Source organism: Meriones unguiculatus, chromosome 10, assembly GCF_030254825.1.
Source record: "Meriones unguiculatus strain TT.TT164.6M chromosome 10, Bangor_MerUng_6.1, whole genome shotgun sequence".
NCBI lineage: Eukaryota > Metazoa > Chordata > Mammalia > Rodentia > Muridae > Meriones > Meriones unguiculatus.
Genome location: NC_083358.1, coordinates 117,085,771 through 117,229,949, shown reverse-complemented (window position 1 = coordinate 117,229,949; position 144,179 = coordinate 117,085,771). Strand labels below are relative to the sequence as shown.

Below are 144,179 nucleotides of genomic sequence, written 5' to 3'. Positions count from 1 at the left end.
GAGCACGGTAACACTGCCTGACAGGACCCTGGCTACGGAAGGTAAGGATGGCCACTGGCTCAGCTGACAGAGGCTTTGACTCCTGTGCTCAGCTCCACTCCTCCAGGTCAGAATCTGAGCAAGAACTTCAGCATACAAGTAAAACTTGTTCCAAAACCAACTTCATCTCCCATCTCAAAATTTTTTAATGATTTCTTTACCCTCGAGTGTTCCTTTCTCTTCACTGCGTTGTTTTCTTATCTCAGTCAAGGAAGGAAGGAGGAGGCAAAAGGCTGGGAAGGACCCGCCCTTCCTCACGTCCTGCAGAGAAACCTGCGCTTTGCAAGGTTTAGGAAAAAGGCTGATGGGCCCATCAGCCATGCCGGGACTCTAAAGTCCACCCTCTCTGCTTTGTGTCTGCTTTTCTGACAGCTTACTAGGTCAGAACATGACTGAACCTTAGTAAGGAAACTTGCAAATAAATGAAACACGCTGACAAGTGCTGCTTTCGCCTCTCGGTGAGCATGGCTTCCGCCCTGGGCTCAGCTGTGGTCCCGCACAGCTCCATTGTGAGCCCTAATAAGTAGGAATATATCGCTGGCCCAGCAGCCTCCGGGGCTCTCTAGAACCCTGGTTATCTGGAGAGATCTCAACTTCACAGTCTCCAGAGGCTCCCTTCAAAACACGTTCTCATTTCTGCCAGAAGCAATGACACTAATGCTGATGGAGAGCCTACAGTGTGTGATCTCATCTCGTTCCTGAAAAAAAACCTGGGAGGCAGGGGCAGCCATTCGCAAAAGGGACACCCAAGGCTCAGAGAAGCCAAGGGGTTGCCACAGAGTCACACAGTGTCACTGAGCTGGGGCACAAGAGAATGAGCAACGGTCTTGCTCCCCAGCCCCGAGTGCACAGCCCCCGCCTTTGGCTTTGAACAGAGCACTTCCTTGTCTAGCAAGGTGCCCTTGTGGATTCTGAAGTAAAGGCCTCATTTCTCCTCAAGATGGAACTGTCTATGTCTACCTCCTGACATGGCGTTCTGCTATCATTTGCTGTGAGAAAACAACATGGGCAAAAGCAGCTTAGGGATTTTCGCAGTTTGCAGTTCCAGATCACAGTTACCAAGGGGAAGTCACAGAGAAGAGCTGGTCACACCATCCCCTGACAGGAGTGGAGAGCTGGCTGCTCTGAGCTGCCTGTTCCCTCCTGCTGAGCCAGCTTCCTTCATTCTTCCACTCTCAGGCCCCAGCCTGTAAGACGGTACTTCCCACATCCAAGATAGGTTTTCCTATCTTAATTAAGAGTCAAGACGGTCCCACAGATACACACATTGGACAAACTGATCTAGACAGTTTCCAGGTTGAGACCCTCTTCTCAGGTGATTCTTGGCTGTGAAAAACTTTACCACCATGTCTAGGTATGTGCCAAGTCATTCTGCTTGTAGTAGCTTTAGCCTCTTTCAATTAAAAAAAAAAAAAGTTTGGACTAGAGGATAAAGTGCTTGACTAGAATGTTTAAGAGTCTCATATGGTCCAACAGGCCGTTTGCATGCCTGCCAGAAAACCAGGTAGCTGCCTGCAGGTCTCTTCTCTCTCGGTTCTCCAAGACCCAACCCCAGGGCTTGTCTCTAGTGCTGCAACGCAACCCCAGCTGCAGCCTCCCCTTACCCCTGCCAACATCTCCTGTGGATCCCACAAAACATCCCCTCCTAACTACCTTCCTCCAACTCCTTGCTTTATTCTAGACCCCAACTCTAGCAGACACTCCCTGCTAACCCAAGGGCCTCTCCTCCAAGGGCAACAAGTATGCTGAAGGTACTAACATTTCTCCTACTGCTCCTGAGATCTAATCTCCCCATCTCCCACTTACCCCACCCAACCTCACTCCCCCCTTCCCGGTCTCATCCCCAGCTCTGTAGTTGGAAACCTGCTATGGTTTCCCTTTCCTTTAGACTCCACTCTCCAATGGATCACAAAGACCTTCTCCAACCTTCCTTCCCCCAACTCATCTCAGCCTCCAACACCAGCAGGCATTCCTGTGAACATACCAGCCGAGTAGGCTAAGAAGACGGGCAAACTGCAGCCATCATATTCTCTGAAAATCCAGAGAGGAAACACAAACCAAGAAACAAAATACCCACACAACAAAGACAAGAGCAGATCCACACCTGGACTTGTAATTACCCCAAGCCCAGATGCTGAGATGCCAGCATGAAGAAGGAGATGCATATGAAGGTACAAGAATCATACAGAACACCAAACAGAGTGGGACAGAGAAGGAAGTTTCCTCGCCACATAATAATCAAAACACTAAACACACAGAGCAAACAAAGAATAGTAAAAGCTGCAAGGGGAAAAGACCAAGTGACATATAAAGACAGAACTATTAGAATCACACCTGATTTCTCAGTGAGGACTCTAAAACCAAAAGGACCTGTACAGATGTACTGCAGACTCCAAGAGACCACATATACAGGCATAGGTTACTATACTCGGCAAAACTTTCAGTCACCATATAGGGAGAAAATGACATATTTCACGGTAGAGTCAAATTTAAACAATACCTGTCCACAAATCCAGCACTACAGAAAATGCTAGAAAGAAAACTCCAACCTAAGGAGGTTAACTACATCCAAAAAAACACAGGAAATAAATAAAACTCATGCCAGCAAAATCAAAAGAAGGAAAGTGCAGGTGCACACACACAGTGCCATCATCAACAATAACAACAAATAACAGTAACCAACAATCATTGGCCATTGTTATCTCTCAGTATCAATGGTCTCCATTCCCAAATAAGAACACACAAACAGAAGGTATGTGAAAACAGGATCCATCCTTCTGCTGCATTCAAGAAACAGCTCAACATCAAGGACAGACACTACCTCACGGTAAAGAATTGGAAGGAGATATTCCATCAGACTGGAAAATCTAAAAGAAATAAATAATTTCATCAACAAGTACCACTTAAAAAAGTTAAATCAAGATCAGATAAACAGTTGAAATAGACTATAACCCCTAGCTAAATAGAAACAGTCATTAAAAGTCCCCCCCAAAAAAAGTAGGGTTAATGCCAATACTTGTCATATTATTCCACAAAATGAAGAAGAAGGAGTCTAATTCAAGTTATGAGGCCACAGTCATCCTGATACCCAAACCACATAAAGACTCAACAAAGAAAGAAAATGATGAATCAGTTTTCTCTATGAACATAGATGCAAAATTACTCAATAAAATCTTTGCAAACTGAGTCCTAGAATACATCAAAAGATCATTTACCATGATCAAATACGCTTCATTCATTCCAGAGATGCAAGGATGGTTCACTATATAAAAACCAGTAAATGTAAAAAAAAAACTGAAAGAAAAAAATTATGTAATCATCTCATTAGATGCAGAAAAGGCCTTTGACAAAACCTAATGCCTCTTCATGATAAAAGTCCTAGAGGGATTAAGGATAAAATGGATATACCTAAACATAACGAAGACAAACCTAAAGTTTATAGCAAATTTATGCCAACATCAAGTCAAATGGAGAGAAACTCAAAGCATCTCCACTAAAATCAGGAACAAGGCAAGGCTGTCCACGCCCCTCATACATATTCACCGTAGTACCTGAGGTCTTCACTTGAGCAACTGTGAAGAACTGAAGGAGATAAGGGGGAAAATTAGAAAGAAGACGTCAAAGTATTATTATCATCAGATGATACAACCCTATACATAAATTTCTACCAGGAATTCTTAAAGCTGATAAATTTCAGAAAAGTAGCTAGATACAAAATTAACTCACAAAAAAAAAAAAATCAGTAAAATTCCTATATACAAACAACAAATAGACTGGGTTAAAGAAATCAGAGAAACGACCCCTTTCACATCTTCAACAAATGGTGCTGACTGAACTGGGTATCTGCATGTAGAAGAATATAAATAGACTCATATTTATCACTTTACACAAGAACTCAAGGTCAACTGCATCAAAGATCTCAACACAAAACCCGATATAAGATATACTGTACCTGACAAAAAAGAAAGCAGGGAATAGCTTTGAATGTGTTGTCACAGAAGACTTCCTGAACAGAACACCAATAGTGTAAGCACTAAAGTTAATAATTAATAAATGAGACCTCACGAAACTGAAAAGCTTCTGTAAGGCAAAGGGAACTGTCATTCAAACAAAGCAGCAGCCCACAGAACGGGAAAAGATTTTCACTAACTCTGCATTCAACAGAGTAAATATACAAAGAACTCAAGGAACTAGATATCAAAATAATAATAATAATAATCCAATTTTAAAATGGGGACGACATGGCTGGCTCTTTGACCTCCCCCCAAGGGAGGAGTCGCCCTGCTAGGCCACAGAGGAGGACTTTGCAGCCAGTCCTGAAGATACCTGATAAACCAGGGTCAGATGAAAGGGGAGGAGGACCTCCCCTATCAGTGGACTTAGAAAGGGGCAAGGAAGAGATGAGGGAGGGAGGGTGGGATTGGGAGGGTATGAGGGAGGGGGAATACAGCTGAGATACAAAGTTAATAAACTGTAACTAATATTTTTTTAAAAAAAATTAAATGGGGAAGAGTTCTAAACAGAAAATTCCCAATAGAGGAATCTCAAATGGCCAAGAAATACTTAAAGAAATTTTCAACATCTTTAGCTATCAGGGAAATACAAATTAAAACTACTCTGAGACTCCATCTTACACCTGTCAGAATGGCTAAGGTAAATAACACAAGTGATAGCCCATACTGGAAAGGATGAGGAATAAGGGGAAGGAGTGCAAACTTGTACACCCACTATGGAAATCAATATGACAATATGAGAATTGATCTGCTTCAAACCCAAGCTATACTGCTCTTGGGCATATACCGAAAGGATGCTCTATCCTACCACCAGGACACTTGTTCAACCGTGTTCACTGCAACTCTATTCATAATAGCCAGAAATTGAAAATGACCTAGATGTCCTTCAACAAAAGAATGCATACAGAAAATGTGGTACACGGTGAATATTTAAAAAATTATATCATGAAATCTGTAGGCAAATGGATAGAACTAGGAAAAAAAAAAAAAGACATCCTGAGTGAGGAAACCCAAACCAAGAAAGATAAATATGGTATGTTTTCACCTACAAGGGAATGTTAGCCATCATGAAATGACAAACAAGCTGCAGTCTGTAGATCCAGAGAGCTTAGGTAAAAGGGAGGGCTGTAAACAGACTGCAGGGATCTCCCTCAGAGGAGAAAACAAAATAGATTTTCAGGTGGACTGTGGGGGCAAGTGGGAACTGGGGGATCAGGTAGGGGGTGTTGAGTGAAGGGAGAGACAGCTAGAATTGGGGGCACTTCAGGGGTGGAAACTTTCCAGAATCTATAACGGTCGTCCTAATCAGGACTCCTAGTAATGGGTTACAGAATCTCAAGTGACCATCTCTTGCAGCCAGGCAAGGCTTTCAGTGGCCGAGCTGGATTGCATTCAATCAAGTTTTTGGCCAAGGCGATCCTACGGAAATCCCCAAACAGCATAGACTGTGGCTAAGACAAAAGGCTGCTCCCTGCAAACTGGCTCTGGGGAACCATTGTCTACGACAGCACCCATACAGCTCGTTGTCCAGATGGTTCCCACATGGATCTTTTATCCCTTCCACACTCTTTGGTGTGGGAAGATACTGTGCAGGCTACTAAAAGAGAAACATGGAATTAATGCTGCCACAAAACCCTTGACATACAATCTGTCCTGCTGCACAGTATGCTAGGGCAATGGTGGCACAGAACTTGTGGGAGTGTCCAATCCATGTCTGGTTTGAGTTAAGGCCAACTCCACAAAACAGTATGTGGAGAGTTTAAATAGAGGTTTCCATCAACTGTCTCCCCAAGAGCTCAGGGAACCCCATGGAAGAGGAGTCAGAAAGACTGTAAAAGCCAGAGAGAATGGAGGACACCAGGGAACAAGGGCCTCTAAATTAACTAATCAAGGTGCAAATGAGCTCACAGAGACCGAAGCAGCAAGCACAGGCCCTCCATGGGTCTACACTAGGCCCTCTGCATATATGTTATAGACATTTACTTAGTATTTTCATGGTACTCTTGACTGTGAGAACAAGTGGTACTTGACTCCTGGGCCTGTTCCTGGGACTCTTTTCCTCCTGTTGAATTGTTGTATCCAACTTCAATATGATGGTTTTTCCTTCATCTAATTATAATTTATTTTGTCATGTTTGGCTATTTTTCTTAGAAGTCTATTCTTTATTTTTAAGGGACAGAAAGTGAGTAGAATCAGAAGAGAGAAGAGGTGAGGAAGAACTGAGAGGAGCAGAGAGGAAAGGGAAATTATAATCCAACTATATCATATGAGAAAATAATCTATTTTCAACTCAAAAAAGAAAAGAATCTTATTTCCATTTCCAGAACTGATTTGAAAAAGCAGGGCGTTGGTAGTGTGTCTTTCCAATCTCAGTTCTGAGGAGGTGGAGACAGGAGGATCCCTAGGTCTCACTGACTACCCATTCCTGCTTAATTGGTGTCAGTGACAGGCCTTGTCTCAAAGGAGATGGATGAAATTTCTGAGAATGACAATTGAGCTTTTCTTCCGGGTTGCACATGCATGCTCACACCCAGGCACGTGCACTCACAGGACTGCATGCATGTGAACACATACACAAGTGTGCACATGAACACGCATACACACATGAGCAAAAACAAATACCTAACGTTACCTTCCCCTCCACCAACAGAATTCTGTCGTTCTCAGAACTTTTCCTCTTATCTTGAGAAGGGTTTGTTGTTGATGTTGTTGTTGTTGTTGGTGGTGGTGGTGGTGGTGGTGGTGGTGTCCTTATTGTCATTGTTGATGTGAAGTTCATTTTCAAGTGTCACATTGACTTGTCACCATGTAAGCACTTTGGGAGACCTTGAAATCACAGCTCTTCAAAAAGCACACTGTAGCCCAACACTCCTACTCGGAGAACTAAGAGGCAGCTGCCAGGATGGGAAAGAAAAGTAATTGTTCTCAGCTGCCTTCACATCTGCCCGCCACCTTAGACACGGGCTTGGAAAGGCTCATGCACTCACAGCTTGCACCATCCTGCTGCTTCTGTGGCTGAGTGCAGAGTTGTCCACTGCCAAATGCAAGGCACCTGGTCTGCACGCCAGGCTCACCCAACCAACACATGCAGAGGCTCTTGGGAATGTTACAGTGTTACAAAATCAGGTGTGTTTGCCTTTCATGCAAATGAGTTATGATCATTTCAATTGTGTTATTTGTGGACACGAATTTAATCTGAATAATCCGAGCTCCCCAGTTTTGCACTCAGCCATTTTATAGGGAAACGGACCCAAGAACTTTAAGTACTATTTATATTTCTCTAAGTTTTCTTCCAAACTCTGGAAATGCCCTTCTGTAAGTGCATTTTAAAGCTATTGCGCCATGCAAACGTTCAGTTCTGTATTACACTTTCTTTTTGTTCTATTCAATATTCCTTTGTACCTAAATATACCCCTGCTTGCCTGCCTGTCATGGAATAGTTATGTGCCTTTCCTTTGTGACACTGTTATTTACTTTCTTTTTCTTTTTAGCATTTGGAGTATATCCTATTTTCTTTTAACTTTTATTAATTACACTTTATTCACTTTGTATCCCCCCATAAGCCCCTCCCTCCTCCCCTCCTAATCTCATCATCTCACCCCCTTCTTCACACATGCCCCTCCCCAAGTCCACTGCTAAGTGGGGTCTCCCTCTCCTTCCTTCTGATCTTAGTCTATCAGGTCTCATCAGTAGTGGCTGCATTGTCATCTTCTGTGGCCTGGTAAGGCTGCTCCCCCCTCAGGGGGAGGTGATCAAAGAACAGGCCAATCAGATGTCAGAGGCAGTCCCTCTTCCCATTACTATGGAACCCACTTGGACACCCTATTTTCTACTCTTTAAACTGAGTTTTTTTTTTTTAATGTTGAAATTTAGTTTACACATTTCTCTGTAGAAATACATTAGCACATTTTTTTTTCCTAACGCCTTAGCTTAAACACGTATTAACTGAGAGTCCAGCTAAGATGAGCACACGCATGCACTCACACAGCAGCAAACATACAGCCTAGCCTTGCCTGCCCTCCCCCACGCTCCCAGAGCCTGGTTGGGAACTCACTGTCATGGATGGATTCCCAGAACTGGAATTCAGGGAAACAGAGAAGCATGCTTAGGTCTTGGGGTTTTTCTGGGCCAGTTTTGTGAGTCTCATCTCCAAAAGGACTCTAGCCATTTCTAATGCAGACACTGCATGTAACTGCCTTATAAAGCAGCCCACTGTGGCTGTGCCTTACTGCTTTTCTGTAGTGACTGATTCATGGTGCTTAAACAGTTAAAAAGAAAAGTTATACAAATGCTGCTCTAGAATTCAAACCTTCAGGCCAGATCTGGCAGCCTAGGGCTGTAAACTCAGCTACTTGGGAGGCTTTGGCAGCAGGATCACAGGTAGACCAGCATGAGGCAGGCCTTGGGTTCAATCCTCAGAACCTCAGGAAAAAATTAGACACTCAGTTTTGAGCAGAGCTATTCTTGCCACACGCTCTTTTTTAATATTCCTTGAAGTTGTCTAGCCTGTGCTCTCATCTGAACATCCAATAGGCTCTTCATATTGGTCTAATATGCAGTGGTCTCAACATATAACACTTATCACTCTTGTAGTATTGTATAAAATTATAGTTTCTTTTGCATATATATGTAATAATAAACGGCACCTATTATTTCACTATTTTGCTGTTTTGTTTGAAATGTTGTCTTACTGCTACTTGCTCTACAGAACTTTTTAGAAGTCTGTATGTAAAGTCCCTTGTGTGAAGCTGAGAACCAGGAGGGAAGGTGGAAACACCACCAAAACCACCTTGAAGACAGATCCCCTGAAAAAACCCACAGACACCACACTCACAGCCCATGATGGAGTCTAAGAGAACCTTTGCCAGAAAGTCGGCTAGTCCAGAGGAGAGACTGGAAGGACCAGGGTAGACCAGAAGCCTGAAAGGCACTGAGGGCTCAGAAGCTGTAAACTACAGTGTCCGTCATGTAAGATGAATCACAGTCACCAATTCTTTCTCCATGCAGACCTTTGCCTGGTTTCTTACTTAAAGAGAACATCTGAGTTAGGCTAGGAGACAGGCAAACCCACACCAAATCTTCCACGTTATCAGTGGTATTTTCAGCTTCCTCAAATCTGGGAATTTGTTTTCTAGCTAAGAACTTTCTACTCTGTTCCAAAGAGTTAAAAAACAAAACAAAACAACAAACTTACATAGGAAGCAATTTAAATGAAACTGTGAAACTCTGACATAAAGTTTGCAAGGTTTCAAGAGATAGAACTGAAGCCTAACTGAGCCATGTAGGCTCAGGTACATAACTATGACTATGTACTTCCTCACGGTGGCTCTATGGATGTCATCAGTTCCCAGATCAAAACCATATGCTAAAGACGTTCACCTTTCTGTGGGGAAGCAAGCGGTGGCCAGGCACTCACTCATCTATAATACCCTGAGACCTAATTTTTTTTTTTTTTTTTTTTTTGCAAAATTAATTTGTTAGTTCTGGTGTTGATTTCTTTTTTTAAAATTTTTTATTTAACTTTTATTAATTACACTTTATTCCTTTTGTATCCCCCCCATAAGCCCCTCTCTCCTCCCCTCCTGGTCCCACCCTCCCCCCCTTTCTGCATGCATGCCTCTCCCCAAGTCCACTGATAGGGGAATAGGGGAGGTCCTCCTCTCCTTCTTTCTGATCTTTTTTTTTTTTGTTCTTCTCAATGCAGTTTATTCAGGAACCTTGAACAATCTTCTGACCCTGGGGAAAGCCAGCCCACAGCTTAAAATAGCCTCTGGGATTTCTTGATATGGTTTTCTTGGGTCTTTTTTCTTCCATTTCTGTACCTGTGTTTTAGTAAGAACATCATTGTTCATGTTTTTTTCTCCCACTGTGTTCTATCACATATAGCGATTGCCAATATTGCAAGTGTTCCATTAAATAGCAACAGCAATGGTCACCTCAGCGTCCTCTTGTTGTTTTTTTTTTAATTCTTTTTTTAAGATTTATGTATTTATTATTTATACAGTATTCTGCCTGCATCTGCAGGCAAGAAGAGGACACCAGATCTCATTATAGATGGTTGTGAGCCACCATGTGGTTGCTGGGAATTGAACTCAGGAACTTTGGAAGAACAGCCAGGGCTCTTAACCTCTGAGCCATCTCTCCAGCCCAGCTTCCTCTTATTTTAAGGAAGAGATTTTAATATTTCTGAAGTGAGCACATTTCTCCACTTAACATAGATAACATTAAAATTAATTTTTACTTCATTAATTTAATCATGAAAAGATGGAATAGAAGATGATGAAGAAGATGATGATGATGATGATGATGATGATGATTAACTGATCCCCCTGATGGAATGGGGATGTTTATATAACTTCAGCTTCTATGTGACTTTTAATTTTATCTTTAATATTTGCCAAATTTCTTTTTTTTTTTTTTTGTTTGGTTTGGTGTTTTGTTTTGCTTTGTTGTTTTGCTTCCTGAGACAGGGTTTCTCTGTGTAGCCCTGGATGTGCTGGAAATTGCTTTGTAGACCAGGCTGGCCTCAAAATCAGAGATCTACCTGCCCTTGCCTCCTGAGTGCTAGGATTAAAGGTGTGGTAGTATTCTCATAGTTTAACTCAAAACTGATTTGTCCTACTAAATAAATGATGTAACGTTTTATAAAGTATCTTCCAGAAAAAAAATTCTTAGAAATTTGTAACTGCAGTCATATATTTAAGAACAACTCAGACTTTACATTGAATGATGCCTTTTTCTTTTTTGTGCCCTTTGAGAAGTTAGTTTATGTTCCTTATTTATTTGGTTTATATTCATCAATTTTGTACCTAATTACAACTTGATCGTCAAATTTAGTCACATAAATTCCAAATAAAAACTGTTTAAAATAGACTTTTATTTGAATGCTTTTGCATGTCAGTCTTAATTCAGTCTTGATTTCTCAGTAAATCACCTCAAGGACTGGAGGGACAACCAGTTGTACAGTACTTGCTGAGTAAGGCAGAGGCCGAAGGCGTCACCTCCAACAAGCCCAAAGTAACACACAAGAAAATACATACAGAATAATTACCCGTTACTTTGAAGTAAAAACTTTAGTCTGAACTGCTATTTCATTCAATTTATATCTTATTGATGGGTTGTGTCTACTTTAGCACTTTTCCAGTGGAATGGAAGTGTGTAGGTGACACATTTTAAGGACTTATGTGATAGCTATAGGAAAAGAACCAAACCAGCTTATTAAAAAAGCTTCATTCCTGGAGGATCAAGAAGTCCATCACTTATAAATAATAAATTACCCAGGGGAAAGCCCAGGTGAAACACAAGCCAGTTAACATGAGGGCAGTCCACCATTTATGCGTGTATCTTTCCGGCTGCCCCATGCACACAGGTACACACACTCACCCCTTTCCAATGCACAGGGATATGCTAAGGGCATGAGAAAGATTTTTAAAGGCTAGCTGTAGTGCCTTCACCATCTCATGCTTTCAAAAGCTTCTGACAAGAGCAATAATTAGGCCAGGGCTCTGGGCTGGCTCCCTCAGTGGGCAGAGCACCAGGCCCGCCCTTCCCCCTCAGATCCCCTTGCAGGTGGTGCTCAGCCAGACCAGCTCTCTCACTTTAAAGAACTTCTTTCTTCACAGTGCTTTCAAATTCTAACGAGATCTATTGCAAAATACCTGTGGTCCTCAGCATGCTGTCATCACTGGCTCAGAAGCAGCTCTTCTATCTTCAAATAGCCTCCTTCTGTTTGTTTGAAAGGTTATTTCTAAAAGTTTTGAGTTCAGTTCAAGGTATTTGTATTTTCATCTAAAAGCATTGGCTTTGAGTAATTTATTTTTATCTCTGAAGCCATCTTCAAGGTTATATGTTTTGCTGACTAGAGAGCAGACAGGGGGCCGTTAAACACGAAATACGTCGTTAATTCCAGCAGGCTTTGTAAAGCTCGGCCCTACCTACTGTTGAAGATACGGGGGTTGAAGGCAGATGCAGACACGGATGACACAGGTGGTGGAGGGAGACCGAGGACTGCACACATACTCCCCACATGACACAGCCCGATATGACACAGACAGGGCACGGGACAGACAGGGACAGGGATACCTCAACACAGCATTCGCTACAGAACCGGACCCATGTACTGGAAGCTTCCCGCCTCTTCTGTTTACTTGATAAAGAGTAGGAAGGTTTCACACTGCTGTTTGCTTTAAAGTAAAAATAGTGGACTTCGAGCTACTACTGGTCATATAACTCGGAAAGAAGAGGGTAAAAAGAAATACAACGTTACCATAAATTTTAGCCTGTAGAACACCAACTCCACACAAGGCCAGAAGCTTCTGAGAGGCCAGAGCCAAGTCTTCTTGGAGGTGGAATTCCTCTCTGCGGACCTGCTTGGTGAGCAGACCACACCCCTCAATAAGAACAGGTTTCCAGTGTTACCTACAGGAACTCTGTAATCAGCAGAGAGCGTCTCCTCCTCCTGTGGACATTTCTAAGACATGTAGTGTTTACTTTGCCATTATAACAACCATAAAGAGAAAGGACACTGCCAAATTCACAAATCAGACTATTGACCAATGGATGATTCAAAATTGTAGTCACAACATTAAGGGGATCGTCTAATTTGTTATAAAATAACTTGCAATGAAATAACAAAGTAGCATTTTTTTCTTGGCAAATGAATTCATTGCAGCAGTTTCGCTACTTACTTAGGCTCCTCATCTTACAGCTGGCAGTGTGCTGAGGAGCCCATCAGATGTTGCCAATATGTGAAAGTCCATTTCCTGCACCTGACCTACGGAGCACACTCCCTTAGCTACACAGAGCACCACGTGGTAGTGATATTTCTGCCTCACAGCCATTGGCTGACTTGAAGCTACAGCTCTTCACTGCTTCCCAGTGTCACAGAATATATGTCACATGCACTGTTATCCTAGAGAAAGGTCAAAATTTAAAGTGTGGTTTTGCTGTGTGCAAATGGCTTTCACACCAGCTTAAAACCAAAATTTACAACGGAGCCTTAGTGAGCCAGGTCCCATCTGTTCGCACTGAGCCTTGTTGTGAAGGAACGGCCAGTGAAGGAATGGACAGTACTTCCTGTGAAATTGCACCTTATATTATGTGTTCTCGTTCTTTAAGTTGAGGAAATTCTCCACTGGTGACTGATACTGACACAGTTAAACATAAACTCAAAGTATCCTAATATTATATACAATAAACCAAGGCTGTGTGATACTGTCCTGCCTGATACCCCACTCTCGGCATCTTTCAAGCTCGATCTTAAACGTTTATGTAACTGCAGTGATTATTTTTCTCTCACAAGTTTTCAAAGCGTATATGCCGTCGGCATCAGAAATCAGCTGGCCATGACACGGAAACTTAGTTGTGCTCTCTGGTTTTGCACAGGCAACCAGCAAAAATCACTTTAACAGTTTAAATGGTTAGAAAAGCGTTGAAAGAAAACATTTACAGATACTTGAAAAGCATTTGATAGGGCCTGCAAATGTGTAACGTGGCTGCACCTGTTCTCACTTGCAGGGCTACTTCTGCACTGCAGCGGAGCGTCACATTTGCAGCAGACAAGACAGCCCTCAAGACCCACATCAGTTACTCCCTGACCTCTATGGAGAAAAGCTGACAGCCTGTGAACTAACACTCCTACCTGGCTGTGACAGCCTATATACACTGAAAACATTATAGTTAATAATAATGATGCATCATCATTATTTATTAATTAGAACAATTAGATTTTATCACCTTATCGTATCATAATATCTGGATGTTGTTGCATTAACAGTGAGTGTTCAGATGCTGTATACAGTCATCTCAGAAACATCCACAGAGTCAGATAACTAAGAGATTTCATAGTTTCTAAAAGAGGCCAACCACTAGTTCCAATTAGCTTTTTGTTTATTCGGTTTGGTTTCTGAGAAAAGAGTGCTGCTACCTAGCCTACACTGGTTCTGAACCCATGGTTTCCCCTGCTCTGCTAGCCAAGCTAGACTTGAACTCAAGGTTTGTAATCCATAGCTGACTCTGCAGGAATGTCAGCCAAAGCCAACAACCTCAGCCTCTAATTTACTTTTTAATAACACTCCCAACCAACTGCCCCATCACACATTTGATATGTTTTATGTTTAGTATGCTCTAGACATAATCTAGTGTTTGGTGAAGGTCAAAAGGCATTTCATTAGTTCTTAAAACATAATTAAAATTTGATAGTATCAAAAATATTGTCATGGGAACTAGAGAAATGGCTGTGACTAAGAGTACATACTGCTCTTCCTCCAGAGGACATGAGCTCAGCTCTCGGCCACATGAAATGGCTCACAACTGCCTGTAACTCCAGCTCCTAGAGATTTGATGCTTTTACCTGCTCTCCACAGGCACTATACTCGTGTGCATAAGCTTTCTCACACATACGCACGCATTTACACATAATTTTAAAACAATAAAAATAAATCTTTAAAAAATATTTTTACAATATTAAACTTTTTCATTATATTCTTGGATTATGTGACATAAAAATTTTAACTTGTTTTTCTGGTTGTCAAATCCTTAATACATTATCGTGTATAACATGTCATTTTGAAATGTGACTTCATTCTGGAATGACTGCATAATAATGTGTGATTTATCTTAGAGCCTTAACATTCTTGTGATGAAAATATTTAAAATCTTTTTTACTGGTTTTCAAAACTATAACACATTATATGACACGTTGGTTTAATTATTATTCCCACATTGGACCACAGCCCTCTTTTTTATAATGTCAACATTTAAACAACTCAGCCACTGAGAAAAAAGGAGCCTGTTATGCCATCTTATAATTTCTACAGGCATCTGTCATACATTTGGACCCTCTATTTTTACCTTCATTCCTTTTTAATTCAACCCATACATATGAAGTTCTCCTCTAGCTATATAATTTACATGGCAAACATCTACCCCAAAAGTTTACTTATAGAAACATGTACTTTTTAATCCACAAAATTGACAATAACTGTTCCCTACATTACTTGACACACATTGTATCTAAAATATTTAAATTATATTTTACAATTGTTACCCAAATGATTCTGTTGTGATTTTACAATCTTACTCTAAGAAGTTACGATACAAATGTTGCCAGTGTTTATATTGTATGCAAACGACTTCTGTGATGACTCCAAACTCTGCTTTGATTTCAATAAAACTCAGTAAATGGCCATTCTCATAATTTCTTGAATAATCTTCTTGATGGTGAAGTCTTACAAACGGCTGGATATGTACATTTGGGGGCCAATGAAGAATATCAATACTTTTCTTTTCGTGGGATAGCCTCTGGAAACATAAGGGTTTCTGAAAGATCCCAATGTGAAGTTTTCACATAATTGTTAACGTGCTACCATTATTCCACACTCACTAAGAAACATGTAGCTACAGCTAACAGTTACTGCCCACCATTTTGTTCCCTTTCTGCTCCCAAAGTCATCTTTCGAAGTGGAATGATGATGACCTAGACATTTCTCCTCATCTGGAAGAATTCATGTGTCACAGAATCAGGCTTTGAATGCTCTAAGGCCATGTCCTGAAGGACTGGACAGTGTTGGAACTGTTGAAAAGCAGGACCAGGTTGAAGGAGTTATATTGGTAGAGGGGATATTGAGATCCAAGCCCCTTCCTGTCTCTGGCATATTTTTATTTTACTTTTTATTGGTTCTTTGTAAATTTCACATCATGTATCCCAATCCCACTTCTCTCCCTCGCCTCTTGTACCCTCCCCCACCCTTGCAACCTCCCCCACACACAGCAGAGAGAAAAAACTCAATGCGGAAGCCATAGTGTGTCACGGTGTTTCCCACAGGGTACCCATTTGTCTACACTTCTTTGCTTGCAAATGTTGATTGCAATGACTAGTCCGTCTAGAACGAGGTCTCTGGCTTCTGCTACTCTATCAATACTGGAATCTAACTGGGACTTCTTTCGGATATCCTGTGGTTGACCTGTGTCATAGTTTTGGATCTGTAGGTCTGGCCCCTTCAGCAGTTCCTCAGTGCAGGTGCTGGCATGGGCCAATTCAAAGCCCTGGATAAACCTGAGACGTGTCTCAGCTGGTCAGCCACTCTCTCCCCATCTCTCGTTCCCAGGGTTGGCTGGCCAGCAACCCCCAACCAGGGCCAGCTCTACCCTGCTCCCAGGTGAGATACAGGGACCGCTCTCCAAAGTGTTGCAGCTGGTGTGGGACACGGCCCGTTCTCCCACTCTCGTGGCCTCGGGGCCAGCTCTCTCACCTGCCATAGGTGGCGAGGGGTGAGTGGGAGGAAGGCATCTCTCCCTAGCCCACCAAGGTAGACAAGTTGTAAGTCAAGCTCTCCTTGCTCACACCCTCAGGGCCTGCTCACCTAAACGCTGCCATCAGGATCATCTCTACTGTGCTGCCCAGGTGAGTGCAGGTCCTGCTCTCCTGAGTGCTGCAGCGGGTGAGGGGCAGGGCCAGCTCCTCCACTCCGATGATCTTGGGGCCAGCTCTCTTGCCTGCCGTAAGTGGCAAGGGGCAAGGGGGGGGGCGCCTCTCCCTGCCCATGTCACCACAATGCAGACAGTGATGGGGCCAGCTTTCATATGCTCGCCACTCAGGGTAGGCTTGCCCCTGCCCAACCACCAGGGTCAGCTCTACTGTGCTGCCCAGGCAGGGTGCAAAGCCCCCTCTCCCGAGTTCTGCATCTGGTGAGGGGCAAGACCAGCTCTCCTGCTCTCATGACCCCAGGGCCAGCTCTCCTATGATTGATGCCCTGGCAAGGGGTGAGCCAGTCCTGCACAGCCCTTGTACCTCAATATAGCAGCCCAGACCTGGACATCCTCCTGACCTTTGGTTGTAACAGACCTCTGCTTCTGCAGAGTCACAGACCCAGATACGGGTCCCCTTGGCAGCACAGGCAGGACTCTACCATAGTCCCAGGCTGCATCACCCACAATACACATCAAGCTGTTCCTCACCACCCTCAAGTCTCCAGGTCTGACTCTCTTTATTGTGTCCTCATCCTGTTTCTCTTTCTCTTCTATTTCTCCACCACCCACTTGCTCTTCTTAGTGGTGCCTGGGGTCTCTGAGTGTCAAAGCTCATCTCAGTAGTGGTCTGAGGAGTGCTATGCCTCACTCAGGCATTATGACCCTGGGCAGGGGTCATTTCAGGCATGGTCTGTTCCCCCAAACCTGCAAGACACCAGTCTGGTGGTCATTTCAGGCTCGCTCTGTCCTGGGCCCATCCAAGTGGCCCCATGCAAGGGTTGTCTATCTCGGGCTCACTTCTGGGATGGCAGGCCCTGGCTCACTCCCCACACTCCCCATCCAGGCCTGTGAGGTGCCGGACTGGTGGTTGCCTCAGGCTAGCACCCTGTCCAGGCCTCCTGGCACCGAGCAGGTGGCCGTCGCAGGCTCACTTCTTTCAGGGAATTTTAGCTACTAATTATTCAGATGCTCACAGGTCAGACTACTGAGCGTGCACATAGTCTCTGTCCTCTCTGCCTCCTACTGATGCTCATGCGACACAGGAGCCGCACATGCGAAGCCTCGAGGAGAGGTGTCCCTGACCGTTTTCTTCCTGGCCACGGAGAAGTGAACAAACCGCACCCACCACGTGTTCCCATCATAATACCCTTCCTCTACCACAATCTCAAGATCACCAGATGACTGGCCACAGACCGAAACCTCAGAAACCAGGGGCCAAAACCAACCTTTCTTACCCCTCAAGTTTATTTTCTGGGTATTTTGTCACAGTAGGAGAGAGACAGCTGATCCAGATCACTTCTGAAATACTCGTCCGCAGGTTTCTTTTGGAATACTGTATTTTCTTTCTAGAATTGTATGATTTTCAACTGCAGGGTCAGAGGTTTTGGTTAATATTCAAATGAAATGCCCACGAACTTGATTTCCCCCTTCAGTTTGTTCTTTTGTTTTGATGTCGTGGGGTGGCTGCAGCACATGCGGAGGTCAGAGGCTACTTCAGGAGCCAGTTCCCTCGTCCAACAGTGTGAGTTCCAGGAACCAAAGTCAAGTCATCAGGCGTGGAGCCGCTATCTTTCCTGCTGAACCATCTCATCACCTCAAGCTGCTCTCGAAATACTTCTTACCACATAGCATTAAGGTGGGAGGTAAATTTCCACCTTCATTAATGGCAAATCTATGCCATGAAACCCTTTCCTCTCACGTTCTGTTACTCCACGTAGTTCCCCAGAAAATTTACTTAACCAGCCAAAGTTTTTCTTTGTATTTCTAATAATCTCCCAATGTTTCTTTTTCTGTTACTGATGATTCACTCAAGTTCTCTCTTCAACATATGGAAGGATGTAGATCTTTTTCAAAAGTTTATAAATTTTAAAATCATATTACATCTCCAAATTAGAAGTATATTTTGTAACAGCATCCCCATAGTAACAACAACAAAGCCAAATGCTGTAATAAAATTAACAAATTGTTACACAGTAATCTCTAATTTATATCTATGCAAAACATACTTTCTGAATTATTAATGGAAATTAAATCATTGTATAGCAACTGTGTCACAATGTAAGACTCTTACATGAAATGGTAACTTGGCAGTGCAATTGTAGCCCAGAAACAAGAACCAGATGGTATAAACTGTGACATAGAACAGATAGTTGAGCCAGTGTGGAAAGCCAGTGGAATTTTTTTTTAAAGATATTTACCAAGATAAGTAACACTTTCCATGTTTGGAGAGCCAGGTTAATGGATCCACATATTCCATATTGCTCACAAGATGGAGTACATTCCCTTTTCATATGGGAAACAGAATGAGGCTTTTCTGTCACAGGGAGACACTCCAATCTGTTGGGAATTGGTCACACTGTGCTGGAGTTTGGTAGAGCATAATTCTTCACTGTAACAAGCCAGAAAATTGACATAGCAAAGATGCAGATCATCTATTTTTGGAGTTAACAAGAATAAAACAATTTTAAAGATCCAATATGTCAACAAGGATGGCTCTATTTGAGGGGTTTTTCCCTTCCTGGCCTTTTATATTTATATATGACTGACCTGTCATTGCTGCCCATGTATGGAATAAAGTTCAAAGCTGAGTCTTCTTTCTCAAGGCCTATACTTTTGGTTTTTAAGTGTTTGTAAATGTTAACCTCCCCTAGCTTGCACTGACTCACAGTTGTACAATACGGTACTGTGTGGGAACTTGGCCCATGAGCACAGTGTGTAAGGGTAAAATGCCAGTAGTCGGCGCATCCATCCCTTCAATGGCTACCATTTCTTTGTGTTTAAAGCCTTGACTTCTTCCTGCTACTTACACAACAGGATATGATCACGTGTAAGCTACAGTAGCCCTTGCTGCATCGTCCTTTGTCTTATTAACCCGAGTCTCTGTTTTCCCTCCCCTGCCACCTTCCTCGTCTTGTTCACTTACTCTTTCTGCATTCATCCTAAAGGATTTTTAGCTTTCAGTACATTCTTAGTACTTTAGTGAAGAGTTAATGAAGTTTGGCAACTTTTAAGTATGTTTCTTTATCTTCTACAGTTTGTTGTTTTGATTATGACAAATGTGTTTCTCCTTTCTGAGTGGTAGTGGGACTTGAATCTCCAATAAGCTACTCAGAGCTGGGGGTGTGGCTCCATGGTGGCGCATTCACCCAGCATGTGGGAGGCCCCTGGGTCAGTAGCGGGCACTGAAAACAGCATCCATCACTTAGAAAGCAAAGGCAGGAGGTATCAAGGCCACACCCAATCACAGTGATTGCGTCTGTGCTCTGGTGGCTGGAGAGCTGCTCTCTGTGTCCATTTGTGGAGGAATCTCCCCTAGAGATCAGTGCTTGTCCTGGTTTCATTTTGGTTACTGTGATCAGATACCTGGACAGATTTCAGACTTAGGAAAGAAGGGGTTTATCAGGCTTACATCTCCAGGCGATTGTCTATGACAGCAGTGGCAGCCAAATAGCCAACTCTATCCACAGCTAAGCAGAACACAAATGGACTTGTACATACAGCTGCTCCCTACTAGCCTCGTTCCTTCTACTCATAGAGTCCCAGGCCCAGCCTAGGAAATGATGCTTCTCACAGTCAGTGTGGGTCTTCCTAGGTCGAGTAACACTCAGGACAACCCCCTGCAGGCACAGCCACAGGCCGACTTCTTTTAGGTAGATCTTCCTCATGACTCTCTTCTAATGTTCCAGATGGTGTCAAGCTGACAGAACTAACCAGCAAGGCTGACAAAACTAACCCCCAAAGCTCTCCTGGATCCCAGCTTACAGACTTTGAAATGTCCTGATTTCCATATAAATCTCCTCGTATGTCTGAGGAAGATATGTGTATGCATGTTCTCTGATGACATACAACCAACACAACGCATGTATATGCCTACTAGGAAAATCTGACTAAGTTGCTAAGTTGTCCCTGAGTTACTGTGAGTAACTTGTCTGAGGCCGCAGAAATAACAAGAGCCATGCCTTCGCCTCTATCCCATGCTATCTTCTCACAAGGAGGCCACCTGTGACGGGACATGCCCATCACAGCGCACTATGACACCTCACGAAGCCAAGCTCACGAAGCAGCAATACTGCAGGAGGAACATCTCTGTTTTGTCTTACTTTGCTCTTTTTTTTTTTTAACTTTACCCTTTCTACCAGAATTGTCCAAGAAATCACACAGAATCCTTAAGACTTAAAATTCAGACAGAATGGAGAAAAGCTGCCTGAGACAAATCATTGTCCTTAAAAGAAATATTTCCGAATGAGGTAGTTAAAGAGGACAAGCGAAAGAGCATTAGAAAGCTGTTTGGTGCTGAAGGCACAGGCTGAGCACCTGCCTAGAAAGCAGGAAGCCCCGTGTTTGACCCCTAGCATCACGGAAAACAGGTACGTAAGACAGCTGTAATCCCAGCACTGGGGAGGGAAGGGCAGGGTAACCAAACATTCAAGGGTGGAAATCTGGGGATTTGTCAGCAGGTGAAGCACTTGCTGCAGGAGTGTGAGCACCTGAATCTGAATCCCAAGGACCCACATAAAGCCCAGTGCTTTAGGGCACACCTGTAATCCCGACACTCCTATAACCATGGGATGAAGAAGCAGGCTAAGCCCTGAAGACCCACAAGCCAGCTAACATGACACAGACAGCAGCTCACAAAAGGAGACCCTGTAACAAATGGAAAGCATGGATTAACACCCAAGGCTGACCTCTGACCTCCACATGCATGCCATGGCCGCGCATGTCCATTCTCTCACACGCAAGTTTAAAGTTAGCCTCAGCTATACAGTAGCTTTGAGGCCATCCTGGGCTACATGATAGCCTCCTTCAAAATGTGACAACAAAAAGTTGCTTGTGTTGCTTCAAGTGAGAAATACACCCTTTCTGTAAACTCCAGAGGCTCCCTGAATAGTCTTAATGAAAGAAAAGAGGTGGTTATACAACTTTGAGGAAAACAGAGGGACTTTGCATCACATCTGAGTCACTGGATGCTCCCTAACATTTAGAGTCAAAAAGAAAAGAGGTGCATGCTGTGTATCTTCATCTGGATACAGTGCTCACGGCAGACAGGCCGCGGCTCCTCTCCATGCAGCTCCTGCTCTCCGGGCATGCCCACACTGGAAACGCTTGGGCTGTGGTCCATGTTTCACTGCCTCAAACGTTTAATGGCAACTCCATCACAGGAATATGAATCACACACAATGAAGCCACAGATTCCCCGACATTCTTGAGCAAGATATGCTAAGCCTTATGTTGGGCTTGGCCCACGCCGACGTCAAAAGGAGCACTCAGAGTTCACACCGGTTGGAGCACAGCCACCTTTCAGCCCCGTCACTTGTTGGCGGCGCTAGGGTAAGGCTCAAATTCATTCTGCCCCTGTTTCTGTTACTTCATGCAGATACTGTCTATCGGAAGCATAAATAATTGTTGGATCAAGTCAATGACAGGAAAATTAAACTAACTACAATCAAGTGGATCAAGCATCAATTATGCAGAGTGCTTAACTCCATAGCTACTTCTGTTTATATTGCATTGACAAACACCAAGCACTGTGTGTCCTGAAAGAGTCATCTCTAAGCCCCAGTGTGACTCAGCCACACCCTCCGGCCTCAGCGCCTCAGACTTCTTTAGTCCCTCCCTTCTGTCACTCCAAATTTCTCTCCTTCCTGCAAATGAACCAGGCTTGTTCCCGTTGGCCTTTGTACTTCAGAACTCCTTCTCCTGTGCCCAGGTACATGAAAGGTGGGTCTCAAGTTACGTGTTCATCCTTGTGTGTGTCCCTTCTTAGAGACCATTCCCAGACCCACTCCCACAGCCCTAAGTGGCTCTCTCTTTCCACAACTATTCTTTATTTTCTCGTGTAAGCTTGATTCTTTAAAAGTGTGTCGCTCTGTCGCCGAGTGCTACCACAATGGCTGCCGCCACCCTATTACGAACGGCAACGACGACCCACTTCAGCGGTCCCTGCGCCAGACCGACCCCACTTCTGCAGGGTTCGCTGCGGCCCCTGAAGGCCTCGGCATGCCCTTCCTGTGTCGCGGCCTCGCTGTGGAGGCCAAGGTTCTCCGTAAGTGACAAGCCCCATGTGAATGTGGGTACCCTGTGGACCATGGCAAGACTACCCTGACCGCAGCATCACGAAAATTCTCGCCAAAGGAGGCAGAGCTAAGCAAGATGTACGAGGGGGTAGACAGTGCCCCAGAGGCGCGAGCTCGGGGCTTCACCGTCAACGCAGCTCAGGTGCGGCATGGCACGGCTGCCCGCCACTGTGCCCACACACACTGCCCTGGTCATGCAGATTATGTTAAGAATGTGGTCTCAGGCACTGCCCCTCTGGATGCCTGCATCCTGGTGGTGGCAGCTAATGATGGCCCCGAGCCCCAGACCCGAGAGCACTTACTGCGAGCTGACCAGGTTGGATGGAGCTCGTTGCTGTGTCTGTGAAGAAGGCAGACGCTGCCCAGGACTCGGAGATGGTGGAGTTGGCGGAGCTGGAGATCCCGGAGCTGCTTACCGAGTCTGGCTATGGAGGAGCGGAGGCCCCAGTCATCCTAGGCTCTGTCCTCTGTGTCCTGGAGCAACGTGATCCCCAGCTAGGTGTGAAGTCAGTGCAGAAGCTGCTGGATGCTGCGGACACTTACATCCCGGTGCCACTCCCAGGGCGGGACGGGTGGGGGGGGCCTGGAGAAGCCCTTTCTGCTCCCTGGAGAGTCGGTTTACTCTGTTCCTGGCCGGGGCACGGGACATTTTGAAGAAGGGAGATAGAGTATGAATTGCACCATGGTGATGGTGCCGAGGCAGGGGATAACCTGAGTGCTCTGGTGCGGAGCTTAAAGAGAGGAGATTTGAGGCGTGGCTTGGTCATGGTCAAGCCAGGTGCTGTTTATAGCCTCGGCAAGGAGGGTGGTTGACACAAACCATTCTTATTTCATGCCTGTCATGTTCTCCCAGACCTGGAATATGGCCTGTCATTTTGCCCCCAGGGAAGGAACTTGCGGTGCCTGGAGAGGACTTGAAGCTCACCCTAATCCTGAGGCAGCCCATGATCTTAGAGAAGGGCCAGCGCTTCACCTTGAGGGACGGCATTGGCACTGGCCTTGTCGCTGACATACCAGCCATGACAGAGGGGGACAAGACCATCAAATGGAGCTGAGTCTGGACTCCTGCTCAAGCTGTTGGGCTTAAAGCTGCCCTGATTAGTGTCCCCCTGTGGCTATAAGCTGCATCCAACCTATGGACATTTCTCCTGCACGCAAGCAGTGGCCTCAGGAGAGGTAGGCAATAAACTGTTCCACGACTAACTGGAAAGAAAAAGTGTGTTGCTCATTCATTTGCTGGCTGTTTTGTTTTCCCTGTGTATGCACCGTAAGAGAAGGCACAACGCCATACCTTTCACCAACACATCTCCAGGGAACGGAATGTTTGCCAGAAGCCAGTGAGAGGGTGCAGGCCTGTCATCCTAGCATTCAGGGCTCTGAGGGAGGAGGATCTCAAGTTCAAACCTTACATGAGAAAGTGAAGAGAGGGCTCAGTGCTTATGGGGGCTTGCTGAAACTTCGGAGGACCTGATTCAGTTCCTAGCACACCCAACATGGTCGACTCCAGACTGTCTGTAACTCCTGCTCCATCCAGGGGCTCTGATGCCCTGTGCTCACCTCCTGGGGCACAGACACACATGTGCATACCCATGCACAGGCAGGCACGAATGCAAGGGATTTAAAGGTGAAAAACTAAATGAAAAAGCGTTATATTGCTGAATAAACAATGACTAGATAAAGAATTAGTAAATTCTGTAGCAAAAAAATGCATGCTAAGCACAGCAGGTATTAGAATGACTCAACAGTCCACTCCAGCACAGAGGAGTAACTGTAAAAGCAAGATAATGTATCCACCTTCCTTTGGAAAGGAAGGGCCTCCCCAAGCAAGCACTCCAGTGTGTACAACTCATTTTCTTCAGTTCCGCTTACTCTTGACATGCTCCTCTCCCAAAGTTAAAGGTGAGATAACTGCGTCATTGCTACAGTTTGGACATGTCCTGAGTTCTTTCTGAAAACAAGTTAACAAAGATGACTGTGCAATATAATGACTGCTGGGAGATGAACCAAAAAACTGTCTCTTTCACCTACTGAAAAGCCGCTCACAGTAGCTGCCTGACATTTATTCATTTATGGAGACAAAGTATTTCTGTTTGATTAAATACCACTAAATATAGGACTTTTACTAAAATATTGAGAGAGAAGCAGATATATCATTGTGACAGTCTAAACATTTTCACTGAAGTTAAGCTGCAATCATTCGGGGCCAGGCATGGAGGCATGTATCTTTAATCTCAGCACTCAGAGGGCAAGCAGATCTCTGTAAGTTCAATGCCAGCCTGGTCTTCACAGCGAATTCCAGACTAGTCAAGGCCATGTAGAGAGACCCTGTCTCAAAAAACAAATGAACAAAAAATTATGTTAGCACTCAAGTCCATTAAATATCTGAGTTACTCACAGATGTAAGATGGGGAAGCTATTTATGGACCTCATTTTGCAGAGCATATAAAATAAAAATAATGAAAGGGAAACTAAATTTTTCCAAATATGTTTTCTCATTGTTTCAAGGTGACTTTCAGTGGGAACACAGGATTAGAATGCAGGATCTTTATACCAAAAAGAAAAGGAAATAGCCATGGCTATCCAAAGTGCAGCCAGGCTGTGCTCCATGGCGCTGGCTCCCCTGAGCTTGACTGTCTGTGAATGATCCCATTCCATCCTCTGTAAAAAGTTGTAAGTACGTCTCTGAACACAGCACAGGCAAAATTGAAGCAGACAGTGCAGAATTCTAATTATTCCAACTAAAAGAATCAAAATATTAGCAACTCAGCACGTATTGTCCTCTTTCTAGATTCTTACACTGGAGGTTTTTCCACTCATTAATTCATTTATTCAGACAACAAAAATTTTAGCACTGTGCTAAACCACAAAGAATTCTCCAAATTAGTGTTCTGTCTGAGGAAAGGCCCAGTTCCTGGATTTTGAATTATCTTTTAAAACATACTGGATGAAGTCAACAGTTGTGTTTTTTGACAGCATAGGGGTTTGCTCAATGAGGAGGGGGTGTTAAATTTCAGTCTTCAGAGAACAATCTAGGCAAATGGTTTTTTCTTTTGTTCTGTCTTACTTAGTATTGTTAGATACAACACACAAAAATAAAAGTGGGTTCAACAGAAAAAGCTGGAACCTCGACTATTAGAAAGTGAGTATCTGTGCACTCAATGTACAGTATTGAAAAGTCCAAAGCTATTGATGGTTCACAGGATACAAGAGATCCCATCACGCTACCGGGGAAAGCAGACGACTAACTGGTGAGTTAGGGTCCACATAACGTCACCTAAAGCCACTATATACTTAGCTGATGACACAGCACTTGTATTTCTAAATTTTCATCCAAGGGAAAAAATAGAACATATTTCTACAAAAGGTATCACACAAAAACGTGAAGAATAGATTTGTTCATTAGTACAAAATGTGGAAGTGATCCAAATATCTATCAACAAATGAATGAACGAGCAAACTATAATACAGTAAAACAATGGGACATTACTTAGCAACACAAGAAGCAAAACACAAAACCATATAAATGAATCTCAAAAACACTGCTGAGAGAAGCCAGGCATAGACAAGTGTGTGTTGATCACAGTTATAGGCTCCATTTCTAAAACAAGCAATGCTGTTCTTTGATAATAAAAATCAAGTCAGTCATTTGCATGAACATGAGGAAAACTCTTTTGAAATACTTCATGGTGGTCTTCAAAAGGTGATACCTCAGAAGGACATAATGGTACACTACTTCAGAGGTAGGTGGATCTCTGAGTTTGGTCTAGAGTGAATTTCAGGACAGCCAAGGCTATGTAGAGAGACCCTGTCTCAAAATAAATAGACAAAACTCTGTGTATCCACCATATGCAAATTCATCTCCTTCCTAAGAATGTTGTCAGCACAAAACAAAAACCTGAACCAAGAAGCACTTGCACCACACACCTTCTCCCAGCACCCAGCAGCCACCAGTCTGTTTCTGTCTCTGAGAACTGACCTTTGTGTATTACACATAAATGGAGTTATACAATGTGTGAGATGTTATATCTGGTGTTGGGAGTTAGTCTGGTGCTCTATATTCAAATGCTAGATGCTGGTCTCCAAAATTTGGTTTCAGTCCAGATGAGCACATTCTCACATAACCAAGTGATGTTGTGTCAACCTTGTTCCCCAATTTAAAGTTGGTTGGTTAATAAAAATAGCTAGGAGAATGTAACTGGGCAGAAAAGAAGTAGGTGGAGTTTAGGTGCCCAGGCTTGGGGTGAGGTGGGGACCAGGAGGCGAGAGAAGGAAGTCACCATGGGGCAGACTGGACCATGAGCATGTGGCCTGATGGAACAGAAACAGTCTAGGCAGGAACAATATGGCAAGCAACTTAGGGAGTGTAGCTGGGAAATAGCAAATAGTTTAGAAGGTTGATACCTGCCCAGTTATTGTAACTTAGAGCTTATTATAAATCTAAAAGATCTCTGAGTCTTTTATTCAAGAACTAAACAATCGGAAGCAGGGTAGAAAACTCAAATAGTTATTTATGAACAAGGGGGGCTATAGTTAACCCACCAAAAAATAATTTTTGCTTTAATCTGGCTTTTTTCATTCAGATGGGTGAGTTATAACTTCACCCATCTTTAAGTACACTTAGCACTTGGTACTTCTGTGTGGCTTTAAAAACTTACATTGTGTGTATGTATCACAACTCATCACTGCATCCACTGATAGACATTTGTGTTTTTACTTTTCGGTTATTGTGAATTGTGCTTCTGTAAACATTGATGCCCTGTATTTCTTAGAGTTCAGGCTGTGTAGCCACTGCCTCTAAGTTAAAACAATCTATTCTAGAGGAAGACTCCTGACACCCAGGAGATAAATAAGTATCTCTTGCTCTAGAAAGCCAAAACCTGCAAGAAAAAAAAGGCTCCTCTGTAAGATGGGGGGTGCAGCCACCTCCTGCTGCCGGAGGAGACCCTGGCCAGCACAGGGACTGGAGGAGGCTGCCTGACCTGTAGAGAGGTCTGAAAGTCACACAGAGAGCTCCAGGCTTGTAGCTGGATGAGCCGTCACCCACCGTGGATGGGCTTTTTGATGATGCAACCGTCTGTGAGTCACGCCTGTTCCTGTAAGCCGCCCCTCACCCATCCTCCTGTAAATAGTCCCACACTCCTGGCTTTGCGGAGTTGTGCTTCAGTGTAACCAGTGTTTTGTCCTGTGGCCAGGCCCCTATCTGGGGAAAATAGATGTTTATGTTGTGTCTCGCCAAGCAGAATCTCACAGCACACGCCCTGGTTGTGGAACTGGCGGGTCGGATGGCAATTCTAGGTCTGACTTTTCAATTCCCCATCTGCGTCACCATTTGCTCTTTCTCCCTTGTTTGTCCTGCTGAGTGTGAAGCGGATTTTACTGCGGATTTACTGTTGTTTTTACAGAAAGCCTGAACACAACAAACACTATCAACTTGCTTCCTTAACAATTTGTGCTGGTCTCTTAGAAAGGAGTCCTCACCCTCACCCCCACCTCCCCAAACTCCCAGCCTCTACCCCTCCCATCCTCCCACCCTCCTACTCCTGCCACACCCCTACAGCACATGCCATTTTATGCAATAAAAATAGTAATAGTAGCCCTGCTTATCTTACGTGTATTAATATTATTAATTCTTGAGAGTTGTAGGGTTCTCTCGGCCCTATATGAGAGGTATTATGATTAACTCCATTTTCCAGATGAAGAGACTGAAACTTTCAGGTCCTAAGTCACGGAGGGGGGCTGAAGAGATGGCTACGAGCACCAGCTGCTCTTTCAGAGGACCCAGGTTCGATTCCCAGCATCCATGTGGTGGTCCACAACCCTTTGTAACTCTGGCCTCGGTGGGCCCTGCCTGCACAAGGGTGCACAGACTACACATGAAGTCACAATGCCTGTGCTCATCATTCTTTCTTAGCTAAGATCTTAAGTGAGAGTCTGGCAGGCGGTTCGCTGAGTAAAGCCCTTGCCGTAACCCACAAAGCCTGCTGCTGTAGCGTGTGTTATGAACCCCATCCTCCAGTGCTGAGCTGGGACGCTGAGACAGGAGAACCCCAGAAGTTCATGGACCAGCCAGCCTGGCATGCGCAGCACTGGACAGGAGACCTGCCTCACACAATGTGGAACTCAGAGGCTGCATCCAAGGTTGTCCTCTGACGTGCTCATAACAGGGGTGCACACACACACACACACACACACACACACACCATATGCACAATGCACAAAAGTTTATATATATATAAAACCTGAATCCACAGCCAGAAAATACTGAAACCTGGGCTAAGATCCGGCAGACGACTTTGAGTTGACATTTTTGTTTTTGTTATTAGATCGCACTACCAAAGCGGTTGAAGCCTGATGTCCTAAAAACCGTAAGTTGGCTAATGTAATTATAACACAGAAGTTTGGAGTTAGGCACCAGCACTTATTTTAAATAAACGTGTGTGAGTTTGAGCTACCTAGAGCTGCGGCATTCTCAGGCAGCACCATTCTGCCTCCGCTATCCAGTAAAGGGTGGTTGTGACCCCTCTATGAATCCTCAACCTCAGCTGAGACTAAATCTGACCATGATGGCAAGAAAGCTTTACCTTTCCTCTTGGTAACACTTATTTCCCAGCTGGAAGCAGCTATGTGTTTGGGGTCTGTATAGATACTGACTGACTTAGAGAAAAAGCACAAAGCAGCCCTAATCAGCCTGACTTGGCTCTCTGCTAATAAGAACCTCCCTTCCATTAACCTCGCAGTGTACTTCACAGTTTCAGATTAAAAGAGCATTCCTTTCTATGCCTCCCTAACCTCCAGTCCACAGCAATCACTCTGCAGCCCATAAAGAAAGACTGGGGGCCTTTTAAAAAAACAGTCTTTCAAAGAAAATTAGTTACTAACAAAAATCATGAACCACTACAAAAGATATGAGCAAGAAATAGCACAGAGTGACCAAAGAATGATTCAGAGTTATATAACGTCTGAGGATCTCCCGGAGGGCTCAAAGGTTCTGCAGCCTTTGCCTTCTTCATGCCTGTCATTCCTGGCCAGCTGAGCAGGGCTCAGACAGCTCTTAGTGTGTGGTCATGCTGCCCAGCAGCAGAGGCCAGCCTCCACCTAAATGCTGCGCCTGAGGCTTTGTGGAACTAAGGGATGGCAGTGTAAGGGACAGGGCAGTGTAAGGGACCAGGGTTAGCTTGCAACCTCACCTCGTACAGCAGCTTCAGGAAAGTTTCTTACTGCTCTGTGCCCCCTTTACCTATCTCTTGAAGCTTTTGGTGACCACGGCCTCACACCCAGCCTGTCGAGTGCCTGGCACACAGCCTACAAGAGGCTAATTGCACTGTGACCACTAGCTTATCAGAGGGCACCACCATCGCAATTACCATTCCATTATCTCACCTGCCCTTCTTAGGTAGAGTTAGGGAGGAAAAAACAACCCTGGAATGGAAAGATCAGCCTCAGCCCTCTCATATCTAAATTGTTTCTCCTTCCCAGGTTAGCCCCAAGAGATATTTTGCAGCTAGGTCATGGCTTTCATCTAAAAGTGTACCAGACCCCAGAAAGCACACAAGTTGCCACCCATCCAGGCCTCGCTCTCAATTTTAGCTTAATTTCACCACAAACACCTTTCCTCCTTTCAAAGTCAACCCTGTGACAGTATCAACCACTTCCGAGCAGAGAGTTGTCCCGAAGTCGTCACTGCAGGGGAGGGCGTCGTGGCCATTGAACCACAGGCCAGGGATGGGTTGGTTCTAAAATGGACCCCACTAACTGGGTGCTGACAGCGCTGGCTTCGAGCGGTTGGAAACAGAGCTTCCTCACATCCCATCAACAACGGGTCAGCTGAAAACGGCCTATTTTAAGAACCAAACTGAAACTGGCCTTTTATGGCCATTCAAAAGCAGACAGATAGTATCTGCAGCGATTTACTTCTCTGCCGCTATGGAATTGCTGCTCCCAAAGCAGGTGGCCTGAAGCAAACTGTGCCAGCTGTTTCCAGAGCCATCCACGTTTGTACATCCACTCTCTGTGCTAGAAAGAGAGAGAGAGAGAGAGAGAAGAAAGAAAGAAAGAAAGAAAGAAAGAAAGAAAGAAAGAAAGAAAGAAAGAAAGAAAGAAAGAAAGAAAGAAAGAGGCACTAAACAGAAACAGGCCCACGCAGGGAACAAAAACATGTCTGTGAGGCACACAGCTCAGCTCAGCCCAGGGCAATGTCAACTGTCCCCCCCCCTCCTTGCTTGCTCAATTAAATGACGGTTTTAGCTCCTTGTTTCTCTGACCTTCTGAATACTTTCTGAAGCAATATGTGGTGTTCTCACGGCTTGCTGAAAACGGCCGGCCAGCCCTCTTGTCGTCACTCAAGCCTCTTCTCACTCTTTCTGAGAAGTTCTCCTCCCACCCTCCTCTTGTGGGCCGGGTCACCCCAGGACTTCCAGCTCCGTGTCCCCCTCTTACTTTCAGGTGATCCCATGGCACATGACTCTACTACTGGAAGAAACTGAAACTGAATGATATATCCGAGTTAGAGAGCAGTGTGTGCGTGTGTTTGCATGTGCGTGTGCGTGTGCGTGTGCGTGTGCGCGTGTGCGTGTGCGTGTGTGTGTGTGTGTGTGTGTGTGTGTGTGTGTGTGCATGTGTGTGTGCGCGCGTGCATGTGTGTCAGATAAGCCAACTTGAGGCAAATCTGCTAGAATACATCCTATTTACAAGATAGAAGACAGCATGGTCACCATGACCAATAGGAAACTGAACATAAGTTTCCTGAAATCGATCTTGCAATAACCACCACAAAATATCTAAAAAGTTCTTGTCTCTAGATGTGGTAATTGTATTTCTATGTAATAGTTACACATCGGTTGATAGTTACTACAAATATTGTTCAGCTTGAAAAAAAATTTGAAGAAGCCAACAATGGAAAACAGCATGTATACTTCCATTAACAATTTCATATGAAGCAGTAAAATATCTAAAACATGTTTTTGCATTCATTGAAAGTTTTTAAATATTAATTTTTATTTATTTTAGTTTTCTTTGGTTTTTTTTAACTTTGTTTGCTTGGTTGGTTGGTTGGTTGGTTGATTGGTTGGTCAGTTGATTGGCTGGCTTTTTGAAAGAGAGTCTCTCTATGTAGTCCCGGCTGTCCTGGAACTCCCTATGTAGACCAGGCTGGCCTTGAACTCACAGCTCCTCCTCCCTCCACCCCTGCATTCCAGCGCTGGCATTAAAGGCGTGTGGCACCACACTCAGCCAGATTTTTGTTTTTTTGTGTGTGTGGTGGCGGTGAGGGGGTGTGTATGTTGAATGTGACTGTACCACCCACAAAGGTAAGAATAGGGCATCCATCCCTTGGAGCTAGAGTTACAGGCAGCTGCGAACCACTCCCTGTGAACACTGGGGACTGAATTCAGATCTCCTGAAAGAGCAGCAAGTGCTCTTAGCCACTGAGCCTTCTCATACATAACATTGCAAGTATATGAAGCCTTACGCCGCTGTTATTATATCTATATATGTTAAGCAAACATACAGATGTAGGAAATAAGAGCTAGGAATGCAAAGACATCGCATGAATTGCTTTTATTTCAAATATAGGACTTTTATGTGCCATTATTAAAAATCTGGATTTTAAACAGATTCTTGGACTGGTGGTTCATATCCATCAGCTTGTTTAGCACCATTAGTTTTCCCAACTCAAACTTGGGTTTCTTCAGCATTTTTACTTTTCTAATGACGACATCATGAAGAGGAAACATAGACCAGCAAGCCTTTGCTATGTCTTTTCCAGTGCTGTCTGGAACCAACTTATTAACGCCTTCCTTCAAGTCATTTGTCTGCACTTCTCAGGTCATGACTTCCATCTTCTTCCTCCGGACCTCGTGGACCTACCTGCTGGCGCTGCACATGGGCTGGCTTGCATATCTGGTTGTTGCTCTTTTTAGTGAAACCAGCACAGAAAAGATGAGCAAATAACCATCAGCCATCTTGCCATCAACATGAGCTTTGATCATGGTCTAGCACTTCTTGATCCTGGGACACGCTTTGTCCCGTAAGATCCAAGCCATGGAAGTTAGTTACTGTTTTTGCCCTGAACGTCCTCAGTAATTAGCTTCAATCTTCTAAATGTAACATCGTCGTTCTGCAGATCAGCAAGGCTCACTTCAAACACACGACCCTTGAGGTCATCCAACGAAATTTTGGTTCCTTGAGTCCTTGGGACTAGTCTTTTTCCAATGTTTCTAATACTGAACATAGCCAGAGCATTCACATCCTACTAACAGTTCTTAGAAAACAGATCAACCACTTTCTTTGTGGCTTCCTTCTGGCCACCTTTGCCAGGCACTTGTTCTTGCCAACTGCCATGGTGCTGCTCACAGAACCAAAAGGGTCACATGAATTGTTAATAACTATTATTTCTCATTAATTTTTCCAGTGCTAGAGATGAAATCTGGTGCTTTGGGTATGGTAGGCAAATGTTCTTCCACCAAGTCAACAGCTTTGCCCATTAATAATTACTTTGTAATGTTACAAAATGTGGGGGCTAGAGAGATGGTTCATTCAATAATACACTGCTGTGTGGCAGGAGGACCCAAATTCAGATCCCCAGAACCCATGTGAAATCTGGACATAGCGCAGGTGCCCGTGACCCCAGCACTGGTGGGATGTGGACACGCTGATCCACAGAGCCAGCCAGCCTAGCCAAATTGACAAGCCCCAGGTTCAGAGAAAGATGCCGTCGCAAATGATGAAGGAAAAGCAATATAGGAAGACTACTAGTGTTGACCTTTGGCCCACACAGGCACATGCGTGGGCACTTATGTGCACATGTGCATATACCCACACAAATGTATACATGCACACATACACACAAAAATAACATGAAATAAAAAGAATCAGGAGTGTCTTATTTGTTCTATGGGCTTTCTGTGTGCGTGTTTGCAAATTTTATTAAAATGGCATGACTCACTTCTGCACAGAGAGGAAACAAACTATTCAGGAAAGGGGCTCTGAGGACAGGTGACACTGGGGGCTACATAACTAGAGTGTGTGCTTCAGGGGAGAGGAGTCCGACTGGACAGAGGTGAGCCCTGTGTGAGGTCAGGCTGGGAGAGCAGCAGTGGCTCAGTTCTCAGAACTTTGCACACTTTAGAGAAAACACTTGGCCAGTCTCGCTCCCTTGACTGCGGCATGACACGGGGTGTGCAGAGTGGGAGGGTTACCTTGACCTGCCCACTAACTGGCCAGCAGCCCTGTGACCCTCCGAGCTGCACCCTCGGAATCCGGCTTGTTCTCATTTAAAATGAAAATACTCTTTCCTCACCCAGTACATGATTGGTAATGGTTGGTTTCTCATGTTTCAAGGTTTCCACAACTGTGAATTTGCCCACCTGACAAAACATAGTTGTAATCCCCAAACCAATCATCCCTGTGCTCACAGAGCCGGGGAATGTTTTCCGTCCCACCCAAACACCCCCACAGGTGACCAACCAAGTGAACTTCCGGCTTCACACTTGAGCTTTCACACTGTAACCAGTGGCCTTCCAAGATCTGCCAAGGGCCACAGTTTTTGCCTTTCTGCACTCTCACGTGGTGATTCTGGCATGTAAAGTGACTCCTGAGCTGGTACTGAAGTATCATTTCATGTTTCTAAGTACAAGAAAACTGTGGTGTGCCCGTGGAGGGTATGTGTGTGTCAGTCAGCCTTTGCTGAGCTACAGTGCTGCTCACCGTGAGCCCCATGTTACCAAGTCAACAACACATATATACATAAAAATCAAGGTTATAAACTAACAAGTTCATGAACATGTGATCAGAGGAGCACAAGAACACAACCCTGTGCTTCCTGCAGGTGCAATATCTAATATTAAATAACTTATTATTCCTGAAAAATATATAGACAACAACATGATTAATGAGAATAAACTCTATTACTGTTGCATTTCTGTTGCTGTGATAAAAATATCCTGATAAAAATCAAACCAGGGGAGAAAGAATTTACCTGGCTTATGATTCCAGATTGCAGTCCATCACGGCTCGTTTGTGGTCAAGAGGAGAGATACAGGAATGCACGCATGCTCACTTGTATGTGCTTGGCTTCATACTCTTAAGGCCTCTTGTCTAGGGTCTTAGCCACACTGGGCTGATATTCTCACATCAACTAAGACAATCAAGACAATTGAACTTAGACACGTCCATGGTTACTCTGATGTTGACCATCCTTCGTGGAGGTTCTCTTCCCACGTGATTCTAGGTCAAGTTGACAATTAAATCTAACCATCACAAACTGTACGTACAATTCACTTGTGTTTTGCACAAATATTATATTGAATTCCAACATAAGCTAGAATTAATATGGGGCCTAAAACGAGAAAAATAAAGTCTATTAAATTAATTGAATGTCACTGCCCATAAACTAGCAGGTGACATAATGTAGCTGCTTTTATTGAGACACAGAGTTGTATTTCTGAAGAAGACAAATGCACAATGGCTTTGTGTGTCCCCTGTGCCTGTGCTACATTTGTAACAGCAGTTGTCTTCCTACTTCCAGGGTCACATAGCTCATCCATAGTCAAGGTCCCCAGACAGTGTCACTATGATGTTTTGGATCAAAGGTAGTGACTGATTCTTCTTTTCAAAGATTTCTTACATTGACGAAAATAAGTATTCCAGTTCTTCCCAGCCAACACTCTTCTCCTGCAGGGACACGACTTAATTACCAGTGAAGGGTTACTGATTCTGCAGCCTTCAACGCCAGTGTTTCTGGAAGAGATACTAAGAAAGAAATTGTTTTTAAAAGGCAGGAAAATAGCTTGCACTAACCCACAAAAACTTCCAGTCCAATGTAAGCAGGTTCTCAGAATCCCAGTACTCTTGCAAAGTTTCACAGCCACACAAGATGATGGAAGACAAAGACACTGTCACAGACTTGAAAACACTAAGGACCAATGGCACCTAAAAGTAATATTCAAGTCTGAGGTGAATCTTAAAGCAAGGGGAAAAAAATATCAGTGGAAAATAAAGAAATGCAACCAAACACAGTTGTTACAAGCATTACCTCCTTGTTGGTTTTAATTTGGCTAACTGCATCCTGAGCACATTTAGTTTTTAAATTATGAGACGCTGGATGAAACTCCAGAATTCTACACTACAGCTACAATTCTCTACAGTCGAAAATTAACTTAAGAAAATCTGAGAAATGAGAATAAAGGAAAGAAGAAAAGAATAAAGGAGGAGAATAGAACCATCATACATCCAAACGTGAATCTTGAAATGGAGCCAGGTTGTGGGAAGGGTGGGCAGTCAGCTGCAGCGGTGCTGGAATAAATTCTGCTTGCCTGTCCAGACTAATCGCTTTCTCAGAGAACAGACAGGAAGTGCTGCTGTTCCTAGTGTGTAGGATGGCCACTCTTCCCAGGGCTTTTAAACTCCTGCTGCAGAGCAGATGTCTCAAATCAGACTAAGTGCTGAGCACTCTTCCCTTTTTCCAACCAGGATAAGATGGTTCAGAAGGGAGAATGACACAGATGCCCCCTCTGGAAGAGTTTAACTCACCTGAACAGGGCAGTAATTGTCTATAGACAGCATTTTCTCTCAACAGGAAGTCCATGTTGGGGAATAAGCATCTTCAAATATCCTTCTGGATAACATTTTTATTATGCTCCCAATGTGCAGTCATCGTACGACCATAATTATTTCTAGCTTGTCACCATTACAAGTTACAGTTGTCCCTCTCCCAAGTTCTTCTGAAGGATCTTTGCCGTTTAAATCTTCTATTTAAATAGTTACTGGCAATTACACAGGTATGACCCAACAGACAGCAGGAAGCTGTCTATTTACTTCCTAACAAGCTAGAAGAACAAGCCTAAAATACTGGAAACATATCTGATTCTCCACACCCGATGCGAGCCAGTCCTTGTTGATAGTCAATGGTTGGCAAGATTTCCAGTGGACAAAACACAGTCTGTCCACTGTGTTCTTCTGACTTTGGCATAAAAGATGTGACTAATGAGTAGACTGGACACAAGAGAGTCCACAGCTCATACTAGAGTTAACTTACCAGATTAATAGCTACTGTGGGGTGCTGGGCTCCCTACAGCTGTGTTGTAGCCACTGTATCAAACACTCTATGAGGGACATGAACTCCTGTAGCTCTCCCCTCCCAAACTTGTGTAATTATGAACATCGACTATTGTATGAGTGATACGTAAGGTCAAATACCTTCCAAGAGTCTCGGAGCTTCTAAATGTAACAAATGAGCAGCATTGCCCTGACCCCATCATCTACAAGCTTCACAATGATGTTGCATGAGGCACTATTTTTGTTGGTTAAAATCAAAAAGTTTCAAGTGTAGAGCATCCCAGCTGCTGTAATAATCTGCTTCTGGAAGATGCTTTCTGACAGACTGGAGTCCCTAGGAAGTGTTCTGCCTCATTTGCGTCCCGTCAACCTTGGTAGACAGCTTGCTTGAACCAGGGTCCATACTAACCCTGGAGACTTAGTCCTGACCGAACTGTTGCTCCTGAAGACTTGGATACATAGCTGTCTCACAGCTAGCATTCACAGGTGAGTTCTGAGCCTGCATCCAAAGTGACCCTTCTGAACAATGTTTCTTTCCTATACAACTGTCCTATGAGAGCCCTGACATTCCCTGCCGACTAACATAGACATAGAGAAAGAGGGCCTGTCCTTGTTGCCTTGAGCCCCAAGTTGCCAGGGCTCTTAGGCCATTCTGTTTCTTCTTTTGTTTCACATCTAGTCAATCAAACAAATTTTGTTGGTTCTGCTTCAAAATGTCTCCCTAGTTTAGTGTTTATTGACAACTTTACTCATGTAGTAATTTACTCATGATGTAAAGTTGAATAGTGGCTTTTTGTCAACTGAGAATTATTTAAAACTAAGCGTTATATTCTTGTGATGTTTGAATGAACATGGCCCCATAGGGCCCATAGGGAAAGGCACTATTAGGAGGTTTGACCTGTTACAGTACATGTGGCTTTGCTGGAGGAAGTGTGTCACTGGGGACAGGCTTTGAGGTCTCAAAAGCTCAAGCCAGGTCCAGTAACTCACTCTCTTTCCGCTGCCTACTGAATTGGATGTAGAATTCTCAGCTACCTCTCCAGCACCATGCCTGCCTTCATGCCCCCATGCTTCCCGCCATGATGATAATGAACTAAACCTCTAAACTGTAAGCCAGCCCAGTTAAATGTTTTCCTTTATAAGAGTTGCCATGGTGTCTCTTCACAGCAATGGAAACCCTAAGACTTGTCACAAATAGAAGATCTCCCCCATCTTGTTACTTTTTTTTAAAAGATTTATTTATTTATTTATTTATTTATTATTACAGCATTCTGCCTGCATGTATGCCTATACACCAAAAGCTAACACAAGATCTCAATATAGATGGTTGTGAGCCACCATGTGCTTATTGGGAATTGAACTCAGGACCTTTAGGAAGAACAGCCAGTGCTCTTAACCTCTGATCCTTCTCTCCAGCCCCCATCTTGTTACTTTTGAACTCTAACACCTTGTGAGGGGACTTGCTTGTCTGAAAAGACCCACAGTCAGTCAATAAGCAGCCCTGGCCCCAGGCATGAGGGGGGCCAACCTAGATCATCCTCCTGTTGCCGTGCTCACAGGTGGTAAGTCACCTGGGTGCTCCACAGCAGGGACTTCACAAGTCAGCAAAGCAAGTGCTCTCACCTCTGCTTGCTTTGCAGCAATAGAAACTAACCGAAAACATCAGGGTAATAGCCTCACGTGTGATTTATACAGGAGAAACGTAAGACGTCAGTCCAGCAAGTGGCGTGGCCACAGTCCATTTTAACAAACGGCAGTCTGAAATCAAGGGCTACTCCACTCTCCTTTGTAAAGTATTAAGATGAGAAATTACAAACACGAAGTACCTCATGGGAGGTTGTTTCAGTAAGATACACTTGGAACAGCAGTAATGACAGCATGGCATACTGTTACCCCCATCCCCCCACCAGAAATAGAAATCTACCATTTACATAAGAAGACAGTAAAGCTTCACGTTTGTGGAGTGTTACTAGGGGGGCCCACATGTTTTTAGTTTACACACTTTGTATCACTTGCTGTTCAACACTGAGAGGAGATTATACATTATTCCTATTTATTATCATTAATAATAAGGATAATACTAATTACTCTAATCCTCACTTATTACACATTAGAAAAGATGGTGCAGAGAAAGTGTATAAGTTGCTCAAGGTCACAGCTAATAAGTAAGAAGGCTGAGACCTCAAATGAGGGAGCCAATTCCAAGGCCATGTTCTTCATAAAAAATATTACACAATTTGTTTATCCCACAGTGCATATTTGGTTGACCAAGATCAGTTACAAAAATAATGTGTAGCCAGGTGCAGTGTCACACACCTGTAATCTCAGCACTCAGCGGGGGAGAGACAGGTGGATCTCTGTGAGTAGAGGCCAGCCTGGTCTACAAAGTGAGTCCAGAACAGCCAAGACTTTTTGTTTTTGTTTTTGAGAAACTGCCTCAAAAACAAAACAAAACAAAAAAACAACAACAAAATATCACAAAAACCAAAACCAAAAAACTAATGATGATGATGATGACTGATGATGGTGATGATGTGTGGTTCTACTCTGGTTCCAGGAAAGAACACATAGTTGATGTGGCATGTAGGCCTAGAAAAATAGTGCAAAATAGTAAGTCCTTCTGACCAATGGGATTACAGGTGCCTTTTATTTACTTTGTGTATTTCTACATTTTCTGAAAAATTTTTTTCAATGAAACGTTTCAATTTTGATAGTGGGAAATATGCTTCTACTTGAAACCCCTCAACCTGTGAACACTTCTTACGATAAGAGGCAAACACCTCAGCCCATAACTTAGCCACACATATGTGTCAGCCTGTGAGAGGCCCTGGGTTTAATCATCTGAGCTAAAGTTAATTAATTAACAGTAACTTTAAACTGCATAAAGCTTCATATGACCGTGTAAAGAAAGGCAAATGGAACAATCAATTAGAGCAATTGTTTATCTTTGCATCGGATGGGCAGTTTTGAAATGTTAGTTTTCGATGCTTGCTGGAGCCCTGGGAGATACTTGCCCAGGGCGTAAGTGACGCAGCCTTTCAGGAACTGAATTTAGCAATTTGTGTGAAGCAAGTGTCCATACCGTATGAAGCAATAACAGGGTAGTACTGCTTAAATCAACAAATCAGAAAAAGATACAAAGACGGGATGTTTTAAAGGCTAGACAATAGAAGACAATGTAACGCAACCATCAAGTCATGCTCTCGGGAAATATTTAAGAGCATGCATTTCCCATGTTACTTTACCATGTGATTTAAAGAACAGAATATGACAAATAACATGATTCATATGTGGTTGTGTGTATTGTGTGCACTTGTGGGTATGTGTGCACTTGTGGGTATGTGTGCATTTGTGTGTGTGCAGTTGTGTATGTGGATATGCATGTAAATGTAGCAAACTTTAAAGGTTACCACCAAGAAGGGACATTCCAGACCTCTTTACTTGTCTGCTCAGCAGTCCCAAGCAACTCCTTCTTACTCAAGTATACACTGAACCCAGCAGCTCCTAAGAGGCCCTGCACCAAATCTTGGTCTGTTAGCCATTGTCCATTTCGGTCTTGGCACAATGAAGAGCACCATGAACAGCTGCCGGGGAGCGCGCTCAGCAACCTCGCAGCCGTGCTAACGCTCAGGATGGCTTTGTTCTGTGTTGTGTTACATGACACAACAAAACGTCAAGCAGTTCAGAGCCAAGTTTAGCAAGGAGTGTCAAGTTCGTAAATCCCCAAAAAGACATGAGGGAACTATAGGTAATCAGGACATCAAATGAATACTGGCTCTCCAGCAAGGACAGTGGAGGCTTTAGTTCTTCTGAGTGATGTTTATTTTAAAATTCACCTATCAAAAATTATATATACTGGTCATATTACACACTCACACACACTTCAAATCTTAATGTCATACATTGAATATGCCCTCCATAAATAAATCTCAAGTAACAGATACCTATAACTCACCAAGGCTACTCCCCAGGAAGAGCCCAGGGAGCCTCCATGCTTTCTGGGCTACAACTAACTCTGAAGCCAGTGCTATTAGCTTTCGGAAAAGGAAGCATACAAGCCAGGATTCACACTTGACCGGGATTTCAAATCCCAAACTGAACTTCAGCTTGTGACCTAGGAAAGTCTTCTCTACATCTGCTCGGAGTTAAGATCATGGAGGGGACAGTTATGTTAATGTTAATAAATAATTCATACAATTTAATTAAATGATTTAGCAGGCAAATCCACAGATAAAGTAGCACTTTCTAATTTGGATCATAATTAAATAAATCTAAGTTTGCTGTAAACCATCATTTTTTTCATTAATTTATTTACTTGACATCTGATCACAGCTTTCCCTCCCTCATCTCCTTCCATCCCCTCCATCTCATCCACCTTCCCATGCCCCCTCCTTTTCTCTTTAGAGAAGGGGAGATCTCCATGGATATCAACAAGCCTTGGCATATCAAGCTGCAGGAGGACTAAGAGCATCTTCTCTCATTGAGGCTAGACACAAAAGCCCTGTTAGGGGAAAGGGATCTAAAGGCAGGCAACAGAGTCACAGACAGGCTCTGCTCCCGCTGTTAGGAATCCCACATGAAGACCATGCTGTATGTCTGTTACAAATGTGTAGGGTGCCTAGATCATTCTCATGCATCCTCTTTGGTTGATGGATCAGTCTCTGTGAGACCCTGTGAGCCTGAGTTAGTTGATTCTGTAGATTTTCTGGTGGTGCCCCTGACCTCTCTGGCTACTACAATCCTTCCTCCCCCTACTCCACAGTATTCCCAAAGCTCTGTCTAATGTTTGGCTGTGAGTCTCTGCATCTGTTTCCATCGGCTGCTGAGTGAAGCCTTTCAGAGAACAGTTATGATAAACTCTTATCTGCAAGTATAGCAGAATATAATTAATAGTGTCAGGGGTGGTGGGCTCTCTCTCTCTCTCTCTCTCTCTTTCTCTCTCTCGGCATGGGTCTCAAGTTGGGCCAGTCATTGGCTGACCAAGCCCTCAATCTCTGCTCCCTCTTTATCCCTGCATATCTTATAGGTAGGGAAAAGTGTGGATCGAAGGTTTTGTGGCTGGGTTGGTGTCTCCATCCCTCCAATGGAAGTCTTGCTTGGTTACAAGAGGTGGCAGTTTAGCTGGGCTCATCTTCATAGAGTCCTACAATGAAAACCATCATTTTTTTTTAAATTTCCCTTCTGCTTACAAAGACACAAAGTATGGCAAGATACATGAGTAGAAACAGATCAGAAAGAAATGCCAGGCAGAATGGCTCAGCCTTTAATCCCAGCACTTGTGAGGCAGCGGTAGATGGATTTCTGTGAGGTCAAGGCCAACCTGCTCTATATAACAAGCTCCAGGCCAACCAGGGCTATATTGTAAGACCCCCGTCTTGAAAAAAAAGAAAAATGAACACAATGGTAGAGACTCAAAAGTGTTCTACAATGATTAACACAAAATCACAAGCCACCATGTCCTTCCATGCTTGGTGGTTTACATTATGAATCTTCCTAACATCTCAGAGTCATTCCATTTGATGCTAAGTCAGCACGATCTTCGTGCGATCTGGCTATGTCCTCAAAAGCCAGGATGTTTTTTCTATACATCGATTTACAGGACACTCCCCGCAATGTCAGGAAAGTCAATCATTCCTCGGAGCTATGGAATGAATGAGTGACTGCAGCTCGTAGGCCAGGGGCCAGATCCAGCGCCGATTACACATCCTGAGATTTGTACCCTAAAAACTAATGAGAGAGACATATCAAGAACAGGGCAGTTTCTAACATATGTAAACGAGAAACATTGATTGTAGTTAGTACAGTCAATGTATTATCATGGATCTGTCAGATAATAAGCAAAAAACAAAAAACAAAAACAAAACAAAAAAAAAAGACATGTACTTTGGGGAATAATTTGATCAACGGACAGAATCCCATAAAGTGCAATCAGGCACTTTTGACATGAGTGGTGGTGTGTGCTGGTGAGTGTTTAGATAAGCGTGTTGGAGGTGGGCTACAAGTAGCCTCACACCCCGAGTCCAGGGGCAGGCGTTTGGTGTTCTCCCTACATTTCTCACGGAACCTGGAGCTTACGGCGTTCTTTTTTTTTCCCCTCTGGCTAAGCTGGCAGCCAGCAAACCCAGCAACCCTCCATCTTGCCCCAATGTGCTGAGAAGTGGGTTTGCATGAGACTCAGTCCATCTTGTAAGGTGCGTTCTGGGATCCAAACTCTAGTTGCCCTGCTTAAACAGGGCACCCTCACCCACCAAGCCGTTTCTCCAGCCCCGGGGATTTTTAAGTTTAAGAAACCTCTTGGATTCAGACATGTAACCCCTTCTTCCCAGGACAGCAAGAAAAAAAAAATTACAAGTTTGTGAGCAGATACAACAATTTTGAAAACCAAAAGCATATGCGGAGCTAACACCTGCCCTGAAGAGATGACGCCACCCCGGGAGGATGGACAAGCCGGTCAAAGAGAGCCCCACTGCTTCCTGCACTCTCCTCCCTGAAGCAAAAGTGTCAGAAGGGTCGCTCTGCCTCAGCAGCTCTCAGGCACTGTGATAACAGTCGTGACAAGCACAGGGTGAGCCTGAGGTCCCACATGCACAAGAAGCTGAAAGACTGCACTGACAGTGTCACGACCTCACAAGCACCAGAAAAATCATAAAGACGCATGGACAAGCATAGGGGAAGGGTTGTTCTAGTCCTCGCTTGGGCGAGACATAAACTCTAAAGGGACTTACACACTCGGATGGTTTTGTGCTGTTCGTGGCAGCTCCTAGCCTTGTGAGTTATTAAGCTTAGCGTCTTTAAGAGATGAGATGCACAGTTCAGGCCCGTGGTCATGTTAGTCACAGTTTAAGTGCTGACTGGTGACACGCAGCAAGTGATGCCACCTCGAGCAGAAGATTGTATGGTCCTATGGGACACTGCTGGGCCAGAGCAGGTTTTGTTATCAAAGAATTTAAAGGCTGTAACGTTTATTTCACCTTCAAACAAATCCAACAGTGAGATCTTGATCTGCCATCTGTAGAATTCCGGCCACCTTTCCCCAGAAGGAAAAAAAAAAGTCAGGACAATGTGGTTAATAAAAAGAAGCTTACACTCTCTTCCCAGAAAAGAGCAGAACAACTCAACCTGAGGTGGACCAAAGCGACGTTAATAGCCTGCAAGAATGATAGAGAAAGAGAATGTGAAGCCAAACAGAACGCACACCCTGTTGGCACATAGCATGCCAACCATTTTGTGCCTCCCGCCCCTTACTGTCTTGACCTCTTACAGACAGCAATGCCACGGAGAGAAAGTCTAGACACTGGGGAGTACACTTTCTGCTCTGCCCTACCAGGAATGCTCCAGTCTGAGTACAAGCAGAAACAGACAACCCACCACGGGATGCATAGGCTCAGGTTCTCTGTAGAAAAAGAACGCACAAAAAGCTGTTTACTGTCAGGAACAAAGGGGATGGCAAGCCTGGATCTGCAGCTCAGGCCAGGACAAGCCCCAGAGAAGAGTAGGTGTCAGGGTCTTGAGGCAAAACTCCTTGCACAAGGGGCTTTAGTTTTTCAACTGATTGTGCAAGGCCCACCCACTTTATATGGAGTAATCTGCTCTCCTTGGGGTTCAGTGCTACCCACATCTAGCCTTCACAGCAATGCTTAGACAAATCATGACCAAACACCGAGTACGGTGTCCTTGCTGATGAGACACAGGCATCTCGAGGAACGGGTGTTGTGACATCTTTAACCTGGGGCCCTCCAGTCACACTCCCTTTCATGAATTTTGCCCATAACTAAGGACCGACGGAAGAAGAGGTTCTAATGATCGCATAGGTACTGTAATGGCAGACCCAGCTGCTGTAGCTGTTCCCATCTGTCTCACTGAGAAGTTTGTGGGCACCAGAGAGACTACTATGGGCTTTCAAAATAGGTCATCCGTTTTTGTGTACTTGAGCCTCTTTTGGATATATGCCCAGGAGTGGTATGGCTGGATCTTGGGGAAGCGCTATTCCTAGTTGTCTGAGAAAGCGCCAGATTGATTTCCAGAGTGGTTGCACAAGTTTACATTCCTACCAGCAGTGGAGGAGGGTTCCCCTTTCTCCACAACCTCTCCAGCATGTGTTGTCACTTGAGTTTGATCTTGGCCATTCTGATGGGTGTAAGGTGAAATCTCAGGGTTGTTTTGATTTGCATTTCCCTAATGGCTAATGAGGTTGAGCATTTCTTTAAGTGCTTCTCTGCCATTCGATATTCCTCTCCAGAGAATTCTCTGTTTAGCTCTGTTCCCCATTTTTTAAGTGGATTACTTGGATTGCTGCTTTTCAGCTTCTTTAGTTCTTTATATATACTAGATATGAGTCCTCTATCAGATAAAGGGTTGGTGAAGATTCTTTCCCAATCTGTAGGCAGTCACTTTGTTTTGATGACAGTGTCCTTTGCTTTGCAGAAGCTTTTCAGTTTCATGAGGTCCCATTTATTGATTGTTGCTCTTAGAGCCTGTGCTGTTGGTGTTCTCAACCATGTTTGTAGCAGCTTTATTTGTAATAGCCAGAAGCTGGAAACAGCCCAGATTCCCCTCAACTGAAGAATGGATGCAGAAACTGTGGTACATCTATACAATGGAGTATTACTCAGCAATGAAAAATAAGGAAATCATGAAATTTGCAGGTAAATGGTGGGACCTGGAAAGGATCATCCTGAGTGAGTTGTCCCGGAAGCAAAAAGACACACACGGTATATACTCACTCATATAGACATACAACATAGGACAAACCCACTAAAACCTGTGCATCTAAAGAAACTAAGTAAGAGAGAGGACCCTAACTAAAACGGTCAATCCCCATCCTGAAAGGCAAAGAGGATGGACATCAGAAGAAGAAGAAAACAGGAAACACCCTAGGAAACTTCTACAGAGGGCTTCTGAAAGCCAGAAAAAGAAAACAGGAAACAAACTAGGAACCTACCACAGAGGGCCTCTGAAATCCTCTGCCCTACAGACTATCAAAGCAGATGCTGAGCCTGATGGTCAACTGTTGGGCAGAGTGAATGGAATTTTATGTAAGAAGTGGGAAATAGTAAGAGCTGGAGAGGACAGGGGCTCCACAAGGAGAGCAGCAGAACGAGAAAATTTGAACACAGGGAACTTCCCAGAGACTCATACTCCAACCAAGGACTATTCATGGAGATAACCCAGAACCCCTGCACAGATGTAGCCCATGGCAGTTCAGTGTCCAAGTGGGTTACATAGTAATGGGAAGAGGGACTGCCTCTGACATAATCTGATTGGCCTGCTCTTTCATCACCGCCCCCTGAGGGGGGAACAGCCTTACCAGGCCACAGTAGAGGACAATGCAGCCACTTTTGATGTGAACTGATAGATTAAGATCAGAAAGGAGAGGAGAACCTCCCCTATCAGTGGACTTGGGGAGTGGCATGCATGCAGAAATGGGAGGGAGGGTGGGATCGGGAGGGGAGGAGGGAGGGGCTTATGGGGGGATACAAAATGAATAAAGTGTAATTAATAAAATAAATTTAAAAAAAAGAAAAAAATAGGTCATCAGAAGTCACCACTAGGATAGTAGAGAGCATGGGCTCCCTTCCAAAGCCTTCCGAAGACACTGAGTCCTGGTGTCCCAGCTTCACGACGATATGGCCATTGAGACATTTGAGAAATAAGAAAATGTTCCTTAACTACTTTAAGCACTTCCCATATGGAACTAAAGAGTGGGGATCGTTAAAATGGCCTTTCAGAGCTCCTAAACTCTACTTGAATTTTCCCTGAAGTTGGTATATAAAAAAGGAATGAACTTACGGACCTTGAAAAATAATTCTTTCCATGATTGTTGTGGTTTTGTAAGAACGTTGTTCTTGTTTTACTGCGATCCGAGTAACAACCTGTGCGTGTTTAAAGTGTACAATGTGATGGTGTGTTGACACATATTGTGAAATTGTAAACATGTGACACGTATTTTCCCAACTGAGTGAATTATTATGATCGTCACATCACACAGTAGAGAGAAAGCATAAAAGTGTTTAAAATTTGTGTGAAAAATACAAACTTTGAGCCACAAGACAAATACGTTCTGGGCTTTCATGCCTGGCAATATTAACTGTGTTGTGTAGTTGAAATGTTCTGGGAGATGTGCTTACACTTTCCACTCAGATCTCCTTCTGCCTTTATTCCCAACTGTGACGTCAGCATCGATGAGTGTGTGGCCACAGCGGCCCTGTCTGAGCAGGAAGTGTTGGTTTAGCGACCCTTCCTCTCCACAGGTTTTGGGGTTAATTTCCTTTCTTTACCATTTGCCTCAAAGTATGACCACAAACCTTAAGGCTCACAGGTATCAATACCTAACTTTCAAGGCAACTGATGTTTTCTGCATTCACCTTGGCGTAGTCCTTGGGGAACTCTTCCAAAAGCATTTGACCTGGTTCAGCCCGACTCACAATATTTAATAAACTACAGTCCCTGTATCTGTCTGTCCCACACAATCACACAAACCCCGTGACCCCTGGTTACTCTGCACTCCTGACTAGAGGAGAAAAGATCGTTAGAATCAGTTAAAGTCCGTAAGCATGCTGGCTCATCTTCTCTCTTGGTACAGGCTTCCAAAGCTTCCAAACTCCACCCTAATGAGGTATCCCAAGAAGTACAAGAACTGATGGCTGGGCATGGCATCAAAGCGCTGTCATCCCACCACTCCAGAGGGTGAGGCCCCGTCCGGAGCCACACCGCCAGATCCTGTTTCAAAACCAAAACAAAGGATCGTATCTAATTAAAGTGACTTTGCATCCAATAGTCAAAATGAGTTTAGGAAATGAAACCAGCAAGTCCATTTGTGTGGTGCAAAATAAATAAACAAATAAGTGAGTTTCTTTCTAACTCAGCTCCTACCCAGTCTCCCACGTTGCAGATTCCTGCTGCCTTCAACCACTGTCTTGCACCCCACTTTCTCAACTTCAACCCTCCGTGTGAACTACTCCTACCCCACTACACGTACAGAGTCACGAAAAGGCACATCTGGCCTGCACTTACCACTCAAGCCCTACCCCTCAGCTAGCCCTTTCCGGAAGTTAACTACTAGAATTCACATCTGCCCCTTTATTTTCAGGACACATCGTCCTCACCAGAGTACACCCGATTACGCTTCAGGCCGGGATTCATTGTGTCTCTTTCTTGTTATTTGTGAGTTGCCCGGTCCATCTTTCTCTCGACACCGAGCACACCACCTGCCAAAATAAACACTCCAAAGGGGATGGGTGAAGGAAGGGAGCCACTCAACAGAAACAGCTCCTCTGGCACAAGCCAGGCCACACAGCTCTTCTCAAACCTTGGCCTTGGGAACCCCAAAACAGGGATGAGGGTGCGAACAGACACATGGTTCCATCCAGGGAGACTCTAATAAGAACCAGGATGTACTTACAATCCAGAACGACCTCCAGTGCCCTGTTCTTACAAGGAGGCTCTACCTGGTTGATGGGAAAGGCAAAGTGTGACTGGCCTCCTCTGCATATCAGACAAGCTCCCCACAGATCTTACCACACTCCATCCTTAGCCACATGGTAGTTGTCTTGCTCTGTCCATTTTGAGGATGGAGGGTATCCAGAAGTTAAATGATGCTCTAAAAGTCTATGCGTCACTCCTCAGCCCTATCCTGAAGACTTTCGTGGTATTGTAAGTAGGATTTCTTTTTTTCTCAATTGGATTATTTCTAAAAATATCAATTTTTGTGTTTGACTTTACTATCCTACAGCTTCAGAGCATCTGTTTGTGAGTTCTAAGCGCTTTTCATAGAATTGTGATTTCCATGCACAGGATCAGCTGCAGCTGCTGCTTTTTCTTTTTTCTTGTCTAACTGCCCTTCAGAGTATGCCCAGCCTCACCCTGAACAAAAGCTTGGAGAGCAGGCGCGCTTGAGAATGCCTCCAATTGGCTCGTGTACTTGAACACTTGGCACTACGCTGGTGGCTATGGCTAGAGAGATTTTGCAAGTGTGGTCTTGCAGGTGAAAGTATGTCACCAAGGGAGGCTTTGGGAGTTTTAAGATTCAGCTCCTTTCTAATCTGAGCTCTGTTTTTGTTTGCGGTTCAAGGGCTGAGCTCTCAGCCTCGCTCCAGCCGCTGTGCCTGCCCCTTGATGTCATGTCTGCCTGCCGTCACAGACTCTGTCTCTCTGGAATGATAAGCCCCAAATAAACTCTATAAATCGCCTTGGTCAGGGAGTTTTATCACAGCGATAAAAAAGTACAGCTACTTTACAGCGGGTGAGAGTGAGGACTAGATGTTAAAGGAAGAGCTTCCTCTTTCTCCCCGTTGGTTATGATACTAACATGGGTTTTCAAAGGTGGCCTTCATCTAGAGCATATCACATACATGTATGTATACACACTCACACAGTTTTAAAGAGCACTAGAACAGATGAGAGCTCAAGCAGATTACAGGCACAGGATGCAGTGCACTAAATGGCATAGTTACACTAAAGAAATAAACTTAAAGAACAAATGACAATGTTACTTTGAGAATCACCTTGACTAATCCAAAGAGACAAATGCAGGGAATTATGAAAAGCGAAACTTTGTTTTCATCCACCCACCCTGATGCCATTGGGAAGAAAAGCAAGAAGGAGCAAAGGTTCTGGAAAGGGATGTCCAAGAAGTCATGGGCCAAGGCTACTTAAAAGAACACAAACAAAAGACCTTTGCCTTGTTTTCAGTAGTTATAAAATGAAGGACTCAGCAGTAGAGCCAGTGTACAGGGGTAAACACATATGTGTCTCCATGTAAAATTTGCTACAGTTCTAAGTGACTGCCAGAGAAGTAGATCCCAGAAGCAAATTTTGACTCTAAAAAGTGTAAATTATATTTTATCCAGAAAAATAAGCCTTTTCATTATTTCTTTTTAAACTTGCCTACTCAGAAAGAAATCTGGTGTGGCTTTCCTTTTAAGTTGATTATAAAATAATACTGTCAAGATAGAAATCAAAACCAGAAAAGAAAGAAACAAATATCTCCACCACAAAGGCTGAGGCTTGCTCTGACTGAGCCCCAAGCTTTCTGGCAGTGAAAAGAAAACACAGCAAGAGAGTTAGATAGACAAAGCCTTGAGGGAAAGCATGCGGATGCTTCAGGGGAGAAAAACCTTTGTTTCTGGTAACAAATTTTCCTAAAAGGAATCATCCCCAGATTAAACAATAATGGATAACAGGTGGCACCATGGAAGGGGCTATGTTTCCTAAAGGCTGCTTTATTTTGTCTTGATGTAATTTGGTTTGAGCTTGTATATAGGAAAAGGTGCATTGGTGATGCCACCATTGTAGAGCTTTAGACAAATGTCTAAGAATGAAAGTGACAAGGTACAGTCTGGCTTTAGATTACACATAAGCAGACCCCACCCCAAGAGAGATGCCAGTCCAATGTAGCATCCAAGAGAACTGGCTTTTGTCTTCAGATCTACCAGAGGCTGCAAGGAACTGCCAGTATATTCATAAATAAATGATCATGCCAAAAGAATAATAGTGCCAATGGGATTTTAAGGGAGCTTTGATGTTTTATTATAGTCCGAAGCCTTTGAGAGTGTTCTTTGTTTCCATTTTCATGTCAGAAGCAGGGGGATGGCTGCTTTTATTCTGTGCAGTGATAGGCAAGTGTGTCTACAAAAGGTCAGAGCCTGCTGGCTGCCAGAAAACAAGAAGTGGGAGGTAAGGCCTTCTATGCAGAGACCAAACAACTGAGCTCAGACAGCAGTGATCCTGGGCCACCAAATGCTAATGAAGGACTGAAGGATGAGGGGTGGGGGACACAAAGACACAGAGGGCACAGGGCACAGGGCAAAGGTGAATTTCAGAAGGAAGTGATTAAAAACTGCTGAAAGGACCTCTTAAACCGCTGAAGCCAAGGAGAAAAACAATTTAACAAAGATTTCAGGAATTCTGGAGTTTGAAGAGGGGTATTTGAAGCTTAGGAAAAGTCACATAAGCCAAGAGTAAAGCTCACATCTTTTATCCCAGTCCTCTAGAAGCAGAGGCAGGCAGATCTCTGTGAGTTCAAGGCCAGCCTGGTCTACAGACTAAGTTCCAAGATAGCTGTAGAGAGTTGTTGTCTCAAAAGAAAGAAGGAGAAGAAAGAGGAGGAGGAGAAGAGGAAAAGAAAGCACAGAACACATTATACTTTAATATAAACATATAAATAATGCATAACATATGTCATGTTTATGCCTTCTGTTTGTACTGGTGACAACATGGAGTAACTGTGTCCATGCAAGGATTTAACGTTCTCAACCCTAACCCTAACTGTTGCTCTCACAGAGTAAAGAGGAAAGATGAAGGATCCCATGGTCACCAGTACAGGATGGGGAAGGACTGAGAAAGGCAGCCGTGTGTTGTCCACTCACTTGAATGTGAGTCCGTTCTCACTGCTCCCTGGTCCCACGGCAGCGAACAAGCAGCAAGGCTTGTGGTCTCAGGTCCCTTGCTCATGGAAAAGAGATGACAGCAGAAGCATGGGGAGAGTTGAATGAAAAAAGTGCCAAGTACTTAATACAATGCCATCCACAAAGAAGGGCAGTATGCATTTAGAGAGGTCTGGAAAGAGCGAGAAACAAAAAGTACCAAGGACATGGAGCTCTGGCAGAGGAAAGAAGAGGAATGGAGAGAGGTGAAAGGGGAGGAAAGCAGAAAAAAGAAAAGGTGAAAGAGAAGATTCTTGACATTTCTGGGAGGAATCCTACACCCCTCAGAGATTACTAAATTCAACTCCAATTTTGCAGATGAGAAAAAACAAAGGAAGTGATCCCAGTTCAGGAACACACTGCAAGCTCTCAGAAGAGTTCTGTCTGTAAGAGAGGAAGAGAAGGAGGGGGAGGGGAAGAGGGAGAGGGAAAGACAGAGAGAGTTAGAGAAAAGCTGTGCTGGCAAGGTTTGTTAATCTATGGTCACAAGCAGGGAGTGAACATTCACCCTGGCTACTGTACATTTATCACCCAATTTTTTTAACCTCCTTTGAACTCAGTCATCTGAAGGCCTTCTTCTAAACTTAATGGATAGCATTTCATATTTAAGTTTAAAGTTAAAGAAACCATTGAACATTTTGTTCATTACAAGCCTGCCAAGACTGGGCATGTAGTTTTTTTTTTTTGGAGTAAATAATTATTACCTCTTTGTTACTTTAACAACTGTCTCTAAAGACAATTTGGCCCAGACATGTTAATTAATGGCAGAATCATTAGTTCTTGGCAGTAATAGCTTTTTGATAACTTCTACTGTGTCTTAGCTAAACTCTAACAGCTGCAATCACTGAGATCTTTCTGCTGCCCTATGGACTGGCTGTTTTTAAACTGTAGGCAGAAAAAATACATGCAAAGGGGAAACCGTTTCTTGCCCTCCCCCCTTAGGGGAGCAAATGTTCTTCTTCAGCGAGCTCCGATCCTCCAATGCTTATTTGCAGTGTAAAGGTATGTCAAACCACCAAAACAGACACTTAACATGGGATTGTTTTTCCTTTTAATTATTTCTTTTTTTTTTTTTGAGCTTCTAATATCATATCATTTTCTCCTTCTCTTTCTTCCCTCCAAACTCTCCCATACCTCTCCTTGCTCTCTTCCGAATTTATGGCCTCTTTTTTCATTACTTGTTGTTGCATACACACACTCATATTCTTAAATCTAACCTGCTCAGTCCGTACAATCTTACCTGTATGGTGCTTTCAGGGCTGACATCTCAAACGGACACGTCCACAAATCAGTGAAACAATGGCACAGACAGAAAGGCAAGTTTTGTTTCTAACAGACACTGTAAATATCTACCCTACGTGTGTGTCAAAATGAACCATGAAGCACCCAAAGTTCACCCAGAGACTACCATGCTATTGAACAGCTAGTGGAACTCTGTGGCCCAGTATGACTGAGCACCTCCCCGAGACTTTGACTGTTAAATGAGGGTTGAAAACTCTTAACTTCTGATGAGAAGATCAGTAGGGCTAAAGAGTTCAAGGTCTAGAAAAAGAAAATACAACAATCAGAAGCTTGATCAATACTGCAGGATAGAGTTCTTTTCTTATATAAAAAATTAGCAGAGGTGTTAGGAACACAGTCTGCTATGCACTAGCAAATAAGAACTAAACTATTGGATAAAACCAGTCATGAGAAGAAGAGGCCTGAGAGGTCAGACAGCCGCCTTGAAGTAGGAGCCCCAGATCAGCAGCTTCAAATCACCACCAACCTTGGAAAAACTCCTGGAACACTTGACCTATGGAATCCAGAACTCTGATAATAAGGCCAGCCGCGTGAGTGCTAAGGAGTCTTCTCGGAAGCTTAGTCAAGCTTAAGAATCAATAGTCTTGGGCTGGAGAGACGACTCAGCAGCTAAAAGCACTCATGGCACCTGCCGAGGACCCGGGTTCGGTTAGGTATCTCACGACCACCTATCACTTCAGTTCTGAATCCCTTCAGATGCCCTCTGGCCTCCAAGAGCACCTGCAAGCACATGATGGAATAAACTCACACTTCTACACACACACACACACACACAAAATAAAAAATAAATATCTTAATAAGCTAAAAGAAATCAAAATATAGAGTTATTAGTCTAGAATCCCTGCACAGGGGCAGAAAACCTAGAGAGAGGAGACGTCTCTACATCTTGAGCTCTTTCAGAATCACCTGGAAAACTCACTCTGTCCTATACCAGATACACCAGACAGGAACGCAGACCTAGTGCTAGGGCCTGGTATCATATGGGCAGCAGGACAGCAGTGCCCAAAGCTAGAAACAGATCTCAGGAACACTGCAAAAAAAATGAATAAAATAAAATAACATCAAAGACAAACCATATTTCTGAATCATCAAGGAGATAAAATCAATTCCGGAAATTATAAAAGACTCAATAGTAAATGTCCACAACAAAAATCTCTGTATCAGATTTGCACAATGTAGAGAAAAGTAATATCTGAATGGGAAAATATTTTTTTAACTTTTTATTGAGTTTCACATCATGCACCTCAGTCCCATTCATCTCTCAGGCCTCTCCTATCCAACTTCTACCCTTACAACCTCCCTCTCCCTGAAATAAAAAACACACAGACCAAAAACAAAAACAAAAATAAGAAGAAGAAGCATGAACACAACTTGTCGTGGAAGCTGTAGTGTGTCAGTGGGTCCCACAGTGTAACTCTGTATCCACACATCTTCACTTGTAAATGTTCACTGCAATGAGTCATTGGTTTGGTTCAGGGACTCCAGCTTCTGTGACGCCATCAATGATCCTCACTGGGACTCCTCCGGTTATCCTGGGCCAGCTCTCCAGAGCACCATAGCCAGTGAGCCAGTTCTGAACAGCCCTGGACATCCACATGGTCCCTGGCAACTGCTCACACCATGGATTGTTCCACAGACATCAACACCATTGACACCAACCCCTGACATCGCCTAGCCACAGACATAGACATGGCCCTCGGTGGCAGCACCAGCTGGGGCTTTTGGCCTCAGGTGATGGGGTTGGCTCCTCCCAAGACATTATTACTCTCCATCCTCGCATCTCCAGTTCCATCTCTCCTCAGTCCTCAAGCTGTTCCACTTCCCCACTGCCTCTAAGTGCACCAAAAAGAAATGTAATAGTAACGCCTATCCAAGTCTCTCTGGACCAGTTCAAAGTCAGTGAATCAGACCGACAATGCGAAAAGAAACTAGACACAATGAGATCTGACTATTTTTAAAGAAAATGTTGTGAAGATGACCCAAGACAGGGCTGCAGCTGAAAAAGAAAGCCACTGAAAACACAGAATTCTTTCTAAGTGATAAAGGAAGCCTATCTTCTCTATATTCTTTTTTTAAAATATCCTTCTAATGAATTGGAAGTATCACATTTAAAAAGTGGGCTTTCAATGCTCACTGTAGTATTATCTTAAGTTATTCACATTCTAAATCTATTTTTATGGTGCATCTGAAATGCATATCCACCATGCCAAATAATTTGGTAAGTTAATATATCTAAAAACTGGCTTTTCATTTCTGAAGTTTCAGCCACTGGGAACATGGCAGAGTTTTTGGCCTCTCATTTAGCATCCATTATTCTATTGAATTTTTTTGGCGTGCCATTCTCCTCCATCCACCATAAACTTTCAACAGCCTTTGTCCTTTGAAGGTTCCTTTTCCATAACTTTGGGTCACAGGAGGGTTGGATGGAGTTGGGGGTGCCTGGTTCATTAGAATGTTTTCTTTTCCTCCGCAATTAATACACCCTAAGGTTATTTTCCTGGTGAATTAGCTGGTTCTAAGTGAATCCTGAGTTTTCATGGCCTGACTTCAACATTGTGTCTTTTATAATTCTTTGCCTGGCATAATTCTCAAACTGAACCCTGACTCACACAGCCTGCCCAGTTAGGCGTTCTAATTAAAAGAATAAGCCTGCTCATGAGACACTGGTTGTACAGAGCAAACCAAAAGGCGAGTTCTAAGCGTCCGCTCTAGAGGAAAGACTCAGCCATGCAAAACCAGACACATGCTAGAAGGCATGGCTAACTCATCCTTGGAGTATTTCTATGAAAACAGCCCCAACATGGCTCCTTTGGAGAGGCATAACTTTGAAACAATAGTGAAAAAAAATCTGTCCTTTCCATCAGATCTAATGTATTGTTCCTTTAGATAAAAGCACTTACTATTCTGCATCTGTCTTTTCTCATATAGTAATGTTTCATTGTCAATACTGAAGACAAATAGTTGTGTTCAAGGAACCATTTCTAAGGAAGTCAAGAATTCTGTTGACTTTTAAAATCTACTCTCTGGCCAGGTTGTGTGGTTGGTAAGGAATAAGGAGAGTTTTCATTTTCTTGATTCCCATCTAATTAACACAAGACCCTTGGGAGAGGAGGAGAAGAGAGAACAACCTTCACAGAGATTTTGGAGGGATTTGCTCAAGACCTCACAACTAGAAAGTGCCAAAGGGAAAACTCAGCTGTGTTAGTCACTTTCTCAGTCAAAATCCCTACAAAGGCGACTTAAGAGAGCTTACAGTTCCAGATAGAGCCAGCCCAGGGAAGGGACAGTGTGGCAGAGGCAGGGAATGCATAGCTACAGAAGCAGAAGGGTGGCTGGTTACACCAAATCTGTACCCAGTACCCCATTTTTTAATCGGATTGCTTGACTGATTGCTTTAACTTCTTTAGTTCTTTATGTATTCTGGATATCAGCTCTTTGTCAGATACAGGGTTAGTGAAGATCCTTCAGCCAGTCCTGAAGAAACCTGATAAGCTGGGGTCAGATAAAAGGGGAGGAGGACCTCCCCTTATCAGTGGATTTGGAAAGGGGTAGGGAAAAGATGAGGGAGGAAGGGTGGAATTGGGAGAGAATGAGGGAGCAGGCTACAGCTGGGATATAAAGTTAATAAACTGTAAATAATATTTAAAAAATTAAAATTAAAAAAAAACAAACCCTGCACTCAGGAAGCAAACAATGAACAGAAAGTGGGGCCTGGCTACAAAGCTGAAAGACCGGCCCCAAGGACATATTCCTCCCTTCCAGGCTTCATAGCCTCCTTCAAACAGCGCCACCAGGTAGGGAGAGAGTGCCAAGCCCGGGAGCCTGAAGTGACACCACATTCAAAGCACAGCACCAGTTACAGATGCTAGTGTTCATTTTCCTGTGCCACATATTGTCCCCTGTGAGCAAGCAAAGCAGATGACACAAACCACCCCTCTCCAGTACTGCCCTCATCCCAGCTGAATTATAAATCAGTCCCTTTTCAGTTTACCTGGGGATTAGATTCTAGAATGGGGACTTGGTTAACAACAAAACTATGCATGTGCCTTGTGTACCAAACATGTAATTCCTGCTATACCGGAGAGCCTGCGTCTGAGGCAGGAGGACTACAAGTTGAAGACCTCTCTGGGCTACATAGTGAATTCAAGGCCTGTCTGAAGACATCAGAGACCTTGTCTCCAAAAGCGAAGAGCAGGCCTCAGGAGCCCTCCCTCCTGTTGTTTTTAATGACAAGGTTGCTCTGCTTTTTTCCTTCAGCACACTTGAAGCTTGACCCAGTTTAAAGACTTTATGGACTCATTGTGCCCTGACCTTGGGGAACAGAAGTGATTTACTCTCTGCTGTGGGGGATGTGCCTTCTAGTGTGTTTCACAGCATCCCTGACCTCACCTTCATCAATAGATCAGATACTCTCTCTTCCTTGTTCAGAATCTCCCAGTGACTTTCCTACTGGCAGTAAACACGAACTTGTAATATGGCTGCCAAAAGAAGGTGTCATATAGATCTCCAACCCATAATGCCACCCTCCTTGTTCACAATTTCCTGACAACCCAGGATGTCCTCGGGCACTTTGTCCCCCGTTGGGGGCAAAATTTCCTCCAGTGGAGAACCACTGCAGTACACAGAGAAAGAGTGCCCTTAACTCTTCTCAGAACCGTACCCAGCCCAGATGAACCCTCTGTGTCCCTGGCGCTCTATAAGGCCAGTCATTCTCACGCTCCCTCAAAGTCTAGGACTGGAGAAAACTATTTCACCTCTTCTCTTTTTTTTTTTTTTCTTCTTTTCTCAATCCATCTTCAAACCCCTTCTCCTTTCTCCTTTTTCTGTCTTCCTTGGGCTCTTTGCTTTTCAAACAGAGGCTCTCTATGCATCTCAGGCTGACCTTAAACTCATGATGCCCCTGCCTCAGCCTCCTAAAGACATGAACCTCCACACCCAACCCCTTACTTGTAGCTATGCTTTTACTTCCTATTTCACTCTGAAAACACAAGCAACTAGATGTCATCTTTAAGTACTACAGAGTCTGCAAGCACGGCTGAGTCTGCATATCTACAGCCAGCCTGTCCTCAGACTTCCCGCCCTGCCTGTTCCTACGTGGGAACAGCTCGTATGCTGAGGCTCTTTCCAGAAACCCTAAAAAAGTGACAGCCTGTTAGGAATACTTACTGTAGATCTCCACTCTGGAACATTCCCATATAGATAGACACACACTGTGGCTCTGCCCAGTTTTCTGCTCCAAAGAATGGCGTCCACTCTTCATCATCCACCCGCCAGCCTTGGCCTGTTTCCCTACTAGTTTAATGGGCTCATTCTTGTCGAGGTCATCGAGACCTTCTGCTCACGCTCTCCAGGCTCAGACCAGTTTCTTGGCAGCACTGGGTGGTAGCGGATTACTTTTTTTCTTAAAACGTTCTCTCCGTATTTCCTGGAGCACTGCTACCTACCAGTTCTCTTCGGCTTCAGTAGCTACTCCCCATGTTTCTTTCCATGCCTCTCTATTGGGCTCCATGGTGTGGAGTCCAACCTCGGCTCTCTCCCATCTCCATATTGCTACAGTCTCCATAGAAGACACTTTCATTTTCATTGCCTTAAATTACACAGATGAAACCTAGCACACACTCCAAAATACCCTTTCTCTACACTGGACAATTCCTTTACCATTTACTTTCATATCCAGCTGTCAACTAAATATCACTCATATCTTACCAGCATTTCAAACTTACACACATACAAAATGGAACCTTGACAGAACTTGCCTTCCTGAATATGTTCCATCTCCATGGAGGAGAAATTATCATGAGAGAAATCATCCTTATTTCTTCTCACAAATATCTTAGCTCTGTCTCCACAGTCTTCCAGAATATTGCCAGTCTCATTATTTCTGTGGCTTCTAATCTAGATAGTCTTTTTGTTTCCATCCTGCACCGTCCTTCTGTGTCTTGAGAGTCTGTTTTCCACAGAGGAAAGTGACATAACCAAGTCAACTCATCGTTGTCTCTTAAATCCCTCCAATACCTTGAAATCTTTCTGCAACAATTTTCTCCCATGCTGTAGGATGCAACAGAGATTTTCAACCATGGGAGCATAATGGCCCAAAGGTCTTTGAAATACGCTTGGAGTTCACCACTATTTACACCAAAACCACCATTCATGCTGGATGCTTCTAGTCAGTGACCAGTACCAAATCGGCTCTTGGGGCATACGTGACTCCTCTGCTGGCCACGGGCTCAAGGACTTGCTAACGACCTTGCAGTATCTTCCTGCACAACAGTCCATGGCAGGCATGCAGAGCCCTCTTGAATCAGCCCCGCTTTGTCAGACTCTTTACCTACAGTGTGACTCTTCAACTAAAATTACATTATACCAGTAGTCTCATCTCTGAACTGGAATATTAACTCCCTGATGGTAAATGTGCTGCTAGTGTTCGTTGCCCTACTACCTAGAACACAGTAGAAGCTCAATTACACAAATTGATTTTGTAAAATGTGGGATTTTTATAATTCAGTCATGTGATACTTAATATGTACATGAACTTTAACCTTTAGCTCTGTCTGTCCACCAGCCAAAGCACATGTATTTTAATTAAGATGCAATTTGGCTCCAGTCGCAGCACTAGTGGAGCAGTGGAGCAATGACCGTGCCCCATTGAAATATTCTGATTCTGTAGTCTCGTAAAGGTAGTTAAAGGTTATCAATGAGGCGAGAGAAGGTCTGATGACTGATATCTGTGGACAAAGCAGCTGTAGAGCCAATGTCGGTGGAGGATTTAAGTTTTCATCTGTGTGGTGTCAGGCAACGGCGTCTGTGAGTGAACTGAGGTTGCAGGAAAGAGTGGACTTGAGAATCTTCCTTACTACAGAAACTGCGGGACTTTCACACAGAGGAATACGACTCAGCAATTAAAAACAAGGAAATCAGAAAATTTGCAGGCAAATGGTGGGATCTAGAAAAAGATCATTCTGAGTGAGGTATCACAGGAGCAGAAAGACATGCATGGTATATAGTCACTTATAAGTGGGTACTAGATCTGTAAGATAAGATAAACATGTTAAAATCTATACACCTAAAGAAGATAAACAAAGAGGAGGATCCAGGGTAAGATGATCAATCCTCACTTAGAAAGACAAATGGATAGACATTTGATGTAGTAGAAAACAAGTAACAGGACAAGAGCCTACCACAGAGGGCCTCTGAAAGACTCTACCTAGCAGTGGATCAAAGCAGAGCTCATAACCAAACCTTCCGCAGAGTGCAGGGAATCATATTTAAGAACAGGGAGTTAGTATGATCTGGCAAGGACAGGAGCTCCACCAAAACCAAATATATCTGGGCACAGGGGCCTTCTATGAGACTGTTTCTCCAAACAAGGACCATGTATGGATATAACCTAGAACCCCTGCCCGGATGTAGCCCATGGTAGCTCAGTATCCAAGTGGGTACCCTAGTAAGGGGAACAGGGACTATTTCAGACATGAACTGAATGGCTATTTTTTTTTTTACCTCCCTCCTACCCCGCCTCCCGAGGGAGGAGCAGCCTTGCTAGGCCACAGAGGAGGACTTTGCAGCCAGTCCTGAAGACACCTGATAAGCTAGGGTCAGATGAAAAGGGAGGAGGTCCTCCCCTATCAGTGAACTTGGAGAGGGGTAGGGAGAAGATGAGGGAGGAAGGGTGGGATTGGGAGGGAATGAGGAAGCAGGCTACAGCTGGGACATAAAATTAATAAACTGTACCTAATATTAAAATTAAAAAAAAAGAACCAAGAAAAAAAAAAAGAAAGGAAATCTTCCTTACTCTCTTTCAGACAGGATCTCTCTGTGAACCTGTTGCTCACTCCTCTGGCTGGACTAGCTGCTCAGCCAAATCAGGAGCCTCCCATCTCTGCCCATCAGCCCTGGAGTTAGGGGTGCCAGGAATTGAACTTGGGTCCTCATACTTGGTCAGCAAACACTGAGCCTCCCCAGCATTAGGTTGGCCTTTTTCCCCAAAGAACACTGCTGTGGGAAAACGGACTGACAGTGTTGGTCAGGTCTGTGACTGAGCTCCTACGACACTGCCCTCAGAAAGGCTTTGGGGCGAGTGGGAGCCTTCAGGAAGGCAGGGTCCTCATCCAACCCTGTCGCTCTGGGGAAAATAAGATCTGCCCACAATCATTCGCTTGATGGTGCAGTCCCTGAGAAACTCGGGGGTGGGGGACGGCAGCTGTAAATGCGTTGTTAACGCTGTTTCTTTTCGCTGAAGAGACACTGGTGTGGTAAATGAGCTAGTACTACTCTGCAGAAAGATCACCCTAGCACAAGTTCGTCAGCTCTGGAAACACCCTGAAGCACCGAGCTTGCCTGCGCACCACCCATTTAGCCTCTTGTCTTCTTGGGTCCAGGGACTACTCCTACTATTTTTTCTCTGTTTTTTTTTTTTTTTATTTGGTTTGGTTTTCTTATTAGAAGCCCCAAAGAAGGAAATGGGGATATAATTAAACAAGCAGTTTAAAAATCTTGAAGAGGATGAGTGTTCAGGGACCAGAGGTCAGTGGATTCACTGGGCATGTCCAGAAATAGCCCACTAGAGAACGAGCTGGCTGGGATCAAACGCTGAGAAGAAAGGCCTGGGCAGGTACCACTGCCCCAGCTGCTGACGAGTGAAGGCTTGACTCCAGGCAGTGGGTAAGAGAGCAACGTTTGCATGAATGCAGTCGGGTCCACTTGCTTACGCTCAGAGAACAGCGCAGGCTCAACACAAGCTTCACCTATGCCAAATAATTAGACTGTGGGATTTTAGTTTGCAAAAGTTAGAGAGGGAGAAAGAAAAGCAAAGCCTTTGTTTAGTGAAGTGCAAGGAGAAGAAAGTGATCACCCTTGCAGGCCGATGGAATGGGAGTGTAGACACGAGCTGTCAGCCTAAATGTTTGTGCACCCACAACTACCTCCCGCACACTTCCTGTGTGGAATTCCCGACTCCCACAGTAATAAATAGTCCTAGAAAGAGGGACTTTGGGGAAGACCACCCGTTAGTAAGATTAGTGGTCTTATAAAGTGGCCCAAGGGAGCTTTTTTTTTTCTTTTACCATTTGACAACTCAGGCAAATGGCTCTGTCTATGAAGCAGGAATCAAGTCTTTGCCAGACACCAAATGCAAGAGTGGCTGGCCCTGGACGCCCAGCCTCTGTCCTTATAAAACAGCTTTCTGTGCTTTGCAAGCTGTCCACTTCACACCGTGTTTTCGCAGAAGCTTGAACGGACTAAGGCACAGCTGGTGACACTGTGGTGCAGACTCAGAGAAAAGACAGAGATACGAGGCAGAAATAGAATCCGATACTAACCCTAACTTACTTTCTTTAACATATTAAAGACCGTAAATGTCCTGGAAAACCATTAAGACAGACAGAACCAAGAAGCAAAGTAGATAAGGGTAAAAAGAAAAAATGGTGTCTGAAAGTTAGCATCCTCGAGGCATAATTGGTTTTCAACCTGATGGAGACAGAAATCACAGTGCAGCCTTAATAAACTTCCCTCAAGGGACACCAAGGCACTGCCACTAAAGCAACGAGTAGGCGAGCATAAGTACTTCCTCCAGACACACGCATCAGCCTTTCCCAATGTTATCTAAGCACAGACGCTTTAGAAATGGTGGCATGTTGGTGAAACACGAACCTACAGGTATGATGCAGAAGAGAGTGCAGAGTCATCTCAGGAAATACCCAAATGAGTGCTTGCATCTGAGAGGACACAAGAGTGAACACAATCAAATGAAGTGGAAAAATGCTCATGTATTTTAGACATGAAATCAAGTACTTAGGGATGTGTGTCGTGGTGTTGCTTAAAAATATTTCCACAGAAATATATGTTTAGAAAAGATAATAAATATAAAATACTTAAAGGAAACTGTACACTTTTTTTTTTTTGCTGTTGTTGCTTTTTGTTTTGTTTTGTTTTTTGAGACAGGGTTTCTCCGTGTAGCCCTGGCTCTCCTGTAACTTACTCCGTATACCAGGCTGGCCTAGAACTCAGAATTTTGCCTCTGCCTCTGCCTCTGCCTCTGCCTCTGCCTCTGCCTCTGCCTCTGCCTCTGCCTCTGCCTCTGCCTCTGCCTCTGCCTCTGCCTCTGCCTCTGCCTCTGCCTCTGCCTCTGCCTCTGCCTCTGCAGTGCTAGAACTAACGGCATAGATCACTACAACCAGCCATGAACCTAAAATTAAAACCCAGAGGGCAGTGCAAGAGGCAGCGACTGTGGCAAGGTGATGGAGCCTAGCATGTAACATGTGTGCTAAGTGTGTCTCCAAAATGCCACCGAAGACACCAAGTGCAGGTACGTTTGTTGCTCGGGAGTCAGCGTGTCCCTCCACATTTCCGTGCTGACTGCATTCACAGGCAGGACTTCAAAGCGGTCATTTAAGTGAGTGAGACCGTAAACGGCGGAGCTTGCCAACATGGCTGCTGTCCTTAAGATGACAGGGTTGAGACACTGACACTCACACTCACAAAGGAAAGACCACGTGAAGACGCCAGGACTCAGAACCACCGTCAACCGGATGAGGGGCCCTCAGAAGAGAGCTAAGCTACTGACAACTTGGAATCCCAGCCCGCAGAATGGTGAGAGAGAAGCTGCTGTCTAGTGAGCCACTGAGCCCGCGGGGCTATGTTACAGCATCCCTAAGTAATTCTTACTCATGTCTTCCCAAACACAGTAAAACCAAGAACTGACAGCAGAGGCCCTTGAGATGCTGTGGAATCTCTCCATCATCTTTCTGACAAGGAACCCGAGTTTTGGAGAGATGGGTTAAGAAGAATGAGTGGGAAGAATACGTAGGATCTGTGAAAGCTTCCAAGCAAGGTGTTGGAAATGATACAATGAGAAGAGAAATTCTAACTTCTGTTTTGTTTTCTGAGACAATCTCATGTGCCCTAGACCATGTCTCAAACTCACTCTGCAGCCAATGATTATAATAGTTTGAATGAAAGTGGCCCCCAGAGACCCATGTTTGGTTATTTGGTTCCCAGTTGTTGGAAATTTGGGGAAGAATTAAGATGTGTGACCTTTTTGAAGGGGTGTCACTGGGGATAGTCTTTGATGCTTCAAAAGCTCACACCATTCCCACTTAGTTCTCTCTCTCTCTCTCTCTCTCTCTCTCTCTCTCTCTCTCTCTACCTCTTCTTGGTAGATCCAAACATGAGCTCCTGCTCCAGCACCATGCCTTCCTCCAACACCATGTCATGCTTCTCGGCATGATGGTCATTGACTCAGAAAATGTAATCCCTAAATAAACTTTTCTTCTATAAGTTGTCTGGGACATGGTGTTCTGTCACAGCAATTGAAATGACCTTGATTCTTGATCCTCTTGCCCCGACCTCTCAGATGCTGGAGATAGAAGCATTTACTACCATGACCAACTTGCTGATTCAAAATTCTTCTCAACATAAATGGTATCTACTTCAGAACCGTTGTCTTAAGGCTTTAAATAACAATAATGAAAAATTATAAAGAGTTTTCTATAAAGCATACACTACAATAAACATTTCTTTTTTTAAAATAATTTATTTAATTTTATTTTATGTGCATTAGTGTGAAGGTGTCAGATCCCTTGGAATCAGTATTACAGAGAGTTGTGAGCTGCCATGTGGGTGCTGGGAATTGAACTCAGGTCCTTTGGAGGAGCAGACAGTGTTCTTAACCACTAAGCCATCCCTCCAGCCCCTAAACATTTCTTAAGTAGAGTCAGTCACAGACATTCAGAACTAGAAGGCTCAGCTCTAGAGAAATAGCTGGAAGGCGAAGAACACATCCAACTCCTGCACTTTCACTCCTTAACCCCCAAATCCGGCAACACACAGCTGTGACTCCAGCTCCAGGGGAGCCGATGTGCTCTTCTGGCTTTTTCGGGCATTTGCACTCACTTGCATATATCCACACAAATACGCTAGTTTGTTTTTGCTTTTCAAAACAGGCTTCTTTTCATAGCCCTGGCTGACCCGAAATTCACTCTGCAGACGAGGCTGACCTCAAACTCACAGAGATCTGCCTGCCTCTGCCTCCCGAGTGCTGGGATTAAAGGCGTGCGCTACCACTGCCTGGCTAAAGTTTAATGAAATAAAAATAAAAACTAGAAGGCTCAACGATCACTTTTTTAACAAGGAATTCAGAAATAACAATGTGAAAGTAGAAGAGTGGGCGCTAAGCATTAGGAGGAGGCAGGGTGTGCGCAAGCATGGTGCTGCGTGGGGCACACTGAGGCGTCATGAAGAAGATGTGCTAACGGAAGTCCTGTTGGACGATGGAATGCATACTGAAATTCCAAAACACCTAAGTCAGACGTTAAAGGGAGCTTTTCCACACACAAGACCTGCACAGTCAAGCCGAGTCCCGGCACTGGGAAGGACAAGGGGACACAAAGCCCCACGCTTAACTAAGAAGTCGTTTGCAATTAGCACTGCCAGGAAAAGGAAAGTCTGTTTTCTCTGGTGGAGTGTCCCTGAGCGTATCAGCCACGAGCCAAGGCAGGTCCCGCCAAGGAGTGAGCGGGCAGCACAAAACAGATCCGCAGTTTTTGTTGTTTTGATGGGGGGGTTGTTTATTTGTTTGTTTGTTTGTTTGTTTGTTGTGGACTTTTTGTTCAACTTTTTAGCAGTTGTTTTGGTTTGGGTGGGTTGTTTGTTTGTTTGTTTGTTTTGTCCTTTTGGATTTTCATTTGCATGCTTGTTTGTTTCTATTTTTATTTTTAGGGAGTGGTGTTTATTTGGAGAGACAGAGAAAGGGAGAAGAAGAAGGGAGGAAGAAGAAAAGAGGGAGGAGTCGAAGAAGTTGGGGAGAAGACCATGAACTTCTGTTCATATAATGTATAAAACATACAATTAAAAATTTTAATTAAAGAAACAAAGAAAGTGAAAGGCTTTGCTTCAAATCTTACCTCCTTGTTTCTTTGCTCTCTTCTCCAGAAAAAAATATAAGTAGAATGTCCCCCAATAAATCCTTTTCCCAAAAGTTACCAATAATTCTTTAAAGGCCTGCTGCACATGCTAACTGCAGAGGGTGCTGACTTTCCTCCACCAAAGGATAAATATAAATCTAGTAAAAGGATTTTTTTATACTCAGATGAAGCAATGAGGCTATGGGGTTTTGGCACTGTTTCTAATCACTCGGTTATTCTGAGTGTGTATGAAGCAGAGTGAGCCTAAAGGCTAAGCCTGACAGGCTTGGAACGATATTCCCCATCGGCCATCTCCAAGGCCGCGCACTCACTTTTCACTCCCTGACTTCCCAGGACCATCCGTATTTTTTTCCTTCCTCCATGTCTCAGACACTGTCCTTCCGATGCCTCTGTTTTGAGCAAGTTTCTAGCTGTTGCTGAGTTAACAGAAAATTTGGCACAGGGCTCATTCTGGTCTCTTTGTCTTTTTCTTTCTCACATTCTGTCTCCAGATGAGATGCATCCAACCCATAGCTTCAGTCACTCACCACCTTGACCTCCTATTTCAAGCCTGATGCCTTTACCTAGCCAGGTCTAGATATCAGCCATCTCTTTTTGAATGTTTGCAGACTGAACTGAATTCTTCTCTTGTAAACCCCGAGCCTTCCAAACCTGGCTTCCCTTTCCAGTGGCCCTTCGTGTTCTCATCAACTAGCCTCCTAACTCCCCCGCTCAGGATAAACACAGTTCACGCACTCTCTGTGCTATTACACAAGCAGAACACAGTAGTTTAAGAGACACTGGATCATCCTCAAAAACAAAACTGTCTTCCTCGTCAATAGCGATGTCCAAGGTAGCTGTTGATTCTACAGGCAACACTCACACATTCTCGCAGGAAAGAACGCAGCAGAGGTGGGGATGGCTGTGTGGCCTACATGAATCCCCAATGCCACACATGCCTTCAAAAACCATTGTTCTTTCTGACCCTGTTAAAAAAGTAAAACCTGCAGAGAAGGTCAACATCTGAGAAGACTAAACAGTTTATAGTATGCTGGAGCACGCCAGCAAAGTCAATCAGTACCTGTGTGGGGAGTGAGGACAATCATACTTCACACAGGATCGGCTTGAGAGGGCTGTCAATCTGACTGAAGCAGCACAGGTTTATTCCAGGGTTCATTATTTATAGGCAAGCAACATCAACACAAATAGAAAAAGGTGTGGAACCACCTAACCTTTTTTCAAAAACTACTTCCCCAGATGAAAACATAACAAAGCAGCTTAACCAGCAGCTCTCCACACCACAGTGTGAGTCCTGATGATCCAACTCAGCTCATCAAGCTTGGCCACAGGTGTGTTGCTTTAGCAAGAGGCCATTTTCGTCCAGGTGCCTGGAGCATCCAGGACTGTCTCTCAGGCTGGCTTTGTCTGAGCTGCATCCCATGGCTCTCCACAATAGTAGAGTTATATTATGAAATACTGTTTCTCAGAATTCTAAACCTCTGATATGAAAAACAGCACTAAGATACATAGTTAGGTGGAGATAAAAAGACAACTATACCAGATAAGGTAGTCTAACCTCATTTATATCAAATAAATGAATACATAAAACAGTGTCCATGTATGAATGTGTTTGTGTGTGTGTGCATGTGTGTATGTGTGCGTGTGTGTGTGAGAGAGAGAAAGAGAGTTGCTGGGAGAAGGAGTGGAATAAAAAGCAGGAAATGGGTAAAGCAACACCTTCCAGAAAGGGAAATAAACTAGAAGGGTGCCATTAAAGCATCCTTTCATGCTCTGTACACTTCTGCGGTTTTAAGTAAGGTGATCTTCTGCCACAACTACCCCCAGAGAAAGTACAAAGAACATCAAAAATGGCTTCCCCTAAGAGGGTTGTGTATTTGCAAGCCAGCCTGCTAGCTTTTGCTGTTCTGTGCTCATGGTTGCAGTGGGAAATGCTCCCATAGGCTCCTGTGCCTGAATGCTGGGGCCCCAGCAGGTAATGCTGTTCTGAAACACTGTAGAGCTTTTAGAAGGCGAAGGCTCACTGGAGGAAGGGACCCCTGGAAGATGCCCCTGAGGGGTACAGCCCAACCCCACTTCCTGCCCCATCTCTGCTTCCTGAACCACCTTACACTCCCACCACCACAGCCACAGGCAGCTCCTGACACTACACTGTTCGCACCAAATGGACTGGACCCTCAAACCATGAGCCAAAATAAAACCTTCCACCTTTATGTCACTTTTGTCAAGTATTTGATTGCAGCATCAAGAGAAATGGCTACTCTGGTGTCCTCAGACAAGAGCACGTGGGTCAGCCCAGACAACCACGTGGGTCCTTCATTTTATAAGGGAGGTATTGAAGCAGCCCTACCCGAGTGTCTTGTGTTGTCTATTCCCATTTCAAAGCATCAGGGGCAAAGGTGAAGAGCTGACAGACACCATCGGCTCTCAAAGCCAAAGATTTTATGTCTAATCCCTTACACAAAGGAGTTTGCAGTCTCTACTCTAGAACAATGATGAGGACACATTCATGATTTTAACCTGTGTGTGTGTGTGTGTGTCTGTCTGTCTGTCTGTCTGTCTGTCTGTGTCTGTGTGTGTAAGGTGCAGAGGCCAGAAGTCAACCTCAGACGGATGTCATTCCTCAAGAGTCATACACCTTGATTTTTGAGGCATTCTCTTACTAGTGCCTGGGACTCCATAGGCTAGGTTGGCTGGCAGTGAGCATCACAGATACACCCATCTCCAACTCCCCAGCCTGGGGATTACACAGGCCACCATACCAACTGTTTTTATATGCATGCTGGGAATTCCAAGCTCAGATCTCAGGCATGTATAAAAAACTGCTTTCCTGATTGAGCTACAGCCCAACAAGGTCAAATGAAGGCTTTGTGAGGCTCAGACTCCTGGCTAACCTCACTCTGGGCATGCGCTAATCAATTTAAATAATATAGACATTGCCTATGAAAGCAAGACAGATGTCAAAGATAAGTCTTTTTTTTTTCTCACAAAGCACTTTCCTGTACTTAATTTTTTTTTTAAGTATCAACATGTTTTCTTAATCTGGGCAGTGTTTTGGTTGTATCAACATGTTTTCTTAATCTGGGCAGTGTTTTGGTTGGATTCCACTTTCTCAATGTCTAGACCAAAACATCTTATTTCTTCTGTGACTTAAAAAAGTACAATTAATATTATATGGTTATAAATAAGGCACAGATACCATGGTATATTTCATGTACGTAGAAGTGGAGGCTGTAGATTTTTAAATTTTTAGAGAAATATTGCCATTATAACAATAAGATTTAAAAATTCGAAGTAGTTTGAATTGCTATGCATTCCTACAAAATGAAGGTAAGTAAGCACTCTCTTGTCCAATGGAATAAACCAGTGGAATTAGTAGATGGAGTTTCCTGGAGGTTTGCACAAAAAGTGAGGAGACGGCGGTGCCTGACATGGAACTCGGTGCTGGTGGAGAAGACAGGATCCTGAACACTCAGCTGACGGACAGACAGTTGGTGAGCTCCGGACTCAGTGAGAAACGCTATCTCACGAAGTGCGGCCGGAGAGCTGGAAGATGCTCAGCAGTAAAGAGCACTTTTGTTCTCTAGCCAGGGTTTGTTTCCCTGCACCTATGCAAGGCAGCTCAAAACTGCCCGGCACTCCAGGTCTACGGGACCTGACACATTCCTCTGGCTCCCCAGGCATCTACATATGTGTGCACATACTAACACAAACATGTGTACATACACGCAACACAGTGTCTTTTAATTTAAAAAACAATGAGGTGGAGAGCAATAAAAGAAGATACTCAGGGCCTGCCTCTGGCCTCTACACATGCACACAAAGGCATGGATTTCCTACACACATGTACACACGCCACCAGCATCAACAACAAAATAACCAAGGAAAATAAATAAGGAAACTGGTGTCAAGGATACAGTTTCACCCATCGGTTACTTACTCAATAGCTTGGTCCATTGTGTTGTAATAACAAAATGACACTTAAGCCTGGGAAGTTTATAAAACACAAATTATTTCCCACAGTTACGGAGACCAGGAAGTTGAAGCTCCAGTGGGTTATACGAGGTTTGCTCTCTATATCCAAGGTGATGTCTTGTAGTGAACTCGCCAGAGGAGATGAGCAGATAGAAAGGCTTAAAGACATGGTGGCTAGTTTATCCAGCCTCTTTTATAACAGCATTGTGGGGTTCGTTGGGGTTCCTTAAAGCCTCTCCTTTCCAACCCCCCAAGCCTAGGTAGGAGAGAGAAGGTTAGTGGGGAGAGGGGGCGCAGACCCCTTTACTTCTCCCGGCTGTTTAAGCTCAATGGGTTCTTTGGGGACTATACCAATTCTCCGTCACCAGCAAACTCAGCAAGCGTCTCCTCCAAGCAGTTACGTTGAAACGTTTCTCTCAAGCAGCTACGTTGTCTGTTCCCAATCCGCAGCACCATGGTTTCCGGTCTCTCCAAACTGCCGCTCACCTCACGTCATCGTGCACTCCACACCTTCTCTTTCTGGGCACTCTTATTTATATGTATTATCCCGTCTCTTCCTCAGAGATGCTAATCCTCCATGAGAGCCTGACCCTCAAGACTACACTGAGCTCTAAATATCTGCAAAAAGCTTGTCTCCAAATACATCAGAGCAGTGGTAAAAGGTTAACAGCTGAATAACAGGAGACACAAGAACTCAAGCCATAGCTTCCTACTCACCCTAAAAACCCATGTCCTTCTCACATTATTGCCTTAATCCCAACAGACTCCAAAGTCTTAGCTCATCTCAGCAATAAAGTTGAAGGTCCAAAGTCTTTTAAATATCATCTAAGTCAGTACTAAGACCAAACGAACAATTCATCTTGTAAATTCCTGTGCAGCTGGGTCCCTGTAAAATCCATGCTTCCACAGCACAAACAGCAGTGCACAGCACATAGCAAAAGCTCCCATCCAAAAAAAAGTCCCCCCAAAAAGGTGGAAATGACTGATCCCAAGCAAATACAAAACATAGTGGAGAGAATTGCATCGGATCTTAAGGCAAGGGCATCTATCATTGCTTTGATGTTTTGTCCTCCAGGGCTTCTCTCATGCTAGCGTGACCCCAACATCTCAGGGGTGACGCTGTCCCTGAGGCAGCAGGAGGTGTCACAAAGGGCCTGCTGAAATCCTGAGGCGATCCCAGTCACTGACTGTGAGATGCTTACAGAGTTCCTTGGGTCCTGCGGTGACAGTGGCAGCTCTGACTTGATTAATGAGCCCTGCATCACGTTAGGGTCCTTCCTCCCTTTCCTTGAACAGCAATGCCCAGTGGCTGCTGAATAGCTCTACTATCCTTCAGTGCTACCCTTTGGCTGGGGACTTGTATCATGTCTGCCCACTTTTGTAGTTCTTTGCCTCTTTTTTTCTACAACTCACATATCTTAGTTTAAGCTTTGGTGGTGAAAACACTGAAGAATGTATCAAATGTGAATCTATTCTTCTACATACCAAGACAATATTTTAACAATGCATTTCATGGGGAGAGGATGCTGGGTGCATCTGTGTACATGTCACATGTGTAGAGATCAGAGGACAATCGTGAGTGTCATTTCTCAGTCACCTCCCATTTGTTTGTTTGTTTGCTTGCTTGTTTGGCTGGTTGGCTGGTTGGCTGGTTGGTTGGTTGCTGAGAGAGGTCTTTCACCAGCCTGGAACTCCCAGTAGGCTGGGTTGGTTGGCAAAAAGCCCTAGAGATTTTCTGATTTCTAACTCCCCAGCCTCAGAACAAATGCCTGTCAACACATCTGGTGTTTTGTTGTTATTGTTGTTTTTCTTTTCTTTTCTTTTTCAATGTGTTCTCTGTGGTTGCAATTCAGATTCGTGTCCTCTCAACACATTACTGACTGTGCCATCTTTCCAGCCCAAAACTTCTAAGTTCTTAACAATATCTAATACTGATTTCAAGTTATCCAAAACAAACAAACAAACAACAAAAAAGTGGCCTTTAGAGCTGGTTTTCTGGACCTAATGCAAAACAATGCAAATGTCCTGATCCTGTCCTGCTGTTCTTCCTCAAATCTCCTTTAATATGGGACAGGGTGGGGTGGGGTAGGGCCTCCTCTTTGTTTGTTGGCTTGCTGAAGAGACAGAGCTCGTGGTCCTAGCTAAAGTCACACCTCTGGGTTGTGTCTGTTCCCTTGTGCTGTTTGCTTCTCTTGCTGCCTCTTTTCTAGAAACAGAAACAGCAAAAGTCTCGATTATATTCAAGTTAGACCTTTCTGGAATGTACCCTCAGAGGACACTCAGCATCTGGGTATCACAGTGATGCTGAGACTAGAGGTTTCTCAGCTCTCTAACAAGGCCAGCAGCAACTGAGCTGCATCACGCATTAAGTGCTTTTTGATGGGCTAACCTGGGGTTCGGGGGACTGGTTACAACACTGTTACCATAAGAAAACGCTGTAGGATTGTCAGCAGGCCATCCGCAGACATGCACCTTGTAATACAATTGACCTTGAAACAACACAGGTTTTAACTGCATGTACCCTCTTAGAAGTGAAATTTGAGTTTTTCTACCTGAAGATAAGGCCAGAAATTTTTTAATAAGAAAAATGTATAGAAAAAATACACAAAAATATGTAGAAAATAGTCTAGCTTATCATGCACTATCATAAAATAGTGTAAGAAGTTAAAAGTTAAATCAAAATACACACACTGATAGACTATGCATAGTGCCATTGGCCATAGAAAGTTTAAAACTATGATCTAACTGTCATGCATTTTGTGCTAGCGTAAGTAAAAACTTAGACACCATCACCTATAGTTGGATGTCAATAGCAGCCAACGTATCATTAAAACCTGAGTGATGCAGTTCATCTCCTGTGTGCAGTTATGTTTCCAATATACCGTGTGTAGCAGTGAAAGTGGCCTATCCTGGTTTGCACACATTTTCAGCGCATACTATACACATAAAATGAAAAAACAGCAACCAACTGTTTCTGTTACCAGTTTGACTTGTCGTCAAAAGCAGGCTAGACTGAATGCAGCTGGAGCAGAAAGTGACCCAGGGACAGCTGAGTAAGCCCAACCCAGGTCACCAATCAGTATCACCAAGCAGCATGATGAAAACCCAACCACCTTACCCTCAAAGGTGGAGATACCTCATAGCAAGACAAAGAGGCGGTGACCCAAGAGGGCCCATGTTAGTGGCATCTGGTCATGGCAGGGACAAGAGTGTCATCGTAAAGGTATAGAGAACAGTTTGGTTGTTGTTCTATGTATGAAGCAGGTATGGGTTCGTCAGTGGGTGTGTTGCCAAGAAGATGTTCTTGGACAACGGACTACTGTATGGAAGAGAAGCACCCAGAGGCAGCTTCCTTGTGCGGGGGATGGAGACTGAAGGGTTTGTTAGCGCTGTGGAATGGAAAATGTGGACGCAGCGATGTTACAGGCCCTGGTGGAGTCCCGGCTTAAGACAGCATACAAGCAGTCTGTGCTCATCATGAGCTCTAATGACATTGCAGGGGTTCTCCCATGATTAATTGTTCAACTACCAGAATAATGAAAAGAAACAGGAAATACCCCAGAGTCAGGCCTCAGTCCAGGCCATGGGACCCCCTTACCCAGGAGATGGGCATGGACCACCACCTTGCATCCTCTCTGTCCAGGAGGGAGGTGAGTGCTGATACCCATGATGCAGAAGGAGGTGGACTGTCCAGGCTGAGTGTATGTGATGATACAGACGGTGACTTCATAGGCCTTGCTCACTGGACAAGGCTAGCCTACAGTGCAGTGAAGAGGATGGGGAAACTCAAGAGACCCAAGGTCAGCAGCCATCCAAACATCCTAATGCTGCAAACTTCAATTAAGACCCAGATTCCATAAGGTCAAAGAGGAAAAGGCAGTGATCCCCAGCTGCAAATTCATCTGCTCTTGTGGACACAAGGTCTTCTGTGGAAGGGTGTGGTGGCAGGAACTTGAGGCGGTGTCCACCGCCAGGCAGCAGCAGAAGCCCTGGACTCTGGCCCACAGAATGGCACTGCCCATATCCAGGGCAGGGCTTCCCTCTTTAGTTAAGCTTTCTAGAAACACCCTCTAGACACACCCGGAGGTAGGTTTCCAAGGTGATTCTAAATCTAGTCGGGTTGACGAGTTCCTGTAACCATGCCTTTCCACAGGGAGGCCAGCAGGTATCCTTCCTTAGCTAAGATGCAAGAAGCCAGGCATTTGGTCACAGCAATGAGAAAGGTAACTAAACGGAGGAGAACCAGTGTCCAGCTCCCACGATGTTTAATGCAGATGGTGTTTGCTTTTGAAAACAAAGTACCAACTTTAAACAACTCCCCTCAGGCCAGAGGTGCCCCTGGCTGCCTGGAGCTCAGCGTACTGCTCAAGAGGAGCGCTGATGGTAGTGTTAAACCTCACCTTGGCACTACATTTCCTTTTCTTCTCCTTACTTTATCTTTGTAGTTCTCTGAATCCTTCCTGCTCTCCATCCTGGAAGGATCTCAAAATAAATAAATAGATAAATAAATAAATAAATGGCGCATCCCTTCTTCTCAGACAGTGCTGTGAGACTTGGGTGTTAATGTGGGCTGAGTCTGAGGATCCTGGACACACATCTGAACCAAGAAGTAAATTGACATGAATATTTGCCTCAGAAAACATCAACAGTTGGTTCTCTTTTTTAATTTTATTTTATTAATTACACTTTATTCACTTTGTATCCCCCCATAAGCCTATCCCTCCTCCCCTCCCACTCCCACTCTCCCTCCCCCTTCTTCACACATGCCCCTCCCCAAGTCCACTGATAGGGGAGGTCGTCCTCTCCTTCCTTCTGATCTTAGTCTATCAGCTCTCATCAGGAGTGGCTGCATTGTCATCTTCTGTGGCCTGGTAAGGCTGCTCCTCCCTCAGGGGGAGGTGATCAAAGAGCAGGCCAATCAGATTATGTCAGAGGCAGTCCCTCTTCCCATTACTATATAACCCGATTGGACACTAAACTGCCATGGACTACGTCTGTGCAGGAGTTCTAGGTTATCTCCATGCCTGGTACTTGGTTGGAGTATGAGTCTCTGGGAAGATCCCTGTGTTCAAATTTTCTGGTTCTGTTGCTCTCCTTGTGGAGTTCCTGTCCTCTCCAGGTCTTACTATTTCCCACTTCTTACATAAGATTCCATGCACTCTGCCCAATAGTTGGCCATAAGTCTCAGCATCTGCTTTGACAGTCTGCAGGGTAGAGCCTTTCAGAGGCCCTTTGTGGCAGGTTTCTAGATTGTTTCCTGTTTTCTTTTTCTTCTGATGTCCATCCTCTTTGCCTTTTGGGATGGGGACTGAGCATTTTAGTCAGGGTCCTCTCTCTTGATATCCTGAGTGAGCTGTCCCAGAAGCAGAAAGACACACACAGTACATACTCACTCATATAGACATATAACATAGGATAACCCTACTAAAATCTGTAGGTTTCATCTAAAGAAACAGATGGTTCTTAAATATCATCTCGAGCATGTCTTCATTTATGGTGGCTATTGTTTATGAAAGCAATAGCATTCGCTGCGGAGCAAAGTCAATGTAAATGGCTCCACAGGACGGCTCCCTTAACAAGCTGGTGGAGGCAGAGGGCAAGCAAGTCTCCCTGAAGCCAGCTTCAAACCTGTGCGTACCTTCCAGGGGAAACAACCTTTGAAAGCGAAGTCTGGAAACCCTGGCTAAACATACTCAAGCATCCTAGGGAAGTACTAAACAGGGAGTGAAGAGGAGGTGGGAAAATACTGCCTTGCCTACAGGGAGAGAGGTAACCGGAACTAACATTAATTTGACCAAAAAAAAGATTAATTAGAGTTCACTGGGACCATGGCCCTCAAAGTAAAACAGAGAAGAGAAGCTAAATCTACAGCCAGCCGAAAGGAGAGTCTGCAGGGTCTCACCCATATTGAGGCAGGGCTAAGCTTTCTAAAAGCAGGTCTGTTTGTGGCTTCCAAAAGCACATTTATTTGGCTATGAAGGTCTTTCTTAGTAAACTCACTTTTAGATAAACAGGACACACAGCAAGGCAGGTTTTAATATCAACATCAGAAAATTTGTTTTCATCCTGGCAAGCCACACATAGTATAAATTTGTCACTTCAGCCATTTTCAAGTGCACAGTTCACGGACACTAAATATCTCGCTGTTCTGTGTGGCTCCCTCCCTCCACCACCCATCCCCAGGGCCTTCTCATCAAAACTAAAACTCTGAAACACAAGAAACAGTAAGCTCCCCTTCTCCAAGCCCCCGGGGAATCACTATCCTACCTTCTCGATGGTTTTGACTGTTATAGGTCCTTTCTATAAATGTGACCATGGTGTTACATTTAAAACAAACAACAACAAAAACCAGAGCAATGCAGAAACACATGCAAAATGGACTCACTCAAGCTGAAATCCGTGTCATTAAGCAGAAATTAAGCTGTTTTCTGACCTTTTGAGGAATCAGCAAAATATCACGAGCCCGTAGATTGCTCAGAGGTAAAGGCGCTTGCACTCAGGCCTTACATCCAACTTCCCAAATCTGCCTTTTGACCTACATGCACACTCACTCACAAATAAACCCATTTCCCAAATAGGCCCGTTAGCTGGAGTTCTTTCTCCCCAACACGTAACACAGCGGCTAAGGGAAGTGATGATAGCCAAGCAGGTGCCTTCCTCTGCTCTGGCTCCTGGCCCCACCTTAGGAAGAACACAGACCAGCGTCTACTGTTTCTCTGTTCTTCGGCCTCACTCTGCCTACAGCGCCAACCTCGTCTGTCCCCTTCCATATTCACATCTAGGAGGGAATTGCTAGACCACATAGTAATTTTAGGCTTAATTATTTGGGGAACACAATTGAGTCTCCCACTGCTATTGAGCTTTTTTTTTTTTATCCCTGCCCACAGTAGACATGACTGTGGTTCTCAGCACCCATGCCGATACTTCTTATTTTCTGTTTTCACTTGTGTTTAAACAGTGACCATCCTAATGTGTGTAAAAGAGAAATTGTAATGACTAATTCTGTACCACACTGGGCTCAGCAGGAGGTGGGGGGGGGGTCCTTGGGGTGCTGCGACAAAGACTAGACAGGCTGCCATCTTCAGTCACGCGATGGTGCACTGTCCAAATGTCTGGTCACAGGGTGAGCTGGGCCTGTGATCCAGCCCAGTTCACATAGCAAGCTATGAACTGCCCCTTCTGGGAGGAGCACTAACTTTCTTTCGGGAAGATAGTCCCAGCTTGCCAAGCTGTAGTCACCAACGCTTACCTCTTTAGTGCAAGCTGGGAAATTTACTCTGGCTCCTTCTTGGAAAAGCTATAGATAGACAGCAGATTAATGGACAGGGTCCAACAGATCCTGGAACCATGATCCCTGGTCCAACAGAACTAGAGACATGCCAAAATCCTTTCCTCCGAGGTGTTCTGCTGATCTCTGTGACCGTTCTACAAAATGGCCCCTGAATTCCATGACACTCTTCATATTGATGGGGGGGTGTCTCTGTGCCCTCGCTCTAAACTGGGCGCAGCAGCAAACAGAACTGAGCAAAGCTCCTCGCTGCCAGCCCTTAAGTAGGTGATGGTTTCTACTTCCTCTCTAGGGGGACATTTGTTTTTGGAATCTAGCCACCACAATGTGAGGAAGCTGTTGCTAAAATTCCTTTCCAGGTGGGAGATGTAAGTCCTGTCTACCACTTCTCCTCAAGGTCCGAAAAACAAACGGAGGTTAATTTCCACTACAGTTACTGCAGGGAACCAATGAGTCCCTGGAATCCATACAGGCAAGCCTCCTTCCCGCGGGACCCTGGAGTTTGGCCCCTATTCCTCCCTCTACCTGCCCATCTTAGCACACAATCTTGACACAGTCTTGGGGTGAAGACACTATCTTCTGTACGGCTTCCCCATTATCATCCCAATTTGAGGCATCATCCTGCCCTGGAACCTTCCACTGACTCCCCAGATCCCCTCTTTGCCTTGGGGCACACTTGATCCAAAGCCAAGCTGACCACCTGGGTTCCATAACTTCCTCTAAGGGGAGGAGTACTCGCTAAGCGAAGTAGACAGGGGACGTAGGAGTCAGCCCTCGGAGCCTGGCTTCCCCTGCTGGTCAGACCCGCCTGTGCCCGCTGCTCAGTGCTCGAGTCTCTTCCTAAAGCCTGGCACAACTCTTGAGTCTGCTCTGTTACTCTCTACTCTCAAACCCTGCCCCTCCTAGACCCACCCCTAACTCCATCACAGGAAGGAAACAGTTAAAGATTCCTGCCCTTCGGGGCCTGGCGGGGGCAGCAGCCTTGCAGCTTGGTGGCCGCTCCCTGGAGGGCAGGCGGGATCGGACGCCCCGGCAGTTCTGTTCCTGAGTGGAGGGGACGGTCTGGGAGCCCGAGGAGCCTGGGGAGGATCGCGGGAGGCGTGTTCCTCCGGAGTTTGCTTTTCCTCGGGAGCTCCGCGCGCGCGCGCACCCATGCCTCTGGTCTGGCGACGGGGCTGAGGAGGTGGCGAGCCTCGCTCAAATCCACCGGATCATCGCCGGAGGTTTCGGGCTGGGCAAGATCTCCCCACAAGGAGCCGGGCTCTGCCGGGGAAGTTTCCCCCAGCCGAGGCAGTGCTGCAGCCCCGGCCACCCGCCACCCTGCGCGCCATCCTCCTTCTCCAACTCCGGCTCCGTCTGGTCCGGGCGCGGACCTGCCTGGGTCCGAGGAAAAGGTCGGTGCAAGTCTTTCCTACGGGGAATCAGGGAGACAGGGGCAAGCGGCCAGTAGGAGCGGGCTGTCGCGAAGCGCCGGCGAAACGCAGGCCGGCCTGGCACCCACCTGCCTGGGCTTCCCAGTGTGGGGAGCTCTCCTGGGAGACGCGCGCTGTGTGTGTGTTGTGGGGCTGGTGTGGGGGGGGGGGGAACGACTATTGAACTTTGAGCATAAACCCAAAGCATTTTACACCCTCAGGCCAGACTCGGATTTTGAGGGAAAGGAAACCCAGAAGTTCGCACAGGGGTGTCTTTCTCCGCAGGCAGACAAGAGCTTTTGGGACTGTCAGTGCCCAGGGCGCTTGCTCCAAAGCCTCCTGGTGAAGTTGGCCCTGCTCGAGGAGAGTCCGCCTCCTCTCACCTCACCTGAGTGTGCAGAGCCTGACTGTGAATAACACGTCCGTGGGAGCCCTCCTCGCCCCACTGCAGCGGGGTCGCAAGTCTGTCCGTTGTTGGAGGTCTGGCTGTTTGCTCAGTGCTGCCCTTTAAAGGGCACTTGTTGCCTTTCATGTGCAGAACACTGGAGCTGTTTGTAGAGAAGTCCGTTCTGTTTACACTGCCCTAATGGCCTCACCCCTGCAAACCCGGGGTGAGGGCATATTAAAGTCAGAGGTGCCACCAAGGAGAGTGGCCAATTTGTCTTCTCCGGAGAGCAAAACCACGGAGAACCTGAAAAAAGTTCTTAGTTTAATTTTTTTTCTCTACTTGTAGCTGTTTCTGGCTCCCTCACCCCTACCGACCCATCTGATGTTAAAACTTGGCCAGCTGAGAAACAACTTGGCAGCCGTGTGGCATGAGCTACCTGTCCTAAGCATGTGTAGTTTGGGTGCCTTTGGAATTTCCATGTTGCTGGTGGCAAGTGAACATTTGTCCTGGGAATCTGATATGGTAAATAGGAGCTAGCTTTTGTGTGCCACCGAACTCTTACCCCCACAAAAGAGAGAGCGATGAATCCATAGCCTGTCCTTCCACTTTGAACGTGGTTGCTTCTCCAGAGCTCTGACTACAACCGACGAAGCCTAACAACGCTTGACTAGAACACACCAAAATGAGCTACAGATCCATCCTTGGGAAATCATGTGTTTGAGAGCCATTTCTTTCATTTGGTTTTGTGTTTTTGCACTCTGTGACAATATGGAATCCACATGTTTTTGACAGATGTCCCTTAGATGTGGTCCGCTGACAGAGGTGTGGGGAGAAATGAGTTCTTTGGTAGTGTCTTTGTGGGAGGGAAGCAAGGAAGGAAGGAAGGAGGTTTGAAGGGTAGCTTGCGGGACCATGAGAAGCTGTGGCTTTCGCCTTCTTGCTGCCTGTAGCAATCAGCTGGTTGAGAAAAGCAGCTCATATGGGCACCAGCAGGGTCTTCATGAGTGGCAGAGTGCTGGTGACAGCCAAGTGTCTCATGAAGTCATGCCTCCTGGGTAATTCTAATAGATCACGTAGCTGCTCTGTTTATGGAAAAGACCTTTGTCTCTCATTTTTAGGAAAACTATTACTAAATATTCCATTCCCATTGGGAAACTGGGAACCATTAACCACCATTAACCAGCCAAGAAATTAAAGAATTATGCCTCCCTTCACTATCCAAAGAGGCAGATTTTAACAAGCTTTGTGCTGGAATTCCGGTCTCCATCTGGGAGAGGAAATTATGTTTTGTAGGCCTGCTAATAATGCAGCCAGATATTCTGGACTTTAAGAGGTGGGAGAGGAATCTGAAAACAGGGTCAGCAGACGTGACAGAGGGGACAGGTAAATGGCAGGCCCCTCACTTGGAAATCACAGCAGCAAGTGAAAGCCTACAGCCCAGCTATGAGATTGGATGACTGTCCTGCCCTGTCCTGGCTGTGCAGCCACAGCCACTTCGCCTTTTCAAGACTCATTCTCTGTCTGGTGAAGCGGGCATTGATTCTGCCTGCAGCCAGCAGTAACTCTCAAGTCCAGAAGCAGTCGGCCCCTATGAAATGCGATGTGTGCAATGCCGTCGCTGCGTCAGTAAAGTATGCGAGATGTACAGCCGACATTTGTCTTATGCCTTATGCCACATCACGTCTTATTTGGTCCGAGTATTGACTAAGCCTACACATGATGTCCTATGATAAATGTCAAAATCCCCAATAGCGGCTAGCCTTGAGCAGACTAAAAAGAAAAAAAAAAAGTGAGTCTTAAAATCTAGGATTAGGTGTATATGCCATAGATACATGCCCCACTGTCCATAAATGAAGCGATAGTCTTCATTCAGAGAGTAATAAAAGGAAAGTACAAACCCTGAAAGACACGGAGCTATTTACCTCTCACTGTTATTCTCTCACCACCAAACTTCCTCTTCTGTCTAAGTGTCTTTTCTTTAAGTGTTAGAGGAGAAAGCGAGATTCATTGGACAACAGGGACCATGTGCCCTTTGCAAGTGACAAAACAGATAAATGCTAACTCACCTCTGGTAAGACCTGACCACTCCTCCCAGGCTGTTGCCTCCTGTAAACTACGGAGACATCTTCAGTACACTGTTGGTGCAAATAAAGCATGAAAATGAGAGGCAGGTTTGCCTAGTGGTTAAAGCCTGGTGGTTTGGAGTCAGATCAAGCTGCCTCAGAGTTAGGAATTTGTCACCGCCTTTGACCTTCATGAGCTCCTGGGGTTCTTCTCAGCTTCCCTGTCTTCCTGATGGACCTGAGTATGACTTCCTGGGACCATTGTGCTCATCATCGGAAGCCCATGATGTATTCTGCACAGTGCCTTGCCCATCCTAGCTAGGTAGGATGCTCTCAAGAAGCCATACTAAGAAGCCATAGGTAACCCTTGGCAAACCATGAGACTAGCCAGGGAAAGCCTGTCCCTCACATGGTGCCCACTGACAGGCATCATGGTGGTTTGTGATGCACAGAAGGAGTGCTTAAAATGTGCGGATTCTGCAGATTAATCATCAGGATCTTCAAACTAAATCTTTTCTCTCCATCGGTGACCTTGTTTTTTTATTTTTGTTTGTTTGTTTTCTTTTTGTGGTGCTGGAGATGGAGCAAGTGTGAGTATGGAAAGCAAGCACTGTTCCTTCAGCCCCCCAGTTCTTTCTCACTTCATTAAAACTTGGATTGTTCGGTGCAGGCATGACATTACACCTGGCTTTCAATGAACGCTCCAGCACCTGGACTACCCTGCTGCCCCCTGGCCCTGCCAAGGACAAACCAGCGCTCACTGGGGAAACTGAATTCCTCGTCAAGAATTAGATTCTTGCATTTTTGCCTCAACATGAAGCAACTTTTCCTCTTTTACCAAAAAGTTTTCTGTCTCACTTCTAGAAGAATCAGATTCTCATTAGCCTGAATAAAAGAAAAAAAATCTACTATTTTTAAGGAAAACTGCAATATCTTTTTTGAATTATGGTCTACACACAGATAAAGCTGTGGATCGAGCCAGGGCTGAATAGATTTCTTGCTGTAGTAAATCCTTGACCTTTTATATTTTGATCCGCCATGTGTAGACTGACACAGTTGTATCATATCTCTTAGCAAATATGGCCCATATTTTCATTAAATTAATAAACACCCATTAGCTGTGATCTTTTGGGAAAGCTAGATTTTATAGCAAAAAAAAAAAATATGTTTTTTTCCTACTTTTTTGTCTTCCAGGTGAAAGAAAGAAAGGTGTAAAAACGACATAATATAACATTTCTTCAAATCCACATTACAATGGATAGCTTTTGCCTCATGGCATCCTTTTGGCTGGCATTGGTGGGAGGTGTAACCAGTGACAACCCTGAAGGATACAGCACCAATCTAAGCAGCCATGTGGAGGACCTCACCCCCTTCCCGGGGACTGAGTTCAACTTCCTGGGTACCACCCGACCCACTAATTTGGCCCTGCCCATAAATGGCTCAATGCACAGCTATTGCCCACAGCAGACTAAAATCACGACAGCTTTCAAGTACATTAACACTGTGATATCCTGCACCATTTTCATCGTGGGGATGGTAGGGAATGCAACTCTGCTCAGAATCATCTACCAGAACAAATGCATGAGGAACGGCCCCAATGCGCTCATAGCCAGCCTGGCGCTCGGAGACCTCATCTACGTGGTCATTGACCTCCCCATCAATGTGTTTAAGGTAGGAACTCCGCCGGACTTGCTTGACCGCTGACACTTTGCTCTGCTCTGGCTGGCAAGCTTATTTCCGACATCTTGGCGTTTCTTGTTCATTGAGGTTGTAAGAGTTTTAGTGTTATGGATTAGACTATTTTCTAACTCAGCTGTTCACGGTATTTCAAGTATGACCCTTAAGATGTTGCTGTCAAATGAGGAAGGTTCCCATGCCAGCGCTCAGCTTGCAGTCAATGACTGGAAACGTTTTGAGATGCAGTTTTTAGGGAGATGCACCAAGCTCCCAAAGAGAGTAAGATAAATGCATATCAGCAGTTTCCGTTATCTTTCAGTGAGATGCTGCTCAGAGGAGATACCCACAGCAGAACTTGAACTGAAAGCTGCTGTTTCAGTCTGAGGGTCTGGGCGGATGTCTGAAACACACAGGCTTGACTCCTCCCCTCAGTACCTGGTGACTTAGAGATAATGAAATCCACCAATAGCATGCCAGGACCTCATTGGTAACCGAAACCATTTTAAATAGTCCTGTTTACTTCTTTCTCTTTTAGCTATAACATGTGCCCAGCCTTGAGCTAGGCCACAGGGCTCCAGAGACAGTGAAGAAAAGTAGGCGCTTCTGCAGAAAAAGTTGAGTGTCCAAATATTGCTGGGTCACCTAGCCTAGGAGAGTATTTAGCCAAAAATAAACTAAAGCCAAAGGGAACAAAATACTCCATATTTGCTGTAGTCATTGTAAGGGAAAATTTTGCTGAAAAACATTAACGTACAATAAAAACCAAACAAAAATTGGCATATGTGTGCCACATTTTAAGAAATGTCTTCACCCTAAACCCAAGGAAATCGCTTTTCTCAGGCTTTCCTTCTCTCCTCCTCTCCTCCCCATTTTTCCTTGTTTCCTCCTTCTCCTCCCCTTTTCCTCTCTCCCTCCTCCTTCTCCTCCCCTTTTCTCTTCTCCCTCCTTCTTCTCCTCCCCCTTTCTCCTCTCCCTCCTTCTCCTCCCCCTTTCTTCCCTCCCTCCTCCTCCTCTTTCTCCCCTTCCTTTTTTTCCCCCTACATCCTCTTCTCTAAAGTCAGGCTCCTTCCCTTCCCCTCCCCATTCTCCTCCACCTCCTCCTCCTCCTCCTGTTCTTCCCTTCTCTTCTTTTCCTTCTCCTCTGAAACAGAAATAACTTATTCTAGATAAATGATTCTCAATCTGTGGGTCTTGACATCTTTGGGTGTTGCAAATCAGATATCCTGCAGAGCAGATATTTACAAAACAATTCATAACAGTAGCAAAATCACAGCTATGAAGTAGAAACAAAATAATTTTATGGCTGGGGGTCACCATAACATAAAGAAGTGTACTAAAGGGTCACAAAATTTGAAAGGTTGAGAACTGCTGTTTTGGGTGACACAATTCTGAAGTGTTACTTTAAACTACTTCTGCCAATTAAATTATGAGCAGCAAGGTAGCCTGGACTGGCCTCCCTGTTTGTACTGGATTTGCTTCAATTACAGTGAAGTCACATGGCGCTACCACAAGCATCAGAGTCCTAGCACTAAGGATAGAAGTCATGTGTGTGCGTTTTTATTATTGTTGTTTTGCTTTGTTTTTTTTTCCAGTGTTATTTTTTAGATTCTTTTAATTTTTATTTTATTTTGTTAATTACAGTTTATTCACTTTGTATCCCAGCTGTAACCCCATCCCCTCCCAATTCCATCCTCCCTCCCTCTTCTTCTCCTATGCCCCTCCCCCTTTGCTTTGTGTTTGAAACAGGGTCTCTCTATGTTGTCCTGGCTGTCTGGAACTCACAGAGATCCTCCTGTCTCTGCTTCCTGAGTGCTGGGATTTAGGGTATGTACCACCATACTCAGCTGATAATTTTTTGAATGTTAAAAATCTTTCAAAATTGTACCGTATACTTTTGGAAAACTAAAGAAATTAGACAGTGAATAATAAAAAAATACATACTGTTTCCTTCCTTGTAGTATGTATGAAAGCATATGATTTCACTTTGAACATAAAAGCAGAATTTTGGAACTAAACTGTGAAGCAAAGTTGCAAATGCATAATTAACTGAAAATGTTTAGCATTTGCTTGAAATTTTACTTTTTTCTCTTAAAAAGTTCTTAATTTTCCATTCATGAGTTGCCATGATATCCTTCTTTAGTGATGGATTTTAAAAACTTTTTATGACTTTTGGTAAAATTTGACTCTTTAGTCTCAGCTGAGTATTAGTGAATTATTAATTCTTGATTATTCATACTTAGACACTGGTTAACTGGCTCATCTTTGTTCAGGAGAATAATTGACCATCTCTGGCCTAACTTGCCGCTTCTGTTCTAGCAGAAACAAGGTCTGTAGATTCAACCCTGTGTAAAGCAGCTTCTGGTCAAACCAACAGGTGTAGCTTCTGGAGAAAGGAGGGGTGGCGTGGGGGTGCTGGTGACCTTTGAATTGCTCCCGCCAGGCACCACTCTAAGCTCTTTGTCTGCTCCATGGTGAGTCACGTTAACTGAGAGATTTCTGAATATCATAGAAATCCAAATATTCTTTATGTTGCGTCCACATAGCAATAGGTAGATGGTGACACATGTTCATCTGATTACACGGGTCTTCCTTTTGGGGACTCTCATGACTGATGGACCTTGTTAGAATTCAAAGCAATGTCGGCAGTTTGATCATGGTGCTTTCACGTAACATGACTATAATTGTTTAATTCCTTGTTTATAAATGTAACATGAACCACTGGACCAATGTAAGTTTTAGAATGAAGCCTTTTTAGATATTTCAGTCCTCTTCAGAAAAAGAAAAGCTCAAGCCCTTCCTTGAGCTTGCGAGGCCACAGTGGTGAGAGTTTTCTCCATCTTTTTCCATACTCGTCTAGGTCAGAATACCTCTAGCTGTTCCTCTGAATTCCATGCCACTAGTCAGAATAGTGCGATAGTGTGATAGTGCGAGGTCAGGCCCCAGGTCCTCTTCCCCATGGCTGCCTCCTGCCAGAGCCTCCCAGGGAAGTCACTTACCTCTCATATGAGACCCAAATCCCTCTAGCCACATCTGGTTCACGGTGGCAGCACCTGCCCATCTCAATCATTCACTAAAATGGTGGATCCGTGAACTCATTTCACCCTCCTCATTAATGGAACAGCTATGTTGAATGTAGAATGGCTGACCAATCTGCCCAAGAACTCTGGATGAGCTCTTTGGGGCTGGAGACAGTAGGCAAAGTGGAATGACCAGTGTCCAAATCCTCAGCAACTGAGTGGAAAGCCAGGTTGGCAGATCACGTCTGCAATCTCAGCTCTGCAGGGTGAAGATGAGTGGGGCCCAGGCGCTCAGTGCTCAGACAGTAGAGCCAAAATGGTAACTGTGAAGTTCAGTGACAGAGCCTATCTCCAAAAACATGTTAGAGGTTCAGCTGAGGAAGACAACCTGATGTCAACCTTTGACACAATACAAAAAAATAATAAAGAAATAAGAAAGCTTTTTAAAAAAGACTTTTTTGTACCTAAAAATGTACCTAAAAACACTGCTGTTAGTGGCACTTGACAACTGTTTGCTTTTACTTGGTACATGAGAATAGATGAGTTATAAATAGGTTAGTTACCTTTAGTTGAGTCTGAGGCAAATCATGGGCTTTCTGTGAGAAACTTACCTATGAAATAGGCCCTCTACCTAAAAGCTTTATGTAGACACATGATCTGAAGCTCTGTCCTACCTCAGTTACTGACAACAATGTCAGTCAGGTATTCAGTCTTAAGGTGATCCAAGTCCAAATATGTAGAAGTGGGCAACGTGGAGACTGCGTCCCAGGGCAGCCACGTCAGCCACGGCTAAGCCAGCTGTGCAGCCAGAAGAAAGAGAGGCTACAGTGCTGTGCGTTCTCTTCACTCTTGCTCGGAAAGGATCATCAGGAGTGTCCCATGAAGCAGCTGCTGGGCAGCGACGTCACACAGCTGAGCTGCTTCCCCTCTGTCATTAGCCATGCAGTGGGGCCTTGGTGGTTTGTCCATGTCCACGGATGTGAAAGAACTCGCTGCCCACTGAAGTTTAAAGTTTCTTAACTGTTCTCACTATCTCCAGCGTATCCTCCCCCAAAATCTCCTTCACTTCGTTCCGCCTCTCCATACCACTTCTTCCAGTAGACCTAGGGAATTCACACTGTGTTCAGCTGTCAAGGCACCCCATACTCTAACAGACCATACATTCTCTGCTTTTTAACACACAGAGAGAGAGGAAGAGAGAGGGAGAAGGATAGTAAAGGAATGCCATTGCCACCCCTTCAATGAGCTTGGATATATCCTATAATATATATATATAATCAGTGATCTTGACCCCAAATAGTTGCTGTCAAGACATTTAAAGATCTTAAATTAAAAACTGGGTTAGATCTGAAGTATATATGTGACATAGGAAGAAACAAATCAAGAAATGAAGAGAAATGGCTCCAGACCTTGCTTGCACGCACACACTCACCCATGAGTGACAAGAGAAATCACAAAATCTAACAGAACAAAATGTGAAGCAGATGGAACACAAAAAGCAAGTGAATGCCAGTTGCCTTCTGGGTTTTCAGACAAGGGCCTCACAAGTGGTACTGCTGAGGGACAGCCACGGCAAGTTCCATCAAAGGACAGCTCTAATTTTTAGTTGCTCAAGAAACAGATAATATAGTAATTGCAAGAGAAGACTAATAAAAATGGGGAGGGAAGAAATGAGCTTGCATGCTGTCTGTGTGCCCAGGCTTGCATCCTATGCTGGGTACACTGGAGATGGGTCCAGTTTGTCAGAAAAATGCATTGTCTGATATCCCAAAATTTAAAAATAAATAATTTGTCCAAGTATATTAATATTGATCACAAAGCATTTACATGTTAACATGGCAACACAAGGCAAACACCAGCTCTGTGTCTGAGGATCAAAGCTAATGCCCAGTTAGCATATTGCTTAGAAACACAGAATGTAATGATTTTTATTCTTTAATCACTTATGAGATTATATTTACATCAGGTAGTATAATGATTTAAGTTATGATTTGTAATGAAGTAGCAACCTCAAAAGTGAGGTTTCGAGTGGGCTAAAGCTTGCAGCATGTAGTTTCCGGGTAATAATTTACCCGGATGTTCATGCAGGTGTTCCCATAAGCCACTGCGCCTTTTAAGCAGAAACAAGAATGAGAGAAAACATATGTCTGAGAGAAACTGGGTAGAAAGAATGACAGTTATGGCCATGAGGAGAGAGCTTAGTAGCACAGGTCCTCTGAGAGAGACAAGCTGAAGCTATCTTTAGCTAGTACTGTGCGTGAGTAATGCCTCCATTTAGCGCAGAGCAAGAAGATTTATGAGAATCACAGACTCTGGGATGACTGACTCTGTCACTCCGTGAGCCACCACTGACTGAGAGCAGCGTCACCAGTAAGTAAAGGCAGTTTCTGTATGAAGTTATCAAGACTGTTGCAATGGGAAGCCAGGGCTCTCAGGGTCCCTCTCTGGCAGAGGGTCTGAGCAGGGTGGAAACAAGAGGCTTTTACCCAAGGCCAGTTACTCTCCAAATTCATCCAGTCTCTGGCATCTTGTACTCTAGAGCTCATCTTTTGGGGGCAGTGGAGCAAATGTCACTTCATGACACAGTCAATCACGGAAGCAGTTTGGGTCTCAGAAATAAGTTGTTATGACTTATACATCAGCTGCCTCAAAGAGCTGTTCAGTAATACTTGTTTAGATTGGGTGTAAGCCTTGACTGTTGAAATTAGCATGTAATCAGATTTCTCTGAGACCTTCAGATGATGGTAGTGATGTTGAGGTGATGGTGATGATGGTAGTAGTAGTGGTGGTTGTGATAATGATGGTGATGGTGATGGTGGTGATGGTGGTGGTGATGATGATGGTGGTGATGGTGGTGGTGATGATTATGGTGATGGTCGTGATGACGATGATGGTGGCAGTGGTAATGGTGGTGGTGGTGATAATGATGATGGTGATAATGATGGTAGTAGTGATGATGGTGGTGGTGGTAATAATGGCAATGATGATGATGGTGGTAATGATGGTGATAATGATGATAATGGTGGTAATGATGGTGGTGCTGGTAGTGATGATGGTCGTGGTGGTGATGGTGGTGATGATGATGGCAGTGGTGATGATGGTGGTGCTGGTAGTGATGATGATGGTGGTGGTGGTGATGGTGGTGATGATGATGGCAGTGGTGATGATAGTGGTGGTGGTAATGAAAATGATGGTGGTGGTGATGATAATGGTGATGGTGGTAATGATGGTGGTGGTAGTGATAATGATGATGGTGGTGGTGGGTGGTGATGGCGGTGGTAATGGTGATGATGATTATGATGATGGTGGTAATGATGTGGTGGTAGTGGTGATGACAATGATGATGGTGGTGGTGATGACGATAATAATGATGATGATGGTCGCGGTGATAATAATGATGGTGATGATGATTTAACAAAAAGAATTTTCATTCATAGACTAGACACCTATGCTCTTCACATTCTATTTTCCAAGTTAAATTAAGTTCTATATATTATAATCATCATGTTTCTCTTTCACTGCATCTTCAAGCATCTTTTTCATTCATTCATGTAGTAGTGTTATAGTCATGAAATTAGCTGCAGAAGCTGTCCCTCAAATTTTAATAGAGAAAATGATTCCCTTTGGTCGAGATCTCTGTCCTTTGCTGGTGCACTTTATTCCAGCCACACGTCTCCTGCCCAGGACCCAACTCTCTAGGCGTCCATCTACTCCAGCTACCTGACCTATCCAAGACCTCAAGGTGATCCATCCACTTCAAATGATTTTCCCTCGTGCCTCCTCTGGGCCTATTACACTTTGTATTTCAGAGCTCTATTTAAGCAGCTATTCATGCCCCCCCCGTGCTCCCATGCCATCCTCCATTAACCCTATGAGAACATTTAACACATGCTCCATTGTACTTGCCAATTTATTTGCTTGGCTGCAAGTTCCTTGAGGCAAGCTGCCGTCATTCTCATGTTTCATTGCATCTTCTATGTCCAGCTTTAAATACTTAATGAATGAGTTAAAAAAAAATTGTAGTTGACTCTATTAGACTTTTTTCCCAGACCTAAAAACAGACTTGCTTACTGAATTTATTGATTTTCTATTCCTCCCCAAACCCCTACAAATCCGAATGTCTTGGGGCTCATAAATCTGAGACAAACTCCTGAGAAACAGAACAGCACACTGCGACAGGACAGGCTCCCGCCCCTTTGTTTCTGAAGGTCAAGAATTATTTTTTGTATGGCTCAGGAATTATGCTATATGATTTCCTCTCTCTTTGGGAGGAACCAGTCAAAGAGTCTTTCCAAAATTACCGTGCAATATGAGTACTTAAACTTGTATTTAATTTAAATGTATTTATGATGTGATTTATATATATATTAAACCTACAAGTGATTTAGAATATCAAAATGAACATTCATATCACAAAACATTTCACTTGACTTTTAGAGACTAGGAAATGAGTTACATTTCTGGCATTGTGAAGGCACGCACATTGCAGAAATCCATCTAAATGGCTTCTTTAAGAATAAATGTACATATGAAATGACAGAGTGATAATTTATTAGCCAATTTTCTGTTGGCTGTGAGGAAGTTGCTGTCTGGACAGACTTCAGAACCCTGTCCAGTTCTACCTCCCCTTCTGACTGTTCATTTCCTGTGTCTGGGAACCTCGTTGCTTTCTCTCATGCTCATGTTATGTAATTATTCTCATGTGGGTCTGCTGTTAACCCTTGGCATTTGCCTTACAGCACAGCTTTTCCCATCTCAGCTGTGGGGGATGGAAGCCATCCGTAACTGCAGAATTGTCCCCCTGGCCGAGGAGGGGAAGGTGGTTCTCATTATTGTCAGGAGGTGCTGAGAGGTAAACAGAGTCGTGGCTTATGGGATTCCCCCATCAAAGAGTTCACCTCGTTACCAGTGTTCGCTTTATTCCACACTAAACATAAAATACACATGTGGAATCAGTTTAGAAAATAATTTTCATATAGTGTGTGTCTGTGTGTGTGTGTGTGTGTGTGTGTGTGTGTGTGTGTGTGTGTTTTGCCTTGATTCCAGTATTCTAATAAACAAAAGCATATGGTCTGGCTTTTTTACTCATGTGCAGTTTTGTAGTGTAGGCTTACGTGCTGCGTGAGGTGGCCCAGATAGTATGGGCTGTGCAGAGTAACACGAATGGCAGAGAACTAAATGTGCAGCCTCTGAGGCCGATGATAAGACTAGAGTGGTTTTAAGAAATCTCATCAAAATAGACCTGAAGTCCTGCCAGGAATTCTAAGGCTGCCTTCTGCCTACCCTGCTCCCTTGGGAGTAATAACCATGACTTTCCGTATCTACAGTTTTGTTTTTAACTAGGACTAGTTGTTACAGAGAAACTGTTCTGCACTAAAAAGTTAATTGCGGAAACTAAGCAATAATAAAACTAAACATGTCTTTCACTGTAAATTGTTGGTAGCCATGTATTTAAACTTGAAGATCAGAATTTTCCATTTAAATTTAGAGAGTCTGAGCCCTTCCCTTCTGTGCTCTTTGACTTTGGGACCACAGAAAGTCTGACTATCAAGTGCACACATTTTAGTGAAAATTTAGACTCTGAATTCCTCTTTCACTAGCATTCTAATTTTTTTAGGTTTATTGGATGGACATGGAAAGAAAGAGGGAAGGAGAGAGAGAGAGAAAGAGAACATTCTAATTTTCAAAGCAACTTACCATAAAATACAAATAATGAAAGCAAACCTCAAACTTTTCATAACTCTTGCTCAAACACAGGACTTAGGGCTGGAGAGATGGTTCAGTGGTCAAGAGTAAAGGCTGCTCTTGCATAGGACCTAAATCTGATTCCCATCACCCAGATGGCAGCTCACAACCATCTGTACTCAAGTTCTGTGGGATCCAATGCCCTCTTATGTCCTCCTTGGGCACCAAGCAATGCCTGAGGCAGACATGCAAGCAGGCACACATTCTACACATAAAAAAGTAAGCAGAGGAAAGATGATTTAAAACAAAAACAAAAAAAAAATTTAATTAATTCACAGGCAAATGAGATCGCAAATAATTAACCATTTGATTATTGAGTTTCATTAGAACATTTTTCTTACATTTTCTTCATTTAGTGTTCAATAATGACATTGTGGAAAACAATAGCAAACAAAGCAGATAGACACCCTAACCCTCATGGAGCTTAGATATGATCAAAAGCAGACAAAAGGAAGATAAATAAGTAAATTCCTATGGAGGATAAATGCTGAGAGTAAAATGGGAAAGGAAGGGGGAAAGGAAGAAAATATATTAATTGTAAAGAGAATAGAAGAAAAGGCTGCAAAGGAAGTTACAGTTGAATAAAAATGTATGTGGGGAACTGAGGGTGATTCAGGGAAACTCTTGCCTGGCATACTTGAAGGTCTGGATTTGTCTCCAGCGCCACAATTTTTTCTCTTTGGATGTTTTGTTTCCTAAATTTGGGTATTTTGTTGTTGCATTGTGGTTTTTATTTGTTTTCTGTTTGTTTGTTTGTTTTTGTTTTTTCAAAGAACTTAAAGTTGGGTAGGTAGGAAGAAGGAGAGGATCTGGAAGATCTTAAAACAAATTAGTTTAAATGATAGATGATAGACAGACATACAGATAGATAGATAGATAGACAGACAGACAGACAGATAGATGGATAGATAGATAGATAGATATTTAGATGGATGGATAGATAGATGGATGGATAGATAGATAGATAGATAGATAGATAGATAGATAGATGGATAGATAGATGGATAGATAGATGGATGGATAGATAGATGGATAGATAGATAGATAGATAGATAGATAGATAGATAGATAGATGGATGGATGGATGGATGGATGGATGGATAGATAGATAGATAGATAGATAGATGGATAGATAGATGGATAGATAGATGGATAGATAGATAGATAGATAGATAGATAGATAGATAGATAGATGGATAGATGGATAGATAGATAGATAGATAGATAGATAGATAGATAGATAGTAGATAGATGGATGGATAGATAGATAGATAGATAGATAGATAGATGGATAGATAGATGGATAGATAGATGGATAGATAGATAGATAGATAGATAGATGGATAGATAGATGGATAGATAGATAGATAGATGGATAGATAGATGGATAGATAGATAGACAGATAGATGGATGGATAGATAGGTATGAAGGCACACGCATGTAATCCTAGCCCTTGGAAGGCAGAGGCAGGAGGCTCTGGAGTATAAGGTCCTTCTCTACTACATATAAAATTCAATCCTAGCCTGAACTACATAAGACCCTGTCTCAAAAAGAAAAAGAACGGAAAGGGGTGGAAAGGGGGAAAGATAGGGGAGGAGTGAGGGAGCTAACCTTGCTGAGTATAAGGCACAGTATTCCAGGTCCAGGGAACAGCAAGTTCAAAGGCCCTGGGGCATGAGAGAAACTTCAAAGGAAGCAGGGAGGTCAGGGAGGTCACGATGGCTTAGTGGGACCAATGGGGAAGTAGCGAGGCAGCAGGCTCAAGGGAGAGAGTGACAAGGAGAGAGGCAGGTCGCAGGAGAGCGAGCACATAATTTATTTGTCAAAATCAGGACGGTTCTAAGTTAAAGGAAGCATGCTTAATAATTAGCTATGGATAGATAATAGACATAAATCAGGGGTGACATAAATAAAGTAGAAAAAATGATCCAAAAAAATGTCTTCCTAAAGCCTGTGGCTTTCTTCTCTGAATGAGCTAAAAGGTTTGAGACAAGATATGCACAAGAGAGGGAATGGTCTGGCTTAGGCTTTAGCAGGAACTGCAATGTTGAGAAGCATCTCCACATTAACAAAGGAGAAATGGTCCATCACAAAAGATGTTATGTGTGCCACTCTTTTTTTCTCTCCATTTCTTTATTTATTCACATTACATCCTGATCACAGCCTCCCTCTTCACCTTCCAGTCCCACCACACACACATCTTTCCCCACAGTTCTCCCCTCTCCTTCTCCTCAGAGAAGGGAGCGATCCCCTATGGGGACCAGTCCACCTTAGGCCAGTCTTTTGACAGTCATTTATTTGTTCGTTTGTTTGTTTGCTTGCTTGCTTGCTTATTGGGTGTGAGCACATGCCATTGCACCAGTGTAGAGGTCAGAGGACAACTTGTGGGAATGAAGTCTCCTTCCACCATGTGGGTTTCAGGGATCAAACTCAGGTTGGCAGCCTTGGCGGCTGTCAAGCAGCCTCACCTGATGAGCTATCTTGCGGGTCCAATATACTGATATTTATCCTGATAGTGACATTGCCTAAAACTTAGTGTCCACTCTCCATTGGGCTAGCTAAGGTGATCTCCATAAGAAACTTACTGTTAGATGACAAAATGGATGCACAGAATATTTACATGAATCTCCTTGAGTTCACAAAATACACAAGTGGCAGAGACAGCACCATGGTTGTGACGCCAGAAGCTGTGTTGTAGCTCTCAGCCACTTCTCACCCAAGCACCTCTGAGAGCAAGCGTATCCAATGCCACTGCTGTCTCAGAAACACAGTTCGAAGATCGCAGTGACAGAAGGCGGACAGAAGAAGGGGTTCAGCTGCAGCTCAACCCTCCTTGTTGGGTAGTATCTCACAGAAAAGGCACTGAAATCGTTTTCAGTTGTAATGAGAAGCCTCATGTACCATTTTTAAACTTTGATTTATTTGTTCACTTATCTATTTGAGGCACTGGAAATGGGACCCAGGGCCACAGGTCCACCAGGCAAGTGTTCTATGACTGAGCTACGGTCCACAGTCGCTAACAGTAAAGTTATCTACTTAGAATGAAAATAACATTTTCTTAAGGAAAATGTGGGCAATGCAGAGATTTCTCTCCAACACTGTGTCTGTGCCGAAGGGCCTGAACATTGCCTCCAAGCACCACGTAAGCAGGATTCATACACCCTGGATTCATTGTCATGATAGTGAGATTGTCTGACAGAATAAAAGATGGAAGATAAAATATGAGTAAACAGACAGAGAGGACAGGTTGGGTTCTTGGATGGACTCTTGCCTAAACACCTACTCAGGAGAAAACTTGTGGCCAAACTAAAGTCTTACAATGTTTCATTTAGCAATTGAAAGGCCAGGCAACTTGTCTCTAGACACAGTGCAGAAACATAAGTGTCTGTGGTCATCCATCATGTCAGGGGAGGCAGAAACACCAGGCTGGACTGACAGAATTAAATATTGTCTGTTTAGACTTCCTTCCCATGAACTTGCAAGGTACCAGAAATTTAAAGGAGAATGCGAAACATTAACAGATGATATGCAAGGAAAGTCTAAACCGATCATAAAGTCAGAAGTCCTCAGTTTTAGAGGACTTTTATTTTAAATTATCATGTGATCACTGTATGTACTGACAGAGTAAAGGGGCATTCCGGTACTTGTGCGCAGCGTGAGATGGTCAGGTCCAGTAATCTGCATCCATCGCCATTTAGTTCTGTTGACATCATTCAGAATCCTCCCCACCAGCAACATTTTCCTCTGATTTGAAGCCCACAGTTAACTGTTGCCAGCTGTCTTTACTGTGCAACAGAACGTTGCAAGCTACTCGTTCCCAGCTGCCTCTGCATCTGCTAACATTCTTCCCTCGTCCCATCCTCTCCCCCATTTCCTGGCAACAATTATTTTGTTCTTTACTCATCTGAGATCATCATTTTCCATATTCTAAGGTGATAAAATGCTGTACTTACCTTGTTGCAGCTTGTGTTGCTTAACATAGCATGTTTGGTCCATTCATGTCACCGTCAACAGTGGGATGGGATTCCCGGTTCTTTTGGTTTACACGTAAAGTATGCCTGCTATGAAACAGTGCCATTGAACCAAATTAACAGAGAATTTTATTATTTGTCCTTAATTTTAAACATAAAAGTCTTGATCACATTCACGCTCTCCAGAATCATTGCCTGGAAGCATGGCTATTTGTCAAATTTGGAATTACGACTCCTTATCATGTGTTCTTTATGCCAGATAAAAGAATTTTGCAGAATGTATGTTAAAAAAAAAAAAGGGACCTGAGCACTGTGCAGTTCAAGCTCATAGGAAGATTTAAATCTTAGTTTTCCTAATTAAATGTGCAGAGTTTACTGTCATTTCTCTCTTGAAGGACCTTTCCCCAACTATGTCCACAGATTCTATTTGCTTATAGAAGCTAACCCTATAAAAATTATTAAGCACTGCAATTTAAGTTAAGCGTCCATAGCAGGAAAATGACTGAAAACGTGCTGCAGTGATGGCTCCCTGGTTCCACAAAGGACGTCTGTGCATCACCACACCCAAGCAGGATGTTTGCAGCTCCCAGACCGCCCCCCAGTCACCCTCCTAGCTCTGAAACATCCCATTCCTGGCTTCCAGCAGTGAGATATGTCCGGGTTTCGTTTCTGTGGATTCAGCTCCTGTGACCTATTATTCTGTGTGGGGCTTCTCTGTCTCCTGCCGTCCATACCGCGGTGCTGGGTCACAGCTGATTCGCTCTCAGTGTTGGACAGAATCTCATCCCGTGAACAGGCGTGTAAACAGTTTTCAGTTGTGCTTACAGGTGCATGTGTGAACATTCTCAAATGCGTTCTTGTGCACAGATATGTGCACTTGTGTCGCATGTTGTAGGTGTGTACTAAGTGGACACTCTTAGCATAATTCTTTATGCTCATACATTTATATTTTAGTTAACAAGTTTGGAGACCTATATCAGAACATTGTACGAAATTATGAATAAGGCAAAATTTGCTAAGTAGAATTTTTTCTGATTCAATAGGTACCAATGTAGCCTATTATAAACTTTTTCCATTATACTTCATGGCCTTTCGGGAAAACCTGTTATTTCTCTCCATAGGGATAATTTTTAAATCAGCTCACACACAGACTCATTGAGAAAACAGAGAAACTGCAGCTAGCTGTGACCTCAGGTTATACATAGTCTTTGATGCTGCAGGCAAGTATTAAAGATAGCCTGCATGCCAGGGGGGGTTAGAATCTGTTTGTTTGTCTGAGAGGGGCCCCCACTATGCAGTTCTGTCTAGCTTGGAACCCACTGTGTGTACTAAACTGTATTTTAGCTCACACAGCTACCACTGCCTCCCAAGTACTGGGACTCAATGCCACCTGGCTTGTTAAACCTTTGAAACCATAGGACACACACACACCAAACTAGTTTTTAATGTAAAACACCTATAAAAAGTCTCTTTGAAAACATCTCTTTCTCCCAGAATAATAGACCCAGCTAAAATTTAAATCAAATAATCTCAAAAGATATAGAAATGAAGTTTGGCTTCAGTATTTCCCAGTGCTGTTTTAACAGATAGTACTCATTGCAAGCCATAAGGCACACTGTGACGTGTTGATTACACGTGTTGGTTATAGATGACCCATTTTCCGGTCAAGTCTGGGTTGCTGAGGGTCTCCAGACAATCCCTCTGAGGCTATTTTTGTAAAATGGTGTGCCCATATCTGCCTGTCTCTAGGTAGAATGGTTTAGCTATGACCTGGGCACTACACACTAACACAAGATGAGCTCGGCCAGAATTAAAAAGTGGAAACCTTTTAAATGGTAAAACATAAACACGAGTCTGGAAGAAAAGTTCTTCTGTCACAACCAGCAAAATGTACAGCACAGCCCTCCCAAAGGCAGCTTCTCAAGATTCTGGCCACACACTAAATGGAAGTATGTTGAAACACATTTAGTCACTCCTCTTCTCACCAGAATTGGACAAGTTTTCAACTCTTTGTGATGTGCTTAGGGTGGTCATTGTATTGTCTTTCAAGTAATTAGAAGAGCAGTGCCCAGATGGCCAGACTTTCAGGTAGACATATTTCCGGTAAGGAAAAGAAGAAGAATGGACCTTTTCTCTTTAGGGAAGTTTCATACTAAACAGTAATTGGTCCCTAAAGCTCTTAAAAGATAAAAGATATTACGAACTCAAGGCATTTAATACAAAAATTACTATCCTTCCTATTTGTTTGAATAGGGGCCAGTTAAATTCCACGATCATACTCTCTAAAAACGTGAATTTTCTTCTACCAGTGTTGAAAAGGTCAGGGACCACTTTCACAGCTGTAGGAAGGCCAGTGGCAAACAAAAGGGGATGGTGTGGAGGTGAGACACGCCTTGGCATCCCTTCTGTTCACCACCATGCGCACACGCATGCTTGGAGTTCTGTGATGCCCTGTACTCTGCATACACAGACCTTTCCAGGTGGAAGAGAAGAGAGGGGAGCTGCAGGGGCCGGAGGAGGAAAGCAGAGCCAGGCCAGTCTTTCCTAGGCCTCATCTCCTAAGTGCCAGCACTCGGAAGACAGCTGTGTGGATTCGCAGAAGGTCAGATGTGGGGTGTGAGAGTTGCCACCTACAGTTCCAGCTACAAAAGGAGCCCAAAGAGCTGGAGCATGATCTACTTATAACTTCCCAGGAGTGGTGGCCTCAGGCAGCCCTTGTCTTGGTTACGTTTCTACTGTTATGATGAGACACCATGACAAAGGCAACTTAGAGAAGAAAGAGTCTGTGACGTCATGGCAGGGAGCATGGCACGGAGCAGGCAGGCATGGCAGCAAGTGGCTGAAGGTTTACATCTCAGCCTTCCATCAAGAGGCAGAGAGACTGGGAATAGCATGGGCTTTCACAAACCTCAGAGCCCACCCCCAGCGACACACCTCCTCCAGCAAGGCCGCACCTCCTAATTCTTCCCAAACAGTCCCAGCAACCAGGGAACAGTCTAGAGAGATGGCTCAGTGGTTAAGGGCACTGACTACTCTTCCAGATGACCCTGCTTCAATTCCAGCACCCACAAAGCAGGTCACAATGGTCTGTAACTCCAGGATCAAACACTCTCACACAGACATACATGACGACAAAAAACACTAATGCATATAAATATATATAATATAGTTAAATGTATATTGTGTTATATATTATAATTATTATATATTAACATATTGCAAACTATATATTATAATTTGTTATGTGTTATATTTTATGTTATATTATGTATTATTTTTAATATATTTTATAAATTTTATATACATGTATAGTCATATACACACTTTGTTCAGACTACCCCTTCTCCATGAAAGGCACGCCTTTCAAGAACAGTTCCTCCTCTGGTAGAATACACATTCTCATGCATTCATGTCTTTTCATTCAATACAAATTTTCAGAGAAAATTCTGATTTTCCTTTTTTAAAAAGTAAGGAATGTATTCACATGAACACACACACTTTAAGAAAATGGAACATACATTAGCAAGCTTTCCTGCTGAACCAGTCCCCTCATTTCTGTTTCTTTTATATGGTTAGTAGTGGTTTTGTTTGTTTGTTTTGCCTTGTTTTGTTTGCTACAGGGTCTTACTCTGGACTTAGAGCAGGCTTGACTTTAACTCATAGAAATCCTCCAGCCTAAACTTCCCAAGTGCTGAGTTATAGGTATGGGCTTCCATGTCTGGCTTCTCTGTTTCGTTAGTTAGTTAGTTAGTTAGTTAGTTAGTTAGTTAGTTAGTTAGTTAAAGTATCCTTACTTGTATCATTCTATATTCCTGTTCCTTAGTGAATCTTTTTCACCTTGATCTTTCCATTTGTCATTATATTCCAGAGATCTTTGAGAATACATAAAATTCTACTTTATTCTTTTTACAGTTTCATACTCCCCCAATATGAGAGAGCATCCTTTGTCCCAATCTTTTCTTTTAACAGACGATATTATGATCATATATGTATATGAACATCCTGCTTATAAGTGTGAACAGGCTGAATATATGGGAAATTGCTCCACGTAGGATTTCTGGAGCTACGGGTTACCATATTGCTTTGGCAACTGTCTCTACAGCAATTACACTTTCGTGCACTCCCACTAGCAATGGAAAGGATCTCTGTTTCTTAAACATATTTTTGAATTGAGCGTTTTTTCTTTGTTTTTAATCTTTTTCTCAATGCCAAGAAAAGTGTTGGGAATTCAGAACAGTGAGTAAAGCACTTTCCACCCAAGTATGAGGACCCGAGTTTGAATTTCCAGAACCCACATGGAAGCTAGACACAGCGGACTACATCTGTAACCCCAATGCTCTCAGGATGGGTTGGGGGTGGAGACAGACAGATCTCTGAGACCTGTGGGCCAGCCAGCCTGCCATACACAGCAGGAAAACAACAAAGAAGCCTTGTCTTAAGCAGGATGTGAGAGAAAGGCTTGTGCTCTGAATTCCACATGTGAACTGTACCGTTCTCTCTGCCCTCCCTCCACCAGCATTGCTTGTAAAAGTAGTAAGATGTTCAACATGTCATTTGCTTATGATTAAAAATAAAGTAGATACTAATTCAAGAAAATACAGTTTAACACTAGACATTTTCCTAATCTAAGCAACCAGTAACATGCATTCCGAACTAGCAAGTCCCACACTCTTGTTATTTCAGAGTTCATTTACCTGAAAATTGTCAAATCCATTCATCCTCATACTAGATTATTGTTAACTATTAGAAAAAGAATCTGTGGCACATTTTCCAGCCTACTGTATATCACAAAAATGTTCAAAATGAAACCAAATACTTCTACCTTTCTTGAAGAGATTTTTAATTTCAGGTCAAAAATAAGGTGAGCCTGCACATTAGAGATAAACAATTATGCTTTCTTTTCTAGAATCTAATTTGTGAATTCTAACAGTTACCTTCCACTTAGCTTTCACTTACACTTTCGATGAAGATCAATGGAAATCCCAGAAGCCAACATGAAAACCCAGCCCAAAGCCTCCCAGCAGGGCTGTGGGTCAGGCAGGGGTGGGAGGCTGACATGGAGGCTCCAGAGCCAGCGTATGGTGACAGTTATGGCTGATGCCATGTGGTGGTCATGCGTGCTGTAAGTCCCATGACGTGGCTCTCACTCCCTGAATGGAGCCAAGTGACAGGAAGTGCTGGCCCTTACCCCATTTGTAGGCTGAGGCCCGAGCAAGAATAGATCCTAGGAAACAAGAAGAGACGTGAAGAAAACCTTCCGTTCCCATGCAGAGCTCCTCTGCATTTGTGAACCCAAAGACTCCGCTGCCTTCCCAAGCCATGCATCTCCCCAGCACTGTCCACTTCTGATTGTGTTAAACCCTAGGGGAAGCTAAGGCCTGTCACCATGTTCAGAGAAGTGATGAATCTGAGTTTTCAGTTAGATTGTAGGGTTGTTTTTACACGGTGATAAAGAAAATATCACCAAGGCTTTTTTATATGGCCTTGGATAAGTTCTGTGGCATTTTTCTCCCTCCGAGCACGCTCTTCTTTAAGAGTCTTGAGAGCCAGCAAGATGGCTCAGTGAGTAATGGCACTTGCCACTAAGTCCGATGACCTGAGTCTGACACTAGGAATCCACATTTTGGAAGGAAAGAACCAACTTCAGCAACTTGTCTTCTGATCTACACACATACACACACCATAAACACACACATACACACACACCACACACATGCACACAGGCACCACACACACATACACCATACACACATACACACATGCACCACACACATACACACATGTACCACACACACATACACACACACCACACCATAAACACACCACACACACACACACACACACACATTCAGATCTATATCCAGAAATATACACACATCAATAAAAAAGTTTAAAAAAGTAAGCATATTGCTCTAGATTCGTTTTTTTTTTTTTTAACTTTCTGGTCTCAGGAGAGTTTTCTGTTCTTAAAAGTTGTTGAAGAGAAGGTTCAACAGTTAAAAGTGCCTGTTGCTCTTCCAGAGGCCCTGGGTTCAGATCTCAGCTTCCATCTCAGGCAGCTCCAGCTCCAGGGGATCTGGCCTCCCCAGCCAGCAGCATGCGTGTGTGTCTACTCACACACAGACACACACAGACAACCTTGTGACTATTGATATGCACCATATTACAGGTCAAGGCTGGGAATTCAATAGAACGTTTACAAATTCATCAATTCACAGGAAAGTAAGCTAAATCCATGAATATTAGAATATTTTATGGAAAGGGGGTGTTTTTAAACAAAAATATTTGATGAGAAGAATGGCATTAATTTGAATTTTAATAAACCTCTTTAATTTCTAACTTTATAAAAGGCATCTGAATTCTCCTGGGTTGGATCTGCTTAATTATGTTGTTTTGGTTCAAATACATACATGAACGCATCTGGCCTCCCACAGATAAGTACTTAGAGAAAAAAGAGAACATTAACAGCTTTTCCATAGAATTATGACTATTCCTTGATGGACGGCCAAACTCTGTCATTGGCAGCTTTTTAAATACCGGCTCTAATATGGCCGGAGAAACTGAGAGAGCTTGTCATACACAGTGTACTGAAAACTCGTGTGAGCTTTGCAAGGGTCTTCAGAAGCACGTGGCTTTGCAACACCTGTCTGTAGGCAAATAGTGGGGTTTTTTATTAATATAGATCTTCTAAATGTTGGCATATTTGTGATGTAGTATCAAAAACATAGCCACCAATACCCACTACCAGCCTTTGTCAGCCAGAAGATTAAAATGACTCACACTCCTCATGGCGCTTGAAGTCTTAATTTGGGTTACGCTGTCCCTGACCAGCGTAATTTCCCGTGTTACTTCCCAATGATACAAATAAAACATGTCAAACTCATTTTCAAAACTTAAAAAAAAGTATACTGGTGTCTAACAGACCCTGACCAGAAGCTTTAAAATTAATTGAAATTTCCTATCAAGCCGCTATAATACCTACATTGTGATGTGTACAACCCACCGAGTTAATTTACTCTACGGCTTGACTTTTCCTCTGAAAGTCATAAAACAGACTTCACACATTCAAAACATATTGTCTTATGGCTTCATCCATGGAATTTTCCAAGTTCTGACATCGCTGATTCCATTGGGGAGGAGGAAAAAAAAAGAATAAGGCAATTGGTGAGAAGAATAAAGGAGAACTGAAGGAGACAACTGAATCCATCATCTAGAACGGGGACAGGATAGCAGTCAAGAGTACGTGGAACAATCGTTTCAGAGAAGCCAATTTCAGCTGGATGCGATAATAAAATATTTAGGAGCTCACTGAGAATTTGGGGAGTGATTGAATTCTGGCCCAGCATTTTTTAACTGTCAGAACCAAGACTGGAAGGTTTCAGCGGGGGCTGGAAGCCAAAGCCAGGTTTCCCCATCCCCCATTCCCACTGTGTTAAAGGGGAGTTTTGTGACTCATGTTCTGCACATAGCATTTAGCCGGGTTTCCAAAGCTGGAACGGGGGACTTGTAAAACACGTGTCATTTTCACACGCAGTCCTCTTGAGGTGCTGGTTCTAATTGAGGCCTCTGCTGTTAGAAATGTGCAGTTTTAAACAAACAGGTGTGGGCTTATAGGAAATATTATGAGAAGCCTTAACCCCTCGTTGGAACATCTTGCATCAGTTCTAGAACTAGCAGTGGTGGTGACCGAGGTCTGAGTAGATTCAGGAGACCATTGCCCCCAGGGGCGAGACGTGCTCCATGCCAATTGACTAACTCCATGTTTTCCTCCACTTTTGAAAGTCATTTAAGGTTCTTAAATTATTTTTTTCCCTTTTTTTTTAATTTTTCATCAATTACACTTTATTCATTCTGCATCCCCCCATAAGCCCCTCCCTCCTCCCCTCCCAATCCCACCCTCCCTCCTCCCTCTGCTTGCATGCCACTCCCCAAGTCCACTGATGGGGGAGGTTCTCCTCTCCTTTCTGATCTTAGTCTATCAGTTCACATCAAAAGTGGCTGCATTGTCCTCTACTATGGCCTGGTAAGGCTGCTCCCCCCCAGGGGGAGGTGAACAAAGAGCAGGCTAATCAGATTATGTCAGAGGCAGTCCCTCTTCACATTACTATGTAACCCAATTGGACTCTGAACTGCCCTGGGCTACATCTGTGCAGGGGTTCTGGGTTATCTCCATGAATAGTCCTTGGTTGGAGTATGAGTCTCTGAGAAGACCCCTGTGTTCAAATTTTCTTGTTCTGTTGCTCTCCTTGTGGAGACCCTGTCCTCTCCAGCTCTTACTATTTCCCAGTTCTTACCTAAAATTCCATTCACTCTGCCCAACAGTTGCCCATCAGGCTCAACATCTGCTTTGATAGTCTGAAGGGCAGAGGCTTTCAGAGGCCCTCTGTGGTAGGTTCCTAGGTTGTTTCCTGTTTTCTTCTTCTTCTGATGTCCATCCTCTTTGCCTTTCTGGATGGGGATTGGACATTTTTGTTAGGGTCCTCTCTCTTGCTTAGTTTCTTTAGATGCACAGGTTTTAGTGGGTTTGTCCTATGTTGTATGTCTATATGAGTGAGTATATACCTAGAGAGCTGCGGAATGCTATGCCTTAAAGATTGACTGGTTTCCGCCTTCCACCTTCCCGATGGTGAGTGCTCTCTGTCACAAACAATTACACATTTGGCTAAGGCTGAGGATCTGGCTTGCTTCCATGTATGTGGACCTATCTGCATTGCCCACGTGGCACGCTGGGGTTGGCTACCCAGAGGCTATTTAAGCTGTGGGCTGGCTTTCCCCAGGGTCAGATGATTGTTCAAGGTTCCTGAATAAACTGCATTGGAAAAAAAAAAATGTACAATAAGAAATAAAAAAAAAAAGAAAGTGTAAACCAAATAAACCCTTTCCTTCCAAAAAAAAAAAAAAGAAAAGAAAAGAAAAGAAATGTGCAGTTTTATTCTCTAATGAATTTATGTTACTAGACCCTCAGAACCACCCCCATCTTCTCCCTGGCACATCAGCTACGGCTTCACGGCTTCAGTAGTGTTCTTCCTCAGAACACATATGGTATCGTTTTTCTTCATGCTGCATACCATATCTTTACAGGCTCATTGTTTCCACATACACACAAGCTAATTGTGACCACACGACACACTCTACAATGGGAACTAACTCAAGCTCTGAAGAATCTGCACATTAAATCAGTGCATCAGCTGAATGTTTTCACATACACTGTTGAGTTTCCATTTTCCTGATTGTTGCCATTGTTGATGTTGCTAAGTTTTGGGAGGCTACTACCTAAACCTGCATTTTGGATCTCTGCAATCAAAACCCTTATTTTTAATCATACACTTACAATTAAAATAAAGTCTAAAATGTTCCATTAGGTTTTAGGCCTGGTTACATTTCCTCCTCAGAGCATTTACTTTTTCTTTCTTTCTTTCTTTCTTTCTTTCTTTCTTTCTTTCTTTCTTTCTTTTTCTTTCTTTCTTTCTTTCTTTCTTACTTTCTTAAAATTTATATATATATATTATTTTTTCTTTATTAATTATACTTTATTCACTTTGTATCCCCCTGAGGTTCCCTCCCTCCTCCTGTCCCAATCCCTCCCTTCCTCCACCCTCTGCATGCATGCTCCTCCCCAAGTCCACTGATAGGGGAGGTCTTCTTTTCCTTCCTTCTAATCCTAGTCAATTAGGTCTCATCAGGAGTGACTGCATTGTCATCTTCTGTGGCCTGGTAAGGCTGTTTCCCCCTCAGGGGGAGGTAATTAAAGAGCAGGCCAATCACTTCATGTCAGAGACAGTCACTGTTCCTATTACAATGGAACCCACTTTGGATACTGAACTGCCATGGGCTACATCTGTGCAGGGGTCTTAGGCTATCTCCATGCATAGTCCTTGTTTGGAGTATCAGTCTCAGGAAAGACCCCTGTGTTCAGATATTTTGGTTCTGTTGCTCTCCTTGTGGAGCTCCTGTCCTCTCCAGATCTTACTGTTTCCCACTTCTTTCCTAAGATTCCCTGCACTCTGCCCAAAGGTTGCCCATAAGTCTCAGTATCTGCATTGATAGTCTGCAGGGCAGAGCCTTTCAGAGGTCCTCTGTGTCAGGCTCCTGACTTGCTCCCTTTTTTCTCCTTCTTCTGATGTCCATCCTCTTTGCTTTTCTGGATAGGAATTGAGCATTTTAGCAAGAGTCCTTCCTCCCTTTTGATTAGTTTCTTTAGGTGTACAGATTTTAGTAGGTTTATCCTATATTATATGTCTATATGAGTGAGTATATACCGTCTGCATCTTTCTGATTCTGGGACAGCTCACTCAGGATGATCTTTTCCAGATCCCACCATTTACCTGCAAATTTCATGATTTCCTTGTTTTTTATTGCTGAGTAATATTCCATTGTGTAGATATACCACAATTTGTGCATCCATTCCTCCATTGAGGGGCATCTGGGCTGTTTCCAGCTTCTGGCTATTACAAATAAAGCTGCTACAAACATGGTTGAGCAAATGTCCTTATAGTGTACTTGAGAATCTTTTGGATATATGCCTAGGAGTGGTATGGCTGGATCTTGAGGAAGTGCTATTCCTAGTTGTCTGAGAAAGCTCCAGATTGATTTCCAGAGTGGTTGTACAAGTTTACATTCCCACCAGCAGTGGAGGAGGGTTCCCCTTTCTCCACAACCTCTCCAGCATGTGTTGTCACTTGAGTTTTTGATCTTAGCCATTCTGATGGGTGTAAGGTAAAATCTTAGGGTCGTTTTGATTTGCATTTCCCTGATGGCTAATGAGGTTGAGCATTTCTTTAAGCGTTTCTCTGCCATTCGATATTCCTCTATTGAGAATTCTCTGTTTAGCTCTGTACTCCATTTTTTAATTGGATTACTTGATTTTTTTGCTATTTAACTTCTTTAGTTCTTTATATATACTGGATATTAGTCCTCTGTCAGATATAGGTTGGTGAAGATCCTTTCCCAATCTGTAAGCAGTCGTTTTGTTCTGACGACAGTGTTCTTTGCTTTACAAAAGCTTTTCAGTTTCATGAGGTCCCATTTATTGATTCTTGTTCTTAGAGCCTGTGCTGTTGGTGTTCTGTTCAGGAAGTTGTCTCCTGTGTCAATGAGTTCAAAGCTCTTCCCCACTTTTTCTTCTAAGCGGTTTAGTGTGTCTGGTTTTATGTTGAGGTCTTTGATCCACTTGGACTTTAGTTTTGTGCAGGGTGATAAGTATGGATCTATTTGCATTTTTTTCTACATGTAGACATCCAGTTAGACCAACACCATTTGTTGAAGATGGTATCTTTTTTCCATTGTATGGTTTTGGCATCTTTGTCAAAAATCAGGTGTCCATAAGTGTGTGGATTTATGTCAGGGTCTTCTATTTGATTCCATTGATCCACCAGTCTGTTTCTATGCCAGTACCATGCAGTTTTTAGTATTGTTGCTCTATAGTACAGCTTGAGATCAGGGATGGAGATACCTCCTGAAGATCTTTTACTATAGAGAATTGTTTTAGCAATTCTGGGTTTCTTGTTGTTCCATATGAAGGTGAGAATTTTTCTTTCCAGGTCTGTAAAGAATTGTGTTGGTAATTTGATGGGAATTGCATTGAATCTGTAGATTGCTTTTGGTAAGATGGCCATTTTCACTATATTAATCCTGCCAAGCCATGAACATGGGAGATCTTTCCATCTTCTGATATCTTCTTCTAATTCTTTCTTCAGAGACAGGAAATTTTTTTCATACAAATCTTTGACTGGCTTGGTTAGGTTCACACCAACATACTTTATGTCCTTTGTGGCTATTGTGAAGAGTGTTGTTTTCCTAATTTCTTTCTTGGCCCTTTTGTCTTTTGTATACAGGAGGGCTACTGATTTTTTTTTAGTTAATTTTGTACCCAGCCACTTTGTTGAACATGTTAATCAGCTGTAGGAGTTCCCTGAAAATTTTTGGGGTCACTCAGGTATACTATCATATCATCTGCAAATAGTGATACTTTGACTTCTTCCTTTCCAATTTGTATCCCCTTGATCTCCTTCAATTGTCTTATTGCTCTAGCAAGGACTTCAAGTACTATGTTGAAGAGATATGGAGAGAGTGGGCAGCCTAGGTCTTACTTCTAAAGTCTATACGCCACAAAATTTGAAAATCTCAATGAAATGGACAATTTTCTTGACCAATTCTACATGCCAAAGCTGAATCAAGACCAGGTAAACCAGTTAAATAGTCCTATATCCCCTAAGGAACTAGAAGCTGTCATCAAAAGTCTACCATGCAAAAAAAGCCCAGGGCCAGATGGTTTCAGCACAGAATTCTACCAGACCTTCAAAGAAGAGCTAACACCAATACTCTTCAAACTATTCCACAAAATAGAAACAGAAGGAACACTACCAAACTCATTCTATGAAGCCACAGTCACCTTGATAACTAAATCTCACAAAGACCCAACAAAGAGAGAGAATTTCAAGCCAATCTCCCTCATGAACATTGATATAAAAATACTCAACAAAATACTTGCAAACTGAATCCAAGAACACATCAAAGATATCATCCACTACGACCAAGTAGGCTTCATCCCAGGCATGCAGGGGTGGTTCAATATATGGAAATCCATCAATGTGATCCACCACATAAACAAACTGAAGAAAAAAACCACATGATCATCTCCTTAGATGCTGAAAGGCATTTGATAAAAATCCAACATCCATTCATGTTTAAAGTCTTGGAGAGATCAGGGATACATGGCACATACCTGAACATAGTAAAAGCAATATACAGCAAGCCTATAGCCAATATCAAACTCAATGGAGAGAAACTTAAATCATTCCCACTGAAATCAGGAGCATTTACTTTCTGACAGTAGCTTCGCTTGCCTTTTATTTCAACACTCATGACATGAAATCGTCTCCTCATTCAGGCAAAGTCAGAGCTCACTCTTTGCAACATGAGTCTCTGTTATGAACTAATCCTCCAAATGCTAAGCCACGCCTTCACTGCTACATAGTAAAATTTCAATATTGAGAACATCTCATTTTTCTGCTTTCCAATTATACTCTTTCCATCCAGTGATATTGTGGTTTTGTGTTTGCAAACTAGGAAATCTTGTCTCAAGTCCTTTGTTTCTGGATCAGTTTCTTTGAAACAGTTAGTTATTCCAGGAAATATACTGGTTCCCACCACTCAGGTATCTGAGACTGGGCTGAATTTTCTTTCCTCTAGGGGAAGAAATCCTCTGGCATTGGAACTCTTTTTTGTTTTGTTTCCCCATTTGATTGTTTTTGTTTTGTTTTGTTTTGTTTTGTTTTTGAAACACAGTCTCACTATGTAGCCCTGGCTGTCCTGGAACTTGCTCTGTAGACCAGGCTGGTCTCAAACTCACAAAGATCTGCCTGTCTCGGCCTCCCGAGTCCTGGATCTACCTTTAAAAATAATTTTCTTTCTGTTTTATTCTTCATTCCTCACCTCTGGCTATTATTAATAGCTCTGTGTTTTAAATTCTCGAAATTGAATACTTAGAAGAAAAAGATGTGGCGACAATTCAATGTTTTCCGACACTGGTCAGAGGAATGAGGAAAGTCCGCAGGGTCTGAGAATTGCAGGAACCAACGTTCACTTTGGCTGTGCCCTGTGGGCCAACCCCGTACAACTCGCTTGTCATATCAATTCATTTAAGACACCAGTCACGTGGTGTGGATAGTCTTTTTATCCGCAGCGCCCACTGAGGAAGGAGCCGGGGGCTTGTCCTGATAAGACCTTGTGGCCTTTCTTCCGTTGAGGTATTGGTGTGAAGCTTTGAGCTCTGGGGGCCACGGCTTCTCCCTGTCCCCTCGATGCGGGTCTTTTGTTTCTGTGAGGTCTGCTGCCACCTTGCCCCAGCGCCTGTGTACTCTTCCTTTCACTCCTGCTCTAGTTTGGATCTTAAATGCACTTCAAAAGCATTAAAGGCTCCTAACCCATGCCACCATTAGGTGGTAGAACCTTTAGTGGGAAAATCTTGTAGGAGGAAGTTAGGTCATTGGAAGCATGTCCTCAAAGAGGACTGTGCAACTTTGGCCCTCCTCTTCCTCTGTCTTTGCTTCAGAGCTGCCATGAGGTGAGCAGCTTGCTGCAGCACACACCCCCACCGTGAAGTATTGCCCAAAGGCAGTGAGGCTGAGCAGTCAGAGACCTCTGAAACCACGAGCCACCAAAGACCTCTGAAACCACGAGCCACCAAAAGCCTTGCCCTTCAATTTTATTGTCTCAGATATTTTTCACAGTGATAGAAGCTAGTTAACCTCCTTAGCAAAATGAGGCCAAGAAATCAAGCTGGCCAGAGGTCATCAGTGACTCCAGTTCACATTTCTAGACCTTTTTTGGGCTAAGCTCTTTATATGCATTATCTCTGCTGCTGCCTATAGTTATGAACCCTTTGAGGTGGCTACCATAGCTATCACCATTTAGAGAGGAAGGCAGAGAAGACAGAGGAGTAAGACACTATGCCTAAGCCATGGGTCGGAGAGATGTCACAGTCCATAGCTGAACTGCAGCCTCCTTTGTCCCTGTGCCACTGAGAGTGCACACACAGACAGGCCAGAGGAGCTGTGCTTCTTCTCTGAATGTCACACACTACTGGCCAGTTCAGGAGGCAAGATGAACCTGACAAAGAAAAAATATGTGTAAATGACACAGAAGCCAATTTTTATTACATTTGTACGAAAGCTCTGCCTCAATCCTGAAGCAATTAAAACATAATGGAGAAGCAAAACTCATTCCCCCCATCAAGAGAATGATTGATTTTATAGCATCTGACTTGAGATCTGCAATAGCCAGAGCTCATGTTCTCACTAAGAGCCCTGTCCTGGGGATTGCAGGCTTCGTGACCACCTTGGTCCATGCTAGCCAGAGCATATTACTCTTCTAAGGCTCACAACTCGTATATCCCAATGCTTCTGCAAGAATGGAGGGAGAGGGAAGCAAATCAAAGAGAGGAGGGGAGGGGGGAAGAAAAAAATGGAGGGGAAGAGAGGAGGAAAAGGGAAGAGGGGAAGGGAGGGGAGAGGAAAGGAAAGGAAGAAGAGGAGGAAAAGGAGAGAGAAGGCAGAAAGCTTCTCTTTGAAGACTGGTGTCTGCCTGGTTCCAAGTGACCCCAATCATGCATGTTCCAGGGAAGAGAACATTTTTTAAATGTTGAGGTTTTTAGCTATTGCAGACTATATTCATAAATCCTTCATTTCAGTCTAGGATGGGTGGAGTAAGAGAAAAGGGAAAAGGAAAACTCTCTCAGCCTTACCAGAGGGGGTGGAGGCAATCAGGACAAAGGAAAATCTGCTGCTGGTTTTCTGAGTATGATTTTAAGATGTGATGACAACGACAAAAAAACGATGCTGGAGTGATGAGATTACGCAGTGGCAGATATTAACATCTGGGTGAGGAAAACAGTGGTACATTTACTCAGATTATCTGCCTTTGAATTAAAATCATATGTAAACAGTACATACATTGGGTTTATGAATTATACCAGTCCAAAATTATAGCATTTATGGTATGTGTTCAGTTGGCAGGATTCTCACATTGGCATTGTCCTGCTTTAGCCTCTCAAATGGTCATCACATCACGGTGGCAGGCCTGAGACCACCCCATCTGGCTAGCACAGAAACAGAGAGTTCTGATAAATTAAGGAGCCACATCACACAGCAAAAGGTAATCTTCTTCAGCCTGCCCTGAATATAAGGAATGAGCAAACAGCTTCAGGCCAGTGAGGCTCGGACTCTAGAATCCTTATTGTTGTTACTAAGTCTCTCTGTGCCGCTGTCCTTAGGACAGTAAGCGACATGGCCCCAAACGTTAATATGGTAGTCTCCCATTCTGAATTTTTTTTCCTGCTCGTCCAGTTCTAACTGACTACCAGCTCTTATTCTTACTGCTCATGGTACTTGCAGAGTAATTGTTCTCGGAGAAACGTCAGAGCCTTTTGGCATATTGTTAAGAACGCCAATTCTTAGACCCAACCCCAAAACGGCCGAGTCCCAAGCTCTGGAAACACAGAACAACAACAAGCGCTGTCAGGAGCCCTCCAGCTACCTCTGATGCTGTCCAGCTCCCCAAAGCAGGAAACACTAACCGCCTCCTCACCCTCTCCTCTTACTTCTGTCCCGACCCCAAAGATCCTGGTGTGCTTGCAGAGATGGTGTGTTCCAACTGCTACAATAACATCTTGCATCCTGGTGGTTATTTGGGAGAGATACTGCCCTTGCACCTTGCAAGACATTAGCAACATCCTCAACCATTACTCCCCAAATGCCAAGACCATCTCTCCTAGACCTTAATACCCAGAAGATTCTGATGGCGTCACATATCCCCAAGAAACATAATGTTATCCCTGGTGAACAGCAAAGGTCTGGTCGTGCCCAAGTACTGGGATTTTTTTTCACTAGCTCCCTTAATAATTTTTATCTAAAACCAATATTGAGAACTCTAGAAACACTAGAATTGAGCAGCTTGAATCTGCAACAAGTTAAAGAACAAAAACTAAGCATATAGCATTGGATACAAAGTAACAATAAGCCAACATGTGATGGACACTTAGTCTACCTGCAATGATTAGGGATCACCGGGGCATAATTTCACATCATCTACATAGTTCCAGACTTTCCCCTACTTTCTGGCTGTCAGCCATGTTCCAGAAAGGCAGTGCAGCTGAAATTGTGCATACTGAATGAGATATTGCTTTGCTGCACAAAAAATGCAGAAAAAGTGGCCAGAGAAAGAGCTGAGAACAAGACCTCCAGGGTCGCAAACTGTACACGTTTGTGAGTAAATCTGTGTCTGGCGGGTTTAAGGAAGAGGTAGCCTGTCTGTTTGTGATGTTAACTTGACACAATCCAAATCAACCCCATGAACCAGAGTTTCCACACTAATTTGCTATCTTAGACTGTACCTATGTTTCAACTGGTTAGAGCAAGGCAGGGGTGCCCACTGCGATTCCTGTCCTCAGTCGTCAGCAGTGCGTCTCTGAATCCTCTGAGGAAAGAGGAAGCAGCATGCGGATTTGCCTGAGGGACAGGGACCGTCTCCAGGCCCTCCTTGCAGCTCTCAGGAAGCTATGTGCCCATCATCCAAAGCAGGGGTTAGGGCAGACAACCACTCTATACCCCCGGCTGCCACTTCCTCCTGCCCAATGGTCTGCATATCATGTCACCTAACAAAAAGAGAGGCGACTTTGGAGCACTGATGCCTTGGAAATAGGAAGTGAATCACAGCTTGAGCTTGCTCTCAGAGCTGCATGCTGTCATTTCAGAACACGAAAACATCCTCCTGAGTTCGTGGGTTAGAGTGGGGGTGATTTGGAGCCACCAGTGCATTCCATACTCACTCTAGGTACCACGTGGTGTTCTCGAAGAGACATAAACCTAACACTGTCCTTTTTAGGGCAACAAAAATAAGCTAGGGCTCCTCGTGTTCCAAAATGACCTTTGAACCAGCCTGACTTGACGGCTTGTCAGGGCTGTTTGTGTTTGCTGTCATGGAACTGGCCGTCGCTTGCTGACATTAAAGAAATCAGCAGTTGTTTTCCTGCGGTCTAGATAGCATACTAAATAGCAGCTAATCAAGTGGAGTTCTTGTTTAAATGCTTCATCAAAGAATTTTTAAAACCCAAGACCTTTTACTTAGGCAGTGGTGTTTTCCATAAAACTACATCAGAAAAGAGAACACAATAAATACTTTAAAGTAATTTTACATATATTCCCGTTTATTTAAAAAAGACAAAGTTTGTATGTACATTGCAAATTTCCTGTAAGAAAACACATTGCTGTCAGCAAGGGTTGCCTTTGGGTGGGAAATCTGGGGGCCTTGATAGACTTACTGTTCAGTTGTCATTATCCAAATGTTACGCAGCCTAATTTTTACTATTTCAAATTATTATATTTTTAATTTTAAATGTTAGTAAATAATAGAAAGGAAATGCCTCTTTAAAAACCTTTTTGTTTTTTAAAGAAAATAGAAAAAAGAAAAATAGAAAGAAAGAAAGAAAGAAAAGAAAAAAGAAAAGAAAAGAAAAGAAAAGAAAAGAAAAGAAAAGAAAAGAAAAGAAAAGAAAAGAAAAGAAAAGAAACAATAGAGTGTGTTCAGTGGGTGAAGGCACTCGCCACAACGCTTGATGACTGGAGTTATTTCCTGGGTTCTCCTGTTAGAAAGAGGCAATCAACTCTGATCTCCACCTTTTGCTGTAGCACATGTACACACACACACTCACACACTAAATAAATAAATAAATAAAGGTAAAGAACTGCCAGTAAGTTATACTGTTTGCTGCCACGATGTCCCTCCTTTTATTTGTTTTATTGCTAAGACAGAGGGAGACAGATCGCCCATGTTAGCTTACCACAGTTCAAATAGTGAGAACGTGACTAACATGCAATGCAGCTCCATTTTTAGGTTGGGTGACAAGACAACAGTTTGGGTTCCCAGCTCCAGAGGCCTCAACTTGGGCTCAGTTCACCTCATTGCTTTTGAGCTTGGAGTTAGGCAGCATACTGTGGCAGGGCATGGGGAAGGGGGCTGTTAGCCTCAGAGCAGAGAGGAAGCAAAGAGGAAGAGGGCTCACTTTTAGTATCCCTTCTAGTGGCCTAGAGGATGCCCGTGTGTTCAAGGGAGCCTTACAATGATAACATGGCCAAATCCCGCCTGAGGCGCTGAGGACCCATTCATTACTCGGTCCTTAAGGCGGAGGTGGGGGGGTCTCAAAGCAGAGGTGGGGGACCTCAACAATCGGAGTAGTTCCAAAGCAGCATTCGGGGGCAATGACTGGTAGTTACTCCTTCCACAGGCAGCTGCCTCAGGAGTCCAACTCTGGCGCTGGACGCCAGGAAATTTCCTGGAGTCGGCAGAGACAGCTACCACAGGGTAAAGCACCCTGAGGGGCATGAGGCAAAGCCATGCCAGCGAAGGATAAGAATAAAGGGTGCTCAACCTGGAAGTGTCCCCAGAGGTGAGCCTTCCCACCTCAACCGAGGCAACAAGGAGAGGTCTTCCAGTGAGGACCCCTCCTCAGTTGATTCTGATCTGTGGCAAGCTGACACAATCCTTGTCTTTATTAGGGTGATTGTGCCATGCGCCTTTGCTTGCATTAAGACTCTAGACAGCCAGTCATAACATCTTCGTGAAGCTCCCAAAGCTCCCGAGGAGTATCAGAGCTCAGAGCAGCCCGTTAGTGGAGAGCCTGTGCGCATCAGGACAGAGCTCATGCGGCAATTTTCATGAATGAGTGGAGACTGACTGGCCGGAGTGACATGAGGAAGAGGTGGGGTAGGACTGTGAGCTTGAGTCAAATCAAAAGGTTCTCGGAAAACCCTCCTCAGAGCTGTTCGGTGGTGGTGCACGCCTTTAATCCCAGCACTCGGGAGGCAATGACAGGTAGGTATCTGAGTTCGAGGCCAGCCTGGTCTACAGAGGGTGTTCCAGACCAGCAAGGGCTACACAGAGAAACCCTGTCTCATCCTCCTCTCTCACCCCTCCAAGAAAAAGAATCAACAACAACACAAAACCTGTTCAGAAGGGGGTAGGGGACCTGAGGGCTAAAAGGTCTGGTCACACGCTCACACAATAATAAAGGCGCAAGCGGGGACCCAAGCACGCGCACGCCCAGCCAGCCTCGCTGTCTCTCACCCCACCTGTCTTTTCAGCTGCTGGCCGGGCGCTGGCCCTTTGACCACAATGACTTCGGAGTGTTTCTCTGCAAGCTGTTCCCCTTCCTGCAGAAGTCGTCCGTGGGCATCACCGTCCTAAACCTCTGCGCACTCAGTGTTGACAGGTAACGTGCCTCTTTCCCCGGCTCTTCGGTGGGGTTTGGAAAATCATGTTTTCCTGGAAAGGAGAGGGGAGGGTTGGTGCCTGCGAGGGCGGTTAAGCAAAGTCAAGCAAGTTAAGGCCTTTTGCCCGTGGTTAGTTGCTGACTAATGTTGCTCTAAGACTCCAACAGTGTGCGCCTCAGCCCGCGCAGCCAGGGACGCGCAGCGGGCATCCTTAAGACAATAAAAAAAGGAGAATGACTATATTGATGCAATAGACTCGGTGAAAACAAGAGACCCCGAATATGCAAATCCTGTATTTTAGACCACTAAGGTACTGCTTTTTTTAAGAAAAGGAAGATACTGTTGAGTTGCATCTCAAATGCTTGAGCCAAGCAATAAACGTACAAAGTTGCTATGTTTTGGCCATACTTCTTTGAAATGCTGAAAGTGGTCCACATTTTTTCAAGAGGGCCGCAAAAGAGATAACTCTGTGAAGTTCTGAAAGACCCATCCTCCTCACTGATGCCTTAGGGGAGCGCTTCCTGGTGTGGGTGAGTGACGGGGTGAGGTTGCAAACAGCAGCAAAAGGAACCATGGAGGGCTGCAGAACACTCGCTGCCCACAGGGCGATGCAACAGCAAGTGTGTAGTGAGCGCAGGGGCTCTGTCCTGCTCCCCCAGGTCACACAGGCGGCTTCGCTGCGGCCTTGGCTCTGAGAGCGCAGCGTGAACACTACAGCGTGCGTTTTCTAGTGCCACACAGTGAACACTGCCCGAAACCCCGGGGCCCAGGTTCAAGACGGCCGAATGCTGTGAACAGCAGTGTTTGTTGTACATATTAAACATCATGGTTTAATTACAGAAAACAAAGACCTGTAATATTTATTTTCCTGCCATCGTTCCTCAGCATAAACATGTCTTTAGTTTGACTTATATTAAAATGAATCATTTTAAAAGCTTTTATTAGAGTCATTGACTTGCTTTTCACTTTAAAATATCATTAAGTGGATTGGGATTAGGATAGACTTTCCAACAATTCCTGAAATGGCTCTTAACATTTGGCCATTTCGTACCATTTGTTGCACAGAGAGATATCTTCAGCACTGACAACTATAAAATAAAAAAAGGGGGGGGCAGGTCTGAAAATCACTGAGGACACTCCACCTGGTACGGATCAAATAGCTGTTGTCTTACATAGGTATGTGCAGGTGCCCAGAAAGGCCAGAAGAGGACATCAGCCCCCTTCAAGCTGAAGTTAGCATGTCATGAGCTGCCCAGTCTGGGCGCTGAGAACAAAACCCGGGTCTTCTGCAAGAGCAGCAAGCACCGAGCCATCCAGCCCCAAAGACAGTGTTCTTTACGTAAAAAATAAACAAGAGCGTCCATGTCATTAGTATATAATTTTACATTCATATTTTTTTGTTTGCTTGGTTTTTTGAGGCAGGGTTTCTCTGTGTAGCTTTGGCGTGTAGCCTTGGAACGTGCTCTGTAGACCAGGCTGGCCTCAAACTCACAGAGATCCACCTTAGTGCTAGGATTAAGGGCATGAGCCACCACTGCTCAGAGCATTCATTTTTAATAAATGATAGAATTGGGCCAGTGAGATGACACACTAGGAGAAATCACTAGCCATGCAAGCCCGACGACCTGAGCTCAGTCCAGCACTGATGCAAAAGTGGAAGAACCGACCTTACAAAATTGTCCTCTGACCTCTACATGTGTACTGTGACATGACACACACTTATGCATACACACAATAACACACAAATACGTATACTAAGCAATCGGGCTGATTTATTCAGGATACATTATCAGTAAGTGTTTTGATCTGCCTATTTTATGTGCCTATGTACATGGCAGCTCATAAACCTTTCCCAGACAGAAGACTAGAGAGAGGGATCCCTGGCTAAAACCATGCATTGCTCTTCCAGAGGACCAGACTTTGGCTCCTGGCACCCACATCAAGTGGATCTCAACCATCTATCATGCCAACTCCAGGAGATCCAACTTCTCTGGCTCCATGGACACCTACACATATCTACAAAGAACAAAATAAAATAAAAAGTTGTAGGTACTGTGATGGCTCAATGTTAGAGCATTGGCTCTTCTTGGTTCCCAGAACCCACGTAGCAGCTCAGCGCAACCTGTAAATCCAATCCCAGAGGGTCCAACACCTCCTTAGTCATCCAGGAATGTGTGAAACACACAAACATTATGTACGCAAAATACTCATGTGCATTAAATAAAATGAAGTTTTAAAATTCTCAAGCAAGTGCATGGAATCTTATGAGAGAAGAGGGAAATAGTAAGATCTGGAGAGGACAGATCCCACAAAGAGAGCAACAGAACCAGAAAATCTGAGCACGGGGGTCTTTCCTGAGACTCATACTCCAACCAAGTACCAGGCATGGAGATAACCTAGAACACCTGCACAGATGTAGCCCATGGCAGTTTAGTGTCCAAGTGGGTTACATAGTAATGGGAAGAGGGACTGCCTCTGACATGATCTGATTGGCCTGCTCTTTGACCACCTCCCCCTGAGGGGGGAGCAGCCTTACCAGGCCACAGAAGATGACAATGCAGCCACTCCTGATGAGATCTGATAGACTAAGATCAGAAGGAAGGAGAGAAAGACCTCCCCTATCAGTGGACTTGGGGAGAGGCATTCATGAAGAAGGGGGAAGGAAGGTGGGATTAGGAGGGGAGGAGAGAGGGGTTTATGGGGGGCTACAAAGTGAATAAAGTGTAATTAATTAAAAAAATTAAAATTAAAAAAGAGAGAGAGATACTGATGGAAAAAAAATTCTCCAGCAAAAAGGGTCACTAATGGAAAAATTTTAAGAAGCCATTTTAAAAAAAGAAGAAGACCTGATTTAAGCCCAGCATGGTGGCAGTTGGGAGGCAGAGGCAGGCAGATCTCTGAGTTCATCACCAGCCTGGTCTACAGAGCAAGTTCCAGGAGAGCCAGGACTACACAGAGAAAGCCTATCTTGGAGAAGAAGGAGGAAGAGAAAAAGGAAGAAAGAGGAGGAGGAGAAGATCTAAGCAAATGTGTTACCTTCAACTTTTGACACCCACAATGGTAATTCTTAGGAAGAATCAAGCCAGAACGATGCAGCGCCTTTGCGGCACCCCTGTGTGTTCAGCACAGGACTTGTGCTTGGTGGACGCTGTGTCATCCCCTTAGAAACGCTTCCCATTATTTTTAAGTTATGCCAAAGACAATCGCTCCTGTTAGCACTGAGAGAAGCTTGCTCTCATAAGGAGCAGCTAAGTGCAATGGATATTGGCTATGATTTATAATTTCAAATAAAAGTATTATCATTAAGACCTCAAAACTCATTAGTAATTATAAATTATAATGGTGTCTTTTTTTTAATAAAGCCATGGCCCTGATGAATGAAACACAAAATAAAATGGTTTTTATTGTTAGTTAGAATAAATACATTTGCTAAAACTAAAACAGAAAAATAATTTTATCAATAGTTTAAAATACATTCATAGGGATGATAAAAATGTCCCCATATCAGTGGTTAAATGCAAAGATTAGAAGTAACTTCACCACCTATTAAAATCTGTAGCAATCTGTTGAGAAACGATCTCGCCAGCTACTTTTGCCTCGTGTCAGATGGTAAGGACGGCTGCATTAAGCCATGGGAGGGGTGGCTCAGTGGTGAGAGCTGCCAGTATATGCAAAGCCCTGATTTCATTCCAAGCAGTACAGAAAATGGAAAAGCCACACAAGGGGCCACTGTATAGTCCCACTGACTGAACAGCAGATTGTGATGCGTTGGCCATTTCCGCAAGAGCTAAACAAGCCCCAACAACTGAACTTAGTGGCTAGTAAATCATCACTGCTGTTCCCTATATAAGCGCAGCCACATAACATCTTCATTCATCTCAGTGTTGTGTCATCGAGCGCTGGCAGGCTTGCAGCGGGCGTGGCTGCCTCCTAACATGTTACAAGATCTGAAAATCAGAGGTTCCAAGCGATACCTCTAACACCACGATAGCAAGATGTCTTCCCATTACGTTGTTTGATTAAAATGTTTAAAATAAGTCTAAAGGTCATGTGGGGGATGAGACAAGAAAATAATCACAAGAGTTGACAAAAGGAACAGCCTGTTGCTCCCATGCACCTTGTTGCATGTTTTAAGGCTACAGAGTTTAACCCATATGACACAGATGTGACTATTCTGACGAATCAGCGGGGAAACAGTGGTGTTGGGATGCAAAGAACCAACGCGTATCAGAAGAGATACGGAAGAGACAACTCCTGAAAAGTAGCACTGTCTAGCCACTGAGGAAAAAGTGCTCTTGTCCACAGATCCATAGTAAAATACACAGGTACTGTTGACTATCTATAAGAGCCAGACACTTTATTAATAGCATATAGAAATTATTTTTCTCTAACCGGTGTTGCCATAATTATCATTTTACAATTAAGGAAGCTGGGGCTGAAAAGTTTAATCAAGTCCACAAAACTATGAAGCCCGGGGCCAGTAATCAACAGATCATCTTTGTTCTTAACCACTCTACTCAAGCACACAAAATCTCAAACCATAAAATAGTAGAGGAAAACAATACAGTTTGACCACTGAGAAAGAACCTTCTCGGGTGCTGGAGCTATGGCCCTTGTGAAGAGTACATACTGCTCTTGCAAAGGACCTGGGCTCAGTCCCCAGAATGCACACGGCTGCTCACAGCACCTGTGACTCCAGTTGCAGGAAATCTGATGTTCTCTTCTGGCACCTGCATAGATATGATGCACAGAAACTCATGTGGTCTACACACATGTATAAAAAAAATAAGTACATAACACACTCCTGTAACCCCAGAGCTCAGGGAGGCCAAGGCAGACAGATCTCTGTGGGTTCAAAACCAGCCTGGTCTACAAAGCAAGTCCAAGACAATCAAGGCTACCCAGGATAGCCAAGGCTACACAGAAAAACCCTGTCTCAAAAAATAATGATGGTAAGTAACCCTTTAAAAAAGAAAAGAAAACCCTGAACTTAAAAAAAAATGATAGAAATTCTGAACATAATCACAAATACATTGTAAGAGATACATTTTTAAAATTCAGACCAAACATTTATAACACTTTTAAATGAATAAAACAATGTCTTAGTTATTAAAGCCCAAGCCCAAAGACACACCTTCTCCATCAAAGACACACCTCATCCTTCTCAAACAGTTCAACTGGGGACTAAGCACGCAAACATTTGAAACTATGGGGTCACTCTCGTCCAAGCTACCACAGACAATAAGACAACAAGCCTCCAAGCTGGGGGCAGCTGTCCCACAGACCCAGTCAAAGCTGTCTCCCCTCGCTGCTGTTTGTTTTCTGATTTCAGAGCCTTCTTACCAAGCTCAGCCAGCTCAGCACAGGGAGGGGTGGTTTAGATCACCGGCTCCTATCTCTGGTGTGAGATCCCCTCCCAAGGGCACCCCCTCTCCTCATCTCATTCATGATCCACGTCAGCCTTGAGTCAAGCCCAAGGGAAAAATAATAATAATGCCAAAAATTATTTCATTCAGATGTGGTCTGACTTTAAGATCAAAGAGATAAACCATTTTAAAACGCCATTCTGCTAACATGGCCTTTGTCCAGCAGACTTCTCTTTGGAAACACACTCACAATCCTCTGTTTGTGGCCTTTACCCTTGCATTTCATTTGTTGACTTTGAGTTTGAGGCCCCAGACTAGGGGGACAGATTTGACATTTGTAAATCAAAAGCTTTCATACTGGAGACTGAACCACATTCACGAATGTTTCCTTTGTTATTTTTTTAAGATCATTTTGTGTGTGTGTGTGTGTGTGTGTGTGTGTGTTACACACATCAATGTTGGTGCCTAAGGAGGCCAGAAGCATTGCATCCCCTGGAGCTGGAGTTACTGGCAGGTATGAGAAACCTGACTTAGGTGCTGGGAACCGAATCTGTACCCCCTTAACTCCTGAGCCAGCGCTCTAACCCTCACACTTAATTGCTGCAGATAGGCTACATTTGCTCTGAGCCTACACATGATTTCACTAGAGTCGTCTGGAGGGAGGAACCACTTTTTAAACATAAAACAGGCAGTAAGAAAGGGGGAGTCTGGAGTCTTTTGAACAATCTTTAATTTTTAAAACCGTATTTTTCTTGTCTGAACCAGATTACCACCCAGGAAGAGTTGCCATGGTATTTTAATGATATTTTTAAAATATGATAATCATCTTTTATTTTGGAGTTGTTCTGAGAAAAAGCATATGTCTAAGTACTTTTGGATTTTTTTTCCCTAATTACTTACTGAAATACAGAATGCAATAAAACCAAAGATATGCCGCAGCCTCCTCACCATGGATCTGAGATGGATAAACAAGACAGCCAGAGACTTATAGTTTGCACCTGGTTGATAAGCTTTCATTGCTCAGCTGTGGAATTGCCTATTTAACCTTTTTGCTAATTCTTCCTCAATTCTATCATTTATTTACCTTAAATTTATGTTCTTATTCTCTCTTACGAAAAAGACAGGAGAAATTCTTCAGAACTAGAGAAAGAAATTTAAGAACAAGTGTTGACCCCTGCCCAGCTTTATCAGTAGACTTTTTAATGCTGAAGTTAAGTATACAAGGAATGAACTTTTCCCAGAAAAACTATGAATAATCAAGTGTTGCCAACCATAAATGTCTCTCCTTGCAGCTGTGATGAGCCTCAACTGTTACTCTGACTTTATTTGGGGGGAGAACAGAAGAAGAAAGGCGATGCAATGCTGCTCTTTGTGAAGTTAATGGCCTTGTTTAAAGTACAAGATGACAGGGTCAAGCTATAAACAGGCCTGAGTACAGATCCAGCTTGTAGTTAGGAGATGTCTGGGGAAGGAGCCCGTAAAAAGATAAAACTCCCTTAACGACTCTTCCAGAGCAGTGTATAATTAGATACCTGGAAAAGCTGCGAAGGTCCATTAGGAAGGCAGCCTTGCTCTGCAGGCCTCAAGCTTCAGACATGATGCGGGCTCCAGCTGCACAGGGCCCCGCCTGACAGTCTCGAGGAGGAATCCTAATACCGGGAGTGTAGGGTGGTTTCTGAAGTGCACACCCCGCACTTGGACCTACTTTCTCCTTGGTCTGCTTGTGATTTCCTTCTGCTGTATAATGAGAGTGAAGGCGCAGAAGTGGTTGAGCCAGAGACGGGATGCGGACAGTCACACGCTGGCTAGGGCAACTCAGGATGCTGTTTTGGGTCTGTTCGCTGCAGCACACACTCAATCATCCTTTATCTTACTCTACTGTCAAGATCAGACAACTGGTTAGTTTTCCTAACCCCATTGCTCTTTGAAAGCCAGCTATCCTGAAACTTGGCCATTTAAAATAAGGGACCGGGAGGGGAGGAGGGAGGGGCTTATGGGGGGATACAAAGTGAATAAAGTGTAATTAATAAAATATTTTAAAATTTTGTATAAATATTTATACTATTATTATAGAATCACAAAAGTATTATATGTAATAGCATAATAAATAATATTATATAAATTATATAAGATTGATAAAAATGAAAAATTGATTATCATAAAAGTATTTTATGTATATTTTACCCGTTAGAATAAGGAATATTTTTAATAAATAGCAAGTTCAATTTAAAAAACTAAATAACCATTTTATCAGAACTCGCCATGTTATGGGTCAGGAATTTGGACATGTCTGCTCCTTGTCACTTCAGCTGAGCTCACTGGTAGTTTGCAGCTGGCACTGAGCTTGTCTCAAATCCACAACTCTCTGGTCTAGCCCCTTGGCAGGGACAGCTGGAAATCTCGGAGCCTCTCGGCCTGGCCGGACTGTGGTGCCAGTCCCTCAGAGGCTAGTCCCATCACAGGAAGCCAGACTTCAGAACCCGCCACAGAAGTCCTCACAGTTCGCATCTCCCATTCACACAACTCGTGTGGCTCCTTGTAGAAGCTCTCTCTGATAGGACTGCCCTTCTAAGCCTTGGCATGGCAGTAGGTCTGTCCACTGGGTAAAGAGACAGAGCTGGCCATCACAAATGACCACTTGCTCTTAAAGACGGGCAGAGGTAAAGGCAAATGTGCCTCTTTACCTCACTGAAGTAGCAAAATTGAAAAAAAAAAAACAACAATCTGTTCCAGTGTGAGCAAGCATTCGTCAGCAGGCGCTTACCAGGCTCTCAACCACGTGACCCAGCGCGCGCGGAAGCATACCTGTCATCCAGCCTCAGCAGAAAGAGGCAGAAGGGTCTCAGGAGTCGGAGGCTAGAGGGAGCTGCAGAGGAAGTGCCAGGCCAGGCTGCATTGCAGACAGACTGTCTGCAGAATAAACGCTTTTGGGCTACCTCCCATGGCCTTGACTGAACAGTGTTACCCCGAATAGTTCCTCCAGGGAGGTTGCTCACAATCAGAAAGAAAACTCGACCTGTACAAATGTGCTGTTGCTTCAGTAAGACACTAGAAGTGACGCATAAAAGAAAGATTGATGGAAATGGAATCAATACTACGTCATCCTGTGCAGCCATTAAACTGATAAATGCCGCGATCTGTGGGGAGTGTTTTTCCATATAAACAGAGAAAAAATACAATTATACATAGTAGGATTAAAGAATACATTCAAACTATGCTTATAAAAATAGCAATGGCCAGGCAATGATGGTGCACGCCTTTAATCCCAGCACTTGGGAGGCAGAGGCAGGAGGACAAGCCTGGTCTACAGAGTGAGTTCCAGACAGCAAAAGGCTACCCAAAGAAACCCTGTCTCAACAACAACAAATAATAATAATAATAGCAGTGTGAAAAGAATTTTAAAAGTAAAAAGAGGTTTCATTGAAGTGACATCCTTTGGATTTAATTTTTATTGTAAAATGTTTGCAAGTTAATTCAGCCACAAAAGTTTAATGTAACAATGACTGTCTCCAGCCTTACCATCAAAGTCAACACACGAGCTGGATGAAGTGGTGCACACCTTTAATCCCAGCACTCAGGAGGCAGAGGCAGGCCAGCCTCTGTGAGTTCAAGGCCAGCCTGGTCTATAGAGAGAGTTCAAAGACCACCAGGGCTAAATAGTGAGACCCTGTATCAAAGAAAAGAATAATAACAACAACAACAAATATTCAGCACACATATAGGAAATGCCTCTAACCTTAAAAACATTTTTCAAATCTACTTCTCTGCATGCTCTATCACATACAACCTCACATAAGTAGAAGATGGTTTTTTATTCTGATGTGTCACATGTCAGGACACAAGGTGACAGAATGGGAAGACTGCACTGTGAGTCACAGACCCAACTCCTGGCCCAGGCTCCTCATTCAGTGGAGACTGGTGTGGGCTGTGACAACACCCAGTCCTGGCCTGTCCAGTTCTTGGGGCTCCCATCTTGAATACAAGGGCAAAAGCAAGCAGCCTAGAGATCCCTCATTGCTTTAAAATTATTTGATTCTATGCTTCAAAAATGTAGAATTCGCTTTTGTATGTGTTACCTAATCCAGGACTAGCTTGAAAGGCGGGAAATGTTCAGAACATAAAGTGCTTTTCCTAATAAAGTAAAACAATATGTGGTAAAGAAGAAAAAAAAAGACACAGAAACAATGGGAAAAAGACACTTCCTTCAGCAGGCTATCGGTACCTATTGTTCTATGTACTGGAAACGCTCAAAGTGTCTGGCTTCATGGTGGTGATTTTTCAATGGAGAGTTTGGCACAGTCAACAAAACATATTTTTTTTAAAGCTTTTGTTTGTTCCACAGTTTTAAGTACTATGGGAAATATGCAAATGAACAGGATAATTCAGGAAGAGGACTCAGAATTTTTTTGTTTTTTTTAATTATTTTTATTTTTATTAATTATAGTTTATTCACTTTATTCACTTTGTTCACTGTACCTTCCTCCCTCCTCCCCTCCCAACCCCATCCTCCCTCTTCCCCACCTGTGTCCCTCTCCCAGTCCACTGATAAGGGAGGTCCTCCTCCCCTTCCCTCTGATCCTAGTCTATCAGGACTCATCAGAAGTGGCTGCATTGTCTTCTTCTGTGGCCTGGTAAGGCTGCTCCCCCCTCAGGGGGAGGTGATCAAAGAGCAGGCCAATTAGTTCATGTCAGAGACAGTCCCTGTCCCCATTACTATGGAGCCCACTTGGATACTGAACTGCCATAGGCTACCTCCGTGCAAGGGGTTCCAGGCCATCTCCATGAGTGGTCCTTGGCTGGAGTATCAGTCTCAGAAAAGACCCCTGTGCCCAGACTTTTAGGATCTGTCACTGTCCTTGTGGAGCTCCTGTCCTCTCCAGGTCTTACTATCTCCCACTTCTTTCATAAGATTCCCTGTACTCTGCCCAAAGAAAGAGAATTTCAGGCCAATCTCTCTTATGAACATTGATGCAAAAATACTCAACAAAATACTTGCAAACTAAATACAAGAACACATCAAAGATATCATCCACTATGACCAAGTAGGCTTCATTCCAAGTATGCAGGGGTGGTTCAATATATGGAAATCCATCAATGTGATCCACCATATTAACAAACTGAAAGAAAAAAACCACATGATAATCTCCTTACATGCTGAAAAAGCATTTGACAAAAGCCAACACCCATTCATGTTTAAAGTATTGGAGAGATCAGGGATACAAGGCACATATCTAAACATAGTAAAGGCAATATACAGCAAACCTATAGCCAACATCAAACTAAATGGAGAGAAACTTAAAGCAATCCCACTGAAATCAGGGATAAGACAATGTTGCCCACTTTCTCCATATCTCTTCAACATAGTACTGGAAGTCCTAGTTAAAGCAATAAGACAACTAAAGGAGATCAAGGGGATACAAATTGGAAAGGAAGAAGTCAAAGTATCACTATTTGCAGATGATATGATAGTATACCTGATAGTATACCCCAAAAACTACCAGGGAACTCCTACAGCTGATAAACACCTTCAGCAAAGTGGCTGGATACAAAACTAACTCAAAAAAATAAGAAATTTTAAGTAGGAGTTCCATAAAAAGGCAACTGAGCTGGGGGGTGGTGCATATCTGTTATCCTGGGACGTGGGAAGATGATGCAGGGAATCACAAATCCACAGCAGCTTGGGCTCAGGCCTCCAGGCCTCAGGTGCACAATGAAACCTGAACTTAAATTAAGATGCAACTGAGTAAAGACCTGAAGGGAAGGAGTCCTCCTGGGCGACCTCCTGAAGGGGGCAGTGAGAGCAGGGATGGAGTTAGAGGAGGCCTAACCTATTCAGCAGGGTCATTACCATCGCTATGGCAGAGCAAGGTGGGTACGGACACCAGTTAGAAGATCATCGAAATAATTTAGGCAGCACAGTGATGGTGAGCAGGGGAGAAGTGAACACTCTTTTGGAGGGGTTGTTTTGTTTTGTTGGGTATTTTTGTTTATTTTGTGTTTGTTTTTCATTTTGTCCTGTTTTTCGTTTTGTCCGGTTTTCTGTTTTCCACCCCTTCCCCATGTCCGCCATGACAAGGAATTGTTTCTAATTGCTCCTATAGTCGTTTTCTTTCTATCTCACAATGAAGTTATCAAGATGAATGTGATTACAAATGGGAAATATTCCCATTCTTTGTAATATGAGTCAATAAGGGGCCTGACTGGCTGTGAGTCACTTAGTGAGCCACATGCTAAAAACTGCTTCTATGTATATAAAAAATCTGCGTTAGATTATGGATGTGTATATGTGTGTGACACAGTCTGAGATGAAGCTGGTGGATAAACAGGCTCGCCATTTTGTCTTGTGAGAAGAGGCGTTTTGTTCAGATCCCCTTGCTGCATGTAGGGAAGGGAGAGGAGGCAATGCAACCAGGCTGCAGGCTTGGGACACAGACATCCCGTCTCCGCTCTAGCTTTTACTGAAAACCAGGCTGCCAGATCAATAAGCCACAAATAAGATAAAATAGCACTAAAAATCACAATAAGATCCAGTTTTGTCTTACTAAAAAAGACCCTGAATTTTTGGATGCAGTTTATACCATATCATAAAAGGTGCTCCTGGTTGGTAGAGCTGAATTTTTGCCATTCTGAACCAACCTGGTCTTTCTTCCAGACATCCTTAGGCATGCAAAACTTACCCTAAAAATATTCGGCAAAACATTTCTCCAGCAAATTGAACTGCACCTGTGTCCTGTGGTATCCCCATAACATACAGGAGCTTATAGGTTCTAACATATAAGTAAATCTGCTGAAGAATCGGGCTGTTACTCTTGGGAGCTGGGTTCGCAGGTACAGTCAGTGTAACAGTGCAATGGTGGGCAAAGAGCTCATCTAGAAATGGATGTTCTGTGCCTTGTCTTATCGATTAATCTTTAACAGTAACTTGAAATAAAAAAAAAACTTGCAAACTCGGGTGCACCTGTCTCCCATGCTTGGTCTCTTTACAGCCTTCTTCTGGCACTATTCAATGAAAGCTACAAAAAAGAAAATGTTTCTTTTCTATTACAACAGGAAAAAAATTTCAAGAATGAAGCCACAAAAACACCAGGCCATACAAAAGTATTAAAAAAGACCATTTCAGGTCTTTTTTTGTTTGTTTGTTTTGATGTATAATTTTATTTTTTATTAATTACACTTTATTCACTTTGTATCCCCCCATAAGCCCCTCCTTTCTCCCCTCCCAGTCCCACCCTCCCACCCCCTTCTTCACGAATTCTCCTCCCCAAGTCCACTGATAGGGGAGGTCCTCCTCTCCTTCCTTCTGATCTTAGTCTATCAGATCACATCATGAGTGGTTGCATTGTCATCTTCTGTGGCCTGGTAAGGCTGCTCTCCCCTCAGGGGGAGGTGATCAAAGAGCAGACCAATCAGATTATGTCAGAGGCAGTCCTTGTTCCCATTACTGTGTAACCCACTTGGACACTAAACTGCCATGGGCTACATCTGTGCAGGTGTTCTAGGTTATCTCCATGACTGGTACTTGGTTGGAGTATGAGTCTCTGGGAAGAGCCCTGTGTTCAAATTTTCTGGTTCTGTTGCTCTCCTTGTGGAGTTTCTGTCCTCTCCAGATCTTACTATTTCCCACTTCTTACATAAGATTCCATGCACTCTGCCCAATGGTTGCCCATCAGGCTCAGCATCTGCTTTGATAGTCTGCAGGGCAGACGCTTTCAGAAGCCCTCTGTGGCAGGCTCCTAGGTTGTTTCCTGTTTTCTTCTTCTGATGTCCATCCTCTTTGCCTTTTAGGATGGGGACTGAGCGTTGTAGTCAGGGTCCTCTCTCTTGCTTAGTCTCTTTAGATGTACAGAAGTTAGCAACAGACCATCACATCAAACCAAAGACCACAGTATTTCCAAGCCATACCTTCTTCAGACATTTAAGTGCAATTGCTATCATAAAAATATTAAATAGCCAGGCATGGTGGTACACAACTATAATCCCAGCACTTAGGAAGTAGAGGCAAGTGGATAGGAGCTCAAGGTCATCCTAGAAAACATGGTGAATTCTAGACCATCGTAGGGCATGTGGGACACTGTCTCAGCTCACACACATATCAAAAATGAGAAAGTAAAGCCAGGCGTGGTGGTGCATGCTTGTAATCCCAGCACTCGGGAGGCAGAAGTAAATGTGAGCTTGAGGCCAGCCTGGTCTACAAAAAAGAGTCTGGAGCAGCCAAGGCTACACAGAGAAACCCTATTTCAAAAAAGACAAAAACAAAACAAACAAAAACCCCTAAAGAAAGCATAATTTCTTAATGCCATGGGGTTATTTTTTCTATTTATTATTCATTTAATATTTGTATCCTACCATCTGTATGAGCTATTCTTTTCTGCTGGGTTGTTAATCTGAGGGTTAGGAATGAAGAAATTTGTAGATGTTATATATTCTCCAGCCCCAGACTATAATGGGAGATAGGTAACAATCCTTCAATACTTACCAAAATGGCATTTTTCACCTGCTGCCTGGAAAAGGCCACTCTGGTAGCAACTTGAAGGCACAGGGTTGGAGGAAACCATGGATTATATGGAGTCATGATTCCCTCCAGGATCAAACACTTCATCAGGAATGTTTCAAGTTCTGTTATTAGATAAAGAAAAGCCAGAGGCAGTGGTCCACGTATTTAACCCCAGCACTCAGGAGGCAGAGGCAGACAGATCTCTGTGAGTTCAAGTCTAGCCTGGTCTATATGCTAAGTTCCAGGATAGCCAGGGCTCCATAGAGGGATCATGTAAACAAAAAAAAAATATATATATATATATATATATATATATATATATATATACACACACACATATATATATACATTTATGCATATGCATACATGTGTGTTTATATATACATATGTACAAATACAAATGCATGCGTGCATACATACACACATACAGACAGACGGACATTACTACGGAAAGTCTGGCGGCTTCACTACACTGTCTCCTCCTTCCCCTCAGCTTAAAGCACATGGGCACACCCCTGCTGGCGCCACTTTCTAAATGGGCTAAGATCATCTATGTACTTACTGGTTTACAGACACTTTCATACATCCTCACAAGGTATTAGGATTATATTCAACCGTCCCCATTTCCCTCTCCTGTGCCCCCCTCCCTCTGAACCCCTTCTTCCTGACTAGTCCTGTCTCCTACCTGACCCTCAGTTCAATTAGTGTTGTTTATGAGCTTGGGCCAATGTTTGGGCCACACTACTGAAGAAAATGACACTGCCTCCCTCTCTCACCACCAACTGCCAATGATACCCACTCAGGGGTGGGGCCCCATGGACACCCACCATGATGGACTGCTGGAGGGCCCAGTCCTCTGAAGGCCTCATGCAGGGATCCAAACCTGCTACATGTTCGTAGTGGCCTCCTCCACATCCTATCTAGACGATGGTATTTTAAAGCACTCATAAGTTTTAGTTCTTTATAGATTTTAGATGCAGGCCTGCCAGGCCATCCGTCTCCAAATGGATAAGCTATTTTTGCTTTGTTTTGTTTCATTTCCCATCAAGGTTCCCAGAATATTCCTTGAAAGCTAATGTTTTTTTTCCAAGGGGAGGCACTTTCCAGTCAAAATTAGTTCAGACTGTGCTACCAACTTGATTTATCACCCTTCTTTCCTCTTCCTCCCCTCCCCTCCTCTGCTTTGTTTTCCTTCCCCCCTCCTCTTCAGGTACAGAGCAGTGGCCTCCTGGAGCCGTGTTCAAGGAATTGGGATCCCCTTGATCACCGCCATCGAAATTGTGTCCATCTGGGTTCTGTCCTTTATCCTGGCCATCCCAGAAGCGATCGGCTTCGTCATGGTGCCCTTTGAGTACAAGGGGGAGCAGCACAGAACCTGCATGCTCAACGCCACGTCCAGGTTCATGGAGGTACTCCTCAGGCGCACAGTTCGCCACCACACACCTGACTTCAAAATGAATCAGTGCGGGGGCGGGGGGAGCAGTCTGCGCACTCCGCAGGGGCAGGGGGAGCAGTCTGCGCACTCCGCTTTCTTGAGGCTTTCTGGTATCCCCACAAGGGCTCTGTGCCGATTGCTGTGGTCCTCCGCCGCCTGCATGGCGATCCTGACCTGTGTGTGGCTTCTTGAAAAGAGCTACTCTTATCTTATAGCTTAACTATAGGGAAATTAGTTTTCTGTACCGAAGAATTCCAAGGCAGTTTACCAAGAGACTAAATGTACAGAATGTAACTTGTCATGGTGAAGAGATACAGACAAGACGCTCCATGAATATGTAGACGGCAGTTGAGGAACTGCAGTTCGATCCGTTATATTTCTAAGCATAAGTCTCATTTACCCTAAAAATATTTCACAAATCATTTCTCCAGCAAAATGAGCAGCACATATGCCCTGATTGAATCGTTGTCACATACATGAAACTATAGGTTCTGATCTAGAAGCAAATTTGGTAAAGAATTAGACATTAAGATTCCTGGAAGCTGGGCTAGCTGATTGCAAATAAGCAGCAGTGCTTATCTGGGCTTCGATTATCGTGGACTGGAAGCTTGGCACCCCTGAGCACATCAGCATTGCTCATCCCTGAGCACAAAATGAACAAACAAAATTAAAGGAACTCGGGAAAAGCTGAAAAACTGGCAACCTTAACATTGTCTTTTTCTTACCATCATTTGAACTAGGTCAGTTTACACAATGACAAACAAGCCCTTAGGATGGCTTAGCCCATGGTTATGGGATGGAATTGGGAGGAGCAGATAAGCATTCTAGACTTTTCAGAGAAAAGCATTAAAGGAGAGAAAGTCCTGTAAGAAGGTACCTACTAATCCCTGAAAATGGACAAAATGAAACAGGTGGCACCCAAAAGCCCGAGGTTCCTGTCTAAGAGTTTGAGAAGAGGAGGCCAAGTGCTGGCAGGGGTAGCTGCGGGTGGCAGGGGTGGCTGCGGGTGGCAATAAAAGGTGTGAGTCAAACTGGTGAGACGTCAGAGCTCGGTTCAAGTCTAGAACACACCTTTTCTCTAATGTAACTTCCCATCTTCTTTCCCACTCCACTCCTCAACTTCGTTCTACCCGAGACTGTCCCAAGTTCCTTCCCCCTCCCTAGCTGATGCCGTCAGTTCAAAAACAATTTGGGGGTCGGTGAGCTTGGAAGGGGGAAAATGTGTTTGTTTTCACTAAATTCCCCCTGGAATGTACCATTTCCTCTGACTTTAAATGTAGTTAATAAGCCACTTCGGTGTTTAAGGGTACCATGATTTTTTACAAGGAGAAATATGTCTGGACAACCTTAAAATATTAATACTCATTACTACATCTTAGTAGTTTTTTGAGCCATTATATTATTTAATTAGAATCATCTGCTGTGTAATTTGTTTATAAATACATACCTTTATCAGAATTTTATTTTCAGCATTGTAATGGTTCCATTTCAACGCAATTGGTTTCCATCGTGACTGCATACATTTAGCTCTGTGCATATTAAAATACAATGTTGAGGTCTGGGAAGGTAGTTGAATTGATAAAGTGATAACATTTAATCCCCAGAATCCATGGAAGAAGCTGGGAATGATGGCACGGGCTTGTAAAAACTAGTGCTGGGAAGGCAAAGGACTGGCAGCTCCACAGGCTTTAGCAGTGTAGCCTCACTAAACTGGCCAACCCTAGGTCCCAGTGGGAGACTGTCTCAAAAAACAAGGTGGCTAGCTCCTGAAGAATGATACCTAAGGTTGCTCTGTCCTGCACACACAGACACACACACACAAGCACACAAATACATGAATACCCACAAGCGAACACATACATACGTGCACAAAAACACATGAGAGTGCATGAACACACACAAAGTATTGTTCTCAGGAGGAATTCTCGGGCTCACCAGATTCCCAAGGGTGTCTGTGGCATACAGCAGGTAAGAAGCCTTGCCTGAACTTTTGTCTTCTGGGACAATTTTTAGATTACTTAAACACCCATAAAAGCCTCTTTTCAATGTACAAAAGCCGTCAGCATTCAGGGAGCAGGGAGATCATATCTGTGGGAACTGATCAAGCTATCACAAGAGGCTATGTTATTTTCCATAAATAAATAGCCTAGAGGAAAGAGCATGAGGAAGTAAAAAGCATGTCTTCCCAAGTTACAGGTAAAATCATTAGAACAAAGAATTTGAATATCATTCTCCAACTTTCATTTTTATTCTCCTTTAAGAAAATAGAAAACTGAAGAGTCCAGATTTGTATAAATCCTTGCACATAAAGAAACAGGGCCAAGCCAGCCTTTAGCTAGCATGTCCCCCTCAGTAGTCCCAAGGAGGCATGTATTAAGAGGGGGAGGGGTGGAGTTATTGATGGCTGAACTGGCTGACTCTGGGGTCACATAGCAGACATACCAGGCCAAGGGCTAACTCCCACGAACTGCGGTTGCACAGATTAGCCATTCATTGATAGCCTTCACTGTCTCTCAGTGAGACACTCATGTTAATACGCTTTAAACACAACAATCAAAAAGTCAGCTGATCTTATCAAAATGTTGAGGCTCGTCAGTAAACAGGTGAAATTGTCGCAAATCCGTTCAGTGAACTTTTCAAGGAGGCTTTCTGTAGGGTTAGAGCTCTTCCACCGCGTAGCAGAGATCTCTGCCAGCTTCTCAGAAGCATCCCCGCAGGGACAATTAGATGACGCTAGTGTATTGCAGCTTAGCAGCACAGCGCTCGCCTAGTGTGTGCAAAACCTAGCTAGGCATGATCCAGGGCTGAAAATAAATCCTGAGCACATCCCTAGTCCTTTCCTTGCTGTCCAAGAGGGTATACACGCCTGAGCGGGCATACACACCTGAGCGGGTTTACACACTGCATCCACAAGCACGGGGGCTCCTTCCTTGCCGACAGCCCGTCTTCTCTTCTCCTCCCCGGACAGTTTTACCAAGATGTGAAGGACTGGTGGCTCTTCGGGTTCTACTTCTGCATGCCCTTGCTGTGTACGGCCGTCTTCTACACCCTCATGACCTGTGAGATGCTCAACAGGAGAAACGGCAGCTTGCGGATCGCCCTCAGTGAACACCTCAAGCAGGTAAATCTCCGAAGCTCTTGAGAACTCGGCCAAGGGGCTTTGGAATCAGGAAGCCTGCATGGAGGCGCAGGAGCTCGCGCAAACAGTGTCTCTGGCGGTGGCATCCGCACGTATGACGGCGGAACTGAAAAGCCGTCTTTCCTAGGGTTTTTACACTCTCTTTTCCAGCTAAGCTATATTGGGATGGGCAGACAGCCTTCAGTGTCCGACAGTAATATGTGGTGCATATGTGTATTCTAGAGCAGCAGGCTAGACCACACAGCCTTCTGTGAAATGCATAACGCCATCCAATAGTGCGCTAGTACACTCTGTCATGCTGGCAGGGTGCTGAAGCTGCCTAGCTACACATCTCTCAGAACATATCTGTCTTTAAGCCACACATGGCCAATGTTATATGTAACAAATTTACTCTGATTTTCTAAAAATAAAAATATCCTCTTGTAGCCGCTTCTTTAAATAGCCTTAGGAATTCCTTTCAGGCAGTGGGAATCCTGCCTGTGAACCAGATGGCCCTAGGAGGCTGGACTTAAAGATAGTTAACTCTTGGTTATTTTGCCAAGTGTGCATTGAGTCTGTGTGCATGGGGGTGCATTGAAATGGGCTTGGGACTATGCCAGGACAGAAAGGTGTGTGTGGCCATCTTCCCTTGTGTGCTTCGTAGTCGAGTTGTAGAATAAAATACAAATACAGGCAATTAGGAAATAGAATGATGAAGTGCAATCCAAGTAGCCATACAATACAAAGCCAGGGCATATATGAAATAGAACTAGGAGAAATGGTCCATGAATGAGGAAGAAGAACAAGTGTTATTTGGTGGAAAGCAGAGGACAAAAGCTGTTTTAGTCGGAAGGATAACTGCCCTGGGAGAGCGTGGAATAGACACCAGGCAATTGGGAGGAGAGGAATGGACATGAATTTGATCAGATCAGCATCTCAAATAAGGCTCATGATAGCAAATTTAACTGAACACAGCAAAAAGAGGTGAAATCTTGGAGGCCCAAAGTTTTAGGAGGAATTTGAACATGGCAGTGGGAGTTAATGTATCTTTTAGGCAGCAGCTGGAATAGTTATATGCACTTTGGGGCCTCAGAAGGCAAGACTTAACTCTTAACTTCTTAGTCACGTGACCTTGGGCAGATCATCTCAAGCCTTGAAGCTTCTAGTTTCTCATAAAGTGTGTAGTAATAATTTGTAGATTGCCAAGGGCATATAGGGTACCTAATAATGTCTAGTTCCTAGTAGGCGCTCAGCAAATAACTAATTTATGTCGATTCATAGAGTGAAGTGAGAGGGCAAGTAAGTCCTTGGCAGCAATGGGAAAGCACAGGGGACATTCAGTCACACCGAAAGGCAGAATGAGCTGTTGGTGGAGTCCCCAAAGCTAGCCTGCATAACACACGAGCACACATTTGCACCATTCAACTACTGCACTGATTTCCTCCTCCCTAGTCTGCAAACGGGCCAGAATAACACGAGAAGCGGAGGACCCTAAGGAAGTGATGTGCACGTGTGTGCTCCGAGGGTTCTACTGTGTCACAAATGGTAGCAATTACCTTTGACTGACAGTAGTGTTTACTTTGAGAAACTTTAACCTCGCTTTATTCAGGCATGCGTGCAAAATTAACCCTTGAAGGCTAGGTTTAATCCCAGCAGTAGGGTAGCTAAAGCAGGTGGATCTCTATACGAGTTCAAATCCAGTCTAGTCTACACAGTGAGCCCCAGGCCAGTCAAGGATAAATAGTGAAACCTTGTCTCAAAAATACACAAATAAAAACAAAAACAGAACGGCTTTACAAGGCCCCAGTCCTGGGGTGCTTTAGTCTCTCTTTTCCAGACATCTCTCCGGAACCATCACCCAGCCGGTCTCAGGACGGCGGGGGTTAAAGGCTCCAGTTCTTTGTGCTACAGCAGCAGTTTGGGACAAGCGAATCTCTGGGGAGGGCTGAACCGGATGGGTTTGTTGTAGGCTTCTTGAACGTAGCATGAGAATGTCAGGAGCCTCGGCCTGAGCCAACGTTATTTTCCAGATGATTTTTCAGCCTGTGTCCAGTCAGTTTTGTTTGAGGTTGAGTGCCCCCATTACAGACAGGATGCATTTGCTGTTCCTAGACCCACGTCTGAATGTGACAGAGGATATACCTCAGCACTAAATGCAGGGCTACAGACAATCCCTCACCCCTGGCTGTTCAGACCACAAGCAGACTCAGAGGCTGGTAAAACTTAAGCTGGAGCCCTTGACCAGCATGCCAAGTGCTTCTAACTGTCCCTGCCAATAACCCCCTACCTTTATCCTTCTGTTTGCAAATGGCAGATCTTTGAAAACTACACAAGGAATTTTAATATTAAAAGTAAATTTCAACCCAGGCATAGTGGCACATGTCTATAATCTAAACACAAGAGACTAGAGCAATGGGATCTCCTGGGCACAGGAGTTTACGACCAGCCTGGGCAACAAAGCAAGACTCTATCTCAAACAAGATAAATAAATAATAAATAAAAGCAAAAAAATTTCACCAGTAGCTTCAAAATCAGAAACTAGTGGAAATGAACTGTTTTTCTGTCCATTTTCTTGCTGTGCTCAGTGTCCTTGGCTGTCATGGCATCACTAAAGCCGGGCACCTGATACTAAGGGTTTAACTAAGCCTGAGTAGCCACCCTCTAGCCATCTGCACTCGTTGAAAGCACACATGCTCCCACGCTTAAGCTCACCAACACACATGCCTCATGCCTAGATTCAGATACAAGTCTTCAGGCTGAAATTCACAGACACACGTGTCCTCCTGCTTAGATTCGCAAACACACAGGCCCCCATGCTCGCGCTTACAAACACACAGGCCCCCATGCTCGCGCTTACAGACACACAGGCCCCCATGCTCGCGCTTACAGACACACAGGCCCCCATGCTCGCGCTCACAGACACACAGGCCCCCATGCTCGCGCTCACAGACACACAGGCCCCCATGCTCGCGCTCACAGACACACAGGCCCCCATGCTCGCGCTCACAGACACACAGGCCCCCATGCTCGCGCTCACAGACACACAGGCCCCCATGCTCGCGCTCACAGACACACAGGCCCCCATGCTCGCGCTCACAGACACACAGGCCCCCATGCTCGCGCTCACAGACACACAGGCCCCCATGCTCGCGCTCACAGACACACAGGCCCCCATGCTCGCGCTCACAGACACACAGGCCCCCATGCTCGCGCTCACAGACACACAGGCCCCCATGCTCGCGCTCACAGACACACAGGCCCCCATGCTCGCGCTCACAGACACACAGGCCCCCATGCTCGCGCTTACAGACACACAGGCCCCCATGCTCGCGCTTACAGACACACAGGCCCCCATGCTCGCGCTCACAGACACACAGGCCCCCATGCTCGCGCTTACAGACACACAGGCCCCCAGTCTTACATTCACAAAGACACATGTCCCCAGGCTTAGACTCAACCACAATGTTGACTCCAGCCAATTCTTACCTTCCTCTTGACATAGAGCTCTGCTGTTGTCCTCGGAGGCTCTCAAAGCTGGACACTGCCCAAAAGCACGGTTAATGACTCCTCTGTGAGACAGTTGCACTCTGGGTCTTAAAAACCCATGTGGCACGTGAGGGCCACTCTCCAGACTTTTCATGGCTCCTCCCTCCCTCCCTGTATGTCACTAATTCTGCCATGTGGTGGCACTGACCTTTATCCTTGTTTGCATGCACTTGCCCTCAGCGTCGAGAGGTGGCAAAGACAGTTTTCTGCTTGGTTGTCATCTTTGCCCTGTGCTGGTTCCCTCTTCACTTAAGCCGCATTTTAAAGAAAACCGCGTACGATGAGATGGACAAGAACCGGTGCGAACTGCTCAGGTATGAGTCATGAAGGAAACTAGAGTTTCCCAACTTGTCACCTTTGTAAAATGTTTCCAGTTGTACCCGTGCTGAAACTTAAAATTGTAAATTTAATTATGTTTTTAGCTGATACAGCCTATATAACTGATCCCAAATTTTTACGAGTCCTGTCTGTAATCTTTCCACTTCCTTCCTGAGGCTGTGACAAGGGTTTCCACTAACCAGGGCATTTATCCTGCAGGGCATATAAGTTGCTAACTGTTACCCATAAGCCATTGCTTCAGGGCAAGAGAAAATCGGGTCTGGGGGTAAGTGCCACTGCGCAGATTTTAAAGCAACGTGTGTTTTGTTCCAGCTTCCTGCTGCTCATGGATTACATCGGCATTAACCTGGCAACCATGAATTCTTGCATAAATCCAATAGCTCTATACTTTGTGAGCAAGAAATTCAAAAATTGTTTCCAGGTAACACTGTTTTGCAAGCTTGTGCTTTCTCTCTCTCTCTCTCTCTCTCTCTCTCCCTCTCTCTCTCTCTCCCAACTCCCCCCTCCCATCCCATACCCAAAAGGCACAGCCAATCCCAGTTTTACTACTGCTTTGATAAGGAACATTCTTCTTCATTCAAGAAGTGAAAATCACTTCCTGTTACCTAGAAAGGTCAGATTGTCAACAGAGCAGAAGAGCAATATATATTCATATGACACTTTCAGAGGTTAAGGCTGAAAGGACTGACTTAATTCCATGCCAGTTTAGTGCCTCTCCTCAAAAGAATGCTCAGCACAAGCACCACACATTTTAAACACAGAGAGCCAAATCTTACCTTCCAAAGGAGAGTAAATATTTATTACTCTAGACATCTGTGCTACTGGGGTTTCACTTGCAGTCTATTTTCGTGTTTCAAAACTCCTTCCAGGGAAGCCAACAACATCTTGAGGAGCTCCATGTCCGACTGGTGTCAATGACTTTAGCATAGGCTTCCTGTTTACCAGGTTGTGTTATCTTGGACCAAGATGTTTACCTTTAGCACATAGTACATTTTCATGCAGAAGACAGTAGAGGTCAGGCGCACAAGCCCTGGAAGCAGACACCCTTGGCTGACCGCACAGCTCAGCATTTGCTAATGGTCTCACCCACGTGTGATCAGTTCCCCTCCCAGCTTCCTCAGTACACTCACCTGTGAAAACAGAGGAGCCAAGTAACCATCCAATAAGTAGAATTCAGTGTAGATAAACAGACAGACAGACAAATAGATAATAGATAAATGGATGGATGGATGGATGGATGGATGGATGGATGGATGGATGGATGGATGGATAATAGATGTGAGAGAGAGAGAGACAATAAGTGCCCATTATGAGTGTGCTATTGCTTAAGATTGAAAAGAAAAGCATAGTAACTGTCCTCACAGAACCCAGGATCTAAACAGAGACGGACACATTACCCAGAAGATGGGACACACAGGTGAGAGTTGATGGTGGAGTTTCAGCTGCTATGGCTTTGAGATCTTCTAGGAAAGATTATAAATCACAAAGTGCTGGGACCAAAACAGGCAACTCATGCACAGGTCCTAATAGGATATTTCATATGCTGCACTTGATCCCGCTTGCTGATTATTTCACAGATAAATTAGAAGGCAGGGGAAAATTCCTATTTAAAATCCTCAGAAATTGAACACATGATGAAGGGAACGGCCAAGGGAAAGAACCCAGTCTAGAGAGACCTGGCTTCTAATTTACATTCTGCTCTTCTTCTCAGGCCCCACTATGGGCCTTCATAAAGAGATGTGAACAGCACCCACGTCTGGGGCTGCAGTGAGGGTCTGCTGAGGTACTGATAGATGCCAAGCACCACGTAAGGAATATACTCTGATGGAAAAACAGGTCTCCCAACCCTTTCCCAGCTATATCTGCCTCATTCGCTGGAAGAGTCCCCTCTTCCACCAGCCTTCCTCCCTCTCAAACACAAAGAACACAATTACAATAAAAAGAGCCCTTTGCTCCTAAGCTCCAGCTGTCCTCAGTTGGCCATGGGCACCCCTCACTCGTGGACCCCAAGCTTTCATGTGTAAGCTAAGAATGGACTGGCAGGCTAACTCAGTAATTTACATACCTTCTCTCTTCCCCACTCCCAGTCATGCCTCTGTTGCTGTTGTCACCAGTCCAAAAGCCTCATGACATCAGTCCCCATGAACGGAACAAGTATCCAGTGGAAGAGCCCTGACCAGAACAACCACAACACAGAGAGGAGCAGCCACAAGGACAGCGTGAACTAGCCCTCTACAAAAACACCAACCAGTGTGTCTTCAGGTCCACGGCGGGGGAAATGGTCATACAGCAGCTGGGCCTTCCAAAACCTCCTGAATTCTCTCTTCTGGTCCCGTTTCAAGTCCATCCTGAGAAAAGAAAAGCCCTGCAGCCTTCCTCCCAACAGCATGTCGTGGACCGGCTTCCAGCCACAGCCGCTGGGTCCTGCCTGAATACTGTATATGATTTGTGTACTGTGCCTGTCATATCCAACCATTGAAATTACGAGAGCTGAGAGAGAAAGGAGACCATTCAAGGAAACCACCTGGTATCAGCAATCTTGGCATGCACACAGAGTTTGCAAGTTCATGGCCAGCCTTCATGCAGTTCTGTGGAGCAGCCAGTGAGAACTGCTCATCACAAACTCTAGAGCAGCAGTTCCAACCTTCTTAATGCTGCCGCCCCCTCCTACAGTCCCTCACATATAATGCAGCCCCTCAACCATAAAATTATTTTTGTTGCTACTTCGTAATTCTAATCTGACTGCTATTATGAGTTGTTATATTTATCTGATATTTCTGATGGTCTTAGTCTGCCCCTGTGAGAGGGCTGCTTGACTCCCAAAGGGATTGAGACCAGATTGAGAACCACTGCCCTAGAGACCATGCTGGCTTTAGTGGCATGTGCCTGTAATCCTAGAATCGAAGAGGTGAGGCCAGGACGATCGGGAGTTTGAGGTTAGCATCATCTACATAGCCCAGAAAAGTCTGGGCTTCATGAGATTCTGTCTCAAAGAAAGTGTTTAAAGGTTATGACAAGATTATTTTTTTAGGCAAGCACATTGTGAGGTTAAAGTGTTGTGTGTTTTTTTTTTTTTTTGAAATGTCATTCTGTGTTAGTATTTTATAACTGCATGATACCGTAGAAATGATCATTTCATATTATTTACATATACTTTGAAAAAGAAGAGGAAGAGGAGAAAAAGGAGAAAAGCATCAGATGAGCAATTATGTCATATTTCTATATCACTGTTTATTTGAAAAACATGAATTCTAAAGCTGCCACAAACACAGCCACAGAGCAGTTTAGGAGCTGCCAACCAAAGAACTTTTTAAAAACCTGTATTTTCTTTCTTTCTTTCCTTTTTTTTTTTGGTTTAGTTTTTCAAGACAGGGTTTCTCAGTGTAACCCTGACCCTCCTGAAACTTGCTTTGTAGACCAGGCTAGCCTCTAACTCACAGAGATCCAAGTGCTTCTGCCTTCCCAGTGCTGGAATTAAGGACATGTGACATCTCATCTGGCTTGAGCATATTTTTATGTTAAATTAAAAATAATAATAATGTTTGGGAGCTGGGTGAGAGGGCACATGCCACATGCTTCTTGTAACATCTGGGAGGCTGAGGCAGGGGGATTGTGAGTGGGAGACTGCCTGCAGGAAGCAGAGGGACTCCATCTCTGAATAATAATTAATAATAATACTTAGCTCAAATGGTTCTATTTTTCATAAGCCCAATCTTTTTCTAATGTGGTTTTTAATATGAAAACGTGTCCTGCAGCTTCCATGGGTCCCTGGAGTCTGCTGAGACTTCCGGTGCCCGGTATCAAGCATACCTAGGAAGAAAGTGCTGAAAAGCTTCTGAGGGCCTGGAAATTTTCTTTAAGTTCTATAACAGTAACCCACATATAATACATACTCCCCTTTATGCTCTCAGTTTCTCCCAAAATGATGACTGGCGACAAGGCTTTCCTGCTCATTCCTTTTTCCAGACAGGAAACAATTTCAAAGTGGCCAAATGAGCTGGTTGTGTCGCATGAAATGTAGTTACACCCGCCATAAACCTTTAACTCTTTGCACCTCCCTGACTGTGATAAGAACTCAAATTTTCATCCTGTCCCCAACTCCCCAGGGGTCACCATTTCAAAGAGCCCACGGTCACTCTGCTGGGCACTTCCCAGGTGTTTACAGACTGTGAGAACGACAACTAGCTTTATTTTGTGTGTATATAAATATATAAATAATTGTAAATTTCTTTTAGCCAAATCTTCTGTGATTGTCTCTACGGAATATATTTTTGTGTGTGTGTGTGTGTGTGTGTGTGTGTGTGTGTACATGCATGTGTCTTAGAATGCCCTGTGTTTGTGCCAAAGCACATATCGGGGATGAATTCTAGCTGATCGTTCATTATACGACCCACTCTGTTCAGTTTTTACACATAAAGATCTCAAGTGTTCCATACTTGTGACGTACTCACCCTTACAAATTCTGGGCGGGAACGAGGCTCCAGTTGGGATTTGTTAGGTTGGATATTTGACAAAGCAGTATTCAGGGTCATAGCATTACCCCTGCTGAAGCAAAGAGTTTTATACTTGGAAGTATTACACCTTCCTCTTTATTTCCTTGGGGTGGTTTTTTTGTTCGTGTGGGGGGGGTTTACTGTTTGCACTGGGAAGTGAGCCCAGAACCTTGCATGTGTTAGGCAGGTGCTCTGCCACCAACCCGCATCCCCAGCCAAGCAGTATTTTGTTCTACTCCCTGACTATGGCTGCCTGGAGTTTCCGTCACAGGCCATCAGAGAGATTATCGGTGAAAAGCTAGCTAGGCCATCAGAGAGATTATCGGTGAAAAGCTAGCTATGTTAAAATTTTTGCATCATATTTTATTACATGTTGAAAATGAAATCAGGCTCCAGTTGTTTGAACTTCAGGATGGAGAAATACTGTCTCTTCGTGTGTTAGAGGCCAGGTCCCACGGCGCCACTGGGTGTCACGCACATATATATGCCTCAAGGAAGACATAGATGCACACCGTTTTGCTTTGTTTTTTACATATGAAATGGATTTGTTAAATTAAGAGCATCCTGGGTCTGAGTACATAGGCTTCAGTGTACATTTTGTTTTGGGCTGGTAACTTCAGTTCACTCATACAAACAGTTCTAATTTCTACCTGCCTTCCCCATGTTTCCAAGTAACTTTGTAGAAATGAGCCAGAAGCTAAGGGCCTGAGTTGGCATGGCCCATAAAACAGAAAATAAAAGTTTACAGAAGCTTTGAAGTGTCTTTTCTTTTTGTTTGTTTGTTTGCTTGCTTTGTTTTGTGAGACAGGGTTTCTCTGTGTAGCCCTGGCTGTCCTAGAACTCACTCTGTAGACCAGGCTGGCCAGGAACGTGGATCTGTGAAGATCCACCTGCCTCTGCCTGCCAAGTACCGGAATGAAAAGGGTGTGCTACCGCCACTACAGGGTCTTTTCATTTCAAAGAGTTCTTTATAGGGAATTCTATTATATAATGCCTTGCAAATTTCTTCTTAGTAACTACCAGGCAAGCAATTTTACTTTTGAACACATCCTTCATACTAATAGTCTAATCGTCATCTCCCTGCTTTGTTTTACTAAACAATTAACTCTCTCATCCATCCTTCCTCTTTCTGGCAAAATTTTGCTGCTAGATATTGGATATACAACAGTGAACAAAGCAGACAAAATCCCAGCTTGGATGGAGCTTGCATTCCAGAGGAATTATGAGCCAATGAGCAATATGCTGTGTGGCTACCCAGAGGAAGACATGCGTCCATAGCCACTGTTCATCTGACATCTCCAATTAGGTATCAAATAGACCATAATATATACAAAATGAAGCTGATATATCCCAACCTGTACCACCATCATATTCTTCTATACAGCTCCGTCCTTGGCCTATTTGAGACAAGCGCTTGGAAGTCATTTCTCACTCTTTGCCGTTACACTTTTCACCAACATGTCAATAATTCAAGGAGCCCCCTCAGTACGCCTAGGAACGTGGCACTTTTCTGCCCCCCTTCTACCCCCTGTCTGTGTGCTATCATCTCTGGTCAGTGTGCCTGCAGTAGGTTCCCATCCTGTGCACTTGCTTCCTGCCTTGCACACATCCATCCTTGCGAGAGACTGAACTCAACCAACACTGTGGCTGGGTAAAGCCAGGCTAGACAGCATTCTCGCAGTGGGGGTCCTAAGAGAGCACCAGGTGAGAAAGAGTGTCAAGGCTGAAGGCTTGGGAGCCTGGAGCTGGCGCCCATGGTTTGGTGCATGTCACAAAGATGGGAAAGAGCACTTGTCTTCCCGGTTCTGGGCTTCTGGGCTTTCTTAACGCTTCCCAGAGCTTGTGGAAACAAATCAGTTCACTTACCTTTTGACCTATTGTGGACAGCATCAGGTTCCCACTGATTGTAAGACTAGCTCACCTAAATTTTCTTGCTTCATCTTTCTGTATTGTTGGGTTGATTTGTTTGTTTGTTTTAGAGCAGTTTAAAGGGTACAAGAAAAGTAAAGCAAACTTGTATTACTTCTCCATGCCTCTTTCCTCCGCTCAGCACTTACAGTCTCCCCGGTATTTAGGTTTTGGCGTCCACACAATGCATGGATGCAGAGTTAACCAGTCCTCATGTGGTGGCCTTGCTAACGTCCTTGGCCTGCTGGGCCCCCCTTCCTGCTATATCTTACAGGTTTTCACAGGTGTGTGGTGCCTCATGTCCTCCAACACAGTTTCATTCAGGACAGTTCTGGGGCCTGAAAGACCCTCTGTCACACCACTTTCCTCTCTCTTTCTCCCTCCCTCCCACCCTTCCTCTCTTCCTCAGACACCTTGGCTTATCTTTTCACTCAATACAATTATAGATGTGCTGGCCATGTCAGCTTCCACAGCTAGTGTCCTCTGAGAGCAAGGAACTTGAATTGAAAAAAGAAGTCTCCAGAAGATCAATAAAACTGTGATGGATGGGGAAACGTCCAAACCACGTGGGTGGGGCTCCCTCTGGGCTGGTGGTCCTGGATTCCATGCGAAAGCAGGCTGAACAAGCCATGAGGAGAAAAGCCGGCAAACAGCACCCCCCATGGCCTCTTCCTCAGCCCCAGCTTCCTGCCCTGCCTGACTCCTGTCCTGACTCCCTTCACCGATGTGAAAGCCACATAAGCCCTTTCCTCCCTGAGTTGCTTTTGGTCGTGGTGTTTCTTCACAGCAATGGTAACTAACTGAGAGAGTGAACACCCCACACATCCCACGGCACTAACGGCCAGAGACGTGGCATGAGATGCATGAACAAATAAACGCAATCGAATAC

At 44.0% G+C, this 144,179-nt stretch overlaps 1 protein-coding gene, 1 non-coding gene and 2 pseudogenes across 2 annotated transcripts; 2 read left to right on the top strand and 2 right to left on the bottom strand.

Moving 5' to 3' along the window:
* Positions 1-17,463: 17,463 nt before the first annotated feature.
* Positions 17,464-17,594, bottom strand: LOC132646190 (small nucleolar RNA SNORA17). Its single transcript, XR_009584312.1, has one exon. It is a non-coding gene; the product is annotated as a small nucleolar RNA SNORA17 (small nucleolar RNA).
* A 4,813-nt stretch (positions 17,595-22,407) lies between these two features.
* LOC110556080 (elongation factor Tu, mitochondrial-like) lies at positions 22,408-23,649 on the top strand (annotated as a pseudogene).
* An 8,990-nt stretch (positions 23,650-32,639) lies between these two features.
* LOC110556083 (small ribosomal subunit protein eS1-like) lies at positions 32,640-32,932 on the bottom strand (annotated as a pseudogene).
* A 44,496-nt stretch (positions 32,933-77,428) lies between these two features.
* Ednra (endothelin receptor type A) lies at positions 77,429-142,140 on the top strand. The gene is made up of 8 exons (XM_021641445.2): positions 77,429-77,945; positions 81,609-82,085; positions 114,463-114,590; positions 129,662-129,860; positions 132,855-133,007; positions 136,731-136,864; positions 137,202-137,310; positions 138,977-142,140. Exons 2-8 carry the CDS (start codon positions 81,669-81,671, stop codon positions 139,115-139,117), a joined length of 1,281 nt encoding a protein of 426 aa, XP_021497120.1. The 5' UTR covers positions 77,429-77,945; positions 81,609-81,668; the 3' UTR covers positions 139,118-142,140.
* The last annotated feature ends 2,039 nt before the right edge of the window (positions 142,141-144,179 follow it).

Coding starts and splice junctions, on each gene's coding strand:
- Ednra (XM_021641445.2), top strand. CDS start 81,669: ATGGATAGCTTTTGCCTCATGGCATCCTTTTGGCTGGCATTGGTGGGA. Junction 82,086..114,462: donor TCCCCATCAATGTGTTTAAG/GTAGGAACTCCG, acceptor CTGTCTTTTCAG/CTGCTGGCCGGGCGCTGGCC. Junction 133,008..136,730: donor TCAGTGAACACCTCAAGCAG/GTAAATCTCCGA, acceptor ACTTGCCCTCAG/CGTCGAGAGGTGGCAAAGAC.